Consider the following 144,179-nt stretch of genomic DNA (forward strand, 5'->3'; position numbering starts at 1 on the left):
ATAAGAAACTCACATTCTTCAATATTATTTTGTAGGTTACTATGACCATAGAAATTTTAAAGGAAAAGTTACACAAACTTCCAAGAAATGTGATTACTATGCTCAATAGGAAAGATATGCAACATATGCGTACTTGGGCATACAACTCAGAGATGAAACCCATGTTTCACAAGCATTTCCTTGGGTTGTAAAATAAGGTTAATGAGTTGGAGGCTAAAAAAGTAGTTGCAAACAAGGGGGAGAAGAAGACTAGTCTAAGAATCTTCTTAAAGTGTGAACGAGACTCAAACATCAAGATTGTCAAATATAATGAAGGCACATCAATTATTTTGCCCCCACTAGGGCAACCCATGTGGGATAAATATGATGAAAGTAGACTGCAGTTAAGTAGCCTTATTGATATCTTTTTAATACATTGATGTTTTCATCTATTATGAATATGACATATATTCCCATATGTACTAAAAACTTTATAGTAGGTTGTTTTGTGAGTTATTTTAGAGTAATTAGTTAGGTCATGTTGATACTATGATCTCATATGCATTCCTTAATATAGTATATCATGTGCTCCAACTATACTTAATATATTAAAAATGGTCAAAATTCTCTCTCAAATTTAAGAAATATATTTTTCATGAACACTGAGATTAATTTTATTTATTTATTATATTTTATTAATGAAATTATAAAAAGTAAAATGGCAGGAAATATGTGAAGTGCGAATTGCAATAAAAAGTAGAAATTTTGAGGAAGCCAGAAACCATCGAATTTTAAACAAATATATTATCCGCTAAACCCGAGCATAGAACAAAGGAAAAAGAAAGCAACTAAAATCGTTAACACTTTCCCCAATTGCAGAGATGAGAACCCTAAACCCAGGGAAAACACAAATCATGCCAGTTGCAGAAACTCGCAAGGCTTTGGTAATTCATTCGCCGCTAGGAATGAAATCATATCAGCTAATTTAGATTTGATCTCTTATCAGATAGCAATGCTAAATCCTTCAAGGACATTGTGGAAGCCCATAAACAGAGGAGAAATGCGATCATATCAGGAGAAAAATCTGAAGTGGATGCTCAATAGAATGATAAAGATTGGCAAATCATCCAAAGGAAGAAGAGGAAATCGAATCAAGGCCAAACCCATCAGCTTCCACAAAAAGATCAAAAAAGGCCGAATCCTCCAAAAGGACAAAGCAAGGAAATTCTAACTGGAAGCAAAGGTCTTAACAAGGAATTCAAAGAGCAAATGAACAAATCAAAAATTATAATGCCGCCGCCCTACATATCTGATGTCAATCGCACGACATTAGGGTCTTGGCCAAGAATGAAGGAAAAAATTAAAGCAAAAACATTGGAAGTTAAACAAAAAAAATTGTACATTCCACCTCACAAAAGAAATGCGGACTCCTCAAAATTGCAGCAGGCAGAAAGTGAAAAGCCATCAAAAAATAACTTTGTTGATATAGTGATCATTAGAGATATCTTCATTGAAGAACGATGGAAAGAATGCGACGAAAGAGGTATTTTTGCTATTTGGAGTGGCCCGAGCAAGCAAATCCCACACTTAATAAAAAGGATTGAAAAATACTATCAGGATCAGGTAAGTATAAGTTCTTTCGCAAAAAATTCATTACTTATTCTCTGTAAATCAATTCAAACTAGGAATCTTCTAGCTAAAATAAAAAATTGTTTTTACAAAGGATTTCTAGTTAATTTTATAGTATGGGAACCTAACTAGTCAGAAGAAAAACTAAATAAGACCTATTATTGGTTAGAATGTAAAAATTTCCCTTCGGAAATTAAACATCTCAAAACCCTAACTAAGATAGGAAATTTCTTAGATAATCTGATTGGAATCAAATCTGATTACTATAAGGAAAGCAATATCAAATTCCTGATAGAATCAGATTCAAGACCAATAAAACCCCTATTAAAAAAATTAATCACAAAAAGATCTATTTAGAATTTAGAATTTTCAATTTGTGAGGGAGAATACTCTGGCATAATCATTCCAAGAACTAAAGTGGGCTTTAAAGCCTCTAACATCAAAGAATCACTCAGCTTTATCAGCCAGAGAAAATGATCTACGAGAATTGATTCACCTGATTGGGAAACACAAAAAACTTAAAGAGGAAAGAAGAACAAATCATAGAGCAACCAGAGGTATTTCAGGAAGAGCCAACAACAGAAAACCTCAGTAAACAAATGACAACAGACCAAGATATCCTTTCAGCCATTAAAAAGTGCAATAAATGCAGTGATAATATTGAGGAGATGGAGACTAACAAGAAAAAATTAAATTTACTAAATCATGAAACTACACTTATTCAAAGTGATATAGAAGATCTGCTAGTTATCACTGAGCAAATGCACAGAGAACACTCCACCACACAGGAAGAGAAACATATCATAAATTCCCCAGAACATAGGGGGGGAAATCATGATTCCTTGGCTATCAAAAGGTTGCAAATAGAAATAGAGGGACAAACAAAAATCATAGAATTCATAGCAACTCCCAAACAGAACATGGCAAAAATATCAGCAGCAGAAGATGAACAATGGAACAATATCACAATCCGTAAAAAGAATAAGAGAAAGAGCTACAAATTTTGACAAACACCAACTAATGGTTCAGACATCTTCACTCAAGAAGAATCTGAAAAAAAGCAAGACCAAAGGTAAGGAAAAGCAAACAACAATGTACTCACCAGATATAGAAGGAATCTTAAATGAAGCAGGCCTAACAAATCAGGAGGCTGAGGAAATAAAAATGGGATATAAATTTAATACTCCAGATTGGGAAGAAATGGAAAACAAAGAAGTTAACCAAATTCCTACTCCGGTAGACATGGTAGAATTAGAAAAAGAAAATCAAGATACAGAGATAAAGGAGGATGACATAACTAATTAGCTCATTAACGACTTACTGATGGATGAAACAGAAAGAGATGAGGTTGAAAACAAGCAGAGTGACATAGAGTTATTAGGAATATCAACAAATGAAGAAGGCTTAAACCATCCTAAATGTGGAAAGCTAAAATGCAGAAGAGGTAGGAAATCTCTTAAAGAATTAAGAGAAGTAGCAAGACAAGCCAAAGAACAGAAAAAAATTAATGACTTACTGCATGCAGGGAAGGGGAAGAGCCTTCCCAATCCGCAATGAGGATAACTTCCTGGAATGCTAGAGGGCTAAATGCCCCTAGCAAAAAATGGCTATTAAAACAAAACTTAATAGCCTTTGAGTCATAAATAATACTAATCCAAGAAACCAAACTAGACGCAATAGAAAGCACTAGAACAGGGCAAAGATTGAAACAATGGCAGTCAGATTCAAAGAATCCATCAAAGCTTCAGGAGGACTCGAAATGATTTGGAACCCTCGAAAGGTGAACCTAAGTGTAATAAGTAAAAACTCCAATTGGATGAGCAGCAAAGTGGCAAGTCTCAAAAATAATCTGGAATTCCTACTCATTAACATCTATGGTCCTACACCTACCATGGACAAAATCAATGTATGGCAGGAGATCAGTATCTTTCTCTCCAAACACTCAAAAACAACAATATTCATAGGTGGGGATTTTAATGCGATTATGACAAAGAAAGAAAAATATGGTGGAGTCCAAACAACATCACAGGTAACAAAGGAATTTAGAAGTTGGGCAGAAAGCAATATGCTTACAGATATACCAACTAAAAATGGAATATATACATGGAACAACAGAAGAAAGGACTTCAGCTATATTGCGGAAAGGTTGGATAGATTCCTGGTGAAAGGAGACTTAAGTAGCTTCGGCATGGATATTATGGTAGAGATTCTCCCAATATTAGGATCAGATCATTTTCCCATAACTCTTAATATCTTAGAACCCAAAAAACCTATTTGAAGTGCTTTTAAATGTGAAAAAATGTGGTTTCTAGCTATAACATTTATGGAACACATTAAAAAATGGTGGGAGGAAGATCTAACACAAGGATAAAAAATGTTCTGTTTCATAACAAAAATGAAAAATCTAAAGAGGAAAATAAAAGAATGGAATAAAGAACACTTTAAAAATATATTTAAAACTAAACTTGAAATAGAAGATGAATTAAAAAATCTTAATAACGAGGTAATCAGTAAAGGCATGGATAATAATAAATATATAAAAGAAAAAGAATTATTGACCAAACAAGAAGAAATATTAGCAAAAGAAGAAACCTTTTGGCAACAAAAGTCACGTGAAAAATGGCTAGAAGAAGGTGATAGAAATACAAAATTCTTCCATAACAGTGCTCTACAAAGCAAAAACCTAAGAAAAATAACACATATAAAAATTACAAAGGGTAATATGGTCTCTGACCCTGCAAAGATCAATGAAGAATTAATCAATTATTTTTAAGATTGTCTTAACAATTATGAAGTATCAAATCAAACTGCCTAAATGGAAATGCTACGAAGCATTCCCAAAATTATCTCAGATGAAGATAATAAACTCCTAAATAAACCTCTCACTTTGGAAGAAATTAAGGCTACTCTTTTTAGCATTAACCCAGACAAATCCTCGGGCTTGGATGGATTCCAAGCCTTCTTTTACCAAAAATGTTGGGATATAATTGGGGAAGAATTAGGGGCTGCTATATAAGCAACTAGAAATGGGGGATCTATTCTTAAGGAAATTAACCACACTTTCTTAACACTCATCCCAAAAAAAGGTAATGCAGAAACCCCCAAAGACTTTTGACCCATAGCCCTATGTAACACAATTTATAAAATCCTATCCAAAGCTCTCGCCACCTGACTCAAACTCTTTTACCCAAACTAATATCGGAAGAACAAACTAGATTTATGCCAGGAAAATCTATAATAGATGGCATCTCTATTATCCAGGAGACAATTCATTCAGCGAAGTCAAACAAAGAAGCATGTATGTTCCTGAAATTAGACATTCAAAAAGCTTATGACAAAGTAGACTGGCGATTCTTATGCAAGATGATGAAAGCATTTGGATTTTCAAGAAAATGGATAAATCTCATATTTCAATGCATCTCTACCCCAAAATTCTCTATACTTATAAATGGTACTCCCGAAGGCTTTTTCAATACCTTAAGAGCTATTCAACAAGGTGACTTGATTTCACCCTTCCTCTTCATTATAATGGCTGAAACCTTGGGCAGAACGATCAAAAATGCCTAGAGTCAAGCCAAAATTCAAGGTATCCCAGTAACAAACAATGTTGAAAACACAACACACTAGCAGTTTGCAGATGACATTATTATGGCTGGTCTCACCACAACCTCAAAAGCCAAAAGCTACAAAACTATCCTAGACAAATACACCAAAGCTTCAGGACAAAAAATTAACATAGAAAAATCAGAAATCTTATTCCTAAACACTCCAACAAACCAAGAAGATCAAATATGCAATCTACTACGATTTAAAAAAAGGAAAATTTCCCTGCAAATATCTAGGGATCCACTTAGGGAATGAGCAAAAACAAAATCAAGGATGGCAAGATATCCTCAACAGGATTAACCAACACATTGATAATTGGAATGGAAAATGGTTAACAAAAGCAGGACGAGCAAATAAAACAAAAGATGTCCTCACAACACTACCAACATATCAATTATCCTGCCTACCTATCCCCAAAAATACCAGCAAAAAAATTGAAGCCAAATTAAGAAATTTCTTTTGGAATGGGACAGAAAATAAGAAGAAAGCAGCCCTAATTAAATGAGAAAATATTTGCAGACCAAATAATATAGGAGGATTGGGCATCAAAAATTTAGAATGGCAAAATGAAGCCCTAGGGGCTAAATTGGCATGACGCATTTTCCAAGATAAGGACAGTAAATGGGCCAGAATTCTTTACAATAAATACCTCAATCCTAATGATCCAATCTCTCTTTTTAGAACTAAAACCCCTGCTCAAGGGTCAATAATTTGGAACTTCATTTCAAAATATTGATTTATCATATCCAAATATGCAACATGGGATATAGGAAATGGAAAAAATGTCCTCTTTTGGGAAGACTCTTGGAATGTGTTTCCTCATCTTGACACTTATAACATTTCTAGCCAAACCATAAATCTCCTAAAAGCAAGATGGGGGACAAGATTGAGAGATTATATGGAACAAGACCTTTCAAATGAGGATAATCCATGGAAATGGAAACCCTTCCTCAATATGGGCATTCCAACAAACGATCGAACCAAACTTGAAGGAATCTTTCAAGACCATAAAATACACCTTAACAATAAAGAAGATAAACTAAGATGGGCCCTATCTAATGATGGAACATATAAAGTTAAAGAAGGATACAACTTGATACTCAATTCCCAAAGGTGGGAGGAGATTAACATCCCCATGAATCTATGTTGGGACCCTGCCATTCTGCCCAAAGCTGGAATTTTCCTACGGGCGACCCTTCAAAACAGAATTCTCACTGCTGATAGAATCAATAAAATGGGTTTCCAAGGTCCTTCTAGATGCATACTTTGTAAACAATATATTGAAACTGTTGATCACCTACTATATCAATGTACCTTCTCCAATGAATGTTGGCAAAAGATAAAGGGAAAACTCAGCTGGACCTCGCCCCTTCCAAAAAATTGGAAAGAACATATTCGAGGTTGGCCCAAAAGCAAAGGGAAAAATATTTATGACAAAATATGGAATATCACTCCAGTGATTATAACTTGGGAACTCTCGAAAGAAAGAAACAGAAGAATCTTCAAAAATATAGAAATGATAGATGTCCAACTGGTCAACAAAATGGAAGCCTCTATAATAGAAGTTATAAACAATTACCTTAAAAAACTCTAAATTTGAAGGTATGTTCACAACATGGAATGCAGAACTTTAAAAAAACTGGCCCCAAATTATTAATCCACCCTTATACTATAAAACTAAGAATCTTATGACGAGAAAGGAGTGTAGGCGGACACCTCCCCCCCATGGCTGGACAAAACTCAATTTTGATGGTGCTTCCTGAGGAAATCTAGGAATATCAGGAATGGGATTTATCCTAAGAGATCATAAGGGCCAATGGCTCACCAAAAAAGCCAAACCCCTAGGCCAAACAACTAATAACCTAGTAGAATTAGAAGCAGTAAGCAAAAGGACTTTCATTTTGTAACGAAAACAAGATTCAAAAACTAATAATAGAAGGAGACTCACAAATAATTCTTAATGCATTAAGGAATCGAACTACCCCAAAATAGAGAATAAATTCTAAATTAGAAGAAGTAATTTAAAAAATTAACAACATAGAAGAAGTGATTATTCAACACATATACAGAGAAGGCAATTATGAGGTCGAAAAGCTGGCCAATAAAGGAGCAGATGGCAAATAAATCTTTCTAATCAAATTGGATAATAAAACCAGGAACGGATTTGAATAACCTCCATTCTCTCTCCTTTCACATACCCAATCTGGACAAATCAAGCAAAGAATGGTCTTCCTACGTATCCCCCCCCCCCCCCCCAATTTCTAGATGGATGATTAAGTGGACATCTTGGACACCATCATAGTATTCTCAGGAAAACTGGAAGATGCTGATTAACAGAGACTATGCTCATAGAATGAATTTAAGTAGAGCTAGCTAGATTATGACAACTGGATGAATTGGTATTAAACACTCGATATATAGTATTAATCTGGTCACTCAGAAGATCAAAGATTCTTGGACCTTCGGTTACAATTTTGGTATTAAGTTACGAAACTAAAAATTTCGCAGGTTAATTAATATCGTATCTTTATCTCAGATTGAAACCTTTTGTGATCACTAATCTCCCCTTTAGTGACTAAAGGTCAAAATAATAGGGTATCCATCTTGCCAGCTTTTAAATTTCTTTTACTTATCTTAATCCCATCCTTAGAACTATTAATTGGCTCCTCTCCCTCCTTATTCATTTGCAGGTAAAGATTGAATATATTGTTTCCAGATTATAATGTTGTCATGAAAATATTTAACCAGTGTATATAGAGTAACTCATGTATGTAAATATGGAAGCCATTCACATATATAGGGATGCCATTCAGACTAGCACATGTATATGCAAATGACAGTACTCATTCTCATATATAAGGATGCTATTCTGATTTACATATGTATATTTGAATGATAGCATGAATAGAAACATGATCAGCGTGGTATATGCTTTAAAAAAGATGCAAATACATCAGACTATCCCACCTTCTTCCTGATTTGAAATCATTTTAAATTATGCTCCCTGTTGGTATCCTTTTGGAAAATTACTTCATTACTGTGAAAATCAATTTAGTTGTCTATAGATTGATGCACTGAAAGATTATAATGCAGCTCTAACAACACTAATATGTATCTCTATGGAAGTCTTCTCTTGGTTCTGTCTTTATGCTGATGCCTGCAGGTAAGGAAAATGATAGCAAGCAGAACATCCTCCTTTGAAGATAATCAAACTTTCTTCCTAACAATCAAAGTAGGCGTGTAAAAATCTTATGTAACAAAACCACCATGCAAAGATTCAAAATTTATATTTGTAAAACGGTCAATATCTCAAGAAGGATTAAATAAATATGTAATAGCAGGGGTATGCCCCTAAGATAATGTAATTCTATATAACTATAAATTTAGGACGTATGTCCTGGGCAAGACTAGAGGTTTTCTTCCCCGTTCTTTCCTACCAGTGCCCGTTTGAATGGTGGAACTGTAAAATTATTGATTAATACAATATATCAAAGGCTTTAAGCCGTTTATTGAGCAAAAAAAATATATATATATTTTAAAAAATTTATATTCTTCGATTATACAATGGTAATGATAACAATGATAGTAAAATTAAGTTAAATAATAAATTAATATTAAATATTTTGGATTCTGTGTAGAATTTTTTAACTTACTATTGCTTATCATTTAATCTTATAATTTTTATAGCAAATGTGATACAATGGAAAATACTCTTTCAACTACCAATCCTTAATCCCTTTAAACTATTTATTTTTGCTTTACATTATTGATGACAAAGATAAATAAATCATGTCACAAGTTTTAATATTAACATCCAAATAAATAGATTGACAATAATTTTGTATGTGTCTTTTAACAATCCAAAATCATCATATAACTTTATAAATTTTCTTAGATCCCTATATCCAAACAAATATATAATTTTTTATTGTTTCAATGTTAATATCACAAACCACTAAATTATTAATAATAAAATTATTTCCAAAAGTAGTTTACCATGTTCCTTCTACATATATTCTAATCAAAATAGAAAAGAACTCCACCCATAAAGATATTATTTGGAAGTTCAAAATATATCAAGTTAAAACTTTATGTGATGTAATTTCCTATCAATTTGTAAAACTCGTGTAATGATAAGCTCTTCTAGTAGTGTGCATACACACACACACACACACACACACATGCACACACCTCTCAATCTGATGAATTCCCTTTCTACTCTTCTTTCAACATAGGGGAAGGTGTCAATTGAATTTAGCAATCTTTTTTCTCCTCTAAATCATGTGCACAAGTTTCCAAGAGTGAATTGTACATTTATAATTGAAGTTTATATTAAAAGAGTCAATAACATCTAAGTTTAAGAAAAGTTTCTAGTAGTAAGTTATACATTTTTTGTTAGGACACATGCAAGAGGTACAAAATGAATCTTAATGAAAGATTACATATAAAGGAAGCTCACTAGCAAATAATATATGCTTTTGATGCAAGAGCATCCTTGGGTCATTGACAATCTTCCATCACCCAAAATTATTTCATTTTGATTTCTTTGTGTGCTACTTATTTAAATAGTTTCCCTAATATTTTATGTTGCAATTTATCCAATTGGCTTTCCTATGTGATCCTTATGGTGTGGTCTAGGCGTCATGAAGATTTTATGTCTAGCTTTGCATCTTATTTTGATGTTTCTAGATGAAGTTATGTCAAGATTGGATTTTTTGTTCTAATGATTAGGGCAGTGAGTTGCGGCTTGCGATGGAGATTTATGATATGATATGTGCAATGGTGTATTGTTGTTTTCTCAACATAATATCTCTATTTTTGGTTGTTTTTATGGATTTGGGTCATATTTGTAATACATTTCCTTTGTCTTAGAAATTAATGATTGAATAAGCCAACTTGTGCTTGGAGATTCTATATCTATGTAGGCTAGTAGTCCTTTCAGTAGTGCTAGATGGAAAGAGTGTTATGTGGTTAGAAGATAGAAGGAAAATAAGAGATTCAATAGAAGCAACTAGGAAAACTTGGGTATGTTGAAGTATCATAATTTTGTGGGAGGATAAACTATGAATGAATATATATATATATTATTGTAAAGTATATTGATACTGGTGATGTAATGTCTACATTTGCAAACTAACTTGATTGTAATCTAGTGACATTTCTTCCTTTGGTGTTCATATTTGTTAGTTAGTTTGGGCATTTCCACTATTGTTTAATCTAGCTTCAAGGTTATACATATCCTTTGGGGATTCATTCTCCTTTACTATACTGTCAAGTTGTATTAGAGCAAAACAATCACTTGGAATTTAGTGTCTTTGACTTGCATGCCTTATTTTTATGGAGTGGTATAAGTTGAGGATACGATCCACGCTAATCAAAGAATAGTGTAAGGTAACAAGAAAAGGATTGAATTTTTGGAAGATTGGATATCACACTTGTGAATCTAGTTATGAGGTGATAGACAACCAGATTTGACCTATAATTGCAAAGGATTGCACAAGGAGGATTGGTTGGTTGACAAGTCAATATTTTCCTAGTCACCAAAGAAACCTAGTTACTTGAGGTAGATTGTTAGTGTTGGTAGATTGTTAGATCACATTAGGGAAATCAAAACTTGAATCCATTCATCAAAAAACCTAAGGAATTAAAGATCGGCATTCTTGTAAACATGTTGCCTAAAAGGATGGATCCTAGAAGACTAGAGAAAAGGGTGGAGGATTTCATAAATGAGATAACTACAGAGATCCAAAATAATTTTTCTAGAGCTACAAAAAACCTAGAGTAAAGATGAAATTTGAGGAAGCTACTAAAGATCTTGAGACAAGTAAATTTGATATGCTTATCAAGGAAGACATATTTTTGAGGTTTATGACACAAATAGGTAAGAGTAATTAAATTGATGTTGCATGTTTTTCTAGTTCTTTACATCTGGAGGAATTGATAGATCAGATAATGAAATAAAGGATTACTTTAAGGTTGAAGATATTAGAGATTCACAAAGAATTTGGTTGAAGGGTCATGTTGCCATATGGTGAAAAAATTGTAGAAAGATAGGGAAGATAGAGGTGAAAATAAGATCAGTAGATAGAGAGTTATATTTTTTACACTAAGGCAAAGTTCATACTGGAGGATTATGAAATGGAATTGTTTGAGAGATTAGAAAACTTAAAACATAAAGATTGGATAGTTAAGAGTATACAAAGAAGTTCTACATGATGACGATCATATCTAGACACAAACAATTATCTAAAGAAAAGGTTGCTAGGAATGTTAATGGTTTGAGACTTAACATTCAAGATGTATTAAGTATGCTACAGATTTGTACAATTGAGGATGCTTATCAGTATGTCCTAAAGGAAAAAGATAAGTTGCAAAGAAGACAAGTTACCCCTAGGGTTAGGGATAAACTTATTGATAATGACACATATAAACTTGTGGTTGAAGAAGAACTTGATCAAAAGATTCATGGGAAGGGAAGAGGAAATGGAGAGTTAAAAGGTACTTGTTTCAAATGTGGGAATGGTTACAATATTTAGTTAGTTATTGTAGAGGAAAGCATAACTTAGTAGCATATAAGGAACAAGAAAAGAAAGGTGAACTAGTTGAAAGGGAAGTTGGACCTAAGATGGAATAATCTCTAATGTTTAGGAGAGTTACGTTGAGTAAGAAGGAACTAAAGCCTATGTAGAGAAGGAAGTTGCTTTGTGTTATTTGTAAATTAGGAGGTAAATTTTGTAATGTGATAATGGATGGTAGAAGAATCGATAACATTGTATAAGAGGAAATGACACATAAGTTATGATAGGAGACTCAAACATCCTTGTCCTTATGGGATATGTTGGTTTTAGAATGATCATTAGGTGGAAGTGAAAGAGTCGTGCTGGGTTAATTTCAACATTGGCCCATACCATGGTGAGGTATTGTCTGATGTGGTTAACATGAGTGCTTGCCATTTTTTTTGGGTAGACCTTGGCAATATGATATTAGTGCTATTCATTATTGCCAAAGGAATATTGTTCCTATATTCAAAAATGGTAAAATAGTTACTTTACTTCATTTGAAGGAGGAAGAAATGAAAGCTAAGAACCTAAGTATCATGAGGACCTACACCTTGGGAGACCAGACTACTTTAGATCAAAAGATGTTGGATTTTTAGGAGGTGGTTGCACAAGTTGTTGTGGTGGTACAATTGTTGAAGAAACTAATGGGTGAGTGTGGATTGGTAGAATTGAGGAATGATGGAAACCAAAATATGTTATCATAGGCTATTGGTGAAATGGTACCAAAGGAGCAATAAAATCTTATAAACACACACATGTTGAATGATGTCAGAAGCAAAGTCAAACAATAAAATTTGAAGCAAGCATTAGCTAGTTATTGCATAAGTGACAAAGGGTGAAACATTCATTATGATAAGATGGATCAAAATAGAGCTTGTGGAATGACAATAGTAATATACTTGATGAGGGAGTTTTTTCTTTAGGATTTATGGATTTACAAAGGTGACATAGTCATTTTCTTCCTAATGAAGATGATCCGTGTGTTAGGAATGAGCATGGGGTTTATCTTCATAATCTTATGAGATGATCATAAGTTCCTCTTATGGAACATATTCTATTCATCTAAGGTGTTTGATGCAAGAACATCCTTAAGTGATTAACAATATTGCATCACCCAAAAATATTTCCTTATGTTTCTCTATTTGTTACTCATTTCAATAGTTTCCTTTTATTCTAGGCTATGGTTGATCTAGTTGGTTTCTTTTCTTATGTGATCCTTACGACATAGTCTAGGCATCATGAAGATCCTATGTCTAACTCATGTCTTATTACAATATTTCTAGATGAAGTTATCTTAAGATAGGTTGGGTCTTATGCTAGCTTACTAATTCTAACAAACATGGTTGTGAGTCGTGGCTTGTGATGAAGATTTACAAAACACAATGCTTAATGACACAATATTCTATGTTATAATAAACTTGATTGACCCTCTTGTATTTTTACATGACATGATGTATCTATTTGGGGTTGTTCTTATGGATTTGGGTCTTGGCCTATCGGTTTGTAATACGTTTACTTTGTCTTTGAAATTAAAGATAATATATACTAACTTGTGGATGATAATCCTATATATAAGTAGGGTAGTAATCCTTGTTTAACTAGTATTATATGACAAAAGTGTTAGGTGGTTAGCAAAGAGAAGGAATTTTTTTTTCGATAGAAACAACTAATATAACTTGGGTATATTGAAGTATGATAATTTCATGGGATGATCAACTACGAATAGGTTTCTAGAGGCAATGAATGTAGTTGTCTTATTGTAATTATATATTGACAATGGTGATGTAATAGCTACATTTATAGACGAACTTGATTATAATCTAGTGATATATTTTATATTAGTATTCATTCCTTGTTATTTTTTTGGGTATTTTTGTTGTGGTTTAATCTAGCTACAAGGTCAGATATCTCCTTTGGGGATTATGTCACCTCGACTACGTCATCTTCTCTACAACATTATGGGTTGTTAGACTTGATGTTGTATTTTGACGACCAATTTGCCAAATGTATCTCTTACAATTTCAAAGAAACTCCTTACATGTGTTATCCAAAAATACATAGATGTTAACAATAAAGCATATAGCTAAAGGAACAAATAATCAAACCTAAAATGTATTAAAGATTATCTACTAAAGAAGAAATACATATTTTTCAAGATCTATTTCTTAAGAAATCCAAATCATCATGGTAATCATATTTGATCTCTTTTTAGGAATGACATTTTTATTTTCATAAATAATGATCCTTCAGAAGAGTTCACCATCTTAAAAGGATTAAGCTATTGTAAAATGACAAACATGAGAACACAATATTAGAGTCTACTTTTGGTACTAGGTTCTAAAATCTATGAAATGAGTGTTTGTAATTTATTTGAATTGAATTGATAATTATATCTTCCTATGAATAATAACCATTGAGATATGCTCAATGACAAAATTTAAGAACCACATAGAGGAAAATTGTGTACAATACAAATAATCCCTTCTTTAAGGACCTGTTTGGTAGCAGGGATAGGAATTGACAATTGGGAATCACTATTCTAGAATTATTATTATGGAATAAGAATTTGAATTCTCTAATTGGTTAGACAAACTAGAAATTGTAATTCACCTACCTAAAAGCCACCAACCTCTTCAAAAGTCACATTCAATGGACAAATCATCATTATTAAGGATATTATTACTTATACAGATCCATATATTCAAGGATAGCCTGAAATAATCAATGTTTACAAATCAATATGGGACAAGTCTTTTCTACAATGTGCATAAAGTCCGCTATCATATATTTGTTTGTCAACAATGGGACCTTGACTCACTCACTGTCAAAGCTTGCAGGTTGATTCTCGTTGTTTTGCAGAGGGTTCTAAGATTGAACTATGATACAACATATCAGATTGAGATGAGTGTTGATAATTGCTCACATATAAAGCATGTCCAAGTAGTGTTGATCATTGCAATGTGCCACTTCTAGAATGTATCCATTAGAAGCTTATCCTATTGTATGTTCGAAGTCATAAGGAAATAAAAGTGGAAAATGACAAGGCTGACCGTTCTTCACATTCACTAGTTCTATCTAGGTTTGATAAAAATGGGTATTGCAGTAGACTTGTGAATTGAGTTGCATGATTATTGAATTAAGACCCGTCATTACCTATTTGATGTGCGACATAACCCATATTGAATAGAAAATTAGAAGCAATTAGACATGCAAAGGAGATCATTCAAAAGGGAAGGAAACTACACCATACTTCAAATAATTATGAAACATGTGAAATAAAAAGTGGGAATAGGAATAACTATTCCAATGACAGGTATTTTTGGAATGGACATATGCTTATTTTGGGGGAAAAATGGGAACATGTATTCCTATCCCCAATTCTGATTTGGTGCACCAAACAGAGAATACATAACATATTCCTAATTTCCTATTCCTATTCCAACAACCAAAGGGGCCCTAAAATCTAGTATATAGAATGAACCTTTTTTATGTATCAAACACTTCTCTTGGAAGATTAGCAAATAACCTAAAAGATCTTTAGGGATTGAATTTTCAAGACACTTTATTGCTCAATTGGATTCTAGCATTTGGAACCTAATTAATTGGATAAAATAGTTTAGTATTAAAAAATGGCTATAATACATTAAGTGTGTTCTAAATTGATTCATACCATTGAGTCATTATGTGACATGCTTTTACTTGCAAAAAAAACTCTCATGTGTTCCAACATGGTGGTTATTCTCGACTAATGACATTTAATTGGGGGTTAATAATATTTATGAATATCAGTAGTTTTATCTACCAAAGATGGAGTTGGAAGAAAAAATTAAGAATTTGGATAATTTGAGTTTCTAAAACATGCAAGGTTTTGGATGGGATTTAGAGATTGATGTAATAGATTAGTGAATTATGAAAAGGGTTTGTCTTATTTGCATAGGCACATACATTTTTATTTCCTATATTGTAGTAGATGGAGTTTTTAGTTGATGAATCATTCATTTTACACTAATTTGAATATGTAAGGTATTAAACAAGATACACATTGTTTTATTTTTCTACCTAGATAGATCTATTCCATTGCATGCTACCTAACTTTGAGATTCAAGTTTGTAGCAATCCCTTCTTATATTAGGAGAATAATGAGAAGTTATGATATGATGGATTTCTTCTCTACCTTAAAACAAGTGAGAAATCTAATAACTTTGAATTGGAATAAGCAATCCCTTTAGATGCTTATCATTTATCAATCAACTCATTGACATTGTAAACATTTTTGCTTATAATTGTGATAGATTTAGTATCAAACCACCATAGGTCATAAAACTATGTACCTCAAGAGAAACTTTCATCCTTGAATAAAAATGAAGTGCTTTATAATTCCATTTAACAAAGTATGTTAACACAAGAAAAAATCCTCAACACTATTTGCAACACTTGTAGATATCCTCTTCTACATAACTGATATACTTTAAAATATTGCAATGAGTTAAGTAGATTGAAATTTGATCTCCCTTCGACTTTAGACTCTATTATGTTATGTGTGCACAATAGTTTAGATATTCTTTTGAAATAAAGTTATGAAGCACTTAGTTCTAAAAGATACAATAACAATAGATTGGAAACATCAAACTCAAGTTCAAAATTTCAAGTAGATAGTATAGTAACCCATAGGGTCCATATGCCTATCACGTTGTGTGAGATATTTTCAAATTCAAAGTAAATTTTTTGAATGGGAAAAAAGTTCAGAACTAGACAAAAGTACAAAACAAGATATGCCATTTACACATTCGCAAAACATCTCATTGAAACTTTGATGAAGGACTTACCTTAAGATTGTACTTTCACTAACTACAATGAGAAAAATTGTGTACAATTTATAGAAAATATATTATGAAACCCTACCAAAGCATATTATGAAAATTAGATGAACCAAAACCAATCTCCTTATACGTGTTGATTCAATCTATAAGTAACCCAAGAAAAAATGACAAGGGTGTCATCTTTGGAGCACCAACACTTTAAATTATCAACCATAAGGCTAAATTGGATCATAATATTAGTATTATTGATTGAATACAAGGGTTTTTTCAAAAACTAAATCTATGTTTTTATAATGCTTGTTTAGACTTGAAAGTGATTGAAATGCATATGAGGGTAGGCAAATCGGAGAGATCAAAAATATATTTAAGGATTTTAGGTAATCTTTTAATTCAAAACTATATAACCATGCCTTAAGATTTGCACATTTTGTGGCACAATGTCAATGAGAAAAAATGGACAAAGGCTGCAGATAGAAATGATGAAACCCTAACACAACGTAAATATTAATAGATGGATATTATATTGAAATTGATCTCCCTACAATTGTTGTTATAGTAAACAAAAAAATATTAGAAAATATGAAGGTCTCTTCTAATATAGGTAGGGTAGATTAGAAAAAATGGCTGAAGGGGAATAAGATGTGAAGGTGGGAGCAAACAAATATTGTCTAAAAGATGTCATTATGCTCCAAGCTATGTTTAATGGAATTGAAGTTGAGAGCAAGTCCATCACTTCCCAATCACCTTGAATGATTAACAATGAAACATAAATAAAATGCAAATCAAATCAAGATAATTTGAAGGAGTTCATTTGTAAAAAAGAAAGAGAAACCATTGTTAATGTTGTAGAGGGAGCAACTTCATCAACATCTCCACACCATTACTCACACACCAAACCCTAGTTGTGCCTTTTAGCAGTGAACAATTAGAAGAGCATATTGATCAAAGGAAAGAAATGATTGAAGGTTTAATAATGATGCTAATCATTGATCTTCATGAAACTTGGACACTTCAAGAACTCACACTTTTTCCCACAATAGTTATAGCAATGAAAAACATTGAACATATCAAATACAACCGATTTCCAACCTACAATAATCTATCAACTAAATATTTTCTACAATTTTTTAAAAAGTTGAAAGAAAGAAAATAACGACAGTTTATCAAATTTTATTCACCCTACCACCGCCTTGTCAAAATTGAGTTCAAAAATAAAATAAAAACTTTAAAATATTCCTAAAAAAGTCTGTTCAAACCTTGCACTTAATCCAACCCACGGTCTTGATCCTTTCAAGTCCCGAGTAGAAAAAAATAATAATCGCAATCGCAACAATTTGACGTACTGAAGACCTATATTTTGCTGAGGTATCCATAACCTTTTTAACCATGTTATCAGACATGAATTCGTAGTTTGCGCGCTGCACTTCAAGCTCCGGACTTCCGAGTGCAAGAGAGCCCTGGTAATTAAATCCTTAGCAATGAACAGTCAAAGGAGTAATCGTGGAGAAGGCACATGGGGCGCCTGGAGAGGCCGCCAGGATTTTATTAATAAGATTGTGGCAGCCATTGCAGTATGTTGCACGGTAGGACTTTCTTTTAAACCTTTTATTTTCACTTTTAGCATGCGCCAGAACTTAAAATTCAGACATCTTGTTGCTTTGCCCTGGCACTCTAGCAGAGTGTTAGGTTCCCAGTTGTGGATCATGCTTGATAACAATCATTTTCCTCAATTCAAAGCTGCTATGAATAAAATTAGATAGTTGTCTGTTTATTTATATCATTGTGGTATAGATATGACCTTCACTAAGCCCTAAACTTTTCCGGTCTTAATTACTAGAATTATTTAGGAATATAAAATCGCAGGCTAATCTTCTGTTTCTAAGGATGAGAATGCAGAAATTATCATGCTACCGTTGCACAGGGCTTAAACTAGCCTGGTTTTGGAAACAAATTTTGACAGTATTGTTGTGTCAAAGGCGAGTGTTATCATCAAATGAATGAACGAAGGAATTTTAATGACAGTTTATGAGACCAACGGTTTAAGCAACCAAAAATCACATTCTAAGTCATCTTTCTGTTCTTCTTCATATCAGCTTTCCGGCCATGTATTTTTATGAGGAAACTAGCAGTATTGGGAAGCCTTACTTCTTCAAAAAGTTGGTTTAAACTTCATATTGTTCTCATACTGGTCACATATATTTTGGTAAGCAGCACATTCAAAGATAAAGTGCTACTCAGTTTCAACAACTTCTTTGGTGCATGCAGAAAGTACACGTTCTTTCTTCACAAACCTCTTTGCAAACTGTTCACGTACCTGTCTCACACCTTAAATAATGAGATCCAGTTCTTAGTTGTGCCACTAGCAAACTAGGCTTACACTAAATTGCCCCTCTTAATTGCCACCCGCAAGTGATTGTGCCAAACGCAATAGCAAAAGAAAATGCCAGATAATTGTTAACTGGGCCACTGAAGCCTATGGATGACATAATGATGGCTCACCTGTGAAATGACTCCAACTTAGGACTCTACCTTATTCTTCTTATTTTATCCAGTCAATCAATTGAAAATGGCAATCAAATTTGTGCAACGATATATTTGAAGTACCATTCGTTCATTTCATTTTGCCATATTTCAATTGAGGTGGATTTTGTCAATTAAGAGATGGTAGTTATACAGGGCAGGATGCGTTATTTCCTGAAATTTTCTGTCATGAGTGTTCATAACTTTCACCATTTTTAACACCAGGTTTCCTTTTTTTATATAGTTACTGAGATTTGGTTACGTTTACTTTGGACCAATGTATGTACATATAGGTTTTGGTGTGCTTAAATAAGAGAGAGCAAATCTCTCTCACACAGTGTAAAATATACCCAGATTACTAGAAAATCTCAAAACTAGGGATGTGTATTTTGTAAAATTAAGTCTAAATACTCATGAATTTCTGTAATTACAAGTTGCCTGAAATTTCTCTTGAATGAATCACCTGGATCGTCAATATATATTAGCCAAACTGAAAACAGTTGTCATACTATAGTGAAGTAACTGTTCCAAAAATCTGATGTGAGCTAAAACTTAAAACTGCTGTTCAAACTCTTCTTCAGCATGTCCACTGCTGCAGAATTATTACTCAATATGGTGAACACTCAATAAAATTGATCGAAAAGGTTAAAATGTTAAATTATAAGCTCTTACATTTAGTTAGAGAGTCAAATATAGGATTAGATCCCGTTGACGTAAAACTTCTATTTGACTCTTTTGTTTTTAACTTGATCTATGGCTGGGGATTTGAGGTTTCAACGAATGGTGGGTTTGGACCATGATTGACCTACTGTGAATATTGATTTATGCAGAGCCTATAGTTGCTGACTTTTTTTTTTTTTGAAATTTGTGTACAATTCATCATGGAGAGGAAATCAATGAGTTTGATCATCTCCATTGGATACTGATATAATAAATAATCGCATGAGACAACAAATGAGCAATTTTTATTACCTTCCTCCAATCATATTTGTTGAATCCCTACATTTTTGATGGAGTATGTTTTCCATCGCATTGGAGATCTAATTAGTGGTCTTTGTTAATGTTTTGCCCAGAAATCAAGATAGACAGTAATAACATCAGAACAGAAGCAGTGATGAACACCAAGACACAACAATTTATCTTGTGAAAACCCTCCAACTTGAGGGAAAACAACCCAGCCACACAATAAAATCACTTTTATTGAATAATCAAAAATCTGAAATACAATATACCCAAACACAAGGCTCAAACTGCAGTAATATTCAGAAGCACAAGATGTCATTATGGCATGTGAACTCTTGAAGAATATATAAAATAGCCTTGACCCTTCATTATCTTGCCCTTACAAAGTGAAGACCCCTTTGTTGTCTTGACCTTTCATTGTCTCAACCTAAGATACCTATTCTCTCCCAAAAACCCAGGGTGCTGATGCTGGTGCGTTAGGATGCATCGGTGCTTTTGGATGATGCACCAGTGCTCTCAAGAAGCATGCCCAGCGACTTTGAATGTGCTCGGGATGCTTCCAAGAGCACCTAGAGAGCACCCAGACAACATCCAGGTGCATTTGGAGAGCACCTGTGACTTTATCAACACCTAGTCACTTAAGTGACTTTAAAAAGCATGTGTTATTTGATTTTTATAATTCTATTTTTGCTCCTTTTAGCTCTTAAACCCTAAAACGGCCCTAAAAGAGGCCATTCATTGCTCATTCTTCTCATTTTGTCTGCAGCTGAGATCTCTTCTTATTTCAATTTGAACTATCAATGGTGAAGTATCATGTTATGGAATGGTTTATTTTTGTATATTTCTTGCATTTCTTTGCACGCACACACACACACACATATGGACGCATATATATGGTTTATTTTTGTATATTTCTTGCATTTCTTTGCACACACACACACACACACACATATGGATGCACCCAAATGCATCCAAACCCCCCCCCGCCCCCCACCCAACAAAAAAAAAGAAAAAAGATTTTGCGCATCCACGCATCAGCACCCCGCACCTGTATCAGCATCAACATAAGAACCAACATCGGTAACTGAATCTTCAATATGTACACATGGTCTCTTCATTAGCCAACTTTTATGATTATTCACAATCTTCAATAGATGTGGCTCTTCATATGAAAGATTGTTCATAAATAAAGACTCTTCGCAGCCTCATCATATTAAAGGATTAGATAATGCAGCAGCATCTCAAATATAATACTGATGCAATCATAGGGGTGCAGATATCTCCTGCACCTACCAAACTTTAACACACCCTCTTAAAAAAGTAGATATCATTTGTAGATTGCATGTCATCATGACAAACACAATGGCTAGACCCCTGCATATCAACATAACTTTTTCATGTGATATTGTCGTCTCAATATGATGTTCACCATGGCTGCTCCCAGAGGGTGAATTACACATGAGGTAAGCCATGGAATCTCACACACGATTTCCACCATGGCTACACCTAGAGGGTGGATCCACCATGGATACTCTCAAAGGGAAAAACAAGGGCTTTCATCTCAAACTTCTCTTGTAGAGAAGAATGCATTAGTAAGGGATCGCACCTTGAACTTCTCCCTTATTGAGAAGAACTTATTAACAAGGGATTGCACCTCGAACTTCTCCCTCACGGAGAAGAACTCATTAACAAGGGATTGCACCTTGAACTTCTCCTTCACAGAGAAGAACTCATTAACAAGGGGTTGCATCTCAAACTTTTCCCTCATAGAGAAGAACTCAATAACAAGGGATTGCACTTTGACCTTCTTCCTCATAGAGAACTCATTCAATTGCACATAAAAAATCATCTGAATGCTAAGACTCCCTCTCAACAACAAGGATAGTATACTCAGAACTTTGATTATCACAATAAATTAATTGACTCCTATGTTTGACCAAACAAGGAGCTCTTGCTGTCCCACTGCTACACAAGCTTGTTGATCCTCTGCAGAGGACTTGACACTCTCCCTCTGCCACACATGATCCCTCTGAATCTTATTGAGCCTTAAAACAAGTCCTTCCACTTCAGCTCATCAAGCTTTCCCTTGAATTCCTTATGTAATCTCTCATCATCCTGTTGCTTTGTGATCTGTCTTGGAAGCATTTTAGAGAGATTAGTAGTAGACTCAACCTATGTCCCAAAGAGAAATATATAGATTAATGCTAGAAGCCTACATGATCCAAGCTTTCCTATGTTATTGCATGAATTAACTACATAAAATTCATAATCAATATTCAAAGGTATAATTTTAAAAATACTTATCTCTTTATTGTTGATCAGTTTAGCAAAACCCTTTTAGATTTTGATTGTCATATCCCTTACAGTTCAGCGGACCTGACTGCTACAGCAGCAGGCATCCATATTTTATCCAAGAATGTCTTAGAGAATCACATAATCACAAACATCCAACAGTTCATACAATTGCAGATGTCTGTAACTGCAAAATAACATGTCATTGTGATCCTTCACCAGAACATCCAGCAGTGATGTTACTCAATAGTAGATCACATGCATATCCAACAGAATTGTATTCCTCTAGCATTATCCACAATACGTAGAAAAAGGTTATCATCAAGAAAAGAATGATTATATTGTAGAATAATCACAACAAACTGCAACAACTATGATCGCTTGTATACTCTGCTAATAGAATTTGCAAACATAAACTCTAGTTATTACGGAGGCAATAGATTCTTTTATAAAAATCCCCCATCAATACATATGACAAGGAACCAAATACTACAAGGAAAGATCACAGTATGTATGCTGGTGAAACCATCACAAGTACACAGAAGGAAAGACCCTGTACAAGTAAATGCACAGGTACCTACACAAGTTGCAACAATAGATGCATCTTGAACTAAACAGCGAAAACAAGATCCACTCTTTTGAGTAATAACTACTACTGTCACTCTGATCCTGATGCTGCTTAAACCCATTCTGATACCATGTGAATGTTTTATCCAGAAATAAATATAAACAGCAATAACATCAGAGCAGAAGCAATAATGAACACTAAGACACAAAAAATTATTCTATAAAATCCCTCCAACTTGAGGGGAAAAACCCAACCTCTCAATAAAATTACTTTTATTGAATAGTCAGGAGTCTGAAATACAGTATGCCCAAACACATGGCTCAAAGTGCAGTAATATTCAGAAGCACAAGATGTCATTACGTTTTCATATGAACTACTCCTAAAGAATATATAAAACTGCCTTGACCCTTCATTATCTTTCCGTTCTAAAGTTAAGACCCTTTTATTGTCTTGACTCTTCAATGTTTTGATTCTTCAATATCTACGCGTGGTCTTTTCATCAGCCAATGCTGAAGACCCTTCATTATTGTCAAAAGACGTGGCTCTTCATGTGAAAGATCATTCTTAAATAAAGACTCTTTGCAGCCTCATCATGTTAAAGGATTAAATAATGCAGCAGCATCTCAAATATAATGCTGATGCAACCACAGGTACACAGATATCTCCTGCAACTACCAAACTTTAACAATCTCATGGTTGGTGAGGACTGTTCTAGGCTGCAAGACAAATATTTGTTGAACATGCAGTGTAATGCCTAGCTTCAAAGTTGAATAGACCATCTTTGAAAATGCAATAAAGCGGAATATCTTTCAAAAATGAGAGCTCCATTTTTTAAAACCCTGTTTTCTACTTTAAACATTCTTACAATTGTTTTGGTACCTTGTACCTTGAATGTGATTGCTCTGTACATGTATTAACAGGGAAGAATACGCAAGGCTCCAAGCAAGTGTGTCCGACCTAGGTGTGTTTACTGCCATAGTTAAAAAATCCTGCACATATCAATGCAAATCATACTGATTCTGATGGCAAGCTTTTAGTTGTTTGATCTGGATGAAACATAGGCTGAAATAGTTAATATGATGATTTTGGATACAGAGGTGAACTCAAAATGACTCTCTTATTCACCAGATATGCATGCAACTGATATTTAGTACTCTCATCACAAAATAAACTTGATCCTAAGGCATCATGGTTTTGATGCCATGTTAGATTTCCCAAGTGAAACCAACCCATAATTAAACTGCTTAGAAATTGGACACATCAGTTCTAAATAAAAGACTCAATTTATAAGCAACAGCTATTCTATTCTCATTGATTGATTGACGATTCTAGTGAAAACCTATAGGATTGTCAAGTTTTGATGACATATATCCAAGAAGATGTGTTGACTTTAATCAAGAGATAGCGGTGGCACTTGATGAGGCAGAGGTGGCACTTGATTAGCCCCGATCAAGGATGACTTATGCCCTAGTTCGCTACATGGAGAGAAATGTCGTTTAATAAGTAAACTTTATCAAATAGGTATATTAAAACATTATGCCAGTAGTCTGTGTAAACGTTTTCAGGATCTCTGATAGAGTGTTTTTCACAATTTCTGATAATATTTCACTGTGATCTAATATAGAACTGAACTGAACAATATATATCAAAGTTATTGTAGTGAGCAACTTAGTATTCTATCAAATCTGTTATGTGTAATGATCATTATATAATAGTGAATTCAGAATGTGTCAATTGCTGCTTGATTGAATGAAGAACTGATTGCTGCACAAGGTAATATGAATTGCTGTGGTTACTGATTCAGTTTCTATCGGCAGTGATCTCTGAATATATATAAAGGATAAGGGTCATGTCACGTAGAGACATGACTCTATGTGGCTACTGCCATGTAGGGCCATGTCACGTAGTGACATGACAACTCATGACTAATGATGGTCTGACAACCTTCCAATATGCCTGCCAATAACGATTTCAATCACCCAGATTATTGGGTATAACAAGAAGACTGGTCAGATTATGTTAATGACTTTTGGTATGTAATATATATACATACATACATACATATATTATATATATGTATATGTATATATTATATATATAAATCAATGTCTTTGCACTATATATATATATATATATATATATCCTAGTGCCAAGAAGCACGGCGATTCATGCGATTCGATTCAAGCCAAACGATTTTTTGTGAATCAGTGAATCGAATCAGCGATAAAGGGTTTATGAAATAAGTTACTAAATTTCAAAGGTTTTTTAAATTTGCCAATTCATGGCCAATTCGATTCCGATTCATGGCCGGTTCACGATTCAATTCGGCCTTGCCGATTCTGATCTGATTCTGATTCTTGTTACTTTGATATATATATATAAAATGATCTTGTGGATGATTCAAATCAACTGAGGCTACCACTTTTAACAGTCTGTACTGAACTAGTGCTTCCTCCACTTATTTGCTATCTGGGGATGGTGGGTACCACGGGGTTCAAATTTGGGACCTTACCGTTATTGGTCTAGTGTGCTATCGGTGCACTTCAAGCCCAAATGCTAGCCTTCGTGACATTTCAATATTATATGAATTCCAAATTTCAGGTCTTTTATTGAGTTAGAGGTGAGTCGAAGCAGACTTTTTGCTTGATGAATCCCTGCTTGGCTGACATGAGAAAAACACAAAAATGTTGTATCAATCTATTGTTGTTTTCTTTAAAAGGGAGACTACTCTAGTGTTAATACTTTGTTGCAGATAAATATTGATTATTCACCTCAGTTGTAAGTTGTAACAAAATTGGGATAACATTGTAATAATTTTTATGGTATGCCTGTTTTTTTCCCTTTTCATCCAGATGCCTAACCTTGAGTTGCTAACTTAAACATCTTATTTTAAGGATTAGACAGGAGATATTGTTTTCTTTCTTCTATGGTATTCAGATTAGTATCTGCTATTTTTGTTTCCACTCATCTCTAATTATACTTACCAGTGATCTAATTTGATATGCTAGTTTACTATTTGTAGCTATGTATTCCTTTATCAACAGCCAGCAGTCTAGACATTGTTCATCAAGTTCCCGAAGGGCATGTTGGGGCCTATTGGAGGGGTGGTGCTCTTCTGAAAACAATTACTTCTCCAGGTACATATTTGTAACTATGAGTTTTTTGACAGTGTTTTTGTTCTTCTTTCTGATCCGTCTCCATTCCAGGTTTCCATCTTAAGATTCCTTTGTTGACTCGGTACGAGCCAATTCAAGTGACCATTCAAACTGATAAGGTAAGCATCTTCACTGTATGTCTTAAGGAAAATAAAGCTATGCAGGGCAAAGATACGAATGAGACATTAAACATCTATAGTCCTTTTTAGACATTTTCATATAATGTATAACAAGAAAAAAAAAAGTCCCCTTTCTAATCTTGTCATATGTAGCCAATGATGAAGATTCAAATTTGCTATGACATATCTAAGTTATAGTTTTCTACATGTGAGATGTCTATCATTCTTTTCTGTCAACTGATATTTATAGTTAGGATTCCTCTAAGATTTTTTTTCATGAGAATAAAATATCCATTTTGCAGGTGGTATTCGTTCTTTTATTATTTCCTATCTTTATATATATATATATATTCTTTTGATCGGTAAGAGGCCAAGGCTAAGATTCATTATTATTATGTGATGTGATTAGTTATTATTATTTATTAAACTTATGAAGAGTCGAACCCAAGACCTCTTGGATAAGAGGCTCACAATTTACCGTTGTGTTTTAGGCTCTTGCCTATTTCCTATCTTAATATTAATGACTTTAATAAAATAGCTTTTTTTTGTGAAATTGTGCTATATATTGCTAAATTTTGTGAACCATTTCAATTAGGTTTCTTATTTTCCAGTTTCTGTGAGGGGCCTCATTGCAAAAAAATGAAAATCATTTGCGTGATCAAACTTGATGGTAGTTAGATATCAATATTACCTAACTGCGCTTGTCCAAGCTGATTCTGCTGCCTAGCCTCTCCACCTTGGGAATATCTCTAAAGCACAGTACTCTACATTCATAAATATAAATTCTTGGATGATCCCCACTAAATCGAGAGAGACATTGATCTTTGGCAACTGATCTTTTGGGAGGTTTGATTTCTTCTTTTTTTGGGTCTTATTGATGGCGATTCTTACAAATTGTAGATGACACATCCATTTTTCTGCTAGTTGGCCTTTTTCCTTCAAGAGGCTTGCCGCTTCTAGGAATTTTTTATAGACCCCTAGCTCGGTTAAGTTGATTATCTCATGTTGGACCATCATAGATTTTGGAGGCTGTAAGTGCCCTTTAGATACTGACAATCCACCCACACAACTGGAAGGTCAGTATGCTAATGTTCTCTGTGGTTTACTTAGGGTGATCTAATTCTTGTTTACATACTAGGTGTGGTCTATTTTTCTTGTTTTGGTAAACGAGGCTTCCTAGATCCCCTTTCCTGCTGCCTGAGCTACAATAATATGTGCATCTTACAAGATTTTTCTTGACCTCTTGAGGTTCATTGGTCTTTGATAAGGAGGTGTTCCAGGATGAGTATTCTTATTCCTATGAGATTACTATTAGACATCACCAGTTCCTGCACTGGCCCTCCCATATGATCTTATTGGTTCTTCTGGTCTCATCCTTGTGACTCACATGAGATATAGCTGATTTGCTGTCTTTAATTACAACTCTGTTCTTCATAACTTGTTTTTTGAGGAGTCTTTTGCTCACATGGCCATTTATCTTCATACTTGCAACATATCATTTGGTATTTATCTGCTCTGTGTTTATCCTGTCTAGTTATGTTTACTTTGTTTAGTGTTTAGTTACTTTTAGCAGATAGAGTTCCTTTCAGCATTCCACTTCTGTAATTTATTTGAATGTTACGTTTATTCTTACTAGCCTATTTTGCTCATTTGCGGATATTGGTATTTCTATGCTAACTTTTTTGATGTCTGGTAAGATGTACTTGGCTTGCATCACTGAAACATTTTTTCTATCAAAGCTGAAATGTGCAGCTTCATTCCCATAACATTTGACATCATGAGATCCCACAGTGGCCCTCTCATGGTGGTCGACAATGATCTTATTGGTTCTTCTGGTCTGAACCATGCTACATACATGAGATAGAGCTGATTTGCAGTCTTGAACTACAAATCTGTTCCCCGTGACTCAATTTTTGAGGATATTAGAGTAAAATTTCTCTAATTTTGTTTCTCTCTTCTGTAGATTTACTTGTATTTCTAATGGTCACTCTTCTATCTTTGTTTCCATATTCTCTCTATTCAATATGGAAACTTTCTCTTTCTCTCTTTAGAATGTTTCTATTTCTCTCTCTTTGTTCGTTATAGAAACATTCTTGTGCATACATGTGTATATAGATCATTTATGATCTCTGTTTAATAACACATTCATTATTTCACCATAATATGGTATCAGAGATATTTTTTTCGAAAAATAATTATTTCATTATTAAAATTTCCTGAGTTATTTTTTGAACTAGGTTTTCAAAATCTTTAATTTCTTCTTGAATATTTTTGGACTCCTAAGATTTTCAAAAATCTTTGCCTGGGTGTGTTCGTTTTTTTCTTTCTTTATTTTTGCAGGAATTCGTTTTTTCCTCAAACTCGAGTAGGGTTTCTTAGCAGTGATTTTTTTTGGAAGGGAATTTGCTCTGTATTCAGCACGTTTTTTCTTTTGGGCGTCATTGATCTGAGTGTTTTTCATTCTGCAAACTCCTGTCTGTCTTTTGGGTGTCATTTTTTTAGCTCTTCCCGCTCCCCACACAACTTCTTCAACTTGAGTTTGTGTTCATCGTTTTTTGTTTTTCCACAGAGTTTTGTCTCTGCAAACGGTGTCCTCTACCGCCCTTGTCACCATTTTTCTGCAGATCGCAGTTGTAACATACCAATTTGCTAGACTGAAAATAAGTACTGAATTCTGAAATATATAACTTGAACAATTAACAGGAAAAATGTTAAGTAGATATGAAGCAATGCATCTAAACTATATTTTCAAAGTAAACATCTATTACAAGCCATTTCATGTGATGATAATTGAATTAACTTTCAAAACTGAAACAACTAACTAAACTGATTTCTAACATCTTAAAAAGGAATCTAAATCATTTCAATATATTCTACGATTGATACAATAAGTAAAGATAAATATACTAGCAAGAAAAGATCCAAAAATCATACTGAAACTAGCTGAAATATCTGAAGATGTTGTTCAAGCCTCGGCATTCTGGTAAGAGGAGAAGCATTGACATAGGCTTTAACCTCCTAACCACGGACCCCTTATAAATCCGCACTCAATCTTTTAACAAGAAAGACCCTCCCTACCCCGGGTTAGGATTGGGGCACTATAGTCCAGCCATTCGAGCATACCGGTGTTTAGAATGTCCGCGTAGTAATAGGCGGGCATGCCTGATTAACTAGCACTACCAACATTTTTTGATCAAATTAGGCAAGTATGCCTCTAAACAACCTTGTCCAAGGATTTAGATGGGTTTCTAATACCGATCACCACCGCTTGACTTGATAACAGGGTACATATTGGACAATCATGAGCTATCTTGGATGTTCTGTTGGAAATCATTAATAGTTTACCATGTTTATATATTGAAGTTCTGAATTTTGTTACTTTTCCCTTGCAAGGATTCCCTCCTCTCCACCCTCTTTCATTGGCTAGACCAGCCAGGGTGAGTCCTTGGAGAATGTAATTTCATTTTGATATAAAACCTCATAATGGACATGGATTGCTATCCATTGGTGGATGTACCACGAGCACCAATTACGTGTGATGTTGTTTTCTGTTTTGATTGCCAAACTTATATTGCAGTATTTCTCTAGAATGGAATTCATGTGATAGAGAGGAAAATAGATGAACAATGAAGTCGTATGACAGAGAGGAAAATAGATAAACAGTGAAGTCGTGTTCTCTGTAGTACGAGCCTATAATTGCTCGATAACAAAATGCAGAGATTCAAAATAAAACATGCCATATAGAAATTGAATGCAAGGTCATAGAACATAACCTGGTCAGTAACAATTGTGCCAAGAAGATCGATGCCTCAAATTTGCACGGCTTGATTGCCGATTCTTGTTGGTGACTAAAAAGATTTCAAATGAAACTCAGGCAGTTTGAGAATAAGAAGTATTTTTGTTCTGGTGAGATGAAGGTTGTCCCTTGTCTGATGTGAGACGTGTTATAAATATATCTTCCCCCCCTCCATTGGCTCAAGCGAGCTGCGACCTTAATTTTCTGCTTTGCTCAAGATGACAGTTTCAAGATCATCAGTTTCAAGGTTACCGAGTTTGAAAGGTGGCGCCAAGTGTACATGGTCGCCTCTTATGAAGAGATTATAAGTTTTGAATTATTAGAAGTTCCCTTTCCTCAATCATTTATATATGTGCACACACACACATATAAGTTTTAATAATTTTAAATATGTGATTTCATCATGCTATTATTATATCTAAAGTCGCACCTATAAGTATACATATATCTATATATATGTGTAGTTCAGATAAATATGGTTTATTTCTAACATCATATCCTCTTGATAAATACACATGTATGTATATACACACACACACATATATTAATAAGTACAAACTATAGATATTATCTTAATATCATGTTGGCATCATACATATATATATGTGATGATAAAAGAAGTAGAGACGACATCAGAAAACAACAAAGGTAATGGTTTTGAATAAGAATTTTAGATAACAACTGTTATTTTTTATATGTTTGCCCTAGTAGCTCATGACTGTCCAGTGGTGTACTCTATTGTGAAGTCTCTAAATCCTTATCAAGGTGGTTAGAAGTCATACTTGGCGATCGAACAATGGACTAGGATAGTGCCCCATTCCTTTAATCTCGTTTAGCAACGCTTTCTCCTCTTTGTCTGCTGCTGCAACCACCAACGCAACATTTCCACAATAATAAGTCCTATTTAAATCAAACATTAGAATATATCATTGATAACTGTAACAACGACTAACTGCCATTATCAATGAACAAGTAAACATGGTAATAGTTAACCGACTCCATTATAACTACCATTTCCACATGAAGTAAATGGTTACTTATAACTACCATCATCAATAAGTATATATGGTAAACAATTAATCAATTTCAAGTTCATTAGATTATAACATTTCAATTTCACATGAAATAAACGGTCAACTGTAATTTCCCTTTTCACATAATCATGACATATGATAGTTCTAGCTAATTATTGCAACAACTATAAACTAATTTTAATTAGGTCAAAATTTGGGATGTAACATACCCTCCCCCTTATGTTTCATCGTCCTCGATGAATTACAAATAGAAATTTAAAGGTACCTATGTAATCACATAATGTTTTAATTAAAAACAAGAAAATGTTTATGTTCCGGTCTTGGAGAAAAAATGCAGACATTTTTGGAAGATATCATCACAGTCTTCCCAAGTAGCATTCTCTTCAGCATATCGGTCCCACTGGACCTTGCACTGGGTTATGTCTCGATTTCGTAAGCGAAGTTTACGTACCTTGAGTATTCTGAGTGGTTGGACTTTTCAAAGTAATGACCACCATATCCTCTTCCTCCATTGTATGGCCAATGGCCTCAAGTTGATCTTTGATGTCCTTAATCTTAAGAAGATGTTCCTGTAAGAACATGTGCTCATCCATAATAATAGATAATAGTTGATTCTTCAAAAAGAAGGCTCTGCTTTTATCCGATATCTTGTGGAGATCCTTCAATGTTTTCAAGATCTTTGTAGCTGTCTTGCCAGACAACACTTGAGGTAGTTGATCATCGGTAACTAAAAGCTTAATAAGCATAACTACTTCAGATTACGCTCATCAAACTTCTCTTGAGCAGCATTGACTGTGTAGGATTCATGTAGAATCTGTACTCTCGGATTTAGGCCGGTTGAGTGATTTCATGATGCTTGGTGTTTTGTTTCCTTATTGGGAGTTGTGTAGAATCTGTACTCCTGGATTTTTTCTGGTTGAGTGAGTCCATGATGCTTGGTGATTCATCGCCTTGTTGAAATTCATGTTGAGTCCATACTCCCAGATATAGGTTGGTTGCGTGAGCCTTTTATAGTTGTATCAATTGTTGCTTTTCACATATCCAACCCTTGCATTGGTTTTATGCGATTATATTTGTGAAGTTGGTTGTGCCCACACGCGAACATGTGCGCGTGCATATGATGGGATCTTGCGAGACCCAAACTCCCGGATATAGGCTGGTTGAGGGATTGTTCATTTGGGGGTTGGATTGGGAACTTGTATTGCCTTTGGGCACTCATCGTGTGATGAGCATCGGTATGTAGGGTAGATGTATGGAGTGACTTCTCTCATTACTTTGGGTAACATCTCCGACAAGGTAAACGTGAAGGAGTTTCTAATAACTGATATGAATTAATGGGTAATAAAACTAAGATAAGATAAGAGAATACCTGTATGAGTTAATCTGAGAGTATGTGCTTGTACAAGTTTTTTGAGGGCGGGTGTTTGTACGAGTCTCGGTACCTAAAACAAGCGCCTCAAGCCGACAATACTTGAAGATCATCATCATTCTCTACTTCCAATTGTTGTTGTTCTTTCCGTTGAATCGTTGGCTGCCTTCTAAGAGAAGATTGGCGAGAGATGCCATGACACGTTTTTAATGCAAAAAACGTGAATATTTGAAAAGACACAAACTTTGAGGTAGATTAATAGAAGACTCAGAAAAATGAACACCCAAAAGAGAGCTTGAATAACCCATAAAGAATCTAAAATTAGATTCTGAATCCGTTGGCTCAAAAATTGAGGCACGAAAAATGATGCACCCAGAAAAAACAAAGACCAACCCAATTGTGATCTCAAAAACCCACCAAAACTTTGCAAAGAGTTTTTTAAAACGACATGAAAAAAAAGAGTTTTGAAAGAAACCCTAGCTGTTATCGAAAAAACCAAAAAAAAACATATGCGACTGTAAAAATGGTGGGAAAATGCAGGCTTTTGTTGCGAATCAGTTTAATAAACCATGGACGACAACAAAAATGGTGGTTGTTGTACAAGAAAGATGCCTATAAAGCCACGGATTTGCACAAAAAATAGAAAAATGAGAGTTGTTTTTGGTTTGCAATGCTGTTGTTACATCCCAAATTTTGACCTAATTAAAATAAGTTTATAGCCGTTGCATTAATTAGTTAGAACTATAATATGTCATGATCATATGAAAAGGGAAATTTTGTTAAGTTCATAAATCATGTTGGAGCAATTGTTAGAGTTGGTAACAATGCAGCCTGTCACATCTCAGTCAAAGGTAAACAATCTAAGAGGTCTTTGCTTTCATTTAACATGATCCTTTGTTCTCATGAGAAGGGTTCCAAAGGGAAATCTTAAGGGGTCCCTTTTGGGACACAATTTATTTCAGGTTGTGGGAGCCTGCTTTCAAAACCCCCTGGGGCAGTTATGGCTTTTTTGTACTCTTTGAAGCATTAGCACCTGAGTTTGAACTCGTAAAACGAACCTTTTGTGAGCAGCAATTTAAGTTGATTTTACTCTTTCAAACCTGTTATATGGTCACAATAATGTAAACATATTTTGTCCAAATGAAAATCACAAAAGAAAGACTTACAAACAAACTTCCATCCAGCAGTCTATCAAACACTAACATTCACCCTTACATCTGTAGGAAGAAAGTTTAATATAAAGCCAATTTTACAAGTAAATGGAAACTGAAACAGAAGCACGAATAGAAATGTATAACACCAATTTCCAAGAAAATGTGGTAATGGATTGGTGCAGACATGTTCATACATAAGATATTACATATTATATCTTAATGTTGATCAAAGTTATCACACAAAAGGGGAATAAAAGTATATAACATCAATTTTCAAGAAAACCTATAAATGAATTCATACAGACATGCTGATACAAAAGATTAAAAGCATGTTTAAGATCAAAAGGTGTGCACACGCATACACATACAAAATTTAAATATGGAGAATGTGAGAATAAATATAGTCAAATCCAGAACCAATAAAAGAAAATGAAAAAGAAAGAAACAATGAAAAGACGTACTATCCCTCTTGGGGTCTCCACTGCAACTTTGCCAAAAAAATACAATTCCAACTCAGGTCCGAAAAGCATAATTCAAATTCAAACTTTATATAAAATTGTTAGTTACAACACTAAATTTTCAACATTAAATATGTAGTAAATCAATCCACTATTAAGCAATTTTCCTTTGATAGTCATATTAGGAGTTTGTGGGAAATGTATGCAACCATGTTCTCAAAGGGAAATTCCCTAGTATTGCAGATCATGGGTACGGTTCAATCCATCCATTGTGGGTTGGCATAATTGAGAGGAAACCTCAAGTCCAAGGGCACTTATTGTCCCCCTAGCCCATGATATCCATTGCAGGTTGGAGTACTTGGGAAATTTCCTTAGCCCAAAGGTACTCATTCATATGGGAGTATCATAAGTCGACTCCATCTTGTTGAAGATTGTAGCTGTGATAGAGATCTTTATCTCTGATTTTGCTATCTGTTGAAATAGAGATGATACCTTTGTATTGTGTCAACAACTGGAGAAGATATTATGATATTATTTGAGAGAATATTATATATAGAGACATGTATCATATGAAGTATCATGCATTTAGAAACATGAAGTCTTGTATTTAGAAATTGAAGATGCCTTCGGTTGTGATATGAAGGATCTTTCAATTCTATATATATACATGATTGCCTTGTGTGAATAGAAAACACATCAACCATACCTAGATGTCTCGAAAAAACTTAGGATGACTCTCACTTATTACGTGATTCTCTTACTCTTGGCTTGGATGTTGTTGTGATTGTCCTATGAGCAATTTATTGAGATGCTCAACATTACTGCAGCTAATGCCGACCTCAAATTTTCAGATTTGTGCACCAAACTTCCGTAGTAGGATTGTTGGAAACAACAATTTGGCAACATTGCTCTTTCATCCTCCTCTGGACAAGCATTTTCATCTCAATCCTAAGCCTCAGAATAGCTCCAAAAAGAAGCAAATCGGGTGCAATTATTGCCACAAATTTGGTCATGTGATCCAAGAATGTAGGACTCACATTGCTTTTGACCAACATAAGCAACGAGGGTCTCAACCATAGGCCAATATTGCAGAACATGCAGAGCTCACTGATCAGCCTGAGTCTACCTTTTATGCATTTTGACGATTCTCCTAGAATTTTTTTGTTTTGAAGTTAGATTGACCATTAAGGAGGGTAATAGAGTACAATCTCTCTAATTTTGTTTCTCTTCTGTAGATTTACTTCTATTTCTAATGGTCACTCTTCTTCTATGTTTCCATATTCTCTCTCTGTTCAATATGGAAACTTTCTCTCTCTTCAGAATGTTTTCTATTTCTCTCTCTTTGTTTGTTATAGAAACATTCTTGTGTATACATGTATATATAGATCATTTATGATCTTTGCTTAATAACACATTCATTATTTCACCATAATAGAGAAGCCCTTTGCTCACATGACCATTTATCCTTATGCTTGCAACACGTTGTTTGGAATTTATCTCCTTTATATTTAGCCTGTTTAGTCTTAGTTATTGGATTCATGCCCTAGAGATTGGATCCAAATTCAGATCCGATCCTGATCTGTGGCTGGATTCGTCTAGATTCTTCCAATTTATTTTATTTTATTTTTTTCTATTATTTTCTTATAATTATAATGGATTTGATCTATAGATTCATACCAGAATCATAGATTCATACTATGAAATGATTTAGAATCATAGATTCATACTTTGAAATGATTTAACTTTAGAATTATGTATATTTCTCTCATTTTTAGTATATATATATATATATATTATATAAATATATATTTTATAATTATATAAATATATATATAAATATACACGAATCCTCTACGAATCATAATTGGGAAAAAATTACGAATTTTTTTACGAATTCACGGATCCGATTTGTGTACCCGAATTGGGTTCATTTCATGAATTGGTAACTAAGTGTTTAGTTTGTTTTAATGTTTAGTTACTTTTAGCAGCTAGAGTTCCTTTCAGCATTGTGCTTCTATAATGTAATTGAATGTAATGATCATTACTATTTTGCTCATTTGGGGATATTGGTATGATCTGTATTTCTATGCTATTTCTTTTGATGTATATGAAGTTGTGTTTGGTTTGAAGCATAGTTTGTAGACTCAAACTTGAAGAGGACTTGGCAAGCCCAAATTTTCAACTCAGCAAATACCTGACAAAAACTTTTGCAAAAACTCAGCAAAATCTTGGCAACTTTGGAAGTAGTAAAAATTAAAATCTCTCAAAGAAACATTATTTTTTGTAAATTTTCAATTATAGAATGTGTTAAATTACGATTTGACATCTTCAAAGAGAAAATGGTTTAATAGAAAGAAAAATGTGAAACACATTTTAACCAGCTTTTTACCCGTGTCAAATTCTTTTTCAATGTATTTTGGGATTTACAAAATCATGAGAGTTAAATTTGTGAAAATTTGCCTAGTTAAAAAAAATAGACTAGTCAGCAACTTGTAGAGTTCTCACGGAGTTTGCTAACTAAGGTTTGCAGTCACTTAAAACATATTTTCTACAAAAGCTAAATAAAGGTCCTAAGCTAGCGATGCTTGATTAATCCTTATGACTTTCAAGTTTTGCAAGGACCAAATTAGATAACAAATCATGCGTATTTGTGAGAAATATAAATACAGTTATCATGCTGGTTTATATTGGTGATTTGATCATAACATTTTGAAGTTAAAAGTGTTAAAAGTAAAGTCCACCAAGATAATTGAGAGGGGTGGAGAGGGGTGAATCAATTATTTGATCAATATAACTTTTATAAACCTTATTAAACCTTAAACTTGTGAACAATATAATCAGCAACCATAAGAAGATACACATACACAATAACACTAGATATGTTAACCTGGGAAACCCTTGATCAGAGGGAAAGTCCCGGTGGGGATGGTACCACAAAATGATGTACTAATATATAAGTTCCTTGTAAGAGGATGGACTCTGTTAGGAGTCAATGAAATACATTAAGTACATATCAGTCCATGGGGTGAATCAGTTATCTGATCAATACAACTTTTATAAACCTTATTAAACCTTAAACTTGTGAGCAATATAATCAGCAACCATAAGAAGATACACATACACAATAACACTAGATATGTTAACTAGGGAAACCCTTGATCAGAGGGAAAGCCCCGGTGGCGATGGTACCCACAAAATGATGTACTAATAGATAAGTTCCTTGTAAGAGGATGGACTTTGTTAGGAGCCAATGAAATACATTTAGTGCATATCAATCCATGTTAGGAGACGAACTCACTATCCAACTGGCCTGTATTATTCCTTATAGAAAAATAGAAATGAAACTGAACTTTGCAACTCAAACTCTGTTAGGAGTTGTACAAAGTAGATGGACCCACTGTCGAAACCATAGTTGGAAAACTTGGACTTGGCAACAACTCGCCAAGCCCCCCAAAAGTTTAACTGGAAAAAATCGGCCATTTAAAAAAAAAACTCGGGAACCTAAAAAACCCGCTGAAATTTAATTAAAAATACATTTTGTTTTGCAAAATTTCAATGAGAAGATGCATCTTATAAGTTAAATAAAGAGAACACAAAAGAAACAAGCAGAGTTTAGATATATATAACTCCACAGTGGGTACAAAATCACATTCTCATGCGGAATGCTGATGGCAGGAAGCAAAATAGTAAATAGTTTCAATCTATCTAATTAGAAGTAAATGCTAAATACATCAATACAATCACATCTTCCTCTTTCCAGCTGTACTAGCAGGAAAGAGAGGGGGTCTAGTCCTCGAAGAGGTGCCTCGCACTGGGATTGGGTGTGAGCTGCGTGACTGTGAAGTCCGTAGCTGTGCCTCCTCACTCAACATCCCTATTGACTGGCTTAGCATCTTGGAAGTGAATGTATCTCCTCCTATATGTGGCACTAGTAATGCCTTCTCTGAGCTTGAATCATCATCATCCTCGTCCTCAATGTCATCCATTGTGAAATGAAATTCTGTTCCAGCACCCTGCTCCATGGCCTGACTCTCCAAATCAGTGGTCTCATTTGCTGAAAACAATGGACCTGGCTCCTGTGCCGTCCAATTAGAATAAGGATCCATCTCTTGTAGATCAAGTGGACCAGGTATTGCTGAACTGTGTTTCTTTTCTTTGTGTGGATGGACTCAAATAAGCTCCAATTGCACTTACAATGGGATGCACTACAACGTTGGCATAAGACTCTAAGAGCAAAATTCTTTAAATTGGGGGTATTGCCACCCCAACTTGCCCACCAGCCATTTGCAAAACAAAATATAATAAGTTTAAAGCAATGAAAAATGATGATCAGAAAGCACAACTTATCAATTTGCAAACGTTTTAAAGTTTTACGATTTACTTGGGGCTTGAGTAGCTCTTGCTCTCTTTGTTAGCATAGAAGAGAACAAATTACCCCATGATTCCACATAGACTTGTTGTTCAATCACAACAAGGTCTCTCTTCGCTTCATTGGATATCATTCTCTCAATGCATTTAGAGAGAACTTCCATGACCTCTCCATTAGGATCTGAGTAGGAATCATCAACCCTAAAACAAATAGAAAATGAAATCAAGTCTTACTACACAACCTTAAAAAATAAAGTAAAATGAAGTCTTAGTAAAATCTCAAGGAGAATCATAGTACTTGAATTTGGGGTTGAGGAACTTTGCTTGCATAGAAGAGAACAAATTACCCCTCGATTCCACATAGACTTGTTGTTCAATCACAACAAGGTCTCTCTACGCTTCATTGGATATCATTCTCTCAATGCATTTTGAGAGGACTTCCATGACCTCTTCGTTAGGATCTGAGTAGGAATCATCTGCCCTAAAACAAATAGAAAATGAAATCAAGTCTTACTACACAACCTTTAAAAAAAAGTAAAATGAAGTCTTAGTAAAATCTCAAGGAGAATCATAGTACCTGAATTTGGGGTTCACGAAGTAGCCTGTTGCATGAATGGGTTGGTGGAGCATATTATTCCACCTCCTATCAATTATTTCCCAAATGGGGTCAAATTTGAGTTTGTCTGCATGGTAGTAATTTCCAACAGCCTCTTTGGCCTTATCCATGGCCTCATAAAGACCTCCCATTGGGGATTGTTGCCCATCACATATGTGTAGGACTCTAACCAGGGGCATAGACATCTACATTTGAAATTTGAAAAATACAAATTAGTTACTAACATAGTAAGTTACGAATTAATAATGAAACTTGAATTAACTAAAAAAATAATGTTTTGATTCTTAGCCTTTGCAAAAAAACTATCATCAAAGACTATCTGTGCCACAGCTTCTCCTTCGGGCTTCTTTGAGTATGGTGAAGCAACCCAATGAGCACACACAAACATTTGTTTCAGAGCCAATATTTGGTCAAGAATACTTTGCAATGTCAAGAACATCGTTGCAAACCTTGTCATAGTAGGTCTCACCAAATTTTGCCTTTAGTGGTCTTTCTCATCAAACTGAGAACCCATGGGTGATTGTAGATATATTTGGTGACTTGCCTAGCATCTTCCACAACTAGACTCACCCAATCAAGTTTTCCTATGTCCTCCAAAAGAAGGTCAAGGACATGTGCTGCACAAGGTCACCAAAAAAGTGTGGGATGCCTCTCTTGGAGGATTCCACCTAAAAGATTAGTAAAAAATCAATAATTAGTTACAAACATTCCATATTTACATCAAATCTAAATTGAATAATACCATAGCATTACATTCATGATTCATATTGAACATTAAAAATTAAATTTACCTGCTGCCACATATGCTGCTGCATTATCTGTGATGATTTGCACCACATTCTCTACTCCCACCCCATGACAACATTCTCCAACATTAAAGCCAATGTGTGTGCATTTTTCATTTTGGTGGAGGCATCAACAAGTTTCCAAAACACCACATCATCTTTGCAAGCAACCAAGAAATTAATAATTGTTCTACTTCTTCCATTTGTCCACCAATCAGATAAAATGGTGGAGCCATATTTCTTCCACTCTTTCTTTTGGCCTTCTATCAATATTCTTGCCCTATCAACCAACCGCATTGTCAAGCAACTTACAAAATTTAGGTGTAATAAAGTGTTAGTAAAAAATAGGAAATAACAATTAAAATTTAAAATATAGCAATGAACTGAAGTGAATTTCAATTATTTGCAGTTACTAAATAGTAAAATACTAACCTTCCACTCAAATCTTTGAGAGAAGGCGGCTTGTACCCTTTGTCCAATATTGAAATTGTGTTCACCAAATTCAACCAATAGGGACTATCAGCCACATTCATTGACAAATTGTTGAAAAACCAAAAATTAGCTCCTGCAATATGAGTTTGCTCATGCACCTCTTTGTTCCATCCAGTGCCCTCTAATGATGGTTGTGATCCAGTTGTGTTCTTGGACACAAAATGACGCCCTATCCTTGATGCAGATGGTGATGAAGAACTAGGAAATGTAGAAGAAGTGGAACCGGCAAAAGAGGCACTTTGTTTGTGGATCCGCGGGCCAGGAAGGGATCCCAATATGTTTTCAAGTGCTTCTTCTTCTTCTTGCATATCAAAAGGAGCTCCTTGAGATTCAACTATGGCTACCCTCATAGCTAATTTCACCCTCTCCCTATTCAATTTTTTCTCTTCAGTAGCTGCAAGTAGGGCATTGATGAATCTTTTATATTCTTTAGTTACCTTGAGACAAGGATTTGAATCATGTTTCTCTATGCCTGCAAGGTGGTATTTGAAGTAGTTTATGCTTCCAGAAATAATTTTTCACATGGAATGCATATAACCTTCCCAACATCATTTGGAGCTTCATAGGCAAACTGCCATGCCTTATCTCTTGTATTTCTAGGCTGAGTGCCTATGTATCTAGATGGGCGTGGTGTTTGTGGCCACTCTTCCTACGGATCTGTCACACTTTTTTAATGCTTGACTGCTGCCCTACACATATAAATTTATAGAAAAATGAATAAACAAAGTTAGAAGTTAGAACTTATAAGTTAGAGTTATGAGTATGAACTAAACAAACTGAACGAACAGCTAGGCTTTGTTTTTGAAAATCTTACATATTCTTAATTTTTTTTTTGTCAAACATAGAGCTGAATGGCTTTCAAATGATTCAAACATAGAGTTAAAATGCTTTTAAATGATTTGAATTCATTTAAAAGCAACAAGAAAACAATAAACATTTTTTAAAACTATAAAAACAATCTTAGCAAACCTACCTAGGAAATAGATTTATCTTCTAAAATGGTTAGAATCCTCTACAAATCCACTCAAATCAGCCTTGATTCACTTGCAATCACCTAAGAATGCTTCCAAGCCTTCTTCTCTCCACACCTCAAGCCTCTAGAATGCACAAATGCAACTGGCATTGCAATTTTTTTTTTTGGCCCTAAGTGTTGGGCCAGTGCGTGGGTGGTTTTTTTTGCTGTTCCACGAGTTTTAAAAAAAACTTGCCGTTTACTTGCCGATTACTTGGTGAGTAGTCCGCGATTTTTTGCCTCCCGCCAAGTCAAGAATTCTTGTGAGCGAAAAACTCACCGAGCTCAAAAACTCGATGAGTGTTGGGAACTTGCCGATTAAACAATGATTGTTCCAACTATGGTCCAAACAGCTTCAGGAGCAAGACCAGCAAACTCACTGTCCAACTGGTCTTCAAAGGCAAGACCACTGAACTCATTGTCCAACTAGCCTCTGTATTATTCCTTTTAGAATAATAGAATTGAAATTGAACTCTGCAACTCAAACTCTTTCTCTGTCCTCTCACTGTGCCAATACCGCACCAAATACCTTCTTAGAGCTCAAACTAGATCTTCAAATTCGCATCACACTGATCCCTTTGATCGTTTACTCACATTTATCAACTTCACATATCAGTTACACATATTACACACTTCATCACAAGGAAAATAACCTTTATACCATGTCCTCAAAATAATTCTTTGAGTCGGCCTTGAGGCTTTCTCAATTATTATAATAGGACCTCATTAAGATATTACAATTCATTACATCTTTTCACAATTACAAAACTTTGTCAGCTCACGTGCAACCTCGAACCTTGCACACTCGCTGACATCATCATTAGGTTGTCTACTGTCACTGCCTAACTTCGCTCATCATGATTTTGTCCCTATTAAGATATACAATCCAATCAGCAGAAATCACTTTCTAGGTACTTTGTCTGCGCACTGTCTTCTGTAAATAACAAATAACTTTTACATGTCTTTGACTTTTTGCACATGCACTTGTCCACTTCATTAGGACACAATGTAGAACATACCATCAACCCGACTTGATCTCATTGTCAATATATAGTCTGTACGACCTTGTTCTACGTTTGCTACTCTGCCAATCTTTACAAAAACAATATTATGTTGACATTAATGACAAACACAGTCATGAATGCAACATGTCAATCATGCTAACAATCTCATCAACAGTTCTATCAATGCTTAGGATTCTCCCCCAAAGGAATACCATCGGCATTCATGCTAATGAAAAGTTCATGAAAGTGAAAGAATGAACTTCAATTTTCTTTTGTGGATAATTGACTTGAGACTGCTATATTATTGTCTAGGAATTGAAGTTCGGGAAGAAAAACAAAATGATTTCTTTTCTTAGTCAGATAATAATGTAAAATCACTTTAGAAATTTAGACTGCTAGTTGCAATAAATGTAATTCAGCATGAAAAGTGGATTAAAGCTGAATAAGTTCTGTTGCAGTTGATGAGAAACAATGCAACAACTTTTTGGAAGTTTTTTTCATTTTGCAAGTGAGGCTAGATATTGGATATTGGATTTGTTGCATGCATGCTATCCGTCTTTTAAGATTCAACAACTATGGTGCATGTAAAGTAATTGTAAGCATTTTTTATGGATAGTAGAGGTAACTTGAACTTTGGTGTCTAAGGAGACCTATGGTTTTAAGTTGTATGGCAATACAGTCATAGATTGGGTATGTTTAGAAGACATCAAGAAATCTTTAGGGTATACATTTAGCACAGAGTTTGCAGTGATTCCTTGGATTACAAACACTCTACAATGCCCTTGTGATCCAGTGAAGAAAATTATAGAAGTTCTCAATCACAGAACGAGTCTGAGCTCCTCAAAGCGAGATCTCTCGTTGGGTTAAACAAAAAGTTGGATTCCATTAGATTTCCTTGAAGATTTCACCTTGGAAAATATTCAGGTTCTCCCAATTGAGATGACGACAAAGTGCAGAAAAGTGTTAGTATGAGTTTAGCTAGATTGTAGAGATAGGATATTTAAAACCTTGATATAAGTTTTAAAAGAGGCCTTGCAAGCAATGATATGGAATTTAATAAGGTAAGTAGACTAGAAAGCCCCCTATAGTCACTGCAAGAGATTGATAAGTGCTAGTGGGAGGAACAAAATGTGTGAAGAAGCTTTTACCCATTTATGAAAATGTTTCAATTGCACCATTTATCTGCTCTACTCTACAGATAAACCAATGATTGAGGTTCAGGTCAGAAGCGAGAAGATTGCAGAATTGTAGAATAAGAAGACATATTGATACCCTAATAGATGTTAGGACATAAAAAGAGCTAGTCGGAGGAAGGGAATATAGAGAAAGAACCATATGAGGAGCTAGACGAATCAAGTAGGACATGCTCAACATTTTCTTTTAAAAATGATATGGTAAAATCTAATTTGAAATAAAAATAAATAAATCTTGCTCTAGAAAAATTCATTTTTTTGTGTGCTTAGGTCAAAACTCATTTAGGAAACTCTTTCAAGCCTATTTGAAATTTTTTTGGTTGAGCAATGGCATCATTCAAATTTTATATACGATGCTAAACCAAGGATGTTATTCTGCCTTTCAAGATCATATAGTGTGGCAAAAAACTAGAATGATCTTAGAAAAAGGCTTTTGGGTTTGTTCTTATTAGATAAAGTGGGAGAGAGCTTGAACTCAACATAAAAATTATATCATGCTTAAAAAAGATAGGTGGACAGGAATTCACAAGAAGTGAAGACACACGACTTTAAAATGAAGTCACAAGCTCACAAAGCTAACAAAAAACACCTCAACAAAGGAGCTACGAAACTAGAAACAACCATAGAACAAGATGTAGGAGCATTGGAAGAAGGAATCAATGCAAACCACAAACAAATGCTTGGGAAGAGAAGGCACCCAACAACCTCAAACGAGAACACAATACAACCACCACAAAACATGAGAAGACAAAAGTACTGGAAAAGACAACAGTACAAACAAAACCCTCTCACCAAGTAGGGGAGGTAACTAGGGCGTCAAGGTGGCTGGAAAACAACCACCTAAAAAGGATAGCTGTAACGTCCTCAAAACCCCAAGCATAGAAAGGTAGAGCACAACAAAAGAAAGGATTTGTGAATGCCTCACCCAAAGCTGAGGACAAGAAGGAATAAAGAAGCCAAAAATAGGTTAGTCAAGGAGAACTTGATTCACAAGTCATGAGAAGGCTTCCAAGTATTGGGTAGAAGAAGAGAATTCAATACAACACCAACACCACAACTGAGAAGAACAAGCACCAAAACTGCCAACAACAAGAGAGTTGGACCACCCTAGCACACCAAGACTTGCACAACTAGAGAGGGAAGCAACATCGATAGAGGAGCCAAGCAAGGTTGCAACCCAAAGCTGCGAAGAAAAGGAAACCAAAAGCACCTAGAAGAACACTGAGCCAGCGAACAAAGCCAAAGTAGACCAACCTAGGAAAAGAGAAACCGAATCCTGCTTCCCAACACACCAACAAAAGAGGAAAAGGACCTCCTGCAACCATCAACAACACCTTTCCACTAGCAACAAACCACCTCTAAAAGCTGAGCCTCCACCTCAAAAGGGCTTCTACCTCAAAAAGTAGCAAGAAAAATGAAAAATAGAGCAAGAAGAACCTCAACCATCATTGAGGCATGAAGAGAAAACTCCACCTCAAAAATGGTAGCTAGACTAGAGAAAACTCTACACACCACCGCTGACAAGAGAACAAAAGCCAGAAAGAGCAAGAAGAAACATCCACCACACTAAAGCAACATAAAATTTCCAAAAAACTGTAATAGAAGGGAGAGGGGAGGAGCCACTCATAACACACTCCACAACAACCATAATAGGGTACAAAGAAACAACCCAAAACCCTTGAACCACATACCCCAACGAGAAGGCACAAACACCCAGAAGGAAACAAAGCACAACCCCCAACACCCAAAAGAAAAGGCCACCCAAAAAAGCCCCCAAACCCAGCGGGGAAGAACATCTCTCCTCCTAAAACAAGAAGATGAGAAGCACAAACAACTCCCCATCAACAACATTTCCTCCAAACACCGAGGGATACAGGAGCAAAAGGTCCCCATGCTTTTGATATTGTTGCCAGTCTCTATTTAAAGCAATAATGTGGATGTTTGATTTTGAAATTGATAATGTCGATGTCTTTGGTCAATGGAAATTGTTAGAAATGATTTCCTTATAATTTTTGAATTTTTTTTGCTTGAATTGCTAAAGTGCTTAATGGATGTTTTAATGGTAGATTCCATTTGCTACTACTTTTTTAATATAGGAGGGTTTAGGGTGTAAGAGCAATCTTGCATCAACCCAAAATACTTCCTTTCTTTTTTATTTTGTTTTGTAGGTACGAAGGTGTCTAGGACTGTTCTCACAAATGCATTGAATTTTTATTGCATTATCGTTAAGTGCATTAGAGCTCAAACTGCATTTCTCCTGTTTAAAAATACATTTTTATTATGACTTTAGATTCATATTAAGAGCTTCTTGAGGCTGTATTCTACTAAGCCATGTCATTGCCAATAGTTTTCATTTGGATTAATGTGGTGTCTTGTAATCCTAATTTAAGGAATGCTTAATCCATATCTTTACTACACATTTGAATTTGGTTGTAAGGAGCCTCATGATTGACCTCGTTGTGGAGACTGGATATTTAAAACCTTGATATAAGTTTTAAAAGAAGCCTTGCAAGCAATGAGATGGAATTTAATAAGGTAAGTAGACTAGAAATCCCCCCTATAATTACTGCAGGAGATTGGTAAGTGCCAGTGGGAGGAACAAAATGTACGAAGAAGCTTTTACCCTTCTATGAAAATGTTTCAATTGCGTCATCTATCTGCTCTGCTCTACAGATAAACCGATGACTGGGATTCAGGTCAGAAGTAAGAGGATTGCAAAGATGTAGAATAAGAAGACATTTTCATACCCTAAGAGATGTTAGGAAATAAAAAGAGCTGGAGGAAGGGAATATAGAGAAAGAACCATATGAGGAGCAGGAAGAATCAAGTAGGACATGCTTTAGAAAAATTCATTTTTCTATGGTAAAAACTAATTCAAATAAAAAAGAAATCTAGCTTTAGAAAAATTCTTTTTTTTGTATGATTAGGTCAACACTCATTTAGGAAATTCTTTCAAGCCTGTTTGAAAACTGTTTGGTTGAACAATGGGATCATTGAAATTTTATGTATGATGCTAAACCAAGGATGTTATGTTGCCTTTCAAGATTATATAGCATGGCAAGGAATTAAAATGATCTTAGAAAAAGGCTTTCGGTATTGTTGCCAGTCTCTATTTAAAGCAATAACGTGGATGTTTGATATTGAAATTGATAATATTGATGTCTCTGGTCAATGAAAATTGTTAGAAATTATTTCTTTCCAATTTTTGATTTCTCTTTTGCTTGAATTACAATTTTTTTTAAGGGATGTTTCAACGGTAGATTCTATCCACTGCTACTTTTCTAATATAGGAGGGTTTAGGGTGTAAGTTAAAAGTTTCTGCAAATTCTAAATTTCAGATCTAAGATAGTATCTTAATGTTCTTGCTGGTCTGATCGTCCTTAGTATTAGACCTTGAAAATGAAATGAAAATATTAATTGTTCTTTTGAAACATATGTTTTATCACAGCAAGCATTCGTTGATGGCAGAGTTGCTTAAAGGAGCAGACTTGGTGTTCGAATTGTGTGTCCTTTAACTACAACTTCACACACCCTATATACCATAACCAAAGGGTATGTCCCTTAAAGAGACATGACCCTATCTTGGTTGGCCCACAATACTCCCTCAAGATCGATGCTTAGTAGGTTGTTTCATGTTTAACAATCAGTAACAAAGTAGTTAATGTTTAATAACTAACAAATAATTATTTACCAAGGATCGCCGATCATGCCTATTGAAAGGTTGAAGTATTAATAGCCATTTAAAATGGTATTTGATAAGAGAAGATACTTGTGCGATCTGCACAGTCAGACCATTATGAATATCAAAGTTATAATATTGACACTCCCTCTTAACTTGATAATCATACCGAGAGAACATATCTAGCATCATCAATTACGATGAATAAGCATAGACTGATACTCTACATCTGTTTGAATCCTCTGACCAAGTGGTATCATGTAACACATGGTACCACGTCATATAACCATCTTGTGATATGACTTATCACTTATACTAGTGAGGACAATATTACATGAAATGTAGCACACATGATAAAATCCGAAGAATGATTGAATTCTTCATTTATCTAGGTTGTGACTCATAGGTACTGGTAATCCTATATCACAACATGATTCTGAGTTAAGATCTAGAACACAGAATAAAGTCTAAAGAATAAATTCTTCCTTTATCCAAGTTGTGATTCATAGGCATAGAAATGTTTATGTCACAAATGATCTTGAACTCATCTAGATCAAACTGTAGTTCTCTACTGTTCAACACATTATTTAAGAGATCATCATATCTCATAATGTCTTTTATACACGTACTCATTATCTCAGAGATAGTCACCTCTTAAATAATGAATATAGATGGTGGAGCCCATAATAGTCAATATCCTGACAATAAAATTATTTTATTAATAATTTAAAGAATACAAAATTTTATAATTCAACCATACCAAGTCTTTTCCTGAAGTGATCTATCTTCACTCGAGAGAGAGGTTTGGTAAGAATATCTACTATCTGATTTGCAGTACAAATGTATTCTAATTTTACAGTATTATTGTCTACCATATCTCTAACAAAATGGTAAGGAATTTCAATATGCTTGGACTTGTCATGAAAAATTGGATTAACAAAAAACTTGATGGAACTCTGATTACCACATGGAATAATCGTAGGATTCATGGCTTGACCAAATAATCCCACGTCATGAAAAATTGGATTAACAAAAAACTTGATGGAACTCTGATTACCTCATGGAATAATCGTAGGATTCATGGCTTGACCAAATAATCCCACAAGTAACTTTCTAAGTCAAACTACTTCTCGAGAGGCCATCGCTGCTGCAATGTATTCTGCTTTTGTGGAACTTTGTGCTACTGAAGATTGCTTTCTGCATATCCATGACATCATTGTTGATCCTAAACTGAAACAACATCCTGAAGTACTTTTTCTATCCTTGACACTTCCACCCCAATTGGAGTCTATGAATCCATGTAAATCTTAGTCAACTTTCTCATATTTGAGTCCAAGGTTAAGAGTGCCTTGTAAGTATCTCATAATGTGTTTGATTGCCACTAGGTGATACTCCTTTGGTTCACACATAAACTGACTTAAGGCATTAACAGCATAACAAATATTAGGTCTTGTATTTATCAAGTACATAAGAGACCCAATCATCTGTCTGTAGAGAGTAGAATCTATGGAAGGTGATTTTGCTGACTTAAGGCATTAACAACATAGCAAATATTAGGTCTTGTATTTACCAATTACATAAGGGACCCAATCATTTGTCTGTAGAGAGTAGAATCTATGGAAGGTGATTTTGCTGCTGCTTCTTTAAGTTTATGTAGATTAGTCTTCATTGGAGAAGACATAGACTTGCAATTCCACATTCCAAATCTCTTCAAGATATCTAATGTATACTTTCCTTGATTAAGTATAATGCTGTTAGAATTCTGCCGTACTTCCAGTCCTAGGAAGTAATGGAGTCCCAAATCTTTCATCTCGAATTCTCTGATTAGATCTTTTTTGCATTGATCTATGAGATGATCATCACCTGTTATTAGTAAATCATCAACATACAATATCAAAATTACCATATCATCTTTATCCCTTAATATAGATTTGGATCAACTTCGTTCTTGGAGAATCTTAAGCCAGTGAGATACTTATCAATTCTTTTGTACCAAACCCTTGGAGCCTGTTTAAGCCCATAGAGAGCTTTCTTGAGCTTGCAAAAAAAAACTTTAGGGTCATGAGTTTCAAATCCTTTAGGTTGCTCCAAATATACCTCTTCTGTAATCTTTTCATTCAGAAATGTTGTTTTTACATCCATCCCTTCGATGCTGCAATGGCTAGGACTGCTCTTATAGAGGTGTATCTGGCAACAAGAGCAAAGGTTTCTTCATAATCAATTCCCTCTTTCTAAGAGAATCCCCTGGCTACAAATCTGACTTCATATTTTTCAATGCTACCGTCAGCAACATGCTTTATTTTAAATATCCACTTGGAAGAAACAATAGATTTTCTTTCAAGTCTTGGAACAATTTCTCAAACATCATTCTTCATAATAGATTGGTATTTTTCTGTCATAGCATCTTTCCAAGTTGTATGTTTAATAGCATCTGAAACGCTAGTTGGTTCTGATTTAGACAAATCATTCATGTTTGTTGTATAACTAGAAAATCTTTTGGGTCTTTTGCTTTCTCTAACTGTTTCAGATGGTGCACTGAAGTCTTGTGCTTCCTCTATTGTTTTAATGGCTCAAAGTGGTCTTTCCTTAGAATTTTGAGTTTCTTCAAGATTGAGATTTTGAATTTCATCTTCAATTTCTTCAATGTTCTCCATCTAAGACTCAGATTCAATATTTTCTACAAAACTAGGTAAAGGAGAGGGCTCTCCAGAACTTAGGGCTCTTTTGAAAGCTAAATCATTTTTCTGACTAGGTATGAAAATCCTATATGCTTTAGATGTTTCACTATACCCGACAAAAATACCTTTCCTCCTGGAGGGTTCTAACTTAGTTCTCTTTTCTTTTGGAACATGCATGTATACTGGGCACCCAAAAATCCTAAGATGACTTATATTAGGTTTAACCTTAGCAAAGACTTTTCCAGGAGTTTTATCTCTTAGGTAGGAGTGAGGATTTCTATTTTGAATATAGAGAACAATACAGGAGGTTTCTGCCTAAAGATAATATTCTAGATTTTGATCAAATATCATAGCTCTTGCAACTTCTATAATTGTTCTATTCTTCCTTTCCACTACCCTGTTTTGTTGCGGGTTATAAGGAGTGGTATACTCCTCAATTTCTATATCTTTACAAAACCTTTTAAACAAATTTGAGGTGTATTCCCCTCCATTATCAGTGCTAAGAGTTTTAATTTTATGTCCTGATAAGTTTTCAGTTAAGGTCTTAAATTCTTTAAATCTCTTTAAGATTTCTTTTGATTCCATTTTAAGAAGTAATCTATAAAAAGTATATAGTACCAGAATCCTACAAGAGAAGGAACAAACATAGGTCCACATAAATCTGAGTGGATTAATTCCAAAACATTGTTAGATTTTTTAGTGCTATCATGAAATGGACTTTTGGTGTTCTTACCTAGAGCGTATCCTTTGCATATGCTTGAGTGATCTTTATTCAGTTTAGGTAAACTAGCAACCATCTTCTCCATAGTTGATAAGGTTTTGAAATTTAGATGTCCTAACCTTTTGTGCCATATTTTGTTTATATCAGCAACTTTATGAATTAAGGCTTGAATAGGTTGACTAGGTTCTAAATTTAATTCATACAAATACCCTTTTCTTTGGCCAATCAATTTTGCTTTCTTAAATGAGGAGTTCTTAGCCCAGGTTATGACTTTACCTTCCCTGAATGCAACATTATGTCCATCGTCTTCAAGTGCTGTAATCGAGATTAGATTCCTTTTTATTCTTGGTACATAAAGTGCTCCTTTGAAGAGAAGAGAACTACCCGACTTTATTTTCAAGGTGCAATTTCCAATTCTTTTGACGGAATGTGTTGAATTATCACCGATGGTGACTTTGCCATTAACCTTTTATGATATAGAGTCTAATGCTTCTTTGTATCTTGTAATATGTCAAGATGATCCACTATCAATCACCTATGCTTTACTTGAGACTTCATTTGATAGTGCCAAATAAGATACACGATTCTTAGGATCATAGTTATCTTCTTCCCTAGTAATGTTTGTACAATTCACTTGCTACTTAGAATTCTCAGGACAATTGGATCTGTAGTGTCCAAACTTTTTGCATTTGATGCATTTTATTTTGGATAGATTTTTCTTAGGTTTGTCATTCTTTTGATTACCCCTTTTCTATGCTTCTTCTTGCCTTTTTAGGAATTTGTATTAAGAACATGAAGTTCTTCATCTTTTGTTTTCAATTTTCCTCCTTTCTTAAGTTTTCTGGATTCTTCCTGAAGATAAATCTCCCTTAAGTCTATTGAAGTCAGGAAGATTATCTCTGGCACTTACTTCTTGTGTGAATGTTTCCCATGAATCTGGTAATCCATCTATAGTCGTCGGTGTTAGTTTCGTGTCATTAATGATGGTTTCCTATACTTGCAAGTTCATCTCTTAGGTTGGCAACCCTTAGGAAGTAAGAATTCATGGATTCTCCCTTCTTTATTTTTATGTGATTTAGTTGCCTTTTTAGTGCGAGAATTCTAGTTGCATTGTTAACCTCATATGCATTTTGTAATGCATTCATCATATCAAATGTTGTTTGATGTTTCGTTAGCATGGGTACTATATCATTTTTCACTTCATCTAATATGATCTGAATGGCTTTCCTATTTCCTTTACTCTAGATAGTTTTATGAGGTTCAATAGTAGGTTGTTTAGATGTTGAATCAACAAATTCTTTAACATCATTTTTTTCAAGAATCATCATGATTTTGAATTTCCAAGCATCAAAATGTTCTTTCCCATCAATCTTGTCCTCGGGTCTGATTGTGTATGCCATTGAAGATAGGATAATGATGCTAGATACATATCAAGTCTGATTATTTAATTTGCAGAGTCTAGGTTCGACTACCAGAGCTCTGATACCATGTAAAGTTTCTGCAAATTCTAAATTTCAGATCTAAGATAAAATCTTAATGTTTTTGCTGGTCTGATCGTCCTTAGTATTAGAGCTTGAAAATGAAATGATAATATTAATTGTTCTTCTGAAAAATATGTTTTATCACAGCAAGCATTCGTTGATGGCAGAGTTGCTTAAAGGAGCAGACTTGATGTTCAAAATGTGTGTCCTTTAACTACAACTTCACACACCCTATATACCATAACCAAAGGGTATGTCCCTTAAAGAGATATGACCCTATCTAGGTCGGCCCACAATACTCCCTCAAGATCAACGCTTAGTAGGTTGTTTCATGTTTAACAAACAATAACAATGTAGTTAATGTTTAATGACTAACAAATAATTATTTACCAAGGATCGTTGATCATGCCTATTGAAAGGTTGAAATATTAATAGCCATTTAAAATGGCATTTGATAAGAGAAGATACTTGTACAATCTGCACAGTCAGACCATTATGAATATCAAAGTTATTTAACAGTAAGAGGAATCTTGCATCAACCCAAAATACTTCCTTTCATGTTTATTTTGTTTTGTAGGTACCGTAGTGTGTAGGAGTACCATAGTCATTTGTTCTCACAACTGCATTGAATTTTTATTGCTTTAAGTACATTAGAGTTCAAATTACATCTCTACTGTGCTATAATACATTTGTACTATGATGGCTTTAGATTCATATTTAGAGCTTCTTGAGGTTGTATTCTATCAAGTCATGTCATGCCAAGAGTTTTCATCTCAATTAATGTGGTGTATTGTAATCCTCACGTAAGGAATGCTTAATCCATCTCTTTACCACACATTTGAATTTGGTCCTAAGGAGCCTCATGATTAGACCTCATTGAGTTCTAATGCTTACATCTTTCCACACTAACATCAGGGGGAATCATTTGCTCATTTACTTATGAGGATCAAAGGATAATTCACCTTACATTGAACGTGTGATTCCTAATTTGTGCATAAGATGATGGAGTACTTTCTTGGTTAGTACCAATATATTTCATTTTTCTTGCCACAGAAAAAATGTCAGTTCCGCATTGAAAAATAGTATTCACTCACTGAGATTGATAGCAAGTCAAGAGTAAAAGATTAAGGGGCAAAGATTGTAGTACGTGTATAAGCACAGGAGATTGTGCTTGGAGAAAGCACACATTGTTTATGCTTGTACTTCACTGTTATTCAAGACTTTGATCTTATTTTGATTGTAAGCCACTGTGACATAATCTATTGATGTATTTTCAGTTGGAATTAGTGAAGTTGCTTGTACAAAGGTGATTAAGAATATTTCAGTTCTGCTTTATGAGATCTTTGTGCGATTTGAGTTTATTGTTCTTGTTGGCTTATGGTTGGAAAGTTTTTAAATCTATCTGATGTCCATGACTGCATCACATCGCCTTAGACTACAGATTGAGGATCATTTTCCTAAAGCTGTGAGCATTATGCAAGGAGACAATTTTTGTATTTGACCGTTTTGGCTGAGAAGTGTTCTCTGTTTGCTTTTTCTGCAAACAATCTGGTCATATGAAATGTCTCTCCATATCTGGTTAAATAATGAAAAGAGGAACAAAGTTCTGTGAAATATGTAAAAATGAGACAGTAGTTTCCTAATCAGCAGAACATTGAGGCCCTTTAGAGTAGAGTTCCCCACTCCAAAATAGTCCCATGTTTGTTCCTCCAGAGAAGCTGACAGATGCTATTTTGGTTTGACAAATATTGTCAAAGATACATATAATCCACTTGTTCAGAAATTGAAGGATGCTATGAAGTAGATTTAGCGTCTTATCATAAAAAAGGTCCATCAACAAGATATAGAGTCCGAAGGAGGTGAAGATGATACTAATGAATGCAAAATTCATTAAAAAGGAGGATTCACATAGTCCTCAATGTTATATAGAGGGAAATTGTGAGAAGAAAGATTAAGATGGTTTCTGAGATGAGTGAAAAAGGAAACACCTGAAACCTTGTTCTGGCTTTATCTAAAACACAAGTGAACGAGTCATCTAAAATATGAGTTGAAGAGTCACACGGGGAAGATGAATGCCTTAGCAGGAAAAGGGAAACGCTGAATTTCCTTTTGATTGAGGGCAAAGGAGGTCGTTAAAGTTACAAAGATGACTAGATTTTATTAAAAGGTTCTAAAAACCTAAAATTACTTAAAAAATACACAGAGAGAAAACCCGGGGTGGGATTGTTTAGGTTCTCCAAGGACGAGTTTTTTTTTGTTGTTGAATATTGTTGATATTACATGTGTAAACTATGATGTGTTATGAGTACATTTGGAAAGCCACTGGTCATGTTGCTACAGCATTCCCACGTGAAAGGTAGTGCTGGGGTTTTATGTTTTCCGAAAAGGAAGGATGAGACTGACGACCCTTGCAGATTGTAATTTGCATGGTGTTTTCTCATCAGACATCCAAGAATCTAAAGAATCATCAAGAAAAGTCTCAGTTGTGAGATCGATTTGCAGTGCATCTTGAAAGAAATCCCTTTGATTATAAGGGAAGATGTCAGATGGAAAATATGACAAATTTGGAGGCAGCTTGTTTCATAGGAAGGGAATAGACTATAATTGTTCTGTAAAATCAATAGTCTCAAGTATTTAATGTTATTTGTGTCAAAAAAAAATAGTAGTGAAATTGTTTGGCTCACATACGGCTCTAATCAATAAATTGTTTGGCTCACATACTGCTCTAATCAATAAGTGAGAGATACAATCCACTCAAGGTTGGATGTATTTATATTTTCTGAAATTATTTTATTTATGTAGGAGTGAAAGGAAAGACAGTAGGAGCGATCCATTTTAGTCCTTCAGGTTACCATTCGATTGAAATAGATTTCAAATTTTACTCTAAGATGAATTCCTAATGGCGCCACTGAAATCAGGAATAAGGTTGCTTTTCTTTTGAACAAGGAGGCTCACATTTTCAAATTAAATAAATAACATATTGTACATGGGAAGATAACTAGGAATCTAAGTATTATTTTAGAATATTTAAGGTAAAAGATCATAGGGAAATTGATTGAAGCAGCGAGATCTAAAAAGATATTCCATTTTTAATAGGACAGATGAACAAATCGAAAAAATAGGAGGATTTGTGAAAGGATTGTAACTAAAAAGTTTGATATGGAAAAGCTCTAGTGTTGTTGAAGGACATTGGAAATGAGACCTAATATGTATCAGATTGATTGATGATGAATCTGACGAGAGATCACAGGGGTGGACAAGTTTTTGGCTCACCTATATAAGCCTAATAAAAAATGGACCGTTTATGAGACATCGCAAGTTTATGCATGTGCATTAGATATTGATATTTTGGGGCCTGAGATAAACAGAAAAGCTACTAAACTTATCTGTAAAACAGGAAACAAAAATTCCATAAAGAATCTTGGTCAATCACTTATCTCAGCATAATATAATTCACCATAGTTACTTTATAAGCACATTAAATTAAAGTCAAGACTATGCCTACTTGCAGAGGGTGATCCAAGGGCTTTCCCTCTCAGCAAATATGAAATTTACTAAATTTATCAGTCATGGACTCTCTCAACGTGACAATAAAAGAACAGGTAACTTATTAATATTCAAAATTCATGGAATCACTCAACATGATAGACTTGCAAGGACCACAACCAACTTACAACAGAGACTCTCAATGTGATGTTGTCATGGAATCTCTCAACGTGACAAACTTGCAAGGATCACAACCAACTCACATCACAGATTCTCTCAATGTGATGTTGTCATGGAATCTCTTAGCATGACTTCCAGCTCTCATCATAGAATCTTTGAACATGATGACAGCATGGACTCTCTACATGATGTTCACAATAGGTGAAAGAGTTATTGTAGCTGTCCTTACAACTTTATTAATTTCACATGAATAAGAACTCATAATTACAAGAAAAATCACCACAATAAGATAGTTGTCGTCACCTCTCTCTGAAGTTGAACAGCACCCTCTAAGTCACAAGCTCCCTCTAAGTAAATCTGCGTCATTAATTAAGCAAGCAATGTCCTCATACAGTCTGCATAACCTCTCATCATCCCATTGCGTCCTGCAATCAAGAGAGATTAATAACATCAATCTATCATGAAGAGATATATAGAGATTAATTACCAAAGCAATATTGTTCCCAGTGCTATAACAGAGATTCAATATTCAAGATATAATCATAGGATAATTTTCTCTTTGTAGTCTAGTTTTCCTATGCAACTCGGTTGCCATCAGCAACATTCTGTCATAGATACTTTTTCCTATCTGAATTTTGACTACGGTACTCCAAAATTCGTCACAGTTTTATAAGTAACATCCAGTTGGATTTCATAACATCCATTCTTCTGTAACTCTGTTATATATTTCTTTTAATGCATAGACTGAACTATATAAGAAATATAATATTCAAGAGCATTGATCAGCTGTTATACTTCATAACTATGAATCGACAATGATAATGTTGTGCTCAATATTTCAGAGCCCAAACAACTTGATAACATCTGTACCTAAATCACATTCATACTTCAAACAATGCTTTAGTAGTACTCAGAAATACTTATTAGCATTAGATGGTTGAGATGAACTACAATATTGCTCAGTAACATTGTGCATGAGCATAAGTACAGAATGCTAAGCTCTCTTTCACCAAAAGCCCCTTATACAGAAAATTACAACCATCAAGAATGAAATGAGCAAAAAAGAGGAATGACAATGAAGACTTCACCCTTATATTGCAGCTACCAGCAATAACACAAGTCAAACCCCACAAAATACTGTGCTAGCAAATGTTAAATCTCTGTCATTTGCACAATACGCTGAAGCCACAACAGGAGGTCAAAGCATGTTAGAGAAGATGGTAAGCTGCTGAATACACTTTCCAAAAAAAAATCTATAAACAGATCGAATACATAATAATTACATATCTTTTAACTACTTTTGAGACTTTCTCAAATGAGTCCAAAGCATGTTAGAGAAGATGGTAAGCTGCTGAATACACTTTCCAAAAAAATGATCTATAAACAGATTGAATACATAATAATTACATATCTCTTAAATACTTCTTTTGAGACTTTCTCAAATGCTACAAATAGTTTCACTAAACTTGGCACACAACCAACTCTGGATGGACAATGACACAGATAACTCTCAATACATAGCCACACATACAGCTCACTATACACAACTACACTATCATCTCTCAATAGCTCTTGATGCACAATCAAGCAAGGAGCTCTCGATACTCATGCAACCAAAGAGCTCTCGATACACACCCAACAAGGAGATCTCACCCCACATATGATGAATAACACACACCATACTTCCGTGCTAGAACCGCACAATTCATTTTATCAAAACATTGCACCAAAGTAACCAAACACTTGACACGGTGAAATCTCTCATATGCGGGCCTTGATTGCCAACATAGGAATGTGATAGATAGTAACTGGCACACACCTTGACTGCCAATGCACACATCATGGATAGAAAAGGAAAGAAACCCAATGAGCTTATAGACACTAGCAAGGAGAAGACACGGAGGCTGCAGTGAACATATTAATTGCAATCGAACATGTGGAACTAAAGAAAGACAAATTTCAATGCAATGGATTCATCACTTGAACACAATCTTTAATGAAAGACGGTTACAAAAGGATCATTGAAGGCGACAGATCCACAAAATAAGACAAATAGCCTAGCCTTCTACTGAAAAGTCTTCAAATCAGGCTGCTAAGCCATAAGAAAGAAACATAGACATAGACACAATAGAGTCTCATTTAAAGATTATAAGCAACTCTCAAAGATACATAACAGAGGAACAAGAAATGAGAGATATTAACACAAGTGATCAGACCAACATATGATAAGAATAGATTGATATCACAATAGTGTTTCAGAGAACCTTATAACATAACAATAAGCAACCAAGGACCAAAAATCAACTCCCAACAAAATAAACATAGAACAAATACACTAAACTTTGTCATGAGCCATACACCTCAGATTATCCAAGACTATGTCTCAAGCAAGCGAATAGATTCCACTGGTAATATAGTACGTGCAGATGCAATAGAGATAAAAAAGAGAAACAACTCGATCAAATTCATTCAAAGTCAAAAAAATATAATTAGATCATGATTGCAAACAACACAGAGAAAGATATTTCTTCTGAAGCTACAAATTTCAACATTCTTCCACTTTTGACCTTCGCTGCCTCACCTTCCATACCTCTACTTTTTATGACATTCTTGGCCAACCCTCCTCCACCTCATCCCCTCATCCCTAGTGCGACTTATTCACCTCCTTTAGCATTTACGAGGCCATCAGATCTATGAGATGTAGCAGATCTATGAGATGTAGCAGGGTGGCGGATGAGGAATGATTCTGCGTTGAGTTCTTCGAGCTCGGTATCTCGGTCTTGGGCTCCCTCCTTCCTACGTTTTTATATAGAGTGGTATGCACTAGCTTTCCCAACTCTTGGTTGAGGCATGTGATCTATCCGATCCATAAGACTGGGTCACAAGGCTTTTGATTCCATCCCCCAAATGACCCTTTTTTAGAGGCTTTAGAGATATTGGGATCTCAGAGAATTTGCTGACAGCTACTATGAGACTGTGGTGGTCAGGTTCAGGATTCCAGAGGGTTTTTTCCACTCACCATTGACATGAAGCAAGGCTGCCCTCTGTCCCCTACCCTATTCGACATCCATATTGATGAGCTTGAGGCCTTTCTTAGGGATTCCTCACTCCCCGACGATGGCCGTTATTTACAATAGTTCTTAATTTCCATTCTTCTCTTTGCCGATGATGTGGTTCTTTTGGCCTCCTAAGAAGGGTCTTTAGAGGCTTCTTGATGGGACATCTTTCGGTGATCTATGACAACTTGTGGCGAGCCTGGGTAATACTTGGGTCATGATCTTCAACTATTTGAAGACCTTACATCTTTGTTTTTACTTTTAGAGCCAAGAGATTGAGATTGCTTCCTCTTACACTTATCTCAGGGTTAAGTTCTTTGGACCTGTCTTTAGCTTGAGATCCACCATTTAGCCCAGAGTTAGCAAGGGGATGGGCTTCCTAGCCATGTTGGAGAGATAGTGTTTTAGACATCATTTTTAGGACACTATGCCCAAGTTGTCCCTCCTGGACTCCTTAGTCAGACTGACGATACTATATGGTTCTGTAGTGTAGGCTCCTCTCTCCTAGGCTTGGATTGGACCTCAATCAAGCAGGTTCAAACTCTCTCCCTCCGACATATCATTAGATGCCATCAGTCCACCTCGTACAATGTTATTCTTGTAGAGTTAAGAGCTCATCCCTTCATGTTTGGGGCCATCTTTGATTTGATCTGGTTTCTTCATTGTTTTTGTGGTTTTGCGAACTCTACTAATGGTCGCCACAGATACTCCTACCTGGCCTATTGTTCCTCAATTGCTATAGTTGGTTCTGACCTTGTCACCAGGGCCCCTTGTTGGTAAGTTCAGATCACTACTTTACTAGCCTCGATTGGGATTCACATTGATTGCCTCCCTCCCTTTCAATTTTCGTTGGATGCTCTGGCTGACCTCCTCCCTTCATAGCAGGAGCTAAACGAACATGTCATACTTGATATGTACAGATAATACATTATCACAACTTGGAGTAACCCTCCGGGAGGGGGGGGGGGGTGCGTCCACGAATGGCCTTTTATGCTGAGTACTTCATGAATATTCAGGATGGGATTATTATGTGTCCCTAGTACTTGTCTTGGTGTTGGAGCCACACCCTTCCTTTCTCTCTAGGTTCCTAAAGAGTTGGCTCCCACCAACAATGGATTTAGACAAATCATCATGTTGATTGAGGGCCAGATTTGTCGGTTTTGTACCTTGGTTGAGGCAGAAACTGAGACCCACTTTATTTTCTGATGCCCCCATCTACTACAAGATCAGAGGGAGGTATCACCGTTTGCTAAGAGAATGCAGTTCCGTTTGTGCTTTACCTTTGTGAGACCACACAGCTCCTCGACCACACTCTAAAGCATATTTCCCCTCAGAGCCGGGTCTTGGATCAACTTATCACTGCTTTTTTCTCCCCCATGTCTCTTGCTTGGGGGGTGAAGCAATTGTCCAACACTCCTAGCTCTTGCCACACCAGATCTGTGAGACCTTGTAGCAGGGTCACTCGAGAGTGCCACCCTTCTAGCGGTACTCAGAGAAGGCCCGAGGCTCTTGGCTGTCCTAGACTGTACCCTTCAGTGATGGACTTCTCGCTAAGGAAGGACCCCTAGTCCTTTCCTTGGTGGTTCTCTTTTGCTTCCTTGTTTGTTGTTTCCCGAACACCGTTTGGTGCTCCTATTGATGGCTGTTTCCTTGGTTGTAAGCTTTCAATACTGTAGACCCTTTTGGTGGTATTGTTGGACATTAATAAATTTATCTTATCATGAGCTGCTATCAACTAGGCTTTGATACCATGTTAAAGTTTTTGCCTAGAAATAAAGATAAACAACAATAAGAAAGAACAAAACAGGTACAAAAGACACAAGACATTTACCCTGGGTAACTCTTCCACTAGAAGGGAAAAACCCAACCACACCACAAAATATCACTTTTGTTGATACTAATTTGCTCATGTGTATAATGCTTCTAGCTTGATATATATATATATATAAAGAATAGAGGGACTCTTCATTACACCACTGAAGGTCTCTTTAACTTCCAAATATAAAACTCTTCATATTTCCATATGCATCCCTCTACGCATGATGCATGACACATGTCTTCATATTTAATATTATATCAAATATTATTACAAATGTCTTCTTCAGCTAAAGATGACCATAACGGTTATAACGATCATATTTCTAAAAATCAGAGATAAAGATCTCTTTCGCATCTACAATCTTCAACTTAAGAACACAAGTCAAATTTGTTTGTGTGCAATTGATTAGTTTTGACAAGGAATATGTTAGAGTTGAATTGGGATTCAGTTAGTGTTGAGAACAATAGGATTAGGAGACAAATTTGTTAGAACGATGACATGTCTTTTCAATTGTGCATCTGCTCAAATATATAAATTATTGAAGGGTACATTGTGCTGTAAAGATCGATTAGGTAGGTTTACCTTCTCAGTGATGATGAATTTAGGCCTTAAGAACAAGATATTGATCTTCCAAAGGTTGACTATTTATTTGCAGTTTAATTTTCTTATAATACCTCTTTGTTTTGTGTCCGTGAGAAAGAAAATATAAACAATCTTAACTAAATGGATACGTATCAACACATAACAATCCAAAGACTCTTTTGAAAACTTATAGATTAGGTCGGAGTAATGGCCTCCTTAGTGGTTTATAACTTGAAGGTGGCAAAGTCATGGACCTAATGAAGTTGGAAGATATTGTAGTATCCCACTTTATTAATTTTTTGGGGAAACATGGGACTAGTTGGAGAAAAAGGAAAATAGTGAGCTTATCAAGTGGTAATGTCATCTAATTTCAACAACTATCATATCCCAGGTTTGTCAACACAGTATATACAATGTTAATTGTTTATGTTCTCAGATCACTTCTGCAGAATAAATTGTCGGCTGATATTTCCAATTGGAAGAGGTGTAAAGAAGAGATGTGTAGGCAGTCAGAAGATTTGTTTTAGTCAAGAGACAAAGTGGGTTTGATATTGAAGTTTCTAGTACTACAACCTGTGAAATAGATACTCAAACCAGGTATGGATGAACACCATTGAGAATACTGATTAGGACCAAAAGTGAAAGGGGACACCACAAAGGTAAACTCATTTGGAATAGCTTGAATATAGTTGATCTGAAGTTCAGTTAATACTGAAGGAACTGCCATAGTTGATATTAGAATCTGTCAGGCCTTTAGATCAATATTGTGCAACATTCATTATAAAACAAGTCCCTCTCTTGCATGAGAGGGTGTTTTATGGTAGCTTGGACAAAAAAAATTGACATTTTTGAGGATATCTTGTGGTCAGGAAAGTCTTTTGATGAGGACCACTTTAAGAGAAGACATAAGCCTTTTAGTTAGAAGCGAAATGATATCTATATTTTGAAACCCCTTGGGTTCAGGCAGCAATCATTTTTTTGGTTTTTTCAATTGGGAGGAGGATTTATAGAAAGATTTTAACATGTCGTATTTGTACGTCTTTCCATTAGATTGACATAAAGAAAAGTTCCTAGGCTCAGACTTGGCTTTTAGACTCTCAAGGTTAACTCGACTCATGACTCAGCAAAAAACTTGGCAAAGTGAAAAAAAACCTAGAAATTTGGAGCTTTTTAGTAAGGAGAAGCGAACTTATATCCATATTTTGAAATCCCTTGGGTTCAGGCAAAAACTATTTTTCTGGTTCTCCCAATTGGGAGGAGGATTTATGGAAAGATTTTAAGATGTATTTGTACTTATTTCCATTAGATTGATATAAAGAAAAGTTCTTAGGCTCATATTTGGCTTAGACTCGCAAGGCTAGCTCGACGCATGACTTAGCAAAAACTTGGCAAAGTAAAAACTAAACCTTGAAATTTGGAGATTTTTAAGGATTTAAAACTTGTTTCATGTACCCATTATTGAATAAATCTTAAGCACACAATACCATTATCAAATAGAAGCTAATTTTATCGCATACATAAATATACATTGATGACGTAAGTACAAATTAATACTTGAATGACAATTAATACATTGATAGATAACCAATATTATTATATTATCAAACATAATGAAATGCATTTTATGCCAACTACATCCCCCCCAAGATAAGTCATCTTCTAGACGTCAAGTAATATATCAAGTAATATCAAGGAAGGCTAATGACAAAACTCTAGATAATGACTTGTACTACGCAAGCTCAAAGTTGTAGTGTACTTCATAGCTAAAATGGAGGTTTGAAGGCATTACCCTTGTGGGGTACACATAAAACTTCATACGTCCATCATTTTCTTGAATTCTTAAGAAGCCAAAGACAATATTGATTGAGCCCAAAAATGCAATTTCCAAATCTCTTCCTGCCAACTCGCTTGTCAAACAAGCACAAGAACTCAAGGAATAGTAACTGCTAAAGGGAAGGGAGGTGTTCATGTAGTGCTAAGATGTATACCTCGATAAAAACAACTTAAAACATTCTTTTTCATGTTTTTATTTTGCAAAAAGGGAGACTTGTGATTCACCATGAGCTAGTGAGTCACTTAGCAAGATTGGTGGAATCTAAGCCTGAGTCCCCATGACCTGGGATAGGCTACCTAGCTCACGACTCCTTGCATCATGGTGAGTTCGAGAACAATGATATAAAGTGACTTTATGACCTTTGAAGTTGGATGTTGGATTGGATCTCAAAATTGAATGAAAGCCAAAAAGTGTCATGTATCTCACAAACTTGTAACTGAATATATAACTTTTTATTGTATTCTTTTCTTAAAGAAACAGATTTTTTCCTTTAGATGACAACTATTTGATGTCTTCAAGAGATCTAGAGTGAAGGTGGATGATTATCTTTTTGTATCAATCCTGAAAGAGTCAAAGTATGTGTTATTTTTCTCAACTTGCATGAAAATATGGTGTTTGTGGTGGTTGATATTTGACAAAAGAAAAATACATTGGAGCATTACTCAAATTGGGTTTACTTGTGATGTTAAACATTTTATTTTTTTGGTATCTTTTGGCACAATTCTCTTATGCTAGATATGGTATAATAGGAATTTGAATAATCCTTTGGAACATTGTATCCACTAACATCTTAAGACGGATGTAGAGTAAACCATTTTTTTATCAATTTGAGAGTAGGAAACTATCATCCTACCCGACTATGCTACTGAAGTCACTCTATTATCTTGAGTGTGCCTGAAAATCAAGTGACAACAAGATTAAGGAGACCTACTTAGGATTAGTCATTTTCCATACAAGTTTAACCTACAAGAGTTTAGGAGTTGGAGGAAAACAAAGGAGTCGAACTCTCCCATTTGATGATGTTTGTGCATGTGGAGGGCAAGGTAGATGAGAATGAGAATGCTCTCCAAAATGTGTTGTTTTCTATAGAGGGTATCTTCATGAGCAAGTTTGATAACAAGAAAACAAAAAAGTAGCTCCTAAGAAGCGAAGTGAAAGATTACTTAGGGGAATTTTGGAAGAAAGGAAAGCTTAACGAGGTGTATAGAACATGAGGATGACGAGGGCGAATAGCTAAGTTACCAAATTCTTATCTGGAAGCCGAGAGTCTCAGTCCTCTATGGCCAATATGGGTCTGTATTTGGTTTGGCTAAAATTCATCTAGGGTCTAATATTTGGATTATGGGACCCAAGGAGAATTTAGACCTATTTGTAGCAAATTGACTTGAGCTGCATAATTTCGGCAAAATTTGACTAGTTTTAGACATTTTATTATATTTTTAAAATTCTTTTTTGGTCTACTTTGGTCAACTCAATACTCAAAGCCTAAAATAGACCACAAAAAAGGCCAAAAATGCTCACATGTTCATTTTTGAATGAATAGTAAAACTTCTTGCCTCCATTGTGCAACTTTCTTGTTTGCTTGCTATTGCTAAAGGAGTGTTGAAGGGTGATTGTTGCATGCTCCAAGCTGGTTTGTGAGCTATTCCTCTACATGGTTGCAAGTGTTGAGAACTCCTCAAAGACATTGAAGAAGAAATTTCAACAAAAGAGGGGTTTTTTTTGTTTTTTAATTTTTTCTTTGCATGTATGTACACAATGAAATGAACTCTATTTTTTTTCATTTTTTTTGTGGCTCTGTATGTGGTTCATTGTTTCATTGAATGGCAAGTGCTTCCAGCGTTGCGAACTCTTGGTTCAAAACTGGCTCGAGCTCTCCACTATCGCAGTATGTGGAAATGGTTTAAGAACCATTAGATTTGCAGCCATTGCAAAGATGAATGTAAAAGCTCTTATAGTAGAGTGAAAGCACATTTGTGCTTTATCCCTAGAAGGCATCAATTTTTGTATAGGCAAGCCAAGAGTTGAAGGGCAACCCCCACCTAAAACCCATCGTATAAACCATATTGTATTGAATGTTAAAGTTTGTAGCTGCGATAGAGATCTTTATCTCTCGAAATCTGGACGTTATTACCGTTATTGTCATCTTCTGTTGAAAAGGACACTTAAGTTTAATTTGTAATATTAAATATAAATGACATGTGTCATTCACATGCATTGAGGCATGAATATTCAAAGAGTTATAATTAATTATAGGAGTTATGAGAATTTCAAGAGACCTTTAGTTATAATGTGAAGGGTCTCTCCTATTGTTATATATTTGCATCAAGCAAAGGATATTGTACACTTGAAAATTTCATTATCAATAAAGATATATTTGTGTTGTGTGGCTGGGTTTTTCCCTTCATTCTCAAAAGGTTTTCCGAGGATATTTTTGGTGTTCTTTGTTACAGTTCTGTCTCTTTCTTATTGCTGGTTATTTTCAAGGACATTTTTGGGCTCTAGTTTTAACATGGTATCAAAACCGGGTTGAAAATAGCAATCTTTTGTGCATATATTGGTCAAAACATTTGTTGGCATCATGATTTATCTGCCGTGATCATTGTCTTGGCCTTGGATCTTTTTATGGTTTTTATATCATGCGAGTCTAAATGTTGGTTCTTGACTTTAAATTTTTATTGTTTATTGTCTAGTTATATTTCTCTTCCTGTCATCATGCTTGCATCTCTCCCTCTATATTAGTAATTTGGGAGGTTTTTAATTTTGGTGGAGCCAGTTGTTTTTTGACCATTCGTATCCATATTTTATTATCTTTATTATGGCTTGTCTATTATGAAAGAAATGGTTATTTCTTTGCATTTCTAGCTTCTTGAGGCTGCTTTTGCATTTTTCTTTTGGTTTTTAAAAGTTTTTAAATTTTCTCTGACTTGTGAAGCAGCTTACATGAATTTTTTTTTTTTTTGAAGAATTTGGAAATGATCTTCTTGCGATTTCTATGGACGAAGTCATGTGAAAGGCAGTAGAGTGGTGAGAAAGTTGGGATTTGGCATGCGAGCATTACTGCTTGTGGCTAGGCATGGTAGAACATAGGTGGTCGAAGCAGGAAACACTCCATCATGAATCAAAATGCCCTACTTTCTTGGGACCTCCGCATTCTAGATGCTCTCCTTTCTTACCCCTCCATCATTCTTGGTCCATGAGTTTGTTTATATTATGGCTTACGTCACCGAAGTGAAGGCTTTGATTTATATTGTGGATTGTTGTGTGTTGCATGCCCCTTATTTTAATATTAAGCCGCAGGTGTCTCTGTCTTTACAACCATTTTTTATATGGAGTTACCTCTTGTGATACTGGTTGTCTTTGAGTAACGAAAGATTAAGTCTATGAAATTAAAATTCAAGACATCTTCACTTCCACGATTATGAGATATCAAAGTGGAACTCATCAGATTGCAACGTTGTTTTTATTAGATAAGTATTAGCGGGTTCTATTTATGCAATTTTCAGTGGTCAATATTTATTTTTATATTGTATTTGTGGCTCTATCGTATTCATCTCTTCTCTGATACCAGTTCTATCGTGTTCAATGATGTCATATCCCTTGTGGCTCTATTAGTGATCTGATGAAGAAACTGCAAATGCGATAGCCATATCTGGATGCGAATGCCCATGATAAAGTCATTCAAGACAATGGGAACCCCAAGCTAAAGATCAGAAGATCACTCTAAGTGTCAAAGGTGACACCTTGTAGTCAAATTTGGATCCTTCCATTGAAGTTGTTGAAATCTCTTTCAACGTCGACTGCACTGAACGACCCGAGTCAAATTACCAGGGCAATCAGGCCCTCGCTTCGAATTTTGATTATGTTGTATATTTGCGAGTAGTCTTGCCTCTATTGACGATATTGTGAAATGAATGAATTCAAGAATCAAGTCCTCATCCGTTAAGGAAAGATTCAAAATGAAACATCATCGAGATATAATTAAAGTGGAATATGTCTTTACAAAAGTTGGGTTGAATATCTCGAATGATAGCTCTAGTCATCAAACATTATAAGAGCGTCAAGTTATTTTTATTTTTTTAATTTTTTTTTTGAGTGATTGCAAACATTTGTACAGATCATTGAGGACTATTTCACAATTTGTTTGTCTATACCAAGAGAGTCTATTCAAATGATTTAGGAGTGGCACTTACAATCATATTGAACCTTGCACCCTTCAAAATGGTGAAAGTATAGAGGGAAATCTTGAGATAAGCTTTCCTTAATTGGATGTTATCATATCATGGAAACTAATGCATATTTTGGAATTAATGTATATTGGTGCCTGTGATTGATTTATCTTAATCTATTGGTTGTAGGACGCAATGAGATTGTGCACTTGAGATTATGTAGTCTGAACGAGAATGCTCCTTTAGAAAGAGATGTTGAGCTTTAGAGGGAGGCTTCATCATAATTAAGAGGGAGTGCTTATGCTTGTGGTAATTATAAATTTTGAGACTTAAATGGAATCAAGTCTTAGTTTGTTATTGCCTATTTTATTCTTGTATGAATAAATGAGATTGTAAGATCAGCTCTGATAACTCTTTCATTATGCGATAGTGAACATTATGTTGAGAGAGTCCATGATGTCATCACGTCGAGAGATTCCGTGATGGGAGTTGGATGTCATGTTGAGAGATTCCATGACAATTCATGTTGAGAGAGTCCGTGAACAAAGGCTTAGCTGTGAGTCTTGCAAATCTTTTCATGTTGAGTAATTCCATGAATGAGTAATTGTTACAGGTTTTCATGTTGAGTGATTCCATGAATATGATTGATTGTTATAGGTTTTCATGTTGAGTGATTCCATGAATATAATGCATTGTTATAGGTGTTTATGTTGAGTAACTCCATGAATTATGTGTTGAATTCGTATGATTAGAATTTGTCATTGACATTTTTTTGTTGCAGCTTTATGTTACTGTTCAGCTAAAGATCTCTCTTGCTAAGAGGGAGTGTTAAAGTTTGTAGCTGCGATATAGATCTTTATCTCTTGAAATTTGGACGTTATTACTGTTATTGTCATCTTCTGTTGAAAATGACACTTAAGTTTAATTTGTAATATTAAATGTAAATGATGTGTCATTCACATGCATTGAGGCATGAATATTTGAAGAGTTATAATTAATTATAGGAGTTATGAAAATCTCAAGAGACCTTCAGTTATAATGTGAATGTACACTTGAAAATTTCATTATCAATAAAGATATATTTGTGTTGTATGGTTGGGTTTTTCCCTTCATTCTTGAGGGGTTTTCCCAGGATATTTCTGGTGTTCTTTGTTATAGTTTTGTCTCTTTCTTATTGCTGGTTATTTTCAAGGACATTTTTGGGCTCTAGTTTTAACATTGAAATGTATTGAAATGCAAATACAAGTAGATGAAGCAACAGGGAATGCAGTTGTTCATCCTTTGGAAAGGTCTAGAAGTAAAAAGGCATCAAAGGCCTCTATGACTTCAGTTTCCAATGAACAACCCGTAGAGAGCTATCCATTCTTGCACGATCCTCAAGAATTGGTGAGAAATAAGAGAACAAAGTGTTAATGATTTGCTCAGAAATGAAGATAAACAACTATAAACAAAAAGAACACTTAGACACAATACGACAACAATTTTGTTAGAGTGGGGTTGCCATTGCACCAAAAGACCAATCTGACAATGCCCGATACAACCACTTAACTTATTGTACACAGGAGGCGGTTAAGCCCTTGTCAGAAATCTCGAGGGGAGTGCTAAACAAATTTCTAACAATCTCCCCCTCAGCGTTACTTGAGGGTCTGATGTTTCGAACCTGTGACCAAGCTTTGATACCACTTGTTAGAGTGGGGTTGCCATTGCACCAAAAGACGATTTGTCAATGCTGGATACAACGACTCAACTTATTGTACAGAGGAGGTGGTTAAGCCCTTGTCATGAATCCTGAGGGGAACGTTGAACAAATTTCTAACAAATTTATCATAAGAAAATCCTCTATTTTGAGGGGAAAAGCCCAATTACACCAAAAATATATGAATGTCTCATCATTTTCCAAATGCAAGTCTCGTCATATCTCAAGTGCATCTCTCTTCACATGTGGCATGTACATGTATATGAAAGAGCACCATGCAAGTAATTAGGATACCCCTTGCAACTACAAACATCAACATTCTCTCTTAGTGAAGGAGATATCATTTGCAGATTTCATGACATCTTGACAAACACAATGGCTACCCCCATTTGTGTCAAAGCTTTATCACAAATTTTCTCAACATGATATAGTCATCTCAGCATGATGTCCTCCATGGCTACTAGAGGGTGAAGAAACTAAAAACTAAGTCATAGAGTCTCACACATGACTTCCACCATACCCACTCGTAGAGGGTGGAATGAGGGCTTTCACCTCATACTTCTCCCAAAGAATAATACATCTCCACCATGCCTACTCAAAGAGGGTGGATCCACCATACCTTCTCATAGAGGGCGGAATGATGGCTTTTACCTCAGACTTCTCCCAGAGAAGAATGCATCTCCACCATGCCTATTCGCAGAGTGTGGATCCACCATACCAACTCGCAGAGGGTGGAACAAAGAATTTCACCTCGAACTTCTCCTTAATAGGGAAGCCTCATTAACAACATGTATAAGAAAGTCTGAGATTCTCTCTCAACTCTCAGCAGGAGCAGCATTTTCACTGCTTTGATTATCACAATAAGAGAGCCGATTCCAAGTTGATTAGACAGGGAGCTTTAGCAGTCACACTGCCATACAAGCTTGCAAAGAATTAGGCATTCTCCCACTATTACACAAACTCCCTCAAAAGCTGAATAGTCTTCCTTGGAATATCATTTCTTCCTCTTCAAGGAAACTAATCATAATAACAACTTGTATATGATCTTCCTCTTTAATGAAGATATGTATCATCAATTCAGTCCCATGAAATGCGAGCAGCGTCCCCATGTTCATTTCTATAGTCTGCACAAATTTGAATATAATCTCTCATCATCTCATTGCTTCTTGATCCTTTGTACAACCAGGAGAGATTAATAATAACTCATAAAATCAACCTATCATGAAGAGAAATATAGAGATCAATGCTAAAAGCATAAAAAAAATCATGACCAATAATCAAAGATTTGAACATAGAACACATATCTCTTTGTAGTCTAATCTCAACATGCACACAAATATGGATCAATACACAATGATCTATTCGACATTTATGTAATGCATTAAGACTTAAATACAAAACATAGTTTATTTATTTTTTACTTTTTATTTGTAGTTGGCTACATCCAACAAGACATGATACTTAGGATAGATTCGTTCTTAGTAGATGATACATATTCAATAGGATATGTGATAATCTGTGAAAAATGTAACTTTGGCTTTGTTGACATTGTAGCCCTTTACAAGCGCATAAGTGTTTGTACATAATCTTCTTTGAGTGTTAGCCATAGTAACACGGGGACGCGTCCCCCCCCTTTTTGCCCAACGTCTCGGAGACTTCAACGCACCGGAGACTTGGGGACTCCGTCTCCCCGTCCCCAGCGGTGCCACTAGATTCCACCACCTCTACCGAGGATGGGGGACATCCTGCTATTCACTATTTGCAAATTCAACTATTTATGTTTAATGTTCGATGTTCCAATTCAATGCAATGTTTCAAGTATTCACTCTTTCACATCTTTACATCCTATATTGCAATACATATTTTCATAACTAACATTTTTAAATACCATATGCATAGATATATACACCCCTCTTGTCCCCTGCCGCCGTCCCCCCACCGTCCCCCCGCCGTCCCCAAATTAAGGCCCCTCTGTCCCCCCGTCCCGGAAACTTGTCCCCCCGTTTCGCCGTCCCCCTGTCCCCCAGGGTGGTGTAACTATGGTGTTAGCAAAATGATGGAAAATACAATACTTACATGAATGCTAGGAGATATGGATTTCAAATGAGCTGCATTGACAATAGTGAATTGTGAGGACCAGTAAACCCATTGAAATGGTATAGAATCCAATCTTCCATCCATTTTCTAGGCATATAGAAATGCATCCTCATTATATCAGAAAACTATTCAGAAGAAAGAGAGCAAATTTAGCTTATTGCTTGATAAAATCAAGCCACATGTCTTCATAGAAGAACCCATTAAGATAAACTAAGGATAAAAGAGTAATGTTGATGTGTGACAAAAAAGAACATTAGAAGAGCGGTGTTAGGAGCACCTTATGTTTAGTTTAGACATACAATAAAGTGTAATGAATTTAATTTGTTTGTTATATGCAAATTATTAAAATTTACTTAAAAGGGTCTCTTTCCAACCATATTGCCTACCTTCACGATTAAAATGCTTTTGCAATTTTTTTCCGTATGTTAGTGGCATATGTTTGTTCATGGCCCATTTGTTTTCTCCTATGTGCCTTCTTTTAACATCTTTTCACTTTATCACCAGGAAAAAAGGCTCATAGTAGTTTGCTCATGATTTGTCTAAGACTTTGATTCATGTAATAAAATGTTTACTCCATTGTTCAATTTCTTGATGGACAGAAATTTTAATTCAAGTTCAGGGATACACAATTTTTCTTAATTTTTTTATGCATCTTACAATACATTCTCTTGAGCCAAGTTCAATGTTGGAATTTCTAAACAATTCTTGATATATTGTGAGTAAAATTTTATATTAATTTCTCTTTATTGTTTTGGAGGACAGGTAACTAACATACCATGTGGTACAAAGGGTGGAGTGATGATTTACTTCGAAAAGATTGAGGTTTGTGGAAGTATTTTAGTTCTAATGTAATACAGTTGTGCCATCTATCATTTTCCTGATATCATTTAATTATGAAATTATCGAGGAATTTAAATGCTTACATTCTATCTTAGAAAAGTATCCTATTTGTTATGGCCTCAAATCAGGCAGTGATATATGCACTTAGCAAATATGAAAGAGGTCCACCTTCTGATGTGTACTCAGTTTGGGTTGGATAAATTGCCCGTCCTGATCAATGCACACTAAGTATTAATCAGTTTAAATTTTTTATTCTTATTTTAAAAGATGGTACGAATTTGTGCAGGTAGTGAACCGTCTTCGAAAGGAATATGTTTATGAGACATTACTAAATTATGGTGTGAAATATGACAAGACTTGGATATATGACAAAATACATCATGAAATCAATCAATTTTGCAGTGCCCACTCTCTGCAGGAAGTGTATACTGACATGTTTGACCAGGCAAGTTCAATTGGCAAGGCCACATGGAGATCCTTATTGTTGGTTTGAGTTGACTAGAGCAGGGTTATGATGCTTTTTCAGGTAGGCATCAATGTTGCAGTAGAATATTGAGACAATATGTGGTTTTTTCATTTGAACAGATTGATGAGAAAATGAAAGAAGCAATTCAGGCTGATTGTACACGCTATGCCCCTGGCATTGAGATTATTGGTGTGAGAGTGACAAAACCAACAATACCGGCAAGCATTGCTCGAAATTATGAACAAATGGAGGAAGAACGCACAAAAGTATGAATTTTAAATGCAGTAAAGAAATAGTTAGATTTATAGCTCATCTGCTTTCTTTAATATATATGCATTGATGAGTTACAAAAGATTGGTCCAGAGGTCTAAATTATATTTGTGTAATGCGATGAGCCCAAATATTCACTAGCAGTTATATTCCTTGTATTTGGAACATTACATAGAAGAGCAAAATTATAGAAGTTCTTTATAGGAAGACCATATAAGAGAAAAATGTAAGTCTTCTAGGGAAACTGAATGAGGGCAAAGCACCTGCTTATCTCAGGAAGAAGGACAAAAGATAAGGGCATGCAAAGTTTTATTTAAAAAGTTTCTGCTGAGGCTAAAGAGTATTTTAGGTGAAAAATGTAAGTAGAGCCATGCAAAGGTCAAAACTTTCATTAAGAAATGGTAAAAACTAAATCAAGACTAACGCCAAAGATTCTTGTAGGAGAGTGATGCGAAGTTTGTTTGGCAGAAAACCTATGTATAGTTGCATGTGTATATCTGGGAGAGGTGTATATTTACTGTTTTTACTTTTTATAATGGTTATTGTCTAAGGAAAAATTTCGTGGTCTAGCTGACCCATTAGTTCAGACATTGAAGAATATTCACAATTGAGAATGACTTATTTGAGAAGCAGTTCTGCCTAGTTTTACTGGAGCAGAATTTTGTTGCCTTGTACATTGCAAAGTTCATTTAACAATTCAATGTAATATGTTATTTGAGTTAATTATCTATCAAAATATACTTATGTACAAGTTATTGAACAATGAAAAAGCTGAATATTAGTATATTTATATCATATTTAAAATTCAAATATAAATGGCTCAGGGCCCAATGCCTCTAGTCATCTCCAAAGTCTACATCAAACTTTTCATCCCTTAAATTGTTGAATCTCTCAAGGTCAAGGTCCTCCAAAATCCAAACCAGTGCATATTTGGCCTCTACTAGTGTCAAAACTCCTCTTGGAGAAGATCCTAAAGAGTGCTTATAAAGTGTGATAGTTGCAAATAAATGTCTACTCATCTAGAGCATCATAAACTATCTCTTTGGCCCAACCAATTTTATTCGTGTGTTGAGTGTATTATTCATGTCCTTCACACAAGTCCAACAAATATGCTTTTAGGCCACCTCAATCAATTTCCTTGCAACCTTGCATATGTATGCCACATCTGTTACTACTTGTACCGCATTATTTTGGCCCAATCTCCTCAATAGCATTTGCAAGGATTGAAACTATGCATCCATGCAGCGCTCTGAACAATCAATAACCGTAAGGAAGTGAGGGCCCTTTGTATGTATGGCTATGATGTTTATGAGTGGACAATAATTAAACTTGGAATATCTCTTATCCTATATTGTTCTCTTCAATTTTGCCCCCTTGGTACCAAATTCGATGGTCTTGCTGACTCAGCTGTACTTTTGAGTTTCAAATTCTACCCTCATAGGCTCTTGCTGATTCTGTTCACCACTCATGCTTTGAGAAGTAGAAATCATAGAGGTGCTGCAATTAATGAAATTAAACCATCATAAACTGTGTTCCACAGTGTTACGTGGACGAGGACAGGAGGGGGCACTTTTTTGGGACATTTCCTAGAGGGCCATTTTAGGGGATGGCATTTTTTTTCTCAAAATATATTAATATATTATAGAGAGGGTGGGAAGAGAGAGAGATGCATCCATGACTGATAACAACGATATCAAGATGTAAATAATTCATGAGAGAACTAGTATATCAGCATAATAAATTTCAATAAGTTTTATAACAGTAATCTCAAACATCAAAATACCATGGTCTATCAATATCCAAAAGTCTCAAACATGTATTCTGAAGTCCTAAACATCAAAATACAAGTCTCTGAAACTAAGCCTCATTTGTGCTATCAATATCCAAAGACTCCTAACCATTTGAGTCAGTGTCACCCTCTGGTAGAAGTGGATCATCCAATGGTAGCCACTAATGGTCAGCGCCGATCAGCAAATATTTTTAAAGCAAATAAAGTACAATCTTAGAAGGACTCAGAAAATTAAACCATTGTAACTTTTAATGTGTATTTCATTCAATATATTTTGATTCTGATACATTCTAGCTGTTTTGATTCTCATATATTTGATATTTGAATATATTGTTTTGATCCTCACACAGAGGTATAGATGCAAAAATAGAAATAAAGTCACTTGTTGTTTGACACCCAGGGGCATTCCCATCCATTTGGGGATGCCTAGCTGTTTCTTGGGATGTTCTTGGTGTTTCAGATGGTTGAGCAGGTTCGGGGACAAGAGAGAGAGTCCACAATTTGTCCTGCCATCCCCAAAATGGCTAGGGGACGGGTATCTCAGGTTTTGGGGCAGGGGATGCTCCGTGTTTCATAGATTATAAACCATACATGTCATAATGTCATTAAATTATGCACGGACTCAGGAGAAGGATTTTCATTTGCTTTTTATCACTTTTGGTTGCCTGAAGCAGAAAAACAGAGGATACACTGGAGACAAAATCCTAATTTGAATAGTATTAAATATTTAAATCTTAATCAGCTATTTAATAGTTTGTCAAAATTTGCAAATAATTTTATTTTAATAAACAGATAAATAAAAATCAAACATTGCTGTTAAATACTAAAATCCCTAAATGTTGTTTTTAGGATTTTTTAACTGCTGGTTTTCAACGTGCCTTGAAACAACAACTTATAATCATATATGATTATATGTGAATTCCTTGGATATTGTAATTTAAAACAAAACAATTTTTCTTTTACATAATTTTTGGTTTCAGAATTAGTGATTATGAAGGGTCATGGCTCACCTTGAGGATAGAGGGCTACCAACATGATTGATGTTTTGAACCTTGAACACTTAGCACTTACTCTTCTTCTTGCTATGTTCTCCCTCTTGCCAATGCTCCCTCTCTTGTTGTGTAGCTTGTAACATTGCTTAATGCTTCTATGCTTTAATGGTGATTTGGAGTTAGTGTGAAGTGTATTTTTAGTTTTTTTGGAATGCTTAGGGACTCGGAGTGGGGTGTGCGCATAAATTTGTAGGTTTAGAGTTTGGGGGCATGAACATCAAGAAAAGTGCTTCTCATTTTTTTTGGATGTGTTTGGTAGAGGGGATGAGCAACAATTTTAGAAATGCACGAAAGATGATTAGGGTTTTCTTGAAGTCCTAGGGACATCTAGAATTCCCCACAGCATTTCCAACAGGGGAGACATTCTAGGTATGTCTCGTCCATTGGTAATGATTGGGGGATGGGGAGGTGTAGTGTTGGGACATTTCCCAGAGCTCCTCAAGTCTTAGGGTGTTCTTGTAATTTTTCTAGGGGAACTTGTGGCCTTGGAATACTTGTTTTTAATGGTGACAACGTCATTATTTATCAGATTTTTTCTTTTTAAATATTACATTTCAAAATCTAGAGTAATTTGTCTTTCCCAAGTTTATAGATTTCATCATCAAAGATTTGAGTGGTATCAGGGTTGTGATATCTGAGGTATTTTAAGATAAAAACAGATGTCTAGAATGAACTCGGATTAAGAAAGGGATCAAAAAGCCTGCAAAATGTTGCTGAGAAAAGTTTTAAGCATTTTAGTTAAGAATATGTTTAATGTGAGGAGCGATTTGAAGAAAAAGTCATAATCCGTGAAATACTATTGCTCAACATTAACAACAGTTCCTCTTCTCTCCACCATTCATGTGACTGAAATATTCAAAAGTGAATGCTAAACACAGTATGACTATAAGAGCTTATGGGAAATTTTGGATCTTTCGATGATGAAGACAAATTAAATTCTGATTTCTGTAGGTCCTGTTAGATGAGAAGACATAAGGAAGAAGAATAGTCTAGTTTTAAGCAATAATCACATATACTTAAAACTGACATTCCTAGATTTGGTGGATCAGTGAAAATGGAACCATGGGTATAGATTTATAAATTTGATTCTTTAATGTTAGGCTGGGTGACTGATCTGGCAAAAATTCAGTTTGTATTGCTACACCTGAGGGAATTATTTTTTATTGGGTGTATCTTCATGCTTTGGACTATTATAAAGTTGTAGGATTAGAGTTTGGGGGCATGAACATCAAGAAAAGTCTTTCTTAATTTCTTTTGGAGGGGTTTGGTACAGGGGATGAGGCACAATTTTGGAAATGCTTGAAAGATGTTTGGGGTTTTTCTTAAAAGTCCTCACAAGATTCCCAATAGGGGAGACATTCTTGTTGATGAAATGGCATCAGTTGGATTATATTTGATTTGATGGATATATGTTGATATCCTTAAATATGTCATTCCAAGAATATCATATTGAGATGATATCTCTCTACATGCTTGAGAGCATAATGTGTTCTATAACAATCCTCCCTAGCTAAGAGGGAGTGTTAATGTTGTAGCTTTAATCAAATTGAATTGATCTAGAGGTAATCCCCAATTGTTATTGGTTAGACAATATTGCATTTGATTAATCATCACACACACACACACAGACACACACACACACACGTTGTTAATAATGCCTAATGGAAATTAACTTACCATTACCAATATTAATTAACATAAAAACATGTCTTTCCATGAGACATGTCTCTTCTACTCCTATATATATGCAATTGGATCTGCATTTGGAACACACAAAACTAATGAGTAGTGCCATTATATATGCAGTGATCTTGAAAACCCAACATGGTATCAGAGCTAGGCTTCAAATATAGGAAAGAAGGCATTCGTTTTGTTTCCAAAACAGATTAAAAATAAACTTTAAATACATTTTGTTTTCAGGAAAAGCAAAGGGTTTCTTTTCTGTGAATGAATGAAAGGATGATCAAATATAGACTGTGAAACAAAAGGAAACAAAGCACATAGTTTGGTTGACCATCAGAGTGGCTCAATAGCCGAGATCACTGTTATCACATTACCATTGTAGCTAGCCAACAATCAAATAAAGAAGTTGAAAAGAAAGCAAAAGCATTGCACGCCAATCGAATGATAACCCAGCCTTGGAAGCAGTGTCCTGGATATCTCAGGGATGAGATTGAGTGGGGCGTGGCAGAGTGTGTGCAAAATAAGGAACCAATTAAAATAGATTCCAGTCAACACATTTTTTGATAGCCAACTCAATGTTTAAGATGGGAGATTGAATGTGACTTGGAGAAATGAAGGAGAATATTGGAAATTATATTGGAGATATTTTCAAAAGGCCGGGGATCTTGGAATTACAAGACGGAGGAGGATGCATATCGTTGGGAGGTAATAAATACATCCAAACACCCAACGTAACTGAACAATAAAGAAATAAATAGCAGATAGTGATGTGTTTGAGGTACATGATTCACATTAAGGTCAACTACATCAACATTGAAGACCCACAGTTCCACCCCAATACATCGCATATGGGAACATCACATGGCATCAAACTCAATTAATTAAAAGGCGATTTAATGCTAAATTGCCATGAGAGATGGTTGAAGAATTATAAAATGCACCTTTGCAAAGAGTGTCAACACAGATAGTATGAAACTGAATAAAGGGACTACACAAAACACAATGAAACAAAGGCTGCTAGGTTGGGGAGACATACCAAGAAGAAAACATAATTGAAGTCTATAGCAATTATGAAGTGACGATACTATAACATCTAGTTTTATAAACGACGAAGCCTCCATAAGTTAATTTGAATCCTACAAATAAGGAAATAGAGGAGTACTTAAGAAAATTCAAAACATATCAATTTTCATTTGTGTTGCTATGTAGAAACCTATGCAATGTCATCTTTGACTATAAGTTATTGGCACCGTGGAAGCACAACCTACAGTAGGGGTTTGAAAAGTTAGTCATGAACTTCACCTGAACAAAAATCATGATGGTGTGCATATAGAATAAGGAGTGCTTCACACGAGCCATGGGAAATAGCAAGAATATTCCAAGAATGTTTTCATGACCCTAGCATGGAATCGCAAGGATATTGTACATTCTCCACAGCACATACACAATGGTTCTCTCAGAGCGACATTGCAATCTGAGGAATCAAGAGGGGGATTCAGATAAAGTTCTAATAAGGAATATCGTTCAGTAACTTCTTTACTTAAACTAGAGTGAATCATCCAAGTTGGCAATGATGGGAAGACAAATCGGAGGAGGAATCAAAGATGGTTAGAGGAGAACACCATCATATGGGAGTATACATACAATTATCTGCTAGTTATGCACATATAATAGGCTCATATGTTGGGTACATTCTAAATTGCATGGAAAATAACACTTTGCACAAGATGAGGCCTTCTATATTTAGAATGGATCCATATCTTACACATATATTCATCGAAAGATATTATCCCATCGAATTGCATCTCACAGTTGAGGACTTAGAAATAAACCTCTCATTGTTAAGTTTACATAGTTGTTGATGTTTGTAGCATTGATCAAATAAATAATATTGATCTTAATAATTATGAGAAATGATTTATTATATATAAATATATATCTATATAATAATTGATATTATTACATATTGATATATATATTTATATATATGAAGTTAGAATTAAAATAATTCTCATATTAACTAAATAGTTAAATTGATAAATTAATTAACGAATGGACATGTCCCTTGTATTTATCATGTATAAATATTTGAAAACTATGCACTTGGAAAACACATACAACAACAGTGTCATTACATTTGCATTTGATCTCTCAAACTTAACATGGTATCAGAGCATTAAGTTTAGAAATCTAAATCATGGAACATTGATTTGGTTCAGATAAAAGGAGAAGGATGTGACAGCAAATTCATAGATGGAGAAGATACATCTATATCAGCGGTAGGAGGAGGTTGAGAACAAAATTCCTTTCCTCTATTCAAACATCGATGATTGCAGTAGATGATTAGTAAGTGGAAGTTTTTTGAACTATGAGTTGTCTACATCCAATAAATACCAGTTTGAAACCCTTGAATCGGCAAAGATTCCTCCACTCTTCAATACCAATAAACATCGAAGAGATTACACTTAACAATTCGATGGAGAGAAAGATAAGACTTGGTAGAAGATGGATGTCGCAGAGATTATTGTAATTGTGTATCTGCAGATGGATTGATCTCGGGATGGGTTGCATGAACTAAATGTTTGCTCGCTAGAGGCTTGATCAATTTCCTATGGTGAGAATATTACTTTGTAGACTTGTATGGGGACACTAGCGATGCTTATGACTACCTAATGGCTATGCCGAATTGGTCACCAAGTTTATTCTCTCACATTTGCATCCGACTCATGAAAACTCCATGAAAGGTGCTAATGCAAACAATTTCTCTTGTAGAGTAAGTTATAGATGGATGTTTTCGAAGTGTCGGAGGATTCTATTCTATCCTGTGTCATTGCTCATGGTAAAGAGATGCGAATGCAACATGGGCATAGCCCATTTCCCCTAACAAACCCTTCACCCATGCGTGAGATGGACTCCACTAAGGGGCCTTACCCGTGGTCTTTCAGCACTAAACAAAACACCGTGAGGAATATGATTGGCACGCTGGATTATATTCGTTGTCATGGCAACACAAAGACACCATGGGCTTTGTCCCATTTGTTCCAAAGGAACTTGGCTACTTATGGTAGTATCGATGGAGTCACACATTCCCAGACTTGTGCTTTCTCCCATGGCAGAAATATAATCAGCAGCTCCTCTGATAATTAGTCTGGGGTTCTGATCCAGGCATATGATGGCAAAGTGATGGCAGTTAGAGTGACAAGCAAGCCACAACAAGGCGGTTTTCCTGGAGGTGGTCAACCTCCAATTTTTGGGTTCATATCCATCTGTTGTAGGCTATCACTTTGAACAACTCCCACTGAGGCGACTAGTTCCAAATTCAGTGCTAGGCAATCAAATGAGTCCACTAGTTGCATGTGGTGTCAAGTAAGGAAACAATCCAGCTATAGTAGTTTCTTTTGATGCTGATTGGGAACGAATGGATGAGAGAACTCAACCTGACCTTATTGTCATTCAGAAATAAGTAATACAAATCTGAAACGGCCAGGCCAAGAATGAGCAATCACCGTCAATCATAAGATGAACTCATCAGCGATGACGATGATAGTTGAAAGGATTTGAAAGAAATATCTTTGATTATCAATAAGTAATTGTGAAAGATAAATATGACATGACTAAGGTACCTAGGTAACTTGGGCTGGTGTAACACTAGTTGCTAATTGCAGATTACAAGTTGAAAGAAGCAAAACAAAGGTATAAAGATTCATCAAGTGGATCTATATTTTCTTTGCTGAATGGAATCGATCAAAGAATAGGACGAGTCTTTAGTATTCTCGAGTGGCTTATAGAGAAGTTGCAAATAATTTTCTTCTGATAATGGATGCATAGGGAGAATAGATAATCATCAGAATATAATCTATCAGTGGATGATAGAGTCAAAGTGACAAATATTCAATGAAGGACGAAAATTGATTCATGTGTTATGTTTCCTATATGGGCTCACCTTATGAAAAGGAAATGTTTGAAACATAAGGACAGAAGCATATGGAATTTAGATTCAGAGGGAGTCTAGCATCTTCAAAGAGGTCAAAATGTTGATAACTTGAGCTTCAGAGGGAGCAGATGGGTTTAGTCAACTTGTGACAATCTCAATCATGGTGATTGAGAGGGAGTTTCACTGTTGAAGGTGAAATTCTTATGAGGTAAACTTTATTTAATTGATTATTATACCAATGAAATCATTTAATGCCTTATGGGCCCTGTGGTAATCATGCGGAAGTGACGACTTCCATATGATTATCACTTGTATTTGTTGATGTTATTAGAAGATGACGATCTTACAATAACCTAATCTTCTATCATGATAGACATCGTGCGATGGCTGGAACAAATCAAGATAGATGATTTCCAGAATGGTGGATTCAGTTCCTTAAACAAACCATGACCTTCCAGATTGTGATAGACATTGTATGATGGCTGAAACTGATCACATTAGATTATGAATGTTCCTATGGTAAGTACACATAACCTTTGAACACTTTTGAGTTATGGTGAATATCATGAGACTTGATATTCTTGATCAAACCATATCTCTGATATCATATTGAGATGATATCTAAAACTGGGTATCACGTGTTAGGTGATTCCTCATATCGTGGAATTAGGTGATATGTAAAACTAGGTATCACCTGTTAGGTGTTCCTCATATCACTGTGTTAGGTGATATGTAAAACTAGGTATCACCTGTTTGGTGATTCCTCATATCACGTGTTAGGTGATATGTAAAACTGGGTATCATGTGTTAGGTGATTCCTCATATCACGTGTTAGGTGATATGTAAAACTTTGTATCATGTGTTAGTTGATTCCTCATATCACCTAACATGTGTTAGGTGATATGTAAAACTGTGTATCACATGTTAGTTGATTCCTCATATCATGTGTTAGGTGATTCCTCATATCACATGTTTGGTGATATGTAAAACTCTGTATCATGTGTTAGGTAATTCCAAGATATGTAATATGTTTATATCATTTATCTTCCCTAGCTAAGAGGGAGTGTTGATGTTTGTAGCAACAATCGGATAAATAATATTGACTATATAATTATTATGAGAAATGATTTATTATATATAAATATTTATCTATATAATAATTGATATTATTACATATTGATATATATATTTATATATATGAAGTTAGAATTAAAATAATTCTCATATTAACTAAATAGTTAAATTGATAAATTAAATTAATCAAGGGACATGTCCCTTCTTGTCTTTATCATGTATAAATATTTGAGAACTATGCACTTGGAAAACACATACAACAGCACTGTCATTACATTTGCATTTGATCTCTCAAACTTAACAATAGTGAATCCCTATTTTCAGATTTAAACAATTTAGGCAGAGATATAGAATCAAAACACAATCTAGGCATAATAAGAAAGAGGCGTCTGCACTTATTTTACATCATATAACGCATGAGCATATTCTAGGAGCCGACTTACAAGGGATAGACTCTTCAAGAAATTTATATTCTCACTCTTGGGAGATCTAAGAAGTTCTTGAAGATATAGACATCACTTGCTCCTCACACAGAGTCAAGTATATTGAAGAAACACATGACTACACGTATATGTCACAAGGACAATTACAGTTGCAAGGCGGGCGACTACAAAGAAGGAAATTATGCTCGATGATTATTTACCCCCAGTTTAAAAGGAGCATTGGATCTGGTCTATCTGAGTAAATTGCCTCTTCGCATAATCAGTGGTACATGGTCTTCAGTTTGCTCTTGAATGGATGGTTTGCTCTTGAATGGACGGCCAATTATTGCATAATTACAGGTTCATATCAGGCACTTCCATATCATGTAGATTGTACACTACAAGCAAAACTGCATCGCAGTGAAACTACAACACACATCGCGAGTTACATATGGAGCAAGAGCAGCAATATTGCTATAAAGAATAATTGGAGACACTGCATACTTATAAGGTGTAACCATATACAAGGTCAATAGCACTAAGAAATGTAACGATGGAATCATAAAATCATTGGAATTTCAGAGCGACATCTACGAGGAATCAGCAATCTATAAAACCAGTATAGAAGTGTTTTCTGTCAGAATCGCTTGGAGTTGCAACTTGAATAGTAATTATACTTCTCCGTTTGAATAGAATCTGCAACCATATAGCTCAGTGCTAGTAGGAAGAAATTTGATATAGAGAAGGAATACAATCTACAATCAACCATTTCATGCAAATTGTAATCAGTTGTTTCTGATTTTTACCTTCATCCATATTTAGATCATTCCCACTAAGCAGTAGTCTAACTAAGGTAATCGGTTGTATATTCTAAAAAGACATATCATCAATCTGAAACAACAAGCATATCTAAATAAGGATCGAAGATTAAATTTGACTCATCCATCTAAAGACAACCTGTAGATCAAACTCATGGCGATTCATATGGTTGGTTGGTTGGTTAAATATTGGAAGCTGAAAATTATGTACGAGGATTGGAGGATGCTTACCAGATTTTAGATTTGATGAAGAGTTTGCATGACAATCAAAGTTGATGATACATACAACTTATTGAAAGAAATGTTCTGACTCTATAAAATTGAATGAGTGGGAATTTTATATTGTGTGGGGTATAATAATAACCAATGATCCATTCCCACTTGAACCATCTTTAGAGGGCGAATGCCAGGGAAAGGACACCATCAGAGTCTCAAATTTGAATTATCCCTTGATTTAATGCATATGGGCCTTCATTGGAGTCTCTCACTTGTATGAATAAAGAGCCATTTGCCTTGATGTACTCTTGTTCCATTCCTTGGTCTACAGTGATATTGTTGAGTGATAACATCGAGGACTATGAAATAAAGACAAGACAAGGAGCTCTTCCATTGAGATGGAGCAAGCTGCGATGGAATTTTGTTTGATTTGTCATTTAGATGATCTTATGATAGTAGTCCAAGAGTGAGTAACTAGAGGATCTCCAAGTTGAGAACCAGTTTCCCTTGATGGGGGTTTAATCCATATCATATTACTCTTAAATTACTTGCAATTAATTGTGCCCCAATGCATTTCCCAAGTCTTTCTCGAGTAGTCAAAAAGTATTTGTCCCTTGCCCCTCTGTATTATTTTTTAGTTTATGTCCAGGTTAGAACATTATAATTTAATTTGATATACTGTGAATTGGCTTGCTATAGAAAATTTGAAACTTGAGCCTTTTAAAGAAAATTTATATCCTTACAAGAGGTTAGATAAAAATATACAGCATTGCTTGAGGACCAGCCCTTCGTTTTGTGTAGAAATAATCTGAGATAAATGTCTACTATTGCATCTTAGAGATTTCTTTTATGCAGTGCTTGTCTAAATAATAGTTTAGTACAACGTTAGGATGTTATAATTTTATTTTTGTTTACTGTGAACAGATTTGCTTTAGAAATTCTAGACTGTGGTGAACTTTCTAGAGAAAATTAATACCCTAACGATAGTTTAGATAAAAATACTCAGGATTGCACCTAACTAGGTCATGATCATATAGCAAAGTCAATTATTTAGACCATCCCTTCATTTTGTGTATAAAATTTAAATCACCCTAGATAAAATTATACTCGTGTTTTTTTTAAATTTCTTCTAGGCAGTGTTGGTGTTTTAGATTCTATCAAGCAATACTTCCTGGTATATTTTTTCATTTTTCTTCACTCATAAAATTCAAGCATTCTTTTAATTTCTAAATTATGGTATCTCTGAACGTACTTGAGCTTACCAAATATTCTAATTGTTCTTGTGTTTTTAGTTAGAAATGAAGATATATGGCTAAGTTCTCACAATATCTGCATCTGTCACAATTCAAGGTTTTAATAGCAATTGAGAGACAAAAGGTAGTGGAAAAGGAGGCTGAAACACAAAAGAAAATGGCTGTTACAGAAGCTGAGAAAAACTCACATGTCAGCAAGATTCTAATGGAGCAAAGACTGATGGAGAAAGAGAGTATAAAGCGGCAACAACAGCTTGAGAATGAAATGTACTTGGCTCGTGAAAAAAGTCATGCAGATTCCAACTATTACAGGCAGGCTGCCTAACTCTTACCTTTTGAGAATCTCACACATATATTCATTCGCTTATCAATCTTGAGCATTGGGACGGTTTTCCTTTCAGGGTCTTGAAGGAAGCTGAAGCAAACAAACTAAAACTTACTCCGGAATATTTGGAACTGAAGTTTATTGAGGCCATTGCAAATAACTCTAAAATGTTTTTTGGAGAAAAGGTATAAATTTCCGTAACCTCTACCAATATTATCATTTTCATTCTACACCTTTTTACTTAATTTGTCAACATTTGACAACATAAAGGCTGCTTTCTCACTTAAAACCATCTAATTCTTATACAGGTGCCAAACATGGTTATTGATCAGAGACTATTAGGAAACTTTATGTCACACGTTGCAAAACAGAAAAAACCAGAATTGCAAGAAGAATAAACAAATTTGGGGAGAAATAATGTTTATGTGGAACTGTACTCTATCAGTGGAACTTTCTAATGGCTTCTGCATGAAATTTTGCTGGTAAATATGCTTGAGCTACAATTTGACTGCAACAGTGAATAGGTAAACCTAATTTGAAGATGTAAAATGTTTTCCCAAGACATGCCTTATCTCTTGCACATTAGAACACTGCATGTGATTCAAATATTTTTAAGTGCCATTTTTGAATCCTTAATCACAGAGCTCCTTTGGCTGTATGCATGCAATGCACAAGAGTTTAGAAGTCCAAATTAACAGGTATACAAAATCCAAAATATAAATTATACATAAAGAAGATAATGTCAAGTTTGTAATATTGAGTTATCCTAGACACGACATATCTAAAATTAAGTTGCATGCAAGACATAAAATGCACAAAATAAAGATGGAGAGGAGGTGCATATGTCCTGCATTAAACTCATATATGCCTTAAGAGCACATGGGGCAACTACCTGCTAGAGAAAATTTGAGGATAATGTTGCCAACTGATGAACTTTACTTAACACACTACATCCAAAACTAAGTTGCATAAAAAAACATAAAATGTCAAAAACAAAGATGGGATGGGGGCAACTGCATGATTCCCTCTTCAAATTCAAATATATATTCAAAGTACTCATGTTGCCCTTTGATGAATTTTTCTCACAATTTGTTGGTAATTCACTAATAAATCATAGCTATATCCTAAACCTACTAGGTTCTTGTGTATTAAGATTGAACTAGGAAAGTATTTTATATTGTCAGACTTAATTTCAAGATGTTTTGATGCCTGATATGATTTTGGCGTCACATGAGACTGAATTCAGAGATTTTCAAAATGCTTACATGAGAACCTTCTTATGCCTTATAAATCACCCCATCATCGACTTGCTCCCCTCTCTATGCAAATTTTGGGTGGTTGACAAAACTAATTGAAGGTTACATTAGATAAAATAAAATATATATGTTAGTTATAAATTAATCTTTGACATTTTTGTAAGGAGGTTGAAGGCTGGTTTCTTTGCAAATTTTAGTACTTAATGTGTATGATTATCAAAACAAAGAAGAGTTTGAAAGAGGACTTGGTAGAACAAGAAAATTGCATATTCTTGGCATCATGGAACCATATTTCTCTATGTATATCCAATGATGCCCCGAGTTTTCTAGACGAGCAGGACAAAGTACAATGGGATGAGTTTTCGCGATGACATTTTTTTTTTGCCAAGGTTGGGGACAGAAAAGGGGACAACTTAATATAACATAGGAAAAGCTCAAAATATATAGGGAATTTGCAAATATACATGACATTCATATGAAAATATGGATAAAGCATGCCATTTAAACGTTATAGAACATTAACATACAAGTTTACAACATTTCATTGTTCCAAAACATGTCGTGTTCAAATTCAAAAGCCATAATTATTTGTCAATATGATTTTTTGCATGTGATAAAAAAAAATGTAAATAAGTGCCTAACGCTAAGTGCAACCATATAGTTTCATGTTCAATAAATAAATCAAAATACTTAAAAAAAATAAAACACACTGCACCTATTTTGATTTAGCCAATTCTACATTAGAATCAAAGTCATCTAAATTATCCGTGTCATCATCATGGCTCACAGGAAGAAGGGCATCCTCATCTAACCCCAACCAAGCCTAGCGATGGCTCCTCATTAACTTGGGCCACATCTTCGGGATCAACATACCATTGCAATGGTGGAGTCTACCTATATTTTGGAGTCTGATGATCTTGAAGTCGAAGAGCACAATGCACCCTTCCTTGCTTCTTCGCAAGTCTAGAGGTAAGTCTTACTCTTGAAGGAGTGGATAAAATCACATGTAGACCAATTCTTCTTTGTAGCAAAGGAACTAGCAACTTGTGCAAGGAGATGAGTGACATGCACTTGCAACTGTGGTGTATCTCTTCCATGCCATGTCCACCACATAATAGGATCTTTATGTGCCTATATGACTCTGTCCAACCTTGTTTGTAGTTTACTCAACTTTGGGCCATTAAGTTTTTTGAAGTGAAGGAATTGTGCGTGAAATGTGGAAGTCTCCTACTCCGAAAACATCTTATCAATGGCTTGTGAGAATCCACCTAATACCTCTTGATTGCCACACAGAGGCAACTTTCCATCAAACCCTACATAGCATTTGGGATTTAGAGAGTAGGCTGCCATATAAAGTGGGGTATTCAATATGTTCCACCTCTACATCACAATGGGCCTAATATGCTCCTCATATAACCCCAAAGTAAGACCCCTACAACTATTTTTTTAATCTTCCTCAACATATTGTGAAATGTTTAATATATCTCTTCAATATTAAGAGAGCTGGTATCAACATATCTAATGACATCTACGATAAGGGGAGATGACATCACAAATATATCTTCAAAATCTAAACAAACAATTTGAAAGTATTAAATAATTGGAATTGGATTTTTTAATACAATGTAATAATCAACAATTTAAAGATTGATATTTATTTTAATTTTTTAAATAGAAGCAACTACTTACCTCATTGTGCTCCCCAACTATCATCAAGGATCTTTAGCTTGATCGATCTTCCTTCAACAAAGTTAGAATTAGACTATCATGTCTACTTTGGATTTACCACCATCAATTGTAGAGCCTCATGCACCTCAAGCATCCTCTCCATCAAGAGGTAGATGTGACATATCTATAATATAAATAAAATGAAGAAATAGAAAATCAAAACAAATGTAACAATTTTGTAAATAAATTTAAAATGAACTAATTCAAATTGGCATACCTTGTCTCAACTGATTTAAGGAGCTCCTCATTTGAGGACCTAAAAAGTGCAAGTGAGATGTGGTGGAACCAAATGAGTATATGAATCTATCTTAGCTTTTGAAACCACTTGCTTCACACAATCTACTTACCATTGTCTTTTAATGCATTGTTCAATGTATGAACACAAGGGGTCCAAAGATGTGCTTATCAGCACCCTCCTCCATCAATCTAGTTGATTTGCACATGTGTCGAATCTTTGATCACCTATACAACATTAGTAGGCCCGATCTCCTTTGTGACATCTTTCAAATGGTGAACTGAAACTTTGCAACCTTTCGCTTCCCGGGACAATCTATGACTTTTAGAAGATATGAACTAACAAAAGATGTGACAATGATATTAAGTGGATGATGTCTTACATCAGTCCACCCATCCATCATAGTAGAGTAGCCTGTTCTAATCCAAGTATGTTTCGTATCCTCAAACAACACATTAATCTTGGAGCATCATTATCTAGAAGGGTAGTCCATAGCTTATGATCACTAGGGAGTACATATGAGAGACCCATAGTGGCTAGATCTTTTATTATTTGTTTTAAGAAAAGGGGAACACGACACATGAAATGAGATGACATTAGATTTTTCTTTGAAGTGATGGATGACTATGTGGCTCCTCATTGTTATGCATTAAATGTATTTTCAATTATTTTTCCCTTTTCACCCACCTCCCTCTTTCCGCTTGTGTCAATAGCACTAGCACCAATAGTGGGTGAGAATGCCTTAGATGATTGTGCATCTGATAGAGGAGCTGTTGGACTCGGTAGTACATTTGAGGCTCTTTTTCGGCAACAAGACATTGATATTACGATGTTATGCTGTCGCACACCGGACAAAGAGGTGTCGAATCCAATCTGTTGCAAACGTTCGACGGTTGGTCTAGCTGTTGCAACTTCGACAACAAAAGCCGTCACAATTCACGGACAAGATGCCTAAAATGTGCAATGCACATGACGTCTCTGTTGATATTGCGACGACGACTCATCACCAGACTCAAAACAAATTTCATGCGCCTGTCTTCGGTCGACTTGAATTTGCGACTCCATTTTTGATGGCAATGCAATATACCAATGATTGGTCTATCATCGAAGGTGTTATCGGTTATACCACATCTATGTCGAAAATGATGTCGCAAATTCAAGTTGAGCGTCAATATTGCAACGACATGGATTTTTTTGAAAGCACTCAATTTGGATTGCGTGTTGCATGATCTTGATCATAATTAATAACTAGGCCTAGGTTAGTTTATGCCCATCATATGATCATGCAACATGCAATCGAAATAATCCTTGTTGATTGGTCTTATCTTTTCTTACACAAACTCTTTCGACACCAAGTAATCCTATTCATTTCTAATTGTACAACATGACCATTCCCATGCCATTCATATATTCATTTATTATATCTGTTGACCTCGAGGCACACACCATGTAAACATGTACATGTACAATGTATATATACCAAAAACACACACACACACATGCCCTAGCCTATAGCCCTTTGTTGTACATGGATTTGATGTGGTCTCACTACATGCTCTTCACTTTCTCTCCTCTTTTCATACACACAAATCAATGATGAAGTGAAACCAAGGGGCTGCACAATGGAAGATTTTGATGAGTTGGGGGAATGGAAGGAAAACTAAAAGTTGTTAAATTTTGATTGATTGTGTTATAACTTATGCCCCCACCTAGTTTTTCCATTCATTCGACATTCATTTAGGATTTAGGAGTGAAGATTCATTTTGTCTCTTGTTGTGCCCTTGTGATCTATGTCTCTACAATGATCTTTTTTGGTGGAGAAGGAAGAAAGGGAAAATGAAAAGGAAGGGTCTTGTATACACAATGTAGTACAAGTGGCTAGCAGGAGGAGTAGGAGGCTAGGTCAATCAATAGCAATGGTAGTAGTAGTAATAGTATTAACTATACCATACTATACTATGTAGAGAGAGACTATGCTGTGATCATAAATAATAAATATGGCCGGGCTTGTTCATGCCCATCATATTATCTTGCAACAGACAATCCAAACAATCCTTTATTGGTCTTAGCTTTTCTTAGACATACTCTTCTGACACCAAGCAAGCCTGTTCATGCCTAATTGTACAACACGACCATTCCCATGGCATTCATATATTAATTTAGTATATCCGCTGACCCTAAGCCACACACCATGTAAACATGTACATGCACGATGTATATATACCAAAAAAACATAAATACATGCCCTAGCCTATAGCCCGTTGTTGTACACATATTTGATGTGGTTTTCTCACCGCATGCTCTTTGTTCTCTCTCCTCTTTACATACACACCAATCAATGATAAAGAGAAACTAAAGGGCTACACAATGGAAGATATTTTTGAGTTGGGGGAATGGAAGGGAAACTAAAAAAGTCATTAAATTTTGATTGATTGTGTTATAACTTATGCCCCCACATAGTTTTTCCATTTATTCACCCACTTAGGATTTAGGAGTGAATACTCATTTTGTCTCTTGTTGCGCCCTTGTGATCTATGTCTCTGTAGTGATCTTTTTTAGTGCATAAGGAAGAAAGGGAAAATGAAAAGGAAGGGTCTTGTACACACAATGTAGTACAATTGGCTTTCATTTATATAACCACATCAGTGGTCACTAGGAGTAGGAGGAGGCTAGGCCAGTTAGTAGTAGTGGTAGTTGTAGTAATAGTACTAACTATATCATACTATACTATGCAAAGATAAACTATACTATGATCATAAATAATAAATATGCCTAGGCTTGTTAATGGCCATCATATGATCATGCAACAAGCAATTTAAATAATCCTTTATTGGTCTTAACTTTTCTTACACATACTCTTCTGACATCAAGCAAGTCTGTTCATGCCCAATTGTACAACACGACCATTCCCATGGCATTCATATCCACTGACCTTGGGCTAGACACCATGTAAACATATATATATATATATATATATATATATATATATATATAGACAGACACCAAAATATATATATACATGCACCAAAAAATATATATATACATGCCCTAGCCTATAGCCCTTTGTTGTACATGGATTTGATGGGGTCTTGTCATTATGTGCTCTTCGCTTTCTCTCCTCTTTATAAACACACAAATCAATGATAAAGAGAAACTAGGGGGTTGCACAATGGAATATTTTGTTGAGTTGGGGGAATGGAAGGGAAACTAAAAGTCATGAAATTTTGATTGATTGTGTTATACCTTATGCCCCCACCTAGTTTTTCCATTCATTCGACATTCATTTAGGATTCAGGAGTGAATATTCATTTTGTCTCTTGTTGTGTACTTGTGATCTCTGTCTATGTAGTGATATTTCTTAGTGGAGAAGGAAGAAAGGGAAAGAGGAAAATGAAGGGTCTTGTATATATAGTGTAGTACAAGTGGTTTACATACAACCACATTAGTGGCTAGCAGGAGCAACAGGAGGCTAGGTTAGTCAGTAGTAGTAATAGTACTAATTATACCAGACTATACTATGTAGAGACATACTATAGTATGATCATAAATAATAAATATGCCTAGGCATGTTCATGCCCATCATATGATCATGCAACAAGCAATCCAAATAATCTTTTATTTGTCTTAGCTTTTCTTACACATACTCTTCGGACACCAAGAAACCCTGTCTATGGTGATGCTTTTCTTACACATTGAACATGTTATGAAATGATAGTTTACAATAAAAAGGTAGGTTTTGTTTGCACAAATTAGGATTTTGTGTTCAATGTATTTGTAATGGACCTTTTGTTGACCCTATATTTCCCTAAGTAGAAGACAAGTGCCTTACAAAGTGGTGGATTGAAATGATTTGATGATGTGTGGAAATTGTGATATGCATACTAAATGTAGATAGTGATATTATCACAATTGCAAAAGGTTACTATCAACAAGTTTTTGGTGCCCCCTAAAGCATATGACCATAATATCTATTATTGTATAAACATAAAATAAAGATTATTGAATAACATTGTGGGTTCTTTGTGGGGCTGCGATCATGATTATATTTACTAAGACTAATGAGTTTATTGGCAACAATAGATTGAAGGTTTTATTTGTCAAATAAGTTTTTTAATATCTAAAGTTTGTGATCACAATATCAAGGTACATTGCTATCTTGTAATGAGTTGATTAAAAGTGGAACATAGTTGAAGGATTGGAAGTTGCTCTTCTTTGATGGTGATCATAATTCATAACTAATGTGCTTTTATGTGAATAAAAGAGTGGAGGACAATTGAAACAATCTATTTGTTTTCTATGTTGCAACACAAATGCAACCCCTTGGCCCAACTGTACAACATGACCATTCCCATGACATTCATATATTCATTTAGTATATCCAATGACCCTAAGCCACACACCATGTAAACATGCAAATGCACAATCTATATATACCAAAAAAACATATATGCATGCCCTACCCTATAGCCCTTTGTTGTACACAGATTTGATGTGGTATTTTAACCTCTCTCTCTCTCTCTCTCTCTCTCTCCACATATCAATGATAAAGAGAAACTAGGGGGCTGCACAATGGAAGATTTTCCATTCATTCATTCATTTAAGATTCAAGAGTGAATATTTCTTTTGTCTCTTGTTGTGCCCTTGTGATCTATGTCTCTGCAATGATATTTTTTAGCGAAGGAAAAAAGTGAAAAGGAAAAGGAAGGGTCTTGTATACACAATGTAGTATAAGTGGCTTACATACAACCACATTAGTGGCCAGCAGGAGTAGCGGGATGCTAGTCAGTTAGTAGTAGTGGTAGTCGTAGTAGTACTAACTATACCATACTATACTATGCAGAGATAGACTATACTATGATCATAAATAATAAATATGCCTAGGCCTGTTCATGCTTTTTATATGATCATGCAACATGCAATCCAAATTATCCTTTATCAATCTTAGTTGCAACTCAAAAAACTCCTTTATGTTCCCTTATGACCTAATTTTGCATTCACTTACTCTCTACCATTACTGAGAACACATGTATTCACACACATGCAAATTCTCTCTCTTCGACTTTTGAGATACATCATAGGAAGATTTTTTAATAGGTCCACCCCATAAAACCAAAACCTTCCCTCCCCTTCCTTTAATGATAATCATGTAGTTTGAAACCCTCTCTTAGTCTTACAAAGACTAAAAATTGTATGGAATGCATCTAACTCATAAAGAACGATGAACTTTTATCTTACTTTGCTACAAGCCCATAGGAGAGTGCTAGTGAGGGATGTGTAGTGTAGGGGGAGTGAATGGTTGTAATCAAATGGACAATCTAAGATATCAAGCATAGTAAGAGAGCAATAATTTCTATCAAATAGCATTATATCGTTCAAATATGGGTCCCAAGTCTATATCTAATTGAAGGCCCATAACCTTGTTGAATTTTCCTTGCAAGATCTTGACTAAAACACTTGTTCTTCGTATCTGTACATTGTCAGTAATGGTAATGGTATTATGTACCTCAAAAGATTAAGAGAGAGAATGCGTGCATGTGTGAATATGTGTATTGTCAGTACGGGTATAAAGTAAGTGAATGCAAAATTAGGTCATAGGGGAACATAAAGGAGTTTGTGGGGGCTGTAGCTAAGATCGATAAAGGATTATTTGGATTGCTTGCTAAATGATCATATGATGGGCATGAATAGGCCTAGGCCTAGTTATTATTTATGAACATAGTGTAGTTTGCCTCTATATAGTATAGTATGGTATAGTTAGTACTATTACTACTATTATCACTACTAGATGTAAATCTTATTACTAAATATACATAATAAATCTATGTATATACAAAAGTAAATATTATTAATTTGTTTGAAAAAATTATGTATATACCTGAAATATATAATGCCCAATCGTGAAGGGTAGATGTGTAGAAAGAGGAGTGCCAATGATGCAAGAGCATCCAATGGTATAAGGGCAATTTCGTATCACCCAAAAATATGGTTAGTGTTAGTTTATGTTTAATGTGTTTGTATTTATGGATACCTATTTGGGCAAAATAGAGATTCTAGCAATCATAGTTCCGCTATTGGTTTTCTGGGTTAGTGTTTTTAGCACCTTGGGATATGTGCCAATGCAAAAAATAAGTTATTTTGCAATTGATCTATAATTATGATGAGTTAGAGGGTGTAAGTTCGAGGGATGATTATACTTGTAACTTAGAGCATTTTAGAAAAAGAATCAGGTCCAGAGGCTTTACAATTTGAAAGTTATTACAATTTTAAGTTGCCTAGAGACTCCCGAAGAACACTTCAAAGTTAGAATACTTGAGGTACTAAATGACCTTGTACAGGCCCAAGAAATTGGGTACGCTCATAGCTCATCCATAGGGTTATAAAGTGCTTGGAGAACTCTCCAAAAATGTAAACCGTTCGTCAATCAGAGTCCTAGATCAAAAGTTGTGCCTTCTAGAAGTTGGACTACTATTTCTGGATTCTTCTAATTTTGCATTTACTTCTGACGTGTCTTCTAGAACCTTCTGCTTTGGTGGTGGATGACAAATGGCATATACTAAAATGTATTCCTAACCCTAAATCTAATTCGGGTTACTAAAGGTCATTTCTTGCGTTGTAAAGGCAATTTTTTTGGAGTCTAGGAGGACTGTGGGAAGGGTTTTTCCTCTAGAATTTGATAGCATTGTAAGCCCATAGGGCGTGTAGTTGAGTCTATTTTCACTGTACTGAATGCAATAGCATGTCATTTTTGATAATAAAATTCTCCTTTTCCTTTTGTGTTCATTTTGTCTTGGGTTGTGCCCTCATCAACCAAAAGAGCCTGAATATATTTAGGTAGATTTGCAATAACCAAATGATTGGTCAAAAATGAGTTTGGGAGGGGAAATGCATCTATTGTTTGCAGCTTGGATCGACATTCCTAAAGGAAAAAAAGTAACTTATGCTTTCACTTAATAACCACCCAATTGCGATCATAAGTTATGATGCTTCTGTCTTTGTGTCCTACTTATGCCCCCTCGTTGTTATCCAACCTTCATTGACAAGCCCTGCCATCTTAATACAAAGATAATCATTACAAAGTGCAAAAAAATATCGAAAACTATTGGAATTACAAAAAAATGAAATTGCTTAGAATGAATGATACCAACCAAAAGATTTTGGCATATTTTGTAAAATCGGTAATGATCACAATACCATTGTACTAATGCCAATTGAAACTGGAAGAATTTCAACAATGAAATCACACACAAATGCGTGCACTCGATCTCCTTTATAATCTTTGTGTGCTTGCAATAATCTAATCAATGGTAAGTGTTTAGGTACATTTGAGACCCTAGATAAGGAACAACTTTATTGAGCTTCACTTTGTTTCAAGAATAGTTTAATATTATCTACTAAATAGGGCCAACCATGTGAAGGTGGAATCTCATCCACACCATCCCCCACCCCCCCCCACTCTAAATTCCCTTTTAACATCAATCATTCATTCTTCAATCCATTAATAAAATGTAGCATTCGTTAATTATGACATTATAACATTCATTAATACACAATATTCATTAATATTCATTAACACATAATTAAATTCATTGAGACATAAAACCAGTCATTATCAATTAAGTTGCATATTTAACAATCATTTATTTTTCTTCTTTGATATTTTTTTTTGAATGCCTAAATTCTCAAAGGGGAACATCCATGTCATCAAATTCATTTTCCCCCTCAGCTATTCTTTTTGTTTTGCTTGTGATCTCAATTGTGCATGCCTAGTTTTTTGCCCATGATGCAAAGGGGGGTCCTTTGTAGTAAGAAATAAAAGGATATTTCATTATAATTGTTACAAGTATATCAATACTTAAAAGAACATAATTGTGGTGCTCTTTACTTGATCTAGTCACATCTTCTTGCCCGTTGACCTCAACCTCAACATGCTCATCATGAACAACAACTTGTATGCCCTTTGCAACTACAATATAAAATGTTACATCAATCCAAACACCCAAAACAATTAAATTTGTATTAGTAAACCAATTTCAATTTAAGATGTTTACTTGTATTAATAATTATATAGAAAATTAAACAACAAATGTATACCTCGATCATTGCAATGCACATCCGAACCAACAAAACCAACAACTTCACCATATTCAGATGGTGTACCAATATTTTCAGGCTGCATTCCAATGTCATGCACATTGTTATCATTGTTTGCTTAAAACAAATATACTCACTTTAAGTTGAAACTTAACATCAAATACATTAATTGTTAAAGTATTCAATTTCAAATAAGAATTGTTGGGCTTATTTACGTGACAGATCCATCAATAGAACCTTGCCCACTAATTTCGGCTTGCAACCTTTTAACCATGACTTGATATACATGTTTGTAGGCTAATTTCTTGTCCTCTTTAGAGAGTTTTCTTTCGAACTCCGCACCTTGCATTTTTGTTTGGTATCATGAATTTTTGTTGCATTGTTTCATGAAAATCAAATTGATTACAATTTATAAATATTTGCACATAGTTTTTCATTTACTAATACTTAAAACTCATTCAACAAGTTTTGAGTAACCACTAGAACTGAGCTTGTGTTGCCCGTGCTTTTGTTTTCTCAAGTTTGTTGCCTTTGATGTGTAAGAAAATCTATGAAAAGTTTGAAATATATTAGATCATATAAATACATATATAGTTTCATTCTTAACAATATCGGATTCCTTCTTTCTTTGGTTGGTGGTTCATGTCCTTCATGTCTTTCACTTCTCTCCACCCCATCCAACTTAAGATTCAACCACTCTAAATTAGGAATATGGGGGGGGGGGCGCACACACTCGTAGTTAGGGTTGTTTTTCTAATGTAGCTATTAGGATTAATGAGACATAAATAACAATTATATGTAGATATAACCAATATCAGAAGATAATAAATCACATAGAAGAGAACATAAGACACAAAGTTTTAGTATGGTTCACCCAATCCCTGGGCTATGTCCACCAAACAATGAGTCCAATATTCTTATTATCTAGTGATTACAACTTGATTACAATATGCAAATCCCTTACATCTCTATATTGCTGCAAGAAGATACAATCTCATCATACATTATGAAATCCCTAACCCTAAGCCATTTTATACAAGGTTTTTGCCGCTTACAAAATTAGGGCTAGAATAAGTCATCCAATAGAAAAATAATAGCCAACGCCTTCTACAATAATAAAGTTGGTTGAGCTTTCACAAGCGTTGCCCCCCAAAACCCTTGCGGGAGCATTTCTCCTCAACCCCACCCTATATTGTGATAGGGAGCGTACCTAGGGCTTTGCCTTGAAACCCCTGTAATAAAATCTAGGGGGAAACCACATCGAATAAAGTGGAGAAAACCACATCACAACAATAGCCCTGTAGTGGTCTCTAATATACTTCAAACTTATGTATGCTTTCTCAAGGAACCTAAGTTTTTGAAACACATGAGGTCAAAAATAGTTTGTCATACTCTCAATGAGAGCCTCCTTTAACTTTGGACTTTGGGATTGCCACCTTTTAAGAAGAAGAAAAATTGTTAGATTCATAAATGGATCAAAGGAAAACTATTCTAGCAATGATATGAAATAAAAATAGTGGATTGGGGTTTTAGATAAGATGTAATGTTCCACCTTGTACATATGGTAGGCTCAATATACACAATAACTCGTCATTAAGCTTTTCATAAAAAATATTATTCCTTGCAAAATAATCATGAGATCAATAATTATTGCAAGGGACTACATAGGGGGTTATTGCATTATATTATGAGTTTAAGATTGTATAGTAACAAAAATAACCAATCTTTAAAGTACCTAGAAGATGGAAAAATCTCAAGGGAACTCCATCTTCATCACTCACAAGAAAGATACCATTCTCGTACATTTAATACGAATACATCTAGGAAATTCCTGATCATCATGTGTGGCATCTCCTACTGCATAAAATGAATCAAATATTACAAAATTTCCCCAAGAAAGAATAGTTAAAGTGAAATAAACACAAGAAAAATGAGAGAGAAAAAGAGGGATTGATCTACATACTAATAGCTGGTGCACTAGCATCTGTTACCATGATGCGTGTTTCTGTTATTGTAGTTGACAATACATCTGGGGTTTTATTCCTCATTGCAAGCAATGTCACCATAGGATCATTAATAGGTGCTAAAGAATAAGATTTTTAGAGCATACATGGATTAGCATGGACAAGATTGTTAGAGCGTAGAAAAAAAAAGATTGTTCAAGAAAAACACAAGTGGAGGATAGAACATGTGATCTACTTGAACCATCTAAAGGACCCTCATCAGGGCCATGAGGCACATAACTAGTTTGAAAACCCTATAAAAATAACACATTTGTATTTTAGTTAATGAAATAAATAAAGAGTATTATATAAAAACCATTTTAGAAATTTTGTTATAATTAAAAATTACATTAATACTTACTGTATAATTACTAGCCAGGTGCATCAATTCAATCCCTCTCCTTTGCGACTAAGGAGTCAAAGGGTATATAGATGATAATTGATCCATTTTTCTTGAAATGTTATAGAGGACCTTTTGAACTACAACCATAGGATTAGGGGTTGGTGCAAAATCAATAGTGAATGGGTCCTCCTCTTATGACTCCTTTTTAGGGACTGCATGTTCCTTTCTCTTTCTCTAATCAACACTCATTTGTGACAACAATATTATCAACAATATATTTAAAATTACTCCAAAACAATAGTGAAGGAAAAAAACATAATAAAAAATACTATCTAACATTTTTCTTGTATCTAATTTGTACAATAACAATGAGTTTTACTTGTCGGGAAGAAGTGCCTTGAGGATCATCATCGTTACCTCTATGTGGATGTTGATCCATATGTAATCCTTTATTTCAACAAAGCTTCATTAAGATGTTTTAAAACACGTGTTCTTATCTAAGTTATGTTGAATAATAAACAATTATAAGAGAGCTTAAATTAAAAGAAGAGATAATTAGATGATACAATAATTGTGTATAACTAGTTTTATTTTTTATTTTAAAAAGATTTTAAATCACGTACAAGTTCATTTTACTATTAAGTACCAAAATGTGAGCCTATGAATAAATCCAATTATTTATTAAACAAAAAGTGCTAATTAAACTCAACTATCTTGAATAGTACTAGTAGTTTATAGCTAAGAAGAGAGTGACATATATTAATAGAAACGTTAGCAAAAAAACTTAATAATTTAATGGTGTGTTGGAGTCATTGATTGGAGCTTGATTTAAATGGTGCATAGTACATACCACCCCGACCATGATAGTGACTTTGTTTGTATCTACATGATTCAAATTGTAATCGATAAGAAACTATTCCCCTGCATGTATTGTTTTTATCGCACATACAAATATGCAATTACCCTTGCCTCTCAAATATCAATTATGTTGCTTAATATTTGACCCAAGTCTAATACTATTTATAAAACTTGCAATATTCCCTGATGCTTTTGGCCTTCCGTCAATTTATACAACTACTCTTTTACTTTGTTCATTGTCTTTCTATTGTATATAATTTTCCAATAGTGCATACCTAGACATACTTAGTTTATATCTAACAATCTGCATCCAACTACTGTAATCGTAACAAGGTTTGACTTACTTCATCAATTCAATAGGTTTTTCGTAAGAGACATTTATGACATCCATGGAAAATAGACCAAAACATGCAATGATGATAGTGCTATGCAATATATCCTCTCTCTAGCACAAAAATCAATGTTGATTTGAGAAGTTATTTTGGGACCCACTATCTCTATAGATGTAGGCACTTAAAGGGAACCTCAGAGTTGCCTTTTCTCTCATCGTCATAAGAACATGAGCCCCATTGAGCCGGGAAATATTTGATGAGTTTATTGAAATTATTTCTGATCTTTTGACCTCTAGTTGATCTCCTTAATGTAGACCTACTAAATGCCTCACTTTCTTCTTTCATTCCTATATTTCCCTCGCTCGAGGAAGACACATCTTACAAATACATATTTGCTAGTACTTGCACTCAATGAAATGAGAGAGATAGCTAGCAATGAGAGATATTTTACAAATGATTAAAGACATTAATCTCTATAAGGTGTATTGAGTTATACTTGATGATCCATGAGACTGTGTGGGATGCTCGTGAAAGGGATTCAGGTTCCTACATATGTAATTCAATTATCTTATGTCCAACTAAAAATTCATGATATGTATACTCAAAATTACATAATAGATAGCATGAGCAATATGCAATCATCATAATCATTATATATATTTTATATTCCTTACCTTTTCTTTATGCTATCTGTAAAGGAATCTCAACAAAAGATGGGTTGAGGATGTTTGTAGTCCATTACTTGTTTCGACCAAGGGTGGAAACATCACACAAAACATAAACATGAAATCAACACAAAAAATAAGTTTGAATATATCACATCCACCATAAGCATCACATATGAATTAAAAACATTGAAAGGTACACCATGAATTAATCAGATTAAGCATTGATCGCATAACTGTACATTTCTATCAAGAAATCAATATTCAATATCATAAGCATTGATCACATAACTATACATTTCATTCATGTCATTGATCTTCTTCATCCATCTCATCATCATCATTGTTGTTGTCGTCGTCATCATCATCATCATCATCATCATCGTCATTGTTGTCATCGTCATCGTCATTGTGATTAGTAGAAATTATCATCTTTTTCTAGAAAATTTGTGTTAAGAACACCATGATTGATTAATTCTTGATTGTGACCATCATCTACATCATCGTCTACTTCTTTTTCTTCTTCCTCAATCATCTTCTCCTTCCATCACATTTACTTTATCGAACTTCCTCTTGGATCATGTATAACAACAAATGACCAACCCAATTTATGTGGAACCTCTAAGTAAAATACCTACTTAGATTGGCTTGGAAGAACATAGGGCTCATCCTCAATTGACTCAAACAACCTTGTATTAATAATTGGAAATTCATCATCATGTTCAATAACAGTTCTATCAAGATCATTTTTATTAACTCATAGCATGTACCATTTTACAATGAAGAGAACTTATTAGAAAGAATTAAAGTCACACTCAAGTATATCATCCAAGATGTCATAATATTGATTTTGAGACTTGTGGGGATGTAAGTCATTTCTAAATGAACTATTAGTCACTTGAAAGACCACTTATCCTAGAATCACAAGTTTTCTTTGAGTCATCCAAAATTTTGATGCAAAATTTATAACCATTGCATAACATATCCTTGTGGTGTTTCACCTACAATAATAGGTCAAACATATAAAACGTAATGCATTATGTGTTGATAAAGTTCACCAAATTTATATGTACATGGAAATCTCTTAAACCATTTGTTAAATCTGTTTCTCTTTGTGTAACATTGGAGTCTCTATTACAATGAACTTCTTCAACCAATGAAGACAAACTTTTCCATGTTAATGTGCGACCAAAATATTGACATCATTCAATTCATACCGGCATCCAATCTTTGATTGTTTACAATATACAAATGTAGTGCATCCCACTCTCGAACAAGTGTATAAAAAATTAAGCAAATAACTTACAACTAATTTATTTAGAAGAATTAGAAATAATTAACTACAATAACATCTTATAATTTATTACCTCTCACTTTCCTTAATCTACCTTTCCCCACCAAGTACTCCCTTATGTAATTTTTTTGTGGGGTCAAGATCCCAAATGCAATCTATATGGGTCTTTGTTGCAAGATTAGGAAGATATTGAGTAATGTACAATATAGTCTGGTATATCATATATCCCTCCACCAGAGAACCCTTAGGACATGCTCTTTGTCAAACCAAAGCCTTCAAAAATTTCAAGTGCCTCTAAACTCCACATTGACCTAGCTTGTACATATCCACACAATTCAATCTCCTCAACTTGGTGTATAAGGTAGTGTTCTTGTGCATTAAAAAATGTTGAAGGTAGAGACTTGTGCATTTCACACATCAATTGAGGAATTCTTCTCTTCTGATATTTAATATCTTTTTTTATGGATTTCCCTAGATGAAAACCACCTACAAGAGACCCAAGATATAAATATACATAAATACGAGACAATGAGATATATTACATAACAAGAAGAACAAATTGTGAATATACTAAATATATACAACAAATTGAACAAATATTACTTCTTACCTCATGTATTTCCCAAGACCTTATATCACTTGTTTGATGTTGTTGTCAAAGTTTTCAAGAAGAGATACGGGTAACATGTACTGCAACAATTATAAATTGATGATTTCATTATTTTCTAACATAATAAAATGAAAAATACATGTAGTTTTAAAAATATATTGTAAATAGAGAAAATAACTTATCATGATAAAGGTGTGCAAATCATGCATTTTGAACCCTAATGAAAAATCACCTTTCTTTGATATGAGAATACTTATGTTTCCAACAAATCTTGTGGAAATCAAGTTTTTTGTATGATTTCTTTTATGGCATCACTTTATTGCTCCACTAATAACCAAGGATACTCATATTAATCCGGTCTCCATTTCTATTTTGATTCAATAAAAATTTTCAGTGCATGATTGGATTCATGAATGTCACTTCAAATTTTGATGATTTTTTCTTTTTCACGCCTTCCATCCAATATTTTTTACAATGTCTCTGTTATATTCTTTCTAATATACATAGTATCAAACAAATGCATGATTTACAAGTACTCATAGTAAGACAACCTACTAAATTGCCTGGGATAACATTTAGTCACTTTGAAAGGTGCTTAGTAATTCCTTGACGAATTTCACGATCATCAATTACATAATTAGAAAATAAAACACAATATAAATATATAAATTTCAAATATAAACCATTGTGTAGAACATTACCTTGACGATTAATTCTATTATAATCCAACTTCCATAGGTTAGGTGTCATTCTTCATGGCTTTGATGTAGTCTCTTCTTTCACATTGAAAATTTTTTTTGGGTAGTTCGATACTTATGATTTCTATAGAGGAAGTGGCTATACTCATCAAGCACCTATTTTCCTAAACTTTTTGAATGATGAGATTTCATCTTTGGGCCACAACTTGGACATGCAAAATTTCCTTTTGTTTGAATACCTACAAGATAATGATACAATTGGATTAAATATGTTAATTTTAATAATTGAAATTATCATGTGCAACTTGAGTTCACCATAACATACCACAAAAATGTGTTAGCCCCGGGTCATCATGTATTATCTGTACAAGTATTGCATGGAATTGGAATTATTTTTTTCTTATTGGTCTAAAGATGTCATACATAGTGACACCATTCCATTACTCCAACTCGTCAATAAGAAGCTCAATATATACATCCATATCTTTAACTTGGTACTTACCTAGTTGAATGGACAACACAAAAATTATATAATTATTGTGACCATTTTACTGTGAGACTTATAATTACATGTCGATAACTATAAAATCATAAAATATTTGGAACAATCATTGCCAACATAATGTTCTCCCTCTTTATTGACATCCATAGGTGAAGGTTATTGTTGATAACAAAAATAGGCCACACTGAGTAAACAGATCTCATCTCTCCACATGGATTGAGTGAATAGATCTCATCTCATCAATTACATAATTAGAACATAAAACACAACAGAAATATATAAATTCCAAATATAAACCATTGTGTAGAACAACATTAACTCGATGAGTAATTCTATTATAATCCAACTTCCATAGGTTAGGTGTCATTCTTCGTGGCTTTGATGTAGTCTCTTCTTTCCCATTGAAAAAATGTTTCGCGGTAGTTCGATAATTATGATTTCTATAGAGGAAGTGACTATAGTCATCAAACACCTATTTGCCTAAACTTTTTGAATGACTAGATTTCAACTTTGGACTACAAATTGGACATGCAAATTTTCCTTTTATTTCAAGACCTACACGATAATGATACAATTGGATTAATATGTTAATTTTAATAATTGGAATTATCATGTGCAACTTGAGTTCACCATAACATACCACAAAAATGTGTCAGCCTCGGGGCATCATGTATTATCCATACAAGTATTGCATGGAATTGAAATTTTTTTTGTCCTATTGGTCTAAAGATGTCATACATAGTGACACCATTCCATTACTCCTCCAACTTGTCGATAAGAAGCTCAATATATACATTCATATCTTTAACTTGGTACTTACCTAGTTGAATGAACAACACCAATATTATATAATTATTGCATGATACTTATAATTACATGTTGATAACTATAAAATCATAAAATACTTGAAACAATCATTGCTAACATAATGTTTTCCCTCTTTATTGACATCCATAGAGGAAGGTTATTGTTGATAGCAAAAATAGGCCACACTAAGTAAACAGATCTCATCTCTCCAAATGGATTGAGACCGTTTGCTACCAATAAAAGCCTGAGATTTCAAGGTTCTTCTTTAAAGAGTGGCCACTTTTCCTCTACGTTCATAAATGCCAAACCATCTACAAAATTTTGAATAATGTCATCTCCACTTCTATTGCATGCATGGTAATCCATAAATTGTGCCAAGCTACTACACCTGAATAATCATTGCAAACATGGAATAATGAGGATGTAATGAAGAACCTTGCAAGATGCCTTTTTTGTTCTTTGATCTGGTCGATATCTACTCGTATCACATTTATGACATTTTATTGCAAATTAATATTATTTATGGTAAATAATATAATCATTGAGACAAGCATCTATTGCTTGATACTCCATTCCAATATCTTTCATAGTAGCATATAATTCTCAGTATGAGTGACAGAGAACATTTCATCATGGTAACAAAAACTTGCCTACCAATCTACAATAAAAAGTATAATTTGTTAATATAAATAATATTAATGGTACATGTTTCACCCTTTATTAAGAATAATGAAATATATGACAAACCTTAGCATACATGAAATTTTTATGTTGGATAAACCATTCACAACCTTCAAATTCACCAACAACAATATAACAAAGAGAAGAGTTGTTTGGGAGCCTTCATAAAGGGACATATTTTTCATCTTAAGTAGAGGTATATCATAGATGAAATCAACATCATTGTGATCATCATCATCATCATCAATTGTTTTAGTAGAAAATTTGTCATGGATCAATGTATTTGTATCATCATCTTCAAATGTATTTTTTGGCACATGATCATCAACTCCCATGGAATCATGATCTTTAGTTTCAATATTCACACCTCCATGTTCTTCCACTTCCAAAACCTTATTCCCCTAGATGTGGTGATCCATATCGCATATCTCATTGGGGAGATCAACCTATGTAAAAATGATGAACATAAACAAACCATGATCATGATCTCATCATCAAGTGATTTCATATGTATATTAATTGTTAAAAAAATACAAAAAACAACTTACCAATGGATGATAATCAAATCCCCCTTCAATGTGACCATTTTACTTACAATATCTCTTAGTTGTTTTGATTAGTAGTCTTCTAGTGTTTAATCCTTTACAACTTCTGTAGGGACAATGCCATTTTCCATCGCCTTCTATTTGAAAGTTAGACCACAATCTAGCGACCATCTCCCTATTTTGATCTAATTCACTTATATTAGCTGACATGATCATTTTGCATAGGAATATCTTATTGTTGTACCTTTATTCAATTGGTTGTACTTGCTGGATCTATCATTGATAACCATTTCACCCTACAAATTAATGTTAGAGAGAAAACCATGAAAATGAACAACAAATTTTATGATGCAACAAATTTAAGTTTGACATCTAATAAGATGATTTTTTTAAAAACTAAAGTTATAGCCTTTTTAAAATCTCAAAACATATGCATGTCCAACTCAAGAAGGACCAATAGATAGTCGAAGGAATATAGGATGGGGGAAAGATAGAGTAAGTAGAATTGCAAAACTTTAAAATAATAATAATTAGGGACATTACATGGTCATAATTTATCAACCAATAAGTGTGCTACATGAACATCCAACTTGTTGAGGCATTACCCAATATATAGAATTGAAAATAGTGATTCAAAGAAAGTAAGAAACATCAATATGATAGATGACATCAACCAGACAAGGAGACTAAAGCAAGGATGAATGATCAAAGTAAATTACTAGCATCCATGAATAAAGTTAGAGGCACAAACAATACTGACTCAAAACCTTGACATTGATACTAGTCAACACAAGTAATGAATACATAATGATATTCAATACATTTGTTGCAGTGTCAAGTGATTCAAGGAATATGATGCAAAATTATAATATTCGTTGGAGATCAATGAAGGGATCATAAACCATTGCTCATGATATGTATTTTTAATTGAATCATATTGATGTAATGAAAAATTCTCAGCCTACTTAGCATCAAATAAGGCATCACATAAAAGAACAGATGAAAAAAAGAATATAGTTTCATCGATAGCTTCCATTTGTAGCAAAAGGAAAATGATGCAGGAGCATCTTGCATGGGAAAATTATTGAAAAAAAATAAAAATTGAAAAAAAAAAAAAAAAAATCTGGAGGAGAGAGAAAGTAACGAAAATTAGAGGAGAAATAATAAAAAAATAAAAAAAGGGGAAAAGAAAGAAAAAGAGGATTTCTATTTTCGAGGTGCATAGGTGGCATAATAGAAAAAATAAAAAATAAATGGTTGTCATTCCATTTATCGAGGTGTGTGGGTAGAATTCTAGAAAGTTATGAATACTGTAGAAAGTTGTGGATGTTGTAGAAGATTATGGAAGTTGTAGAAGGTTGTGGATATTGTGTAGGTGGAATTCTAGAAGGTTGTGGATAAGTTATGCATTGGGTGGTAAGTGCCTATTTAAGCAAGGCATATGAGCATTTTTAAATCAAGCTCAAGGAGTAGCTTGAGAAGTGGAAGCTCAAGGAGAAGCTTGAGGAGTGGAAGCTCAAGGAGAAGTTTGAGAAGTGGAATCTTTGGAAGGAAAAGCTTGAATGTGTGAAAGTTGCAAGGTGAGAAATTTGGAAAGTGTGAAAGAGAAGAAGGAACTGAAGAGTGAGTTTTCCTAAGTTTGTGGATAGAGCGCCGAATGTGAGGCAGTTTACAGCAGGATTATGGTGGAGTTGTGAGTGTGTAGACAAAGCGCCGAATGTGAGGCAGTTTACACTTGAATCTTTGATAGAGGTTGGAGAAGAGCTAGTGACTGCAGTTTAGAAACAAGGAGGTTGCTTAGTGGCTTGCGAGCACAAGTTGAGATCTTAGAGGTTTCTATCAGAGTGTGGATCTGGACTAGCTTAGGCTTGGATTGGATCTTGAGAGATCTTGGAGAAATGTTATTGTAATTGCTATTGGATTTTCAAGTATAATAAAATTGTCTTCATATTGTTGCATTCTTGGTTGTGAGTTGGTAAGGGTGGTGTGGCCCTTTGTCAGTGGTATCAGAGTGTACCTTCATCAAGTGGTATCAGAGTGTACATTCATCAAGTGGTATCAGAGCTATACCTTCATCAGAAAAATAGAACAACCAACTCATAATCACATAAAAATCATAAGACAAGGAGAACATAGCTATGGTAGAGAATAGACAACACAAATATTTTAGAGAAAAGAAATTATATTGGATCCCAACAACCATCAACACAAAAAATTAGTTTGTCCCTCTCAACTATGAAATACAGATCCACATGTACCATTGTCAAAAAATTTGGTCTACAAAAGCACCATCAACAATATATGATTGTAGGTAAGATTCATAGATGGGAGTTGGGAAGATGGAGAACAAGAGTAGAGTAGGTATAGTGAGCAGAAAGGATAGATTCAAAAATTTAGGGGGGAATGAGACCGAATCATCTGAATCTGGAGATCAAGCAAGGACATTTGGGGACAACTCTTGAAAGGGGAAGGATCCTGATGATAGCGGGATAATTGAGGATCTGGGGGGGGGGGGACTTAGGTCGACTATTGTTCTGACAAAAAAGTGGTCTAGTCTATTTGGCATCAAACTGGTAGGCAAGTCCTCCTTTCTGCTGGAAAAGAATATTTCTTCGAATGAACAAGGTATGTTAACACTAGAAATCCTAGATCAAATCATTGATAGAAATATTTCTAGGATGCACTCGACTTTGGTGGGGAGGTTTTTAGGTGCCAAGCCTAACATTGAGGTTGTTCGTGCCTTCGTTCGAAGGAAATGGGTTCTAAAAGGCCAGGTTGACATCACTACTATGACAAAAGGTTGCCTATCCTTTTGTTTTGCTTATGAAGAAGATAAACAAGAGATTCTTTGCAATGATCCCTGGATTGTGGGTGAACATACTTTGATTCTACAGAAATGGGCACCAAACTTGTACTCTTTTGATGAATCTAGGATTCAAGCTCCAATATAGATTAGACTGACAAGGTTACCTCTGGAGTTTTGGGTGGAGGATGTGTTTCAAGGTATTGCTAATACCTTTGGTGAACTCCTTTCTATGGATCCAATTATAGTGTCGAGAAGAAGAATGACTTATGCTAGAATTTACGTGGGAGTTCTTCAAGGTTTGGATATTGCAGAGGTTATTTCTCACAAATCTAAACTAGGAATCTCGAAGCAGAAAATAGAGTATGAGTCAATTCCCTTTGCCTATTTTCATTGTAAAAACTTGGTCATTGGGCTAAAAAATGCCCAACTTTGAATGGAGCTCCCAAAAAGGTCAAAAAAAATGGGTACGCAAAGGTTTGAATGATCAGGATGAAGTTGAGAAAAGCAGTTGTAAGGAAGGGAATAACCAAGAGGTAAGTTGTTTAGTGAACGAAACCTTGGTGGTTAATGATTCTAAATAAGTGGAACAATCTCAGATAAAGGTGAATGCTAAAGGGGAGAATCAGGTACGGGTTCCTTTGGATCATAGTAGTGTTGCTAAAAATAATATATTGGCTCAGGAAAGTGGTGTGATTAGTCCCAATAAAGGGGATGAAGAAGAAAATGGGGAGTTTCAGATTGAAATTATTAATGAAGATGATCCTAAATCATATGAGGAACATGATTGTATCATTACAAGAAAAGAAAATCAAAGTTTGGTTAGACCTCTTTCAGATGTTACAACCATAGAGAGTAATAAAAAATGGGGAGACGTTGAGGAAATCTCTAAAGCTTTATAGGGGGTAGATGATGACTTTAGTGCAGACTGGACAAAAGTGGGGGATAAAAGAACCACTAAATCAAAAAAGAAAAATGAGGTTTTATCTTATAAAAAGAATAAAGAGAATGTTTTGTTAAAAACTATGAGTAATAAGAAAGGAGACATCCCTAGCACACCATTTGGAAAAAGCATAAAAAAAGATGATTTTAAGAGCAACAAGGCTAGGGACTATTGTCTACCATCAACACCATCTAGTAAAGGTATCAAGGCTGGAGATGTTGGTCTATCTCCTTCCTCTGCAAGAAGACCATCGATTGTGCAGAGAAGAATTGTTGAGACTAATAGAAGTATAGTAGATGGTAGTTAGCGGACTATCTTAGATTCAAAATCTTTTCATAAGAAATGAAGTTTATATCATGGAATATCAGAGGATTAAATAATCCTCACAAGAAATATATAATGAAAAATATGATTAGGGATAAAAAACTAGATATTGATCTAATTCAAGAAACAAAAATTTTAAAGGATAAAGTGGAAGGTCTTTTGGTTTTTCGGGGAGGTAAGATTATTGGGAATGATTTTGATGGGGCCTCAGGTGGTATGGTAGTTTACTGGAATGACAAATGTATTAATGGGGAACTTATCTCTCAGAATAGAAATATGATGAGCATTAGATTTACCAATTTTAAGGATGGCTCTGTATGGGTGCTTACTAATGTTTATGCTCCCAATTCTAAATGGGGTAGAAAGGCACTATGGGAAGATATTTCCAATTAGAGAAAAGTTTTTTTGGATGAGAATTGGATCATTATGAGGGATTTTAATACTTCATTGAAAGAAAATGAGAAGATGGGAGGAAGTCAGACTAACTTGGATAATAGATTGGATTTAATAGATTTTATTGACAATCATCTCTTGCATGATATGGATTGGCATGGGATTGATTATACTTGGACCAATAGAAGAGTTGGGAAGGACCTCATCCGAGTCAGGCTGGATAGAGCTCTTATTAGTAATGACTAGTTTTTAAAATATAAATGCTCTCTTTTTTCTCAAGTTTGTGTTGGCTCGGATCACTACCCCATTTTCCTTGTGGCTGATTTTTTAACCGTTAAGAAGAATTATCACTTTAGGTTCAAAAAAAATGTGGACTCTCCATCTAGGACTGGAAAACCTTGTTAAGGAATGGTGGAGCATTCAAGTGGAGGGTATTGCCATGTTCAAAGTTGCAAGTAACTTGAAAAATGTTAAAAGGAATATCAAAATATGGAATAAGGATACTTTTGGGAACATTTTTAAGAATAAAAAGAAGGTTTTTGAGGAAATTAGAGAGATTTAGGAAAGTATTCAGGTTGATGGATATGAGACAGTCTCTAGGGAAGAGGAGAGTGTGAAATCGACAGAGGTGCATGGTATTATTACTAAGGAGGAGATGTTCTAGAGGAAAAAATCTAGAAAAGTTTTTTTGAAGGAAGGGGATTGGAATACTAAATACTTCCACATGACCACTTTGAAGCATAGAATGGCTAATAAAATATCCAAACTCGTTGCTAATAGGGTTCCTACTAAGGATGAGGAGATTATAAAAAGGGAAGCCATGGATTTTTTAGTAATTTATTCCAAGGTGATCCCAATCTAGACACGGAGAAGCAAAATATGTTTCTAGACTATATCCCAAACTGTATATCAGAGGATCAAAATAAATTCTTCACTACTATTCTGTCTAATGAAGAAATAACCAAGGTTGTCTTCTCCTTTGATGGAGACAAGACACCAAGGTCAGATGGGTTCCCTTTCCTTTTCTTCCATAATTATTGGTATATCATCCATGAAGATGTTTGTAATGGGGTTAAGGAGTTCTTTGGATCTAGGAAAATACTCAAAGAGCTGAATGGTACCTTCCTTGCTTTGATTCCAAAAAAGTCAGGTGCTGATAGTATGGACCAGTTTTGACCAATCCGTCTTTGTAACTCTTTTTATAAAGTTATATCTAAAGTACTAACTCTCATAATTTTTTCTTTTCTCCCCAATTTGATTTCGAAACAATAGAATGGTTTTGTTCCTGGCAGGCAGATCTCGAATTCTATCATCTTGGTGCATGAGAATATTCACTCCCTTACCTTATCCAAGAGAGAGGGGTTCCTCCTTAAACTTGATTTATCTAAAGCTTATGACATGGTGGATTGGGCTTTTTTACAAAGAGGGCTAGAAGCTTTTGGTTTTAATAAGAGATTTAGGGAGCTAGTCCTTATGTTGGTTTCCTCTACCACCTTCTCTACTCTGGTGAATGGATCACCAACTCCTTTTTTCCAGGCTTCTTCTGATTTGAGGCAAGGGGATCCACTTTCACCCATCCTCTTCATTCTAATGACTGAATGCTTAGGAGTATTTGTGGATAAAATAATGTCAATTGGGGATTTTGTTGGTCTCAAACCCTCATCTAAAGAGCTGATTTGTTCTCATCAGCAATTTTTGGATGATTCTATAGTGATAGGAGAAGCTTCAGTGAGGAATTCTGAAAATAGCGAGAATTCTTTGGAGGATTATAGGCAAGCTTTTGGTCAAATTATCAACTAGAACAAAAGTGTGATATATTTCATCAATGTTGATGATAATAGGTAGAATAAAACTAAAAGAATTATTGGTTGTGAGATTGGCACCTTACTAGGCTCTTATTTGGGATTACCCCTTTGTTTAGACCCACTTGAGACTTTTTGGAGTTCACTGATTGATAAAATCATTTCAAAGTGAGCAGGGCGGAAAGGGTCCCTCCATAGCCAAGCCAGTAAGGTTATTGTTCTCAAATCCACCTTACAAAATGTTTCGCTATATGATTTGAGTGTTTTTAAGATCCCTAGAAATTTTTCCTTGGAAATTGAAAAAATTTAGAAGATTTTCTTATGGACGGGTATGGAAAAAAAGAAAAGATTGGCCTTGATTGCATGGGAGAAAGTTTGCATGCCTTTCAATAAAGTTGGCCTTGGTCTAAGAAGAGTTGCCTCTATGAATGATTCTTTCCTTGCCAAGTTGATATGGAGATGGCATAAAGAGGAAGGAGAATGGTGAGATATTTGGAATGATAAGTACAATAGGGAGAATCAAGATCTTAAACTCTTCCTTAACAATGAGACTTTACAAGGGGGTTCAATGATTTGGAAACACGCACAAAAAAAAAAGATTATTAAGAAAGGGGTTAGATGGAAGAGGAGAAATGGGAGGAACATTCTTTTTTGGGATGATATTTGGATTCTTGATCACCCCCTTTGTGCTAATGAAAGGTGGAATGGTTTTATGGAGCAATGCAAGAATCTCTTCAGGATTTTTGTGGAAGATTATTGGGAGGAGAATAATTGGTTGAACCTCAATAGAGTGGATAAAAACTTAATGATCTCAATAAGATTTTGAATGCTATCTTTTTAAGCCATGATGAGGATGCTCTCATATGGAAATATAATCCTAATGGATTATTTTTTGTGTCTTCGATGTAGGCTAATGCTTTTGAAGAGCATCGAGAACCTTGCTAGGCTAAAGCTTGGTTTAAAGATATGACTCCCAAAGTTAACATATTTTTTTGGATTCTTCTGTAGGATAAAACTTTGACAATGGATAATTTTTTGAAGAGAGGGTTCAACATTGTTAATGGATGTTATCTCTATAAGGATGCTGATGAATCAGTTAATCATTTAACTATTCATTGTTCTTTTACTAGAAGATTATGGGAAAAGGTTTGTGGCTTGCTGAATATTACTTGGGTATTCCCTGCTACAATTCAAGATTTTTTCAATGGTTGAAAGTCTCCCTCTACTAATACCTTGGTTATGAGATTGTAGGATTTTATTCTCCCATTCTTTTGTTGGAGCATTTGGAAGGAATGTAATGATAGGGTGTTTAGGGGTAAATAAACTAATCCAAGTTAGTTGTTCTGTAAGATTAAGAATATGGTGTCTAAGAATATCAGATGCTACAAAAAAGGACACCAACCTTAGAATGTTTGGAAAGAATCAATGTTTCAAAATTGGAATTTGAATGGTCTTAGTCTGGTGCAAATTGGTCCTAACCTTAGGGATCTAGCAAGATGGGATTGTCCTCTGAAGGATTCGTATAAGATTAATTTTGATGGGGCCGCGAAGGGCAACCTAGAAATAGCTAGCTATGGTATCATCATTAGGAATATGAATGGGGATAGAGTGGGTGGAATGACCATTCCTATTGGGGTTCAAAATAACCATGTGGCAGAAGCAAGTGTGGCCCTCTATGGTCTTAGCCATGCAAAATTTTTGAATTTGAATAAGATATGGCTTGAGGGGGACTCCTTTGAAATAATTAATTGTCTTAATAAAGTTACAAATCCTTCTTTGACTATTAATAATATTATAGGTAAGGCCATAGATCTTATCAATTCCTTTGAAATTTGTGTTGTCACTCACAACTATAGGGAAACGAATCAAGTTGCTAACTAGGTGGCTAATGTGGCATGCAAGAGTGATGAAAAGTTAATTTGGAATCACAATGATATCATCCCTATTGAGGGGTTTTTATTGATTGAGCTTGCAAAAGCTAAAAGTAAACAAAAATGTTTCATTAATTATGAATATGCTAGCAAGGAGTAATTATTATATGGGCAAGATAGGGAAGTGGTGGATTATTATGAGAAGGACATTGCATTACCATTCAATACCACACAGATTGTGGGTTTTTTTTCCCACAAAAATAATTGGCTATGATTTAGACTTCGATTTTCTTTTGTAGGGGTTTTCTTTTTGAGAAGAGAGAGTCTTCATTTTAGAGACAAGAAGATGAGAGGAAGGAGAAAAAGAATTGAACTGGCAAGCTACAAAGAGTGGAAGAAGAAGAGAGAGATTTGGGACATACTAGAGCAAGGGAATTTTATTGGTTATATCGAAACCCTACCATTACTTGACAATCTATCAAAACATGGAAAGATGAGAGTGTTTTGGTGGAGAATTAGAGGATGGAGGTTTTTGAAGATATAATTGTTGAAGCAACGAGGCTTGAAATGGAGAGTATTAACTTCTACCAGGATAGGAAGCTCTTAGATTGGGCAGTTGAAGAGTTTGCAAACTTGGCTAAGGAATGCAATAGACTAGTAAAAATAGGTAATTCTTACTTTAGCCCTGGCTCCATTTTGCGCCCCTGGAGATTTTTTATGTTTGTGGTGATTGAGTATCTTACCTTAGATGGATGCTTCACTAAGATATATGGTCACCATTTCATGTTGGTTAACCATTTTAGGCATAGGGTTAGGATAAATTTACCCTTTTACCTTAGGCAACCTTTGGGTAATTATATTTTAGCCATTCAAAATGATCCTAAGGGGAATCACACTTATCATGAGGGGTTAATGGTTTTAATAATGAACCTTTTGAAATAAAAGAAAGGTGGATAGGCCCAAGCAGAGCAATAAATATTTAGATTGTGAGATGGAGGGTAGTGAATCTGAGGAGGAATTTGATGAGGAAACATAGGATGAGGTGGTTGAAGTTGAAATGAAGAAGAGGAAGAAAGTTGATCTTGGAAGCTCTTCCAAGAAGAAAAGAAAGGAAAAGGAGAGTGAATTAGAACAAGATAGTCATTACAAGGAGGAGTAGAAAAAGGGTTTTGAGAAGAGAGGATCTTTGGGAAAGGTTTTAGGAAACAGGGGAAGAATGTTGAAAGAAATTCTACCCCCTCTAATGATGAACTCTTAATTAAGAGGGTTGAAGGAAAAAGGAAAAAGGTGCTTGCTTAGGATGCGGGTGATGAGAATGAATTTAAGGAGGTGGATTTAGATAGGAACAAATAGGGGGAGCATGAGGACTACTTTGAGCATAACAAGGATGAGGATGAACAGGGGTTTCTAAGGGGAATCATTGGTAACCCAAGGACAATGATGAAGGATATTAGTACCCTAAAACAATAAATTTAGGATATATCAAGGGACTTTGATCAGCTCAGCAAGATGGCAAGGGGAGAGAGAACACTAGGTTAGCACATTGATAGACTCTCTAAGGTTATTGGCAATATAGAAGAGGTAAAGAATTTGATGAAGCATGTGCCAACACTTGAAAGCAAGAACAAGAATTTAGATCAGTTAGGTAAAGATCTTCAAAAAATGATGGATGGTCTAGATACTAGAGTGAGTAACATGGAGAAAATAGTGATTCATTATTGATTAATTGACATGCTTTGTGGGTTATTTTTTGCACTTGCTTCTGCAGCAATAGCAAGGCTATTTTTCTTTGTTTATTGCTTACTCTCAGAGGTCCCTTTCAGTCACAGAGTGAGGAGCACATGAGTAAAGAGGGTGTGCAATGTGCAAAAATGGTAGGTGACAGGTGCAGAAAGGAGCCAGTGGGAGATTTTGAGAAATGGAGAAGTAGGGAGAAAGTGTGGGAAAAGCTAGAAGAGGGTGGGGTTACCAATTATATCATGAAGCTGCATGGATTCGATTAGGAGGTGACCAAAAGTATGGTGGGATCCTGGAAGGATGGTAGGGTGAAGGTGAATGGGGTCTACTTCCAGATAATGGAGGAGGTGATTGCGACTATCATCGAAATCCCTATCAAGGGTTTTAAATTCTTCAGGGATAAGAAGCTCTCGGCCAATGCAGTTAGGGACTTTGTGGAGAGTGAGAAGGAACTGAAGGCACTGAGAAAGATTGACACTTACTATGTCCCCGACTCCATGAAGAAGCGGTGGAGGTATGTTCTGAGAGCTGTTATCGAGTACATCATGTTGGACCCTAGGTTTGATAGAGCTCATACCCACCACTTTGTTATGTTGAATCATTTCCAACATAATGTTAATATTTCCTTTCCATATTATCTATTAACCTCTATGAACAAGGCAATGGACAGCTTCAAAAAGAAGCCCACCGCAAATTTGGCTCTGCACGAGGGGTTGCTACTGCTTATCCACGAGCACTTCAAGGCTTAGACTATAAGAATTGCTCCCCCTTAGGCAGAGAATGTGGAGTTTGGTAGTTCTAGTTACTCCTCTGATTCGAAAGATATACAGAGCCTCAGCTCTAAGGAAGGAGGGATCTCTTCTTCGGGGAAATTAGTGACCCACCAAGCTAATAAATCGCCCTCCCCCATAACCCCTAGGGATCATGGGAAGAAGCCTCCTGAGAAGGATGAGGAGGGAGACAATGATGATGAGGAGGAGCCAGAGTCTGAGAAGGTGGTTAAGGAGACACAGGAGGAAATTAAGGATGAAAGTGGAAGGAAGAAATGCAAGAGGGAGAATTTGGAGGAAGTGCGCTCTTAGTTTGAGGAGGAGTCAGTGCTGCCCCTATTTCCTATCCACCTCCAAGCCCAACCTGAGGAGCAGAAAGAGGAGAATGCAGAGAATGCGGAAGGGGAAGTGCAGGTCAATGATAGGAGTAAAGCTTGGAAAAACTTTAATGTCAGGACTTCAAAGATGGGCATCTTCAAGGAGCCCGTGAATCCCCAAATCCTCATGGAAAATCAAGATGAATCGTGATTGGAAGAACTCATTGACTCGATGATAGTGGCTATTTCAGACAGAGCCAGGGAGACATGGATGAACCTCTTGAATAATGCTTGTAACAGTATGATTGATAATTTTAGATCAATCAAATGGCTTTTCCACGAGCTGGAGGAGGTCAAAGAACAGGTGAGACATATTGAGGCAACAAGGAATGGGATGGATGCTAATAGGAGGATGGATTCGACTGACAGGCTCAGTCTAGCAGAAAGAATGACACAACCTGGAGAACTACAATCACAACCTTGCAAATCAGATGTTCTCTTTGTTAAGCTCCATTAACAAAAACATCATCTCTCTTATGGGCTGGATCAAAGATAGAGAAATGCAGGATGATGAATAAGGAAAAGATAGGGAAGAAGCCAGAATGGAGGATGACTCTGTAAAGGAAAACACCATTCCTGATCAGAACGAGGGGGACCAAAGGGCACAACAACTGGAAGCAGAGGAGAATCAATTGGCCTTCGAGGCTGCTCAAGTTATGCAAGAGCTGGAGTGAAAGAACAAGGAATAACTCTCGCATGTTCTTTTGTTTTTCTTTGTCTTTTGGCTTTTGTTCTGGCTTTAGGCTGTGGTAATAATTGTCTTTTTTCCTAGTCTTTTCTCAGAACTTTACTTTTTGGCTAGGCTTTATGCTTATTATAAACCTTTGAACTTATACTTTTTTGGCTGGGCTTTCATGCTTATTATCAGCCTTATATGTTTTAACCATTGGGTTTTAGGATCCCTGTAAAACCTGTTTATCTAATCAAAAACATGGAGAAAATAGTCAAGAAACTGGCAGATCAAAATCAAATTATTTTGAAGATAGTAGCTAACAACTTTAACACCCCACTAAACAAGTTGGAGCAGTGTAAAGGCAAAGACTCCCATGCTATGAATGAGGACCAAGGCCCAAGCAAGCGCACAAGGGCTAATTCAAAGAAGAATGAAGGAGTGGAAGCAAAAAAGTTGGATGACATGAAAGCTTTTGCAGAAAATATGAACATCCTGGTAGACCAAGCAGCATACCTTTTGAAGACTTTGTAGCTGTCTAGGGGCTGTCTTTTTTCTTTTCTTTTGCTACCTTTTCATGCATAGTTATATTCTGGCCTCTTGTTTTTTGGCTTATTATATCTATTCTCTTTTGACTTTGAGGCCTTTTGTTCTCTGAACTTTTATGTTCTTATTTCTTTGATACTTTGTTAAAGGTTTTCGGTCCTTTAAAAACTGTTTTAATGTAATCAAAATAATATGTGATTGCAAGTCATAGTAGAAGTATTAAGAGACCATTTGAGAATGAGAAAGGGAAGAAAAGATTGGTAAGAAAGGAAAGAATGAAATAGAATATTATTGAAATAGAATATACATTACAAACAATTGTAATTATGATCTAATGATTTTTGTATTCCCCATGTGAGGAAAGAATACAATCTCCTAAGGACTCAATACTAACCAAAGATTGAAGGATTTAGATTATGACCATATTAAGGACAAAGAGTGATCCCTTAAATCACTATATCAATCAAGTGTTAAGACAAATGGTAATGGTCTAGGATGCCCAATAATCATTGAGTATGAAGGGAACCAATGAGTTAACACACCTCAAGAAGAGTACAAAAACTCCTAAATAAGTCCTTTATGAATGCATTCAAGGTTGATCTACATAGAAAATTAATAAGATTTGTCATACAAAAAATAAACATTGGAATATTTAATAATAAATCAATTCAAAGGACAATGTTAACTGTTACACATGATTTTAAACATTTTTCTAATACACATTAGAGGGAAAGAAATTGGGACATATAATATGTTACAAACCTCAGAATGTCTCAATGAAGGAAACATGTGTGCTGGGTTGTGAGACCCTTCCTTCTCCACTAAAAAATATCAACACAAAGACACAGATCACAAGGGCACATCAAGAGACAAAATATATATTCACTCATGGATCCCAAATGAATGGATGAGTTGATGTATTGAGAGCTTAGATTGACACAATTTTTAGATGATCATATGAAATGAATTGGGCATGCCATGAGTAGAAAGAAACTTGAATTACTTGATTCACATGAAGATAGCCTTGTAGGTAAGGTCTTAATGAAGGTAACATGTGTGCTAGGTAGTAAATATGTAGAATTACCTGATAACACTAACTAATAATAACAAACACGTCTTCTAAGTGATGGAATTAAATGTATTTAGATAACACTTAATTGAAAAATGAATACATGGATTGAGATCATACCTCAAGAAGAGTACACCATCTCCTAATATAAGTCCTTTATTAAACACAAGAATACTCCACCTAGTTGTATCAACGTCTGAAATGGTCAATAATTCATGGTTAAACAACAAAAGAGAAGCTTCAACATAAGAGGAAGGTATGTTTTTATAGTTTATGGCTATCAATTTTTAATTGCATATGGGTATAGAAATCATAAAAAAAATATTTCATAACATCTTACGCTAGAAAGACAATCTATTAAAGCATGTACTTTATCAACTATAAGAGTGCCACTTGTAGACACCTAAAAATCTTTTAGAAAATAAAATATTTTTATTTTTTGAAAAAAGTCTCTGATGACATCATCATTAATTAATTAATTAATTAATTTTTATGTCATTAAATCCCTTTATCTTAATTAAAAAAATTTAATTAAGGAATCCCTCCCAAAAATGTTTAAATCTTATTTAAACATTATTTCCTTATTTATTAATTATTTAATTAATAAATTGACCAAAAATTCCAAAATAAATAAATAATTTATTTTTTGCCCGAAACTTGGCCAATTTTCTTAAGACCACTAACCTCTTCCAAAATCTTCTAATCCTTATTTAATTTCGATTAAAGGTTAATTCCATCATTTCCTACCCCTAATCCCAACTCAAAATATTTAATTAAGATTAAATATTAATCTTCATGTTTATTAAAAATATTTTAATAAATATCTCCTCAACCCAAACCCTTGAAATAAATAAAACTTTATTTATTTCCTAAAAACCTTATTTATCCTCATCCTAGGAAGCTCTAGACTCTTCTAGAAAGTCTTCATCCTCATCCAAAGCCTAGACTCTTCTAGAAGATGTCAATCTGTATCTTTAATCCTAATCCTAATCCCCTCTTAACCTTATCACATTCCCTAAACATGGGTTAAGACTTGCTAACCCAAGCCAAAGTTAACAAATATCTCCTCCTTCACCCACCCTCATTAAATGCCATCCACTTGCCCATCTCTAACAAGCCTAATCTAATCTTAACCCAAGCCTAATCCAAGCCTTAATCATTTGCACATTCCTAAGTCAAGCTTAAGACTTTCTTAATCCAACCCAAGTCAAAATATCTCAACTCTCTCACAAATATCCCAACCATAAAACTTTATGAAGCCCACAAAGCCATAAATGACTCTTACAAGCCCATTCATTGCTCTTACAAGCCATTATGAGGGTCTTTATGAGCTTTGAGCCTCCTTTGTTGACCCCTCAACCCCTCTTGCTCTAACCAATGACTCTGTGGCATGTGTCACTCCCTGATTGGCAGTAAGGAAGCACAATCCATGTGCTCTCCTCTCATTCAATCTAAACTTTCCATAAGCTTTTTCCCATCCTTGCATCCTAGCCCTTGATCCCTCAAGCCCTTTGCCTATTTAAGGAATCCTCTCCCAAGCCATTTTAACACAATCTAGAAAGTAAAGCTATAATGCCATTTTGAGAAGCCATTTTTACATCAAATCCATTCACCAAAATCTATCAAAAATCCTCCATTGAAGCCCATTTGAGCATTTGAGCATACATATATAATCAATCCATCTTAGCTATTAGACACACCTCTACATCAAGTGATCATCCTCATTGAGAGAGCCTATCCATGGCTCATATTCTCATTTGAGGACTTCACTTTGTCTCTCATGAAGTTATGTTAAATTAGTATGCAAATGCTTTTGATTTTTTTAATTTGGTGTTTCTAACATACTAAAGTAGCATATACACCACTAAACATGAAGTATTATAGAAAAAACATCAACATGTTACAAGGAATGTGATTAAGTGATCATATTTTTTCCTAATTCAAAACCTAGATTTGGAACTAATAATTATATCAAATTAAAATTCAATTGAAATAGATGCAAGTTTTGATGAAATAACATGAATTGAGAAGACATAAAATAGAAACAATCACAAAAACATTATTTCATGGATTATTTTGTAACTTTCTATAATTCTATATTTGAAAAATATAGTGGGATGAAATGTTTCTTTGAGTACATGATGTTTGAGTAATTGATTAAGACTAAATATGATTTCAAATGAGGAGTTAATCTTTATTTTATACCTATCCCTTGAATTTAATTTTTAATTTCAAAGAAATACAATATAGAAGAATTATTTCAACTGTCACAAGCTATCCATTAATTGGTTTAAATTTGGATTCCCTTATATTAAGGAAAATTTACCCCAGGAAAGCCTATTTTGGGTCAAGGTCACCTTGAAAAACCTTTCACTTGTACAATTTCACCTAAAAAATATTTGACCTTCTAATAATGGTTAGATCAAGGACTTGACGCTCAATATATAGTGATGGTATTGATTTGTGCCAAGTAAGAAAGTTTGAGCATGATCAAGTATGAGAGGCCATACATGCTAAAATGAGATCTAGGTGATCACAACATTTAACAGGGATACAATTTATCACCCACTACATGTGGAATCACATGCCCATATAAGGCGGATGATCCTCCAATGTATAATAATGTATGTGCAACATGTGTGACAGCGGTGGAGGGTCACCCATCTAAGGTGAAAATTTCCATCCAAAATAATTGCACAATAAGTAAACATAAAGTAAAAATGCTTTAAATATATTATCTAGTTGTTAATTAAGTTTTAGTTGCATCTCTAAGTCTTGATCAATTATGATCTTCTCTTGCATATTTTAATGACATATAGAATCAAAGAGGTTTGAAAAGAAAGAAATATTTTTTGAGGGATTTTACATTGTTTGTTTTCAATATTTTGGTGGGTGGCTACAAATTTTTGACAATCTACCCAATTTTATTTGTTGTTCCATAATATCTCCCACTTTTAGGATACACCTAGAAAGGCTACAAGTAAAAAGTACAAAATTGTAATTGTCCCAAAGTAACATCTTCTAACATTGTAATTATCCCAAAATGAGCATCTTGTACCAATAGGGAGTTAATGAGTTACTTTCACTAGACATGCATCATGATAGAAACAAAATGGTTAGGCTAAATTACTTAGGTGTCCAATCTAGAACATACTATTTTGGGGTGTTATGATGTTTTCTCATAAGTCTTATGCAAATTGTTAGAGCATTTGTATGCGGGCTGAAAAATAGTTTGAGTTGGTGCATGAAAAGTATAAACAAATGTACATTAATCATCCTAAAGAATCTACTTTCTATGTTTGATATTTAACACATGTTTCCAAGGTTGACTTTGATGAACATGTCCCCTTATGACACAACCATCCTTCTTGGATATTTTCTTCAAAATGGTTGCTCACAACATGACCTTCAAGGATGATCTTGCATAAATTTGCAACCAAATGGTTTAGCATGTAGAATTTAAGATCATTGTGAGTTAAAAATGATTATTCTTAAGTGGGAGGAATTGATTATTCAATTTTAGATGTCATTCTTAGTGGTATATTTTTTCTAAAAAAATTAGTGTTGGAAGTTGATTTTGATCAAGGTTTTTGTTCAAGTTGCTTTGCATTGTTATGTTTAGAGCTTGGTTAGTATTCATATATCTATTACTATGGTTTTTAAGTAATTTCTTTTAAGTTTTCCCTTTATTTAGAAGGATAATGTAACTTGTGAGATCAACCCATCTAAATATAGAGTATTGTTATATGTTTTATTTATGTCTCTAATATTTGTTTGTGTGTAAGGATTGGTGGTATTTAGAAATACTCAAGAAAATCACTAAATTGTATAGTTTCAAATTCTTCTTAGTTAACCCTCTATTTTACCATCATTTTGGACTTAGGAAAATGTTAGTACACAACAAACAAGAATATGTTTGTCATAGAAGTATCTGATTCAAATTAGGTTCCAATAGTGTTCCTAGAATGATTATTTTGTTCTATTAATAGGATTTTCTTAATGATAATTAATGATGAATTATTAATAAATAATATAATGAATTGTCATATAAATTTATGCCAAGTTAGCTTCCTAAGGTTATGAAGAGAGGGGAAACTTGATCTTTCCATTTCAAAAATTAAAATTTGGGGTCAAATCTATGTCATAGGATCACCTTAACATATTGCATAAATGAGAAAGGATGAGGGAAGTGAGATTTTAGAATTGTAAACGTCAAGTTACCTTTGTACATGGTTATCAAGAAAGGAAAAAGTCAATTTTTTCAATTTCACAAATTAAAATTTTGAATCAAATCTATGTCATAGGGATCATCTTAACCTGTTGCACATAAATGACCAAAGATGAGGAAAGAAAGATATGATAATCATAAATGACTAAGGATGAGAAAAGTTTGATCTAATAATCATGGATGAAAATTGGTATAAATTAGGCAAGAATAAAACTACATTTATAGAAGCATGGATAGATGAAAGTAAATGAAGATGATAAAAAATGAGTGAGACTTATCAAAAAAGTATGCAAGGAACCGTAATATAATAAATATCAACGTTCTTTCAAAATAAATTCAAATAACTCAACTATTTTTTTTTATGGTGTACAAACTAACAAAATAGAGCACTACGTAAACTATTTCTCGTTGGTGGAAAATAAATGAAGAAACACAGGAAAATCATTTGTAACAACTAGTCTCAGCATGCAATAGTTGCACTTTTGTTGGTGTGTTTCTTTAGGAAGTAACTAAACTGGTAAAACACTATGAAGACAATGATTTTGCAGCTTGTTTTGTTTATACATGTTTCTCCTCCAAAAAAATTTCTCTAACAACTAATAGTGTAATGGTACCTAGATCTAAGAAGTTCAAAGACAATGCTTAATCATTCTTAGATTGGAGTTTTCTTAGAGAAGAATTTAAGTAATGAATAAATTGACATGAACTTCTGTTTTTCAAAGATGCATGTAAAATCCCAAGTTCTTAAAGATATCAAAAAACCATTTGATTGGCAATGGTGGATCCCACTTTGCTTGGCCTTAATTATTGTATTGAATGGTGTAGAAGAGTTAGAGTATTGCAATTTACACATGAGTTTTTATTTTCTAAGTTGATTGACACAATTTTAGATGATCATATGAAATAAAATGGGCACGTGAGTAGAAAGAAACTAGAAATGCATCTTGTACTAGTGAAGGTATGAAATGGATAATTTTGGAGTACTTAGTATAGACATTCAACATTCAATATGCACATATCATGATTAGAGATCAAATGGGTGTGTGGGATTATACACAAAGCGATTAATGACCCTTCCTTTTCCTTTTCCCTTTCTTCCTTCTCCACTGAAAAAGATCACTATAGAGACATAGATCACAAAGGCACAACAAGAGACAAAATATATATTCACTTCTAAAACCTAAATGATCATGTGAAATGAAATGGGCATGTGATAAGAAAGAAAATAGAAAGAAATTGTGTACATATGAAGGTATGAATTTTTTTTGGAGTTATTAGTACAAGCACTCACTATTTAGTATGCGCATATTCTTTTCTATTTACAAGACCATTCCTTCTCCTTTCCCATTTCTTCTTTCTGCATTGAAAATATCACTACAGAGGTGTAGATCAGAAGGGCATGATAAGAGAGAAAATATAAATGCAGAGATGTAGATCATAAGGGCACAACAAGAGACAAAATACATATTCAATCTTGAATCATAAATGAATGAATGGGGGCATAAGTTATAACACAAACAATCAAAACTTAATGACTTCTAGTTTCCCTTCCATTCCCCTGACTCAACAAAAGCTAGCAATATTAATCTCATGGATAAAGAATGAACAAAACAATTAATAGATACCTAATTCGCCAGGTGCATTGAGATTGCAAGAGAATTGGAATTGCTTTCATGCCTTCTTGCCTTTATTTGAAATTGAAGAAAGAAGTTGAAGTTAAACAAGCAAAAACAATAATTAGACCATTTCAAGCTTAAACTTCTTTTTTTATTGAAAAATGCAGGTATGAAGTGATGATTAAATTTACTTCTTCCAAGCTCTTACTTTTAAAGATGATAAAATCACCGCAAAAGACCCTTGTTAATGCTCCTTCAACTTAAAACTTCAAACCCTCGCTTCTATAGTCAATGAAAGAGTAGAAGTAGAAAAATTTGAAATGTTTATGCACATAAAAATAATAGAGAAGATATTGACTTTTTAGGGAATGTAAGAAGGTGGAACCCACAAAATGAACCCCCGTAATATTTTTTTTTAATTTTTTGGATTTTTTAATGTGCAAAATATTGGGGACAACTGACTAACTTCGAGACATGTCTATGACATCTTTGGTCATCTTCAGGATTGCTAGTTGTTCCCTTTTTTTTTGAAATCCCCAATGATTTTTTGATAACTTAGGATGTGGGGGGACATCCCTTGGCTATTCCCAAGTATTTGAAATGTCCTGGGTATTGGGATCAATGAAATCAAGTTGGCTGTATGTCCCTAGGTTCGAGTAATTTTGTATATATTCCTTCTCTTTTTTTAAACTCAAGAACATTGATTTTTTTATAGTGAAGTTCTTTCTTTGTGGTTGTCAATAAAAGGGCACATTTTAAAGGGTATTGGGAAGCTAACCTCAACTTGTCAGTGTTATGCGATAAAATCTATTCTTATCAAACCATCTCATTCCTTTGAATGAGGAGGCCAACTAAAAGGTTTTTGTTTTGTTAAATGCTTATAATTCATGTGTCTATAATAAGGTAAATGACCCAACCATAATAAGTATCATTCAACTCTCTATTTGATGATTTATGTGTACCAAGTAGAAAGAGGAGCTTCTAGAATTGGCACATAATTATTTAAGAGCTCACAAAAATTGGAATCAATTCAAAAATGTCATCCCTCCAACTTGGGCTTTCTCAAGATCAGACACTTAATACAATCAAGAAAATATTCGCATACAAGTGTGGCAATATGAATTGACTCAACTTTGATTGTCACAAATGTACCAAAAAAAGAACATAATAGAAGCTTGCAATGAAACAACCCAAGATCATTGCATATATGCGCCAGAATTGAGATTAGCTATTTGTAAGATTTGAAGATACTTATATTTTCTTCAATAGCATGAAATTTCCATGTAATACTAGTGCAAATGCAAAATCTTGAACTTCAATTGTGAACATCCATAAATAAATATGTTAAGTGAGGTTTTTGGGATATGACAAGGGATGGGAATGAGTTTCAAGGATAGATTTTTTAAATCTGGTTTTGGTGGAAAAAAAGGGACATCAAAGGGGATGATTATACAAAAATAGGAAAATTTATAATATATAAGGAAATTTCAAATATCTTTGTAATGGCATTGATAAAGCATCCATTATGTGCATTATAGATATTTAATGCATACCATCTAGGTGATGTTCTTGTTGTAAACCATGAGTATACCACTCTTACTCCCACTTGTACAATCCCCTTTGACCATGAGGACCTTTCTTTGCCTACTACTACTTTGCTTTAGTATCTAGTTGACGATATACAATGTTCTCAACACTCTGACTTTTGTGCTGACAATTGTCTAAACGAAGTTTCATTAGCTATTCTCCCTTGGGGTGGGGATCCTAAGGATAACAATAGTTGGAAAATTATTTGATGAAATGGAAAAAAATATTCTTTAAACTCACATTCTTATCCACAAGTGGTGTGTAAAATTCCCTCCCCCTCTCAAGGAGGGCTACTAGCCTTTATGCTAATGCACAATTTATATTTCGTGTTTTGTTTCTGTGAGCACAATCATTGAATGCCTTTATTTTTAAAAGCCAACACCCTTTATTATTTAGTGTTTTTCTTTTTTTATGCCTTTCGACTGTTTTTGTGCAAGGGCCAACCCACTTGTTAGGTTGCCGATTTTAATAAAAGCATATGTTTAACTTAAGAGTTCACATGATAGTAAAACAAATTAATAAATGCCAAAACCCAATTGCTTGAATAAGTTATTGTCAATATGTATGTGCTATAATGATATATTGTATGACTAACAACAAAATGTCAAAAGTTTGCACATTTTACTTTCAACAACATGAGAATACATAAACAAACAAATGTTACATTTTATTTCCTCCTCATATAGGGAAAGTTGGGTCATGGATATATTTTACATATGAAGTCACTTCTTCTTTCCTATCATGTCTATTTGGTGGGCTCAAAGGTCTATTAGACCACATGTTTGAAGGCTAGGGTGTCATAATCAAGCTGGGTGCATGTTTCCTAGTCACACCAAATATGGTTTTGACAAAGCCTTACCTACTAAAACCGAAGGTAGTTTTGATAAAGCTATAAGGATATTCTAGAGAATTTATTTTTAGGTTTTGTTACTTTTTTTATCTAGCTACCCATAGGATGGGTAGAAATATTTGTGATGTCCACCAATTATCTTAGGGATGGATGATAATTACTTTTTAAAAAAATGCTCCTAAGTTTTTAGGATGCTTGCATTTTTGTTTTCTTCAAAAAATAGGGATGACTTGGGGATGCTTTCGATGGCCCAATAAATTTTGGGTGTGTGTCCTTAAGTTTCCTCAATAAAGAATTAAAATATGACTAGATATGTTGTACTATACACATTTTCTATAACATTAGTTATAGGTTGGTTAAAAACTATAATTGTATTGCTCCATGAGATGGATAGAATTTTTCTTCAAAGAGAAGTCTATTTTTATTTAGACCTAGTTTTATTGAAAGTTGATTCCATTGAATAGATTTAACATCTACCAAATTAACACTTAAAGATGCCTATTCTATTATTATTTAAACCTAATTTTAATGAAACTAATACCATTGAATAGATTTAACCTTAACTAATTTTACACTCAAAGAAGCCTATTTTTACTTACACCTATTTTTAATAGAAGTTGATGCCATTGAATATATAAAGCTAGAATAATTTATTTTCAATATTTTTAATCAACCATCTATTAAGTAATATTTTTAATGACATATTATGATGGTTAAATTATGGCATTGTGATTCTTGTTAGTAAGGTTCAACTTTCTATTAGTTGTTATTGCATAATGTTCACGTTGGAAATGATGTCATCATATATGGCCTAATTGAGGCATTTGCTAAATAAAATATGTCTTCTCCCATTTTTATAAAAATATTTCTAAAGTAATGTGAATGACGACATCAATAACTTTGGCATTTACCAATGTTACCTTAGTACTAGGGTACATTGGGATGTCAGAACGAGTTTCCAGGATAGGGGAAAATGGGCCTCATTTTCAAGATGATAGGGGGATGGCTAGGCAACCATGGCAAGGGGAGGATGGGGCAAGGAGGAGTGTTGTATACTATACATATAGAACTTGAAATTCTTGTTATGAAATGATGTTTCAGTAGAACATATCAAATTAAAATACTTGAACATAGCCAAATTGGAACATGAACTAGAACCATTGAACATTCAACATACTAACATATTACATACCCAATAGTAACATTCAAAAAACAAAAGTCAAATAGAAATCCAAGTCCCCATATTAGCAGCATCATGGTTGCAAACTTGCAGAGGTGTGGGTACTTGGGTATGTGAGTACCTAGTGTGGAGACGTCTCAGGGACAGGTACTCCGAGGTTTGCAAGGGGGGTGCGAGTCCCCATATAACAGTGGCATTTACTAAAATATTGATGTCTGAACTAATTAGTATAGGTTTGTGAGTTTAATAAGTCAAATGTAAAAATTTAAATAAGAAAAATGTTATCGTTTGACTTAAGTCATTTTATATGCTTGATAATGAATTATGTAAAAATAGTTACAATTAATATATAGTATTGTAGACATGTGTTAATAATTTGTTAAATGAGATACCAATATGTTGAAGCTAATCACATTTATTCTTCATTTTGTTATTTTTTTGTATTCATAAAAATCAATCATTTTTTACTTATATAATGAATGTAAATAACTCCCACTTTCAAAATTATTATCAATACCTTTCTTAAAACTTGAGATTGTCACAACTTCAATGTGTACCTTAATCATTTGCAAAAATTAGTACATAAAAAATCTGATAGAGTATCCTAAATATTGAAATAATTACATTAAAAGCTTTGTAATGGTGAAATTTGTAAGGTTGTGCTAATATTTATTTTATTTTGTATACACACACACACACACACATATGTATATACACGTACATATATGTATATACACATACACACATATATATACAAATACATACATACATATGTATGTATGTGTATACACATACATATTGTTGGTGAACAGATTGTCCTTTCAATTACTTTAGCAAATTCACTCTATGCCCAAGGTTTGAAAATTACAAAATGTCCACAATAGTTGAGAAAATTTCATGTTATTCGAACTGCTCTTTGAATTTTAAAGGTACAACTCCCTTATGAAATTTGCAATGAATTCAAAATTATCTTTGCACTTTTACTAGAAAGTGTGTAAGGATCTCTCACTTACTCTTCGGTAGTGAGGTAAGAATCAATACAACCAACAAAAATAAACATTCATCAAACCATACTTCCACAAAATATCTACTTCAAAAGAATGAATAACACAATAAAATGATATCAATCATTCAAACACCTTAATTGAAATGAACTTATAGTAAGAACAACAATCAAATACCTTGAACCAATAAATCAGAGTTCACAAAGTAACAATGATTTAATACTTCAAACACCAAGTTTCCCAAGCCGAATTCAAGATGATATATATATTTATGTTAAACCTTCTTTATGCACATAGTCATTCAAAAAGTAAAACATTCATATACTATCCTTTGATTACTGTCTATCAAACATCTACTTATCAGTGTTTTCAACTATCTATTTTCTACCCTTAATCAATTCAATGCTCTAGCATTTATAGTTCCATTATAGAATCCGAAACGCCTCCATCAAAACCCAGTCATTTTGGTTAAAGCAAGAAATAGTTATGAACAAGAAGGAAGTTATGAAACAGGTGTCAAAATGTAACTAAAGCAACTATCCTCTTCAAGCCTTGCTGCCAGTTTTCTCTTCTTTGCCCACAGTTTGATGCACTAGCTTCCAGCTCCAAAAAGTGTTCATGAACTCTTGCATCATGTGGGAATGTAGATTTTTCAGACTCAACACCTTGGCCCTACATGCATCCTTCTACCATTTGAACTCCTTTATCTTCAAGCTTTGACATGGCATGAGGTCCTTGCTTAGATGTATCATCGACTTGATTTTTGCCAACGTAGTGAAGTCATTAGCACTGGGCGATTTTTTATCCCTAATATGCTTAATAGCTTCATTGAAGCTCTTGATTAGTGTCTCATAATCCATATTCCCATTGTCAAACTATAGGATTCCCGTTGGATTTACTATTTTCATATCTTTAAGGAGTTTTTCGTGCATTCTAATGACTTTGTTCTCAATGCTCTGCACTTCTTTAATTGCCTCCTTGTAAATTGACTCCTTCCAACTCATGTTGCTCTTCATGATAAAAAACATACAGGGATCTACATTTTTCATAGGATTCTCATTTAGAAACTTGAGCACCCCAAACCTCTTGACTTCAGTTACTTGAAAAACAATAGCCTAACATCGACTTTGCTCTGCTTCCCACATGGGGATCAAATTTTGAATCTCTCCCAGTAGTGATTCCCCTTCGGCATATACATTTATGAATTCCAAAATAAAATTACTACCTTCTTTAATGATGACTTCCACCCAATCCTTCATGGCATCTGCTAACAACTTTCCTCTTTGCATTTGTTTCATCAGCTGCTGACTTCCAACAGAATTCAGGTCAAAAGCTTGGGGGGCTTGAACAACTGACAATGCACTGAGATTAATTAAGGAATCAAAATATGTGGCCATAGTCATTACCATGCCCTTAAGCTCCTTTTTCTCTTTGCTATCCTTCTCAGATTGAGTTAGCATGTGGTTAACAGAGAATTTGAAGAAGTGCTTACCAATGCTTCTATTAATGGTCCCTAATTCAACTAAGGTAACCTTGAAACCTTCATCATCAATATCTCTGGACTACATTTTCTACTTGTATGTGGCTATTTTGGCAGTTATCTTCCTGGTCACTGGGTCTTTAATCAGGTGGGATTCTATCTTCAACTTCTTAACCTTTGAACCCTATGCAACATATTTAGTTACAATGTCCTTCACAGGTGATGTAACTAGTCACAGACCTCTTTTCTTATTGATTGTGTTGGATAACCATGTAGGGATAGTAGGGCCTACAGAAATTGCTTGGAGATCCCTAGTGGGAGTCATAAACTTTGGTTGATCCACCTTAGGAGCCTCAATGAATTGTACATTGCCATTAGTGCCATCTGAGAAATTAAGACCATTGGTTGAATCTTGCCCCTGAGTTGACATCTTCTCTATTTGAACCTTGTATTGCTTAAGGGCCTTGGATTTAGCTTGGGACCTGATCCTAGGAACTGTGTTTTTGTGTATGGATGGGCGTCCTCCTCTGTTTACCTTGAACCAACTCACTACCTGCAATAGGAGAGGAAAGTGGGATGTTAGAAGATGATGGTTCAAAAAAAGAAACCACCCTTGAAAAGGGCTCATTGACATCTTTCTTGTTCTACTTCTTTAGCTAGTCATTAGTGTAAGTAACTATAAATCTAGCTCTTAGATTTATGTCCTCTTCCTCATCCTGGTTCCAATCTACTACTAGTGATTTTGATTCATGAGATTCATCCCAGCCTGGTTCAATCATGTCAGAACCATCCTCAATCACCCCCTCATTTTTGAACTTCAACCTTAGGGAACTAATGTGCTGTAATGTCAACCTTGTATGATCTCTCCTCAAAACCTCTTCTTCATCTTTACAATCTTTCTAGAGATCTTCTGATTGTGGAGTTGCTGATGAGTGGCCTACAAGCCCAAGAATCTGAACTGCATATCCCTTGCTATCAAAGTTTCTTCTACTATGATAGGAACCAAAATTGAATCCAAGTAAATTGCTTCTAATAATAGAGGTGTAGTTAGTCATATTATTATAGACCAGAGAACCTAACTTAATCAGGAAGGCGTTCTCCCAATCCTCCTATGGTAGATTATCCTTAACAACAAAGAATAGTTGCCTGTAAATCTCAACCAAGACAAAGCAATCCAAAGCATATTGAGGAAGTTTTACAGGTTCCTCTTCAAATCCACCTATTCTTAAGTAAGTGAACCTGGGAAACTGTATAAAATAACTTCCATATTGTTGAACTAACCTTTGAGCTTTGGGAGATAACCTAGTTCAATTAACACATCATGAATCTTCCTAAAGTTCTCCAGTGCTTTATCTTTTTGCAGCAAAGGGCAATATTGGTAGACCGTTATTTCTTCACTCCAAACTCTATGAGGAAGAGGAGTAAGGTCACAAACATAGGCAATACAATAAGTCAATTAGGAAGCCATATAGAAATTTTCCCTGGACTCTTTGGCATGCTTAAGCTACGTCCTTAGTGAACTAGCAATAATCTCCACCTAGTCCATCCATTGTTCTCCCTTCAAGATAATTTCTATATATCTATACATCCATTCCTCAAAGAGGAGAACATCAACAGAACCTTTGACTCTATGCAATAACACCACAAGGTTGTGGATATGAGGTTTAAGGTGATCTTTAGTGATAACCTTGGGCAAACTAGAACCTTTGCCATACATGGTCTCAATCCATTTACTAGCCAGGGTATTGCGAAATTGGTTTGGAGTTTCTTGGTATTCGGCCTAGGCTTGAATAGGGGAGAATGCGGCAAAAGTACCCTCAAGCAGACACAATACTGAAGCAATATTGTCTCTCAAAATTGAGATTATCGTTTCACTATCTTTGCTTACAATACATTTGCTCCTAACATCATAGTGGTCAATACACATTTGGAGCAACTCAAAACTCAAAAGAGATGGGGGAAAAGCTGCAATGTCAAGTAGTCCACTGGTTAGAACCTCCATGCACCCTTTCAATTTATCAGCATACTCAAGGAAATTCACTTGCAAATTCTCTACCTTAACACCCTCTAAATTTGTATCACTTATGACAAGCTTTCTACATTCTAGACTTGAAACATTGCCAAAGAAATGCAAAATAGACTTCATCCTTAATCAAAACAGCAAGGCTTCAAATTGATTTTCTTGAAAAACATAGAGATTGCAGAACAAAAATAAGGATTTCTATGTTTCTCACTTGTAATTTGCTAAAAAACAACAATTTTCCCTTCCTTCCTTAACAGTTTCTTCTCCAAACTTTCAACTCTTTGCATGATAAACAGAAAAAGAAAGCCAAGCTCATTTTAAGAAGGAAAAGCACTTACGTGCAAAAGTACAGGCTCATTATAAGGCATTAAAATCACTCCTTGTTAAAGATTGCACATTTGAAAGCCTTGTGATATGACCATTTCATTTAATAATTCCCTTGCTCATCTATACCAATAATGATTAGCTTTATTGCAACATCCAATCTCTTTCTCGGCCGTAGATTTTCTAGTTTTCCTCATAATGATGATTTTGCATTGGGAATAAAAACATCCTTTAAATCATCACTCTTTAACATAACCATCAATGCCTTGCAAAATGACGATGCATTGTACACCATAATCCAGTTTTATCAAGATGATTTTGTCGTTGATCGACTTTGAACTACTTTGAACCGAGGTTCAAAGTGATTCGAATGAACACTCCACCGGATGGGCGCCCACTTCCTGCAAGAAAACTCATCAGCGTAAAACCTTTGGTTGAACTACTTTGAACTACTTTGAACCGAGGTTCAAAGTGGTTCAAAAGAAGGGAGGTTCAAAGTGGTTCAAAAGAAGGGATTGCGATGGGAAGCTTTTGGGATTTACACAACACCTCGGATGATGACAAATACGTGGAACAATGAGGAAAGACTTTGAAAATCCAAGGAAAAAGTTTTAAAATATGGTGACTCATGGACAGCTAACACGTACATACACATATACATACATACATATATATACATACATATATATACATACATATACATATATACATATACACACACACATGTATATATACATATATACATATTTACATATATAGATACATATACATATACATATACATGTACACATATACACATACACACACACATACACATACACAAATATACACATACACATACACATACACATACACACATATACATATACATATACACACACATATTGTTAGAGTAATAAAGTTTTTTCTTATTAATTAAATCATATGAATTTAATTATTAAGTCACTTATTATCTCTAGTTTACTTAAGCTAAACTTTGAGCATATAATTAATAATTAATACTTTTATTAATTATTATCATGTAACTTAGGTTAGTTAACTGTTAGGGTTTTGATATCCTTTATAAGGACAAACTCTCTTTGTAATCAATTCATTCACTTTTGATAAGATAAATTTCTCTTTTATCTCATCAAGAATGTCTCATCTATGGATCTGATAATTCCAGCCTCCATACCTTTTTCTTCTCTCTTTCTGTGGCAGGTTTTTGCATGCAGGTCATTCTTGGTAGCTGTGGGGTTGAGATTTCATCAACTTCAACATGGTATTAGAGCTCCAAATCTTCATGCCCCTATTCTATTTATGAGAGGTTTGGCTTGGTTTTCATATCTGTGCATTTTTTTAGAGGGTTTTGGCTCTTTCAAATGATTTTTTTTGATATGGGGGTCACTATTTTCAGGTCACTTTGAGCCCAAATAGACATCACTGTTGAGCTCAAAGCGCCCAAAAACCCCTATTTTCATATCAAATTTGTCCAATTTATACACAATTGGAATATGAGGCAAAAAAATTACTCCTAGATTTGGCACATTTCTCAAGGAAATGTTTTTATAATTTTTTGGCACAAAAATCAAGATTTTTGACAAACAAATTAAGATTTTTAGACACACATATCAAGATTTTTGGCACACAAATTGAGATTTTTGGGTGCATAAATAAATTTTTTTGGCACGATAATCAAGATTTTAGGTGCACAAATCGAGATAATTTTTGGTGCAAACTTGCATGCTTCCTGAGATAGTTTTGGGACAAAATTGACACATTTCTTGAGGTGATTTCCATACTGGTAGACATGCTTTCTGAGACATTTTGGCACAAATCTCGAGGTGGTAATTTTTTTACCTTTTCCTTCGAGCTCTTTTTTGACCTACATGTGGTTTTTTAGTCGTAACTTTCTCATCCAAACTCCATTTTTCACAAACAAGATATCATTGGGAAGCTAGTTTCGAGCCTGTTCTAGTGGTATAAGTTATTTTTTAGTTTTGGTGCTCTTTTAATGGCTTTTTTTTTGGGTCAAAATTAGGAGTTCTATTTTGCACTCAGGGATACATATGTTGAGAATCCAATCTCCAATTCAAAATTTCTTTATATTGTTGGAAATTTCTTTGAGATCTATTTCCAGTGATGATGGTTGTTTTTCTAGATTTTTCTCTAAACACATTCTATTTAGTCTTTTATATTCTAGTGGATATCTTGGTTATCAGGTTTGTGGATCAATTTTGTTGCTTTAGATGATTCATCATGGGTTCTACTATATCTTGTATCAACCTTATGTCTCTTTTGATCTTTGTTGACATCCTTTTGCAGTATTTTTGCAAACACACCGAGATAAAGTGCCACTCTATTGCATTTCAAGATCTTGCACATCTTTGTGTTTTTTTGTACTCACACTACATTATAAAGTGCCTTGAGGTATTTCAAGTTAGCCATATTCACCATCTTCCTTTGTCAAGCGAGTGTTGCTTCCATGACATTAGCCTCATGATGTGTTGATGACATGTGCCATTATAACTATTTGTACTTCTTTTGCACTCTCAATGTTCCTGGTTCTTCTTTCTACATGAGATATTGCATTTAGTTTCAATGTTCATGTCATACCTCTCAACATTATAGGGGGATTATGCTGGTTCTATTGCTTTCTTAGTTTGATATACTGAGCTATGTATTTAGTATTTGATCCTATGTACTAGGCGATTGCAGTAGTTGGATACTTATGCATTTTGGTGAGATAGATCATTTACCACATAGACATTCTTTCATTCCTATTTATGGAGACCATGAAGATACCTTCCATCTTTGATTGATCAACTCTTCAGACTTAGTCTTCTTTACCTAGTCATGTTCTATACAATGGAGGTTTTTTATATTAGTAGTTTGGTAGTGTTTGCAGCTTCATGCTTCAGTGGTGTTGTTCATGATAATCTTTTGTCCCTATCTTTTGGGAGATTCCCTAGTTCATAGGCTTCTTAAGTCCTTCACTAGTTCTTTCAACATTATTTCCATCTCTTTTTGGAGTAGGGTCATTGCCATGGGGTTTTCTCTATTTCTCCTCTTTTCAAAGATCTAGTTGTGCTTGGGTACCTCATCAGGCCTTGTTGTCAGGAGCCAAATTTACTTTCAGTAGTAGTTTAGAGGTTTTTAGCTACTCCCTAAGTTTATCTTAGGCAAGGCGGGGGGTGTGTTAGAGTAATAAAGTTTTTTCTTATTAATTATATCATATTGATTTAATTATTAAGTCACTTATTATCTCTAGTTTACTTAAGCTAAACTTTGGGCATATAATAATTAATTCTTTTATTAATTATTATCATGCAACCTAGGTTAGTTACCTATTAGGGTTTCAATCTCCTTTATAAGGACGATCTCTCTTTGTAATCAATTCATTCACCTTTGATAATAACAATTTCTCTTTTTGCTCATTAAGAATGTCTCATCTGTGCATTTGGGAATTCCAGCCTCCATAGCTTTTTCTTCTCTCTTTCTGTGATAGGTGTTTACATGTAGGTGATTCTTGGGAGCTGCAGGGTTGAGACTTCATCTTCAAAACACACACACACACACACACACACACACACACACACACACACACACACACACACACACACACACACACACACACATCTCTCTCTGTGTGTGATGTGATTTCTGCAAAGTTGGGTTTTACCCACCCTTTTAAGCTCCTGCCACTTGTCCTCTTTCCAATGGTTGGAGAACCTCATACTTTGGTCTTAACCATAATTTAATCATTTTGACAATGTCAATTATTCTCATGCACAGTTACCATTGTAGTATAACCCTTTTGTAGCCTCAAGTTCAAATTTGATTGAATTTACAACTTTAAACCTTCTATCCAAAAGATAACTAGATAGAAGGCTATCTTTGATTAATTAAGAAATGAAATAGGGGTTTGAACCTTTTCAACAAAAAATCAAAAGGAAAAGAAATGTAGGCCAAGATAGACCACTTACAATGTTCCATAGGTCATTAACATACAACTTACAACACATTTTGGGCCATGAATAAACAAACCTCTTACAAAAATAGTAGATTCCACATCAAGAGTGGAATTGTCTCTTGCTCATAGCTCATGTAAGACTTTAGGAAGAAGAATCAATAAATTTTATCTGTCGATAAACAATAGTCTGAGAAATATGATTGTCAAAATACTAGTATAAGGGGACATTCCCACAAAGATATTGTTAACACGTTTCGCAAAAGGTGGAGAAAAATCCTTTACTAAATGTTAATGTTTAACATATGCAACATGTAGAGTAGGGTTCATTCACTTGGTGGGAGATTCATCTTTGGGGCAAATGAGCACAAAGAGGTCATATCTCCAATAAGAGTTTGTCAACATCATTGGTTGAGTCATTAGAAGAAGAATTTCAAACCTAGACAACCAAGTGAGAAACTTCAATGTATTTACACCAAGTAGCAACTCCCTTTTGATGAAAGAGATAGCAATATTTTGTTAAGTGAATAGTTGAGAACCACATACAACATTGAAAGAGGAGGTCAGTTATAATCCTATGATGAAGTCCATGCCCTATCCCCAATCATGAGAATTATATCCCTGTGAAGAGTTGCATAGATGTCAATATTTATCAAAATGCATGTAAATTTATATTGAGCCATGAAGTGGTATCGTATTTGGAGTTTGATGGCGACCTCTACTTGTTGCATGAATTTTTCATTATAGTTTGACCATTTGAATGTCTTTTATTTTACGATTTAAGAAAAATATTGATTGTCTAAATGATAAAAAAGAATATAAAATAAGGAAACAACTATATATTAGTATCTATTGATTTTCATAAAGAATAAAATAATGTAAAATAAGAAAGTAATTATAATTTAGTAAAATATACAAAAAATTACAAATTTAGTAAGATTTTAAAAAAAAATCATATGTTCTATTTTTAACAATATATCATAGGGATCATATATAACCTCTTACATTTGGTACCATGTGGGCTAGGGGAGACTAGACCTCTTGCTTTACCATAGAAAACTCTTTCCAATCAAGCACCAATCAAGCCAATCCCCAATCCTTTAAAATATTGTAAACTAATATAAATAAATACTAAATAGTAAAGATACTATTAGAGTAATAAGGTGTTTCCTTACTAACTCTATTTTACTTAAGCTTAACTTTATGCATATAATAATTATTTATTTTATTAATTTTTATCATGCAACCTGGGTTGTTTCCTATTAGGTTTTTTATCTCCTTTTATAAGGATTGGTCTCGATCTTTGTAATTAACACTTTTTGATTGAATTGCAATTTATGTTTTGCACATCAAGAATGTCTCTTTAGTCATGGATCTCTGAATTTGAGCCTCCATAGCTCTACTTCTCTCTTTCTGTGATAGGTGTTTACATGCAGTAATTCTTGGGAGCTGTGGGGTTGATCTTTCCTCAACTTCAACATGGTACTAGAGCTCCACACTTTCATGCCCCTATTCTCTTCATAAGATATTTTGACTTGGTTTTTAGATTTAGTTTTTGCAAAAGTTTTTTTATTAGATTTTGGGGTACCTTTGTTTCTAGTCACTTTGAGCCCAAACAGACATCACCATCGAGCTCAGAGCAACAAAAAACTCCCATTTCCATATAAAATTCATCTCATTTTGATAAATGTGTTGTCTAAGGCTATTAATTTTTGTACCCATGTCGTACAACCTGTATATGTATCTCGAGACAACGATTTTATTATTTTTTCAAAAAAATCAACATAAAAAACATTTCACTTTATTAAAAAGTGTTAGTTTTGGTTTTTTGGGGGTTTGATTTTTTAATATTAAAAAAGTGCTTGTTTTTGAGGTGAGGGTCCAACCTCACAACTCCCAAGAATTATTGCATGCAAACACTTTTGACAAAAGAGAGAGAAAAGTTATGGAGACTCAAATTTAAAGATCCATGATAAAGAGACATTCTTGATGTGCAAATAAAAAATTGTTATTCAATCAAAAAGTGTTGATTTTAGCTTTTTGGGGTTTAAATTTTTAACATAAAAAAGACACTTGTTTTTTGAGGTGAGCGCATGTGTTGATGAAGTAAAGTGATCATTGGGACCGATATAGTTGACCTTGAAATCAAAGGCCTATTGGAGACCCTACATCAGCAAACCTATCCTCGGCTTGCAGGTTCCTCCTAACTTTTTTTCCCGTTCATGAATTTTTTAGTGCAGGGTACAACATCATTTTGTTTTGGATGGAATTTTTTTTGGAAGTGTTGATTGGCCATCATTCTTTCTACATTAGTAGGTACTCATGCACATAGTTTTTGGGGAAATGTATGTCCTTTGGCACATGCAAGTCCACCTCCATGCAACCCCTTCACGAGCTTTGTTTCTTGTGCTCCTGCATAGCTTCTCCTTAGGGGACTCCCACACCAACCACTACTCAATCTATGTGATTTGCATAGGATTTGTCCTTGGAAACCCCTCTTATTCTGGTGTGCTTTTTTCTATCCTCTACACCCTTTGACAATGACACAAATTCTAGGTTAGGTTGTGATTTAAAAAAAAAAAGGCATATCCTTTGTTTTTTGTGGTTTCCCTACCTTTAGAGGACTACTGCCCCTGTGACATGAACACTCATGCAACCTTTTTTCTTGTGATCTTTTTGGGCTTTGGTTATTTTCATCCACATTGCATGGAGATTTAGGTAGTCTTTTTATCCATTTATAGGTGATTGAGCTTGCACATGCAGCCCAAGGTCTAATAAACATAGGCACACCACCTCACTATATCCACATAGGCCATCCATTGTCTCTGATCACAGCACATTCCTCTCCCTCATTTACATAAATGATATCTCCATTATGATTGGTTTAGTGTTGCATGATGGTGTTTTAGGGTATTGGCAGTTTCCTGCCTTTTTAAAGGTAATTTTTTGACAGTGGTCGATGATTTTTGAACAATGGTTAGTGGTTTTGGTGTTTGGATAGGAGAGTTCAGATTTTTTTTTGATAGTGTGGCATTCAAACAAGGTTTTCCTAATTTCTAGAGTGGTTTCATGCCTTTGTTGAGGCATTGTGAGGAATAACATGTATTTTTGTTTTTCTTGGTGTTTTTCTTTCTCACATGCAATGTTTACCACATTTGACTTTTTATTGCCAATGGGTTGTTTTTTTGGCTCTGACATATTTTTTTAGTCACATTGAATTTTTTTGACATGATTTCTAGGCTCACTAGGGGCAAGATATTTTTTTTTGGCATTTTTTTGCCTTGACGACCATTTGACCATCAAATTTGGGCTCGTCACTTGTTGACATCAGTGCCTGCATGATCACACATGTTTTCCCTTCTAACTCTATTTGGACCATGTGGTGGTTTTTTGCTCAAATCTCGGGTATACAAACTTCATTTTCTGTAAACAAGATATCACAGGAAAATTGGTTTCGAGCCTATTGTGATGGTATATGAATTTTTCCATTTTGATTCTTTTTTGATGACTTTTTTTGTTATCAAAGTTAGATGGTCTATTTTCCACTCTGAGAGACATATCTTGACCATTTGATCTTCAATGTGGGAATTCTTTATATCATTGGAAAGTTATTTTTGTCCTCTTTCCAATGATGTTGATTGTTTTTGTAGATTCTTCTCTAAGTACATCCTATTCAATATTTTTCTTTTTTTCATTATGGTGGATATCTTGGTTTCTTTAGGTGTGAGGATAATTTTTCATTGCTTCAAATTATTCTTCATGGGTTGTACTATCTATTGTATCAACCCTATGTCTTTTCTAGTCTTTGTAGTAATCTATTGTATGTATTTTTGTAAACACACTAAGATAAAGTGCCATATTGCATCTATATTTTTGTTTTTGTTATTTTTCCTAGTTTTGGCTTATGATTTGAGCAGTTTCATTTGAGGGCACTCATACAGATTAATGTATTCTTGAGATCTACTATATCTTGTGGCTTATTGAATATGCACTAATCTGAATATGTGCCATGGGGGTTTGGTTTGCCTTTGTTTTCTATCTACCTTTGTCTAGTAAGTTTCCCTTCCATGACATTAGCCTCATGGCATGTCTGAGATTTATCACTTTAATACACTATAATGTACTCTTACGTGCATCTTGATCATGGTTCCTTGACATGCAGTTCTATTGGCTCACTTTTCCAGTTGCTTGTCACCTCACCCTTGTTTGCATTAGGGAGGGTTCTTATGCTTTCTTGGTTTGATGAAGTGAGCTATGTATTCAATATTTGTTCCTATGTACTAGGCAGATGCAATGGCTAAGTACCTATGCATTTTGATGAGATGGATCATTTACCATATAGACACTCTTCTTTTTGTTCATACCTTGGTGCAACATTCCATCTTTGATTGATCAACTTTTCAAGCTTTGGTGTTTTATGTTATCTATATCTTTGAGTTCAGTTGTTTTCCTTTTTTGCCTCCTAATTTGAGTAGTGTCTTTGAGGGTACTCATGTAGATTATAGTCTTCTCTACTTAGTGATGTTTTCTTTCAATGGAGGTTCTTTAGATCAGTAGTTACTTTTTGATAGATCTTTTCAAATTCTACATGCTTCTATGGCATTCTTCATGATCATCCTTTTGTTCCTTTCTTCTAGGACATTCTCTAGTTTGGAGGCTTCTACAGTCCTTCACTAGTTTTTTTAGAATTCTTTCATCTCTTTTTGGAGTAGGGTTTTTCCCATGTGGTTTTCTCCATTTCTCCTCTTTACATAGATTTGGTTGTGATTGGGTACCTCATTAGGCCTCATTGTCGGGACCCAAATTTGCTTCTAGTAGTAGTTTCTAGGTTTTTTGCTACACCCTAAGTTTATCTATGGCGGGGGTTGTTAGAGTAATAAGGTGTTTTCTTATTAACTATATTATACTTAAGTTAAACTTTAGGAATATAATAATTAATTCTTTTATTAATTGCTATCATGCAACCTAGGTTATTTCCTACTAGGGTTTTGATCTCCTTTTATAAGGATTGATCTCTCTTTGTAATTAATACTTTTTGATTGAATATCAGTTTCTATTTTTCCATTGATCTCTAAATTTGAGCCTCCATATCTTTGCTTCTCTCTTTTTTTGGCAAGTGTTTACTTGCAATAATTCTTGGTAGCTATGGGGTTGAGCTTTCCTCAAGTTCAATAGAAACATATAAATTACTTACTATTTTTTTGATAATTGGATAGATAGGTAGGGTTAACTCTCATTATATTTATATCAAGATATATTGTTTACATTAGATAACAATATTTCTAAAACCATCGACAGTAAACAACCTATTATTAACCTTGAACCTAACCATGATCTATAATTTGTACTACCAAGCACACAAATATACTAGCATACATGATTTATAAAACAAAAAATGAAAAAATTCCCCATATCAGTCATCACAACACCATGAAATCAGACAAAAAGAAATAAGAGGAAATCAACCACACCTAAATTAGAAGGATCTCCCATGCTTCATTCCCTGAGGCTTGCGAGGCCCTTGGCTTCCCATAAGTGTTGGACTGCTAGATCATTTTGGAGATTGACTCTCTTTTTCCACCATATTCAAGTTATTTGCATGAACTACACACCCAATGTCATGGAAATCCCTCTTACATCCTTTGTGGGCCACACCCTTATACTACTTCTTCCACATCATGCTTGTTAAAGGCCTACCAATGTTCTCCACAATCTAACAAAGATGGAAAATCCAAGTCATTCAAATCTAGATTATCCCCCTCTAGCACCCTAAAACATGCCCCCCATTTGTAATTCTTTAATTACTCCAAAATTTGGGGGGGAGGGGGGGAGAGTATCTTATTGAGTTGGTGGTTAACACCTCCTTGGATATTGTTGACTTGGGGGTCAACACCTCTTGTGGGTAAGGAAAAATATGGAATTTTTATTGGGCATTAATAGTTCAAGCATTTGGTGCATGAAAAATGATTCCAACAAGTGGTATCAAAGCCTTGGGTCACGAGTTTGATTCTCGCTTCTATTCATGTTAAAGGTTTAGTCATTGTTCAAGGGAAGATTGTTGACTTGGTGGTTAGTACCTCCTACAAATCAGGCTAAATATGGCATTTGAGTTGGGCATTAAAAGTTTGAGCTTTTTGTGAAAAATAAAATGATTTCATCATATTCATTTTCATTCACATGGAGGCTATGTTTTTATCAATGACACCATATGTGTGATTGAAAATTGAGGTAGGTTTAAAGCTTAACTCATGGTTTATCAAGGTTTTATATGTAGACTATTTCCTGCAATCAATACCAACTTGGCATCACAATTCATAAAAGCATTCCTTTATGAACATTAAGTGGTGTCCTATAACTAATACATCATTTATAAAGTGTGATTGCACATGTTTATTGTGGGACTCTACAACCAAGGGTATTATCTCCTTCCATCTATTATTGCTAGTATGTGGTTTTCTTGTGTTGATACATACCATTTCTCAAATTTTATTCTTGGAGCTTTTCTTGGAAAGTGCATCTACAAAAATGTTTCCTTCTTGGTAGAGAGATGAATAATTTTGAAGTCATCCAACTACAATATGAGTTAATATATTCAAATCACCCACTTTTTAATTTCCATTTCGATGTTTGGTGTTAGCGTATTGCATTAGTTGTGATGTGGAGCCTAATCAGACTCAGAGGTTAAATTTTTCCCACTTCATTCAACATTGTTTCCCCCCATATTTTACATAGGGGTTTGGGGACAATGGCCCCAAGCTCTAGGGGTCAATGAGAAATACCCCTTGCAGGTTCCCAGGGTGGCACCCTAGTTGGGTTCAAGAGGCAATATCCCTTGTGAGCTCTTGAGGTCACTGATAGCCCCCTAAAGCCAAA

General features: G+C 34.7%; 1 protein-coding gene across 1 annotated transcript; it reads left to right on the forward strand.

Moving 5' to 3' along the window:
- The first annotated feature begins 17,886 nt into the window (after positions 1-17,886).
- On the forward strand, positions 17,887-85,748 carry LOC149566996 (uncharacterized). Its single transcript, XM_089820204.1, has 9 exons — positions 17,887-18,177; positions 25,960-26,074; positions 26,144-26,211; positions 71,733-71,792; positions 72,097-72,255; positions 72,396-72,542; positions 84,885-85,099; positions 85,189-85,297; positions 85,421-85,748. Exons 1-9 carry the CDS (start codon positions 18,073-18,075, stop codon positions 85,508-85,510), a joined length of 1,068 nt encoding a protein of 355 aa, XP_089676330.1. The 5' UTR covers positions 17,887-18,072; the 3' UTR covers positions 85,511-85,748.
- Positions 85,749-144,179: the final 58,431 nt, after the last annotated feature.

Source organism: Cupressus sempervirens, chromosome 3 (assembly GCF_028749045.1).
Source record: "Cupressus sempervirens isolate cs-2001-9-10 chromosome 3, ASM2874904v1, whole genome shotgun sequence".
Classification (NCBI taxonomy): domain Eukaryota; kingdom Viridiplantae; phylum Streptophyta; class Pinopsida; order Cupressales; family Cupressaceae; genus Cupressus; species Cupressus sempervirens.

Excerpts from the sequence above, each read along its gene's own strand:
- LOC149566996 (XM_089820204.1), top strand. The coding sequence starts at position 18,073 with ATGAACAGTCAAAGGAGTAATCGTGGAGAAGGCACATGGGGCGCCTGG. Across the intron at positions 71,793-72,096 it reads TTTACTTCGAAAAGATTGAG|GTAGTGAACCGTCTTCGAAA; the intron begins GTTTGTGGAAGT and ends GAATTTGTGCAG. Across the intron at positions 85,100-85,188 it reads GCAGATTCCAACTATTACAG|GGTCTTGAAGGAAGCTGAAG; the intron begins GCAGGCTGCCTA and ends TTTTCCTTTCAG.